Source organism: Aotus nancymaae, unplaced genomic scaffold, assembly GCF_030222135.1.
Source record: "Aotus nancymaae isolate 86718 unplaced genomic scaffold, 86718_ANA_hifiasm-v0.15.2.pri h1tg000022l_1, whole genome shotgun sequence".
Lineage (NCBI taxonomy): Eukaryota > Metazoa > Chordata > Mammalia > Primates > Aotidae > Aotus > Aotus nancymaae.
The window spans coordinates 949,779-1,093,957 of NW_026988435.1; the positions used below are offsets into that span (position 1 = coordinate 949,779).

The 144,179-nt window shown below is 43.2% G+C and overlaps 2 protein-coding genes, 1 long non-coding RNA gene, 2 pseudogenes and 1 gene segment (V, D, J or C); 3 read left to right on the top strand and 3 right to left on the bottom strand.

Moving 5' to 3' along the window:
• The first annotated feature begins 9,707 nt into the window (after positions 1-9,707).
• Positions 9,708-24,590, top strand: LOC105710926 (uncharacterized). 2 transcript variants are annotated; one of them, XR_001105928.3, is made up of 3 exons: positions 9,708-9,869; positions 12,120-12,170; positions 12,294-12,979. It is a non-coding gene; the product is annotated as an uncharacterized LOC105710926 (long non-coding RNA). The 2 variants fall into 2 exon arrangements; XR_010343913.1 differs by lacking the exon at positions 9,708-9,869 and adding an exon at positions 24,395-24,590 and having other exon boundaries at positions 11,583-12,170; positions 12,294-12,415.
• A 6,756-nt stretch (positions 24,591-31,346) lies between these two features.
• On the bottom strand, positions 31,347-32,878 carry LOC135276408 (collagen alpha-1(XVIII) chain-like; annotated as a pseudogene).
• A 7,608-nt stretch (positions 32,879-40,486) lies between these two features.
• On the top strand, positions 40,487-71,527 carry LOC135276329 (uncharacterized). Its single transcript, XM_064379936.1, has 4 exons — positions 40,487-40,752; positions 40,801-41,239; positions 67,676-67,774; positions 69,187-71,527. Exons 1-4 carry the CDS (start codon positions 40,487-40,489, stop codon positions 69,313-69,315), a joined length of 933 nt encoding a protein of 310 aa, XP_064236006.1. The 3' UTR covers positions 69,316-71,527.
• Positions 57,643-63,981, bottom strand: LOC135276379 (immunoglobulin heavy variable 3-49-like). The segment is given in 3 exon segments: positions 57,643-57,826; positions 63,502-63,834; positions 63,938-63,981. Coding segments are annotated over 3 exon segments (540 nt in total).
• Positions 71,528-75,924: 4,397 nt separating the features above from the next.
• LOC135276330 (immunoglobulin heavy variable 1-69-2-like) lies at positions 75,925-76,413 on the bottom strand (annotated as a pseudogene).
• A 17,158-nt stretch (positions 76,414-93,571) lies between these two features.
• LOC135276341 (protein FRG2-like) lies at positions 93,572-95,209 on the top strand. Of its 2 annotated transcripts, none has more exons than XM_064379943.1 (4): positions 93,572-93,749; positions 94,009-94,086; positions 94,314-94,391; positions 94,710-95,209. In XM_064379943.1, exons 1-4 carry the CDS (start codon positions 93,572-93,574, stop codon positions 95,207-95,209), a joined length of 834 nt encoding a protein of 277 aa, XP_064236013.1. The 2 variants fall into 2 exon arrangements, with proteins under 2 accessions (XP_064236013.1, XP_064236014.1); XM_064379944.1 differs by having other exon boundaries at positions 94,012-94,086.
• The last annotated feature ends 48,970 nt before the right edge of the window (positions 95,210-144,179 follow it).

Below are 144,179 nucleotides of genomic sequence, written 5' to 3' on the forward strand. Positions count from 1 at the left end.
CTTAATGTTTTTTGAGATGAGGTCTTGCTCTGTCACCCAGCCTGGAGTGCGGTGGTGTCATCACAGCTCACTGCAGCCTCAACCTCCTGGGCTCAATTAATCCACCTGCCTCAGTCTCCTCAGTAGCTGGGACCACAGGTGGGTGCTACTATGCCTGACTAATTTTTGTATTTTTTTGTAGAGACAAAATTCCTCCATGTTGCCAGGCTGATCTCCAACTGGGCTCAAGCAATCTGCCTAATTCTGAATGTTAAAGTATTGGGGTTACAGGTGGGAGCCACCATGCCTGGCCTACACTGAATTTTTTTAACACTGAAAGAAATCAAGATCTGAAATAATTGACAGGTATTTAATTTTCAAGGATAAGAATCCTTCATCTTTCCAAGATAACAATATCCCCCAAGTTGAACAAGAGATCCAACATAATCCCTTCAAATTTCTGGCTGTTTTTTGTAGAAATTGAGAACTCTCCCCACTCTGAAACCTATATAGATATATGCAGGAAACTAAATACATGAAACAATCTTGAAGAATAACGGACTTCCACATCCCAGTATAAATTCTTACTGCAGGCTGGGTGTGGTGGCTCACACCTGTAATCCCAGCACTTTGGGAGGGTGAGATGAGAGGATCACTTGAGGTCAGGAGTTCCAAAGCAGCCTGGCCAATGTGAGGAAACTCTGTCTCTACTAAAAATACAAAAATTAGCTGGGCATGGTGGTGGGCACCTTAAAATCCAGCTACTTGGGATGCTGAGGCAGAAGAATTGCTTGAACCTGGGACTTGGAGGTTCCAGTGAGCTAAGATAGTGCCATGTTTTGAGATGGAGTTCCACTTCGAGATAGCCTGGGCTCCATCTCAAGGTGGAACTACATCTCAAAAAAAAAATCTTACTGCAAAGAATAATGTCTATTACCCCACTTCTTCTCCATTTCTTTCTCTGTCCAGACTGAGAACTACAGAGTAACTTGACCACTCTGTAATACAGCCAGCTGCAGGTTTTTCCCTGCAGGCTTAAACCCAAGCCAGGGTGTTAAAAATTCCCAGGCACTGATAAATAAATGTTTAGGATGTTGTCCACAGCATTGAAATAAAGTAGTCCTGGCCCTAAGCCAAATTCCTTAAACCTTTTTATAATCTCCATAACCAGACCCTCTCATTGCAGACACATTGCAGTAGAACATCTCTGTTTTGTCCCTTGCAAGAATATGCTGCAGCCCTCTCTGTGTGTCTGTTCCTCTAATGCACACTTTGGACAGAGCACTCTGGGCTTCAGAGCTCCCTTTGAAATTCCAACTGCCTCATTTCAGGATGGTTTGGGGAAGTCTCTTGTTAGAACTCCCCTACTGTCACTTTTGGGGGCAACTTCAACCACTGGTTCAGCCTGAGGGAAGAACTGGTGTAGTTGGGATTATTCAAAAGAATGGGCTGGGTGGACAGGCACAGTGGCTCACACCTGTAATCCCAGCATTTTGGGAGGCTGAAGTGGGTGGATCATGAGGTCAGGAGTTCGAGAGCAGCCTGGCAAACATGGTGAAACCCTGTTTCTACTAAAATACAAAAACAAGCCAGACATGGTAGTGGACACCTTTAATCCAAGCTACTCAGGAGGCTGTGGCAGGAGAATCACTTCAACCCAGAAGGTGGAGGTTGCACTGAGCTGAGATCACACCACTGCACTCCAACCTGGATGACAGATGGAGACTGTCTCAAAAAGAAAAAGAGAGAGAGAGAATGGGTTGGGGAAAACAGGATCCTGCTGGGGAGATCCTGGGTTGCCTGCAAGTGCCTATGTGAGGCTTTGTCACCCACTGCCTGATGCCTGCAGACTGCCCTGTGAGTGCCAAGATGCAGTGAAAGTTCTACCAGGCTAGAGGAGACTGATGGGGTGTGTGAAATTGCCAAGGATCTCAGAGGTTGGTGGGTAGAGGAGGGTCAGGCTGACCTCTGCCATGGGCTGTCCACCTGGGAGCAAAGGCTCTACTGGGGGCCGAGAGCAAGGTCCCCAAGTTAGAGAAGCAGAAATGAACCTTGAGAAAGGCCTGCCCACTGATGCCCACTCTGTTAGTTGCCCCTGTGGAGGTTAAATGGAAGAAAGGCTTGGCAGAGAGGTGCCAGGGAGCCTGAAGCCTCAGGCCTGCTTCTGAGGGTGGCTTTGAATGGCAGTGGCAGCAAGGGCTCAGGGTCCCATTTTCTGTGGCAGACAGGGAAGAAAAAAGGAAACAGAAGCTGCGCCACTTGCCTCACACTCACCTCAAACTCATTGGGGCTCTAGGTGGTAGCTGGACCAGGTCAGACATTGAGGGGCAGGGCTGAGTTTTGATACTAGGCAGATACTGGCAGGTCTTGCTGATACTGGGACACATACAGGCCAGGAGTGGAATTCTGGGGGCAAAAGATGGAGTGGGGGTGCCAGTGTGATGAGCAGGCTGCTCCCACCACCTCCTCCCTCTCCCAGGAAGGGAGCTAGCACCAAAGGCCCTACCATGACAGGAAGGCCAATATTCCCCTCAATGTTGGGCCATTGAAGGAGACCAGAGACCCCATGTGGATAGAATGAGTCACTGGTCCCTTCAGAGCAAGCAATGAGTTTTGGCTCTGAGGGGTCTGCATCTTCCCAATCCCCCAGCACATGTTGGGACAAACACTCTCTTGGAAACGGCCCTTGAGGCAACCTTAGACAAGTTCTATCTCTAGGTGGGGGTGGTAAAAGCCATGCTCTGAGGGGAAGCCACATGGAAGCTGGTAATATTGTCTCTCATAAGAGGACTGGTGTGCATCAAACAATAAACAATATCACCTCCCAGGAGGGCACAGGAGATAACAGTTTCTTTCTTTCTGTTTTTTGGCAAGTCTCACTGCCACCCAGACTGGAGTGCAGTGGCACAATCTTGGGTCACTGCAACTCTCTCCTCTCAGGTTCAAGAGAGTCTTTTACCTCAGACTCCCAAGTAGCTGGGATTACAGGCATGTGCCATGATGCTGGCTAATTTTTGCATTTTTAGTAGAGATGGGCTTTCACCATATTGACTAGGCTGGTCTCAACCTCCTGACCTCAAGTGATCCACCCACCTCAACCTCCCAAAGTGCTGGGATTACAGGCATGAGCCACTGTGCCTGGCCTGAGATCATAGCTTCTCTTCAGAGCTTGGAGAGGATGGGGATAGCATGTCTGCACAGAACCCATAAAACAGCTTTGTGTAATTGGTATCCAAGCCTGATGGAACCTGGAATGTGACAATTGATTATTGGGATAATATGACAGTTGATCATTGATTATTGGGAACTGAATAAGGTGACTCTGGCCATGTATGCTGCTATCCCCCAAATGGCTCAAATCCTGGAGAAACTAAATAGTTGCTCAGGTCCTTGGCAAATGCTTTCTGCAGCATACGCTTAGACCCAAAGTCCCAGGACCTTTTTGCCTTCAGCTGAGAGGACCAACAGTGTACCTTTTGGTTGTTCCCAGAGAAACTTACTCAGCCCAACAGCCCACCTGTCTGGCATGTTTTAGAGTAAAGTGAGACATTTTGGAGTGATGTGCCCCTCATTCTCTGGGAACACTGTATGGATAATATTCTTTTACTCTCTACAGATTTAAGTATTTTGCATAAACCTACCCAGAAACTCCTAGAGCTTTTACAATCCAGAGGATGGGCCAGTAGTGCCCAGAAAGTCCAAGGGCCAGTGGGCACCATAACATTCCCGGGCATGGTTGGGTTAAGACCCAAGTTTTGCCATCAGCTGTGATTAGCAAAATCCAGACATACCCACAGGCCACTATATAGTTTGGATCTGTGTCCACACCTGAGTCTCAAACCTAATTGTAATCTGCAGTATTGGAGGTGAGGCCTGGTGGGAGGTGATTGAATCATGGGGGTTGTCCCTCATGAATAGTTCAGCACCATCCCTCCCATGATGTTCTTGTGATAGTGAGAGCTCTCACAAGATCTAGTTGTTTGAAAGTGTGTTGCACCTCTCCTCTCTCATTCTTGCTCCTGCTCCAGCCATGTAAGTTGTGCCTGCTTCATCTTCCCTTTCCAACATGATTTTAAGCTCCCTGAGGCCTCTCCCAAAGCTGGGCATAAGCCACTTTGCTTCCTGTACAGCCTGTGGAACTGTGAGCCAAGGAAACTCAGTTCCAGGTATTTATTTATAGCAATGTGAGGATCGACTAATATCCCTTGTTTTATATTAGTAATATACAAAGTGCTGTATCTGCAAAGGGATCCCCAACGCAGAAGGGGTCAAGAAACCAAAGAATGAGACAGACAAATCCAATTTTTCAGTAAAAGGTAATTCATTGGGGGGAATTTATGAACAGAAGCACAGTCTTGAATGGTAGCAACTTAAGTAGTTCTCCAGGCTGTTACCCCCAAGATTTAGGGCTTACTTAGTAGAGGAAAAGGGTAAATATGCTGTATTCAGATTGTACAAGACAATTAAAGTCAGCCTTCCAGGAAGAGAAGGATGTGCCCATTGTAGCCTGTAATTTACACAATACATCCATGTTGCTTTGACCTAAGGAGAAGATTTGCAGTAAGTATGTGCTCTTACACAAGAAACAGTAGGTCAAGTAGAAATCTTAAAGGCATTCCCAGAACTGGGGTTAATCTGAAGTCAACATGGTGGATTTGCATCCAACGCAAAGTTGCTTTAGCCTCCACAGAGCCCTCTCACCAGACTCATGGAGCCCTGAGGGTTTAGAGGACCAGCGTAGACATTCTCATCCAGGAAGTTCGATCCTCTTGGTTCTCAAAAGAAAATTGAATGCACACATCTGCTTATTATTCTCAAATGATTTCTTCTTTTACCTTATTGTTTCTCAAATCTTTCATTCCTTTCCCTCTCCACAGAAAAAGCTCCAGAAAATTTAAAAATATTTTTAGAAAAGACAGTACCCTGAGTAGGGTTTGCACATCAAGAGAAAGTAGAGATGGGAGATGGGAGTCAGGTGTTTTGGGGGGTAGAGGAAAAGATTAGGCTGGAAGGGGTACTGGGCCAGGCGTGGAGGTGTGCACACCTGTGTGTGTGTGTGTGTGTGTCTTTCTTACTAAACATTTACTTGAAAACCTACAGCCCTGTCTAGACCAGATTAACTGAAAGTTGTATGTTTGCCCGTGGGCAGGTGGAAGGTTTTGGGGCAGGCAACCCCAGTAATGGGATGTGCTGATGGCAGCTGGGCTGTGGAGCAGGCATGATGAGATGCAGAAGGATCAGGGCTCTGGTTCCCACATTGATCCATCCTGCTAGCACGTTCTTCCTGCAGGCTGTGGGATGGGTGTGGTAGGTGGGGTTTCCTTCTTTCCCCAGACTAGCCCAGCAATTCCCTAGGAAGCCAGGCCTCTTCCTGTACTGCACCTCTACAGGGAGGGTCACACTGTCTGTACGAATGATGGGGACAGCAGAGGAATAGCACAGGCCAGGTGGGTCTCCATTGGTAAATGCGGTGTGGATGTATATGTGTTTGCTGTGGCTCCCCACTCTGTCCTTTGCAGACACTGCTAATCAGTCACAGGCACAGGATTCTTACCCCAGTGCCCAGTGAGTACTACTAAAAGATCCAGATGGTTTATAAGTACTGGAGACTTTTGAATTCCCTGTGGATTCTCCCTGACCAGATTTCGGAACCTTCCCTGGAAATGAGGAAGTGACATGTCACCACCCAGTACCTTAGAAAGACCCTGCCCTGTCAGTCTGAAATGGCATCTTGGGTGACCACTTCCTGAGTGGAGGAAGAGAGGGTTCTGTGCAGGGAATTCCCTCGGTGGATCATGGGGTAAATGAGGCCTGTGGTCTAGCATAAGCCTGGCATGTGGAGCAGAGATTCCAGTGGTTCTGGGACAAGTAGGTGCTGCTCAACCAGGCCTCCCAAGACCCCTTTTCCCTCTCCCACCATAGCTGAGTCTGGATGGGAGTGTGGACACCCCTAGACTCCAGAGGATGGGACCCTGTTCAGTGGTGGTGCTGGGGTGTGGGGTGAAGGCAGCTGGGACAGGGCCTCCAGGTGTGGGAGGAGCCATCCTCTCCTGTGAGGCTCTGGGCAACTCACTGCCCTCTTTAGACCTCTGTTTCCTCATCTGGCCAATGTACAAACGATGAGCCTGTTTTGCAGGCCTCACAAGATGATAATGGGGTTCAGGGAGGAAGAGAATTTGAGGTTGCTTGCACCTGGCCCTTTCCACGAACAATGATGGTGAGAGCAACGCTGAGAGCCACAAGAAACTGAGATTTCAGGAGTCCCTGTGAGGAAGGTGTGGTTCCCATCACACCTCCCAGATGAGGAAACAGTCTCAGGGAGGCCTGGCCACCTGCCCAAGGTGACACAGGCAGTGAGTGTTGGAACTGGGAGTGAATCTGGAATCAGGGCTCACTGGCAGGGGTGGGAGCATTACCACAGCTGGCTCAGGCTGGTTATCCAGGATTTGAGGTATAACTTAGTGAGGAGAGGAAAGAATAGTCTCCCTGACCTTATTCCAGACCCTGGCAGGTGGGAACCCCCAAATTGCCCATGCTAGAGAAGAATCCCCAGACAGCCCAGATGAGGCTGTAGGAGCAGCACGTGAGTATATGTGTGTTTGGGAGGGGCTCCAGGGAGTCAGAGGATAGGCTTCTTCCCTCCCCACTGGAGGCCTCCACATCAAGAGAGCAGGGAGTCTTCCTCCCCAAGCTCTGCCCTAATGTGGCCACAAGGCCTGAAATGCCTCCATTAGAGAGACCAGAGAAACCACCTGGGTGAGCTGGGCTCAGCATTTAGAGAACGGAAGGACAGGGGACTCCATGACCTTATAACTTGTTAAAATCCTACTGTGGAAGTAACTGGGGGTGTCTAATGGCCTTGGAGATTAGCTGGGGAGAAAGGGAGAGGAGAGAGAGTGCTCAGGGAGGCAGCTGAGAGTCCCAGGCTCTTCCAAGTAGGAGACCTGGGGAGGGAGTGTCCAGGCTGGAGTGGTTGGTGAGATTTCAGGAGACAGGTCTTGGGTGGGCACCTGACAGAGGGGACTCACCACCACTACCACCCCAATGGCCCAGGGTGATGGGCCCTCTCTGGGCAGGTTCCTCACTGACCTGGTGAAGCTAGACACCGCCATGAAGGACTGTGTGGATGGGGGTGAGCCTGGGGCAGGCAGGTCGGGGACCAGGATCCTGAGGCTTGGGAGGAGAAAGCCCTGGATTCAGCCCTTCCATCTCAGCAAGCCTCCTCCTGTGTGAGCCCCATGGTCCTCCCCATGCCCTGTGAGCCAGGGCATCAGCCCATCTTATTTCTGAGTGGTGGAGGCTCCAGAGCAGCCGCCAGTCTCTGCTCCCTTAGTGCTGAAGCTGTAGAGCTGCATGACTGCAAAGCTGCATGAGCTGCAGGCTGAGCTGGGCTCAGCCTCTCCCTCAGCTGGTGCCCTTGGTAGGAGAGGGAAATTGGGCCCCTCCAAGGTCAGGCAGCTCCTAAGTGGCCAAGCATTTTGGTTCTATACAGGACCTCCATTTGTCTGTCTGTCGTCAGAAACTGTTGGGGCAGAAGGTCCCTGAGCCACAACTCCCACACCTCCTCATCAGAGCCCAGAGCCCGATGCAGGTTCCAGTGCTGTTCTGTGCACATCCCTCGCCCCTGGTGGCCTGGCAGTAGTGCAGCATGGGAGTGTGTGAAAATGGGGACCAGTCATGGGCCACTTCTACTCCCTGCTTTTTAAATTGTGTATGGATTACATGACATTTTTGTGTTTCTTCAAGTCTCATCAATTTTAAAGTTGTGTGCTAAAACTGTAAAGAATCATTATAGAGACTCCCAATTCTGTCGTGTACCTTTGAAGAGTAATTCGGGATGTTTAAAGGCAGCTATTATAAATCTGTTCATGGGAGTAAAGGAAAATATTCTAAAAATGAATTAAGAGATGTGGAACATCAGCAAAAAAAATGGAAATTATGAAACAAGTAGATAAGGAATTTTTAAAAATACTTTTGAGCTTATTCAAAGATTAGAAACAGAAGACAGAGCAATAGAAATTGTTCATTCTGAATAAAAGAGTGAAAAAGCTTAAAGCAAATGAAGAGTCTTAGAGACTTGCGGAGTGATGGAGTCCAAGCTGGAGAGGGGACAGAAAAATTAAATGAGGTGCAAAGTAAATCACCAATTGATAGCTGAAAAATTCCAAAGATTGGTCAAATCCCCCCAGTTTCTACACCCAACATGTCAACAAACCCCTTCAAAAAACACAAATAAGACCATTTCAAGGCCATGCAGTGATTTAAGAGACTGGTAGGGCAGAACTTTCTACTGACTTGCTGTGATTTCTAATTTTAATTACTTAGAAGAATGAAAAATAGTTTCTCCTCAGCATTCCTTTTCTTTTTTCCTTGGAGAAAGTCTGACTTAGGCACGGATGACTGACAGTTATTACAGGCAGATGACTTTCCAGTTTTCTCTTAAATTTCCAGTGTCTTAAGTTGGAAATTCTTTAAATTTGCTTATTCCAAATCTGCAGTAATATTGATGCTCCAGAAAGACATCCCACGGAGTTTCTGCTCTTGTGCCTCCGTCCTGCATGGAGCTGAGGCTGTGCCTTTTCTAGTTTCATTAGCGCATAGTCTTACAGTACTTCAAGTTAACTGAAAAACTAAATGCTAAAATGCATTGAGGCCAAGAGTGCTGGGTCACACCTGTAATCCCAGCGCTTTGGGAGGCTGTGGCAGGTGGATCACTCTTCAGGAGTTTGAGACCAGCCTGGTCAATATGGTGAAGCCTCATCTCTACTAAAAATTCAAAAGTGAGCCAAACATGTTGGCATGCACCTGTAATTTCAGCTACTGGGGAAGCTGAAGCAGGAGAACCACTTTAACCTGAGAGGTGGAGGTTGCAGTGAGCCCAGATCAAGTACTAGAGCCTGGGCTAGAGAGTGAGACTCTGTCTCAAAAAAGAAAATAAGAAAAATGGATTCAATGAATTATCACTGTTAAGTTCCACCAGCAAATTATTAAACGTGGTTCCAAAGGGATATTTAAAAAGGGAAATTAAACATGTTTCCAAGGAAGCCCTATTTACAATAGAAATGCAGACACTGTTCATAACCTCACCACACAAACTTCTCTCACGTGCTGGGAGGGACCAAGTGTCTCTCTGATCCTGCACCTGCGATAATTAGAGATCCACACTAGGACCCCAAGGCCTGGGAACCAGCCTGGGTTGGGAAAAAGAAGTGGCAGATGTAGCTCCCAAAGTGGTTAAGGGACTCGCTTCTCTGTGGCTCTTTCCTGACTGGATGCAGCAGAGCCAGGCTTTTCGCTGTGACGTTTTCTACATTTTATTAGAGTGTCAGGAGCATCCCTGTTTGAAGCCTGACCCAGTAGTGGGACATTCTGACAGCTCGAGGTCAAAAGGGCGCTCTTGGGGTGCGTAGGAGGATTTGTGACAGCCCAGATAATAGAGGAAATGGTGGCTTTGAAAAGGCAAGTGCCAGATTCAGGGACAGTGTATGTCAATTTCTGTCAATGACTTGAGGGTTTCAGACATCCACGAGGGAGCTGCCCAAGTGGGATCCCAAGAAGTCCAAGAACTGTCAGACACTTGGCCAGTAGCCACATTTCTACACAGGGACTACACTGCGCATGTCTGAAGGAGCGTTTTAGGGGCGGGGAGAGGAGAAGGGGCAGTGTCGAAGGGGAGAGACAGGCCGAGGGAAGGAGGGAAGGAGGAGAAGGGATGGGGTGGAGGAAAGGGGCGGGGTGAGTCCAGCTACAGAGGGAGGATCATTTCTATGGCAACCCTGACAGGTTTGTGAGCAGCTCCAGGTCCCCTGCTGCTCAGTGATAAATCAAACTGCTGGCACTGACTGAACATGAAGCCAGCATGTTAGGGAGAGTTACGGCAAAATTACAAGGTAAGACCAGCAGTCCTGTCCTGCTGTGGCAGGCAGGAGAGGTTTGGGAACATCCAGGGACACTTGGCATGGCAGAACTGCTCTGGACACGTGGAGGCCCGGATTCGAGAGCCGTAGCTACACCTGGCGTACTGGGAGTTGTCGTCTTTCATTAGCTTCCAGGTTTTTAATCGCAGGGCTACAAGATTACAATCACCTCCAGCAGGAACGTGGGGTGACCCACAGTCCTGAAGGGGGAAGCCGGGCTGTGCTGGCCTCGCTCTGCGTTCTGGGACTTGTAGTCTCTTCACTGCTCCCGCAGGTGTTTAAAAGCGCTTCGAAACTGCAATCCCGGCATGTCATGGGCTCGGGGACCAGGCGCAGTTCTGGGGGAAGAGCTGAGAGGTGCGTTCCTCACCCGGGGCTGGAAACTGTACCTCTTTAAAGTTCCCCGCCCGTTGGTGGCAAGGCGGCTGAACTAGAATCCCAGCAGATGAAATGCGAGAAGGTGGTTAACACAGGAGGGTTTGCCAGGGCAGTGTGGACCTCGCCGCTTCCACAGCGATGTTGGCTACTGATTGCCTGCACTTGATTGCCATGGGAATTGAGTCCGCAGAGGGACAGGAGGGGCAGGCCCAGGTTGGGCAGTGAGCAGGGCATAGCGCTGTGAAGTGCACCTCTCCCTTGTCCAACTCGGACGTGTGTGGTCCTCACACCACTTCCCGCTGATCAGCTGGGTCCCCTCCTCCAATTCCTTTTAGGGTCTTTACTGGGCATTGCGACTTCTCCAGCCCAGGGAGCCGCCTGCTTTCCTAAGCTGCTGTGGGAACTGGCCTGAGATCCAGACGCTGTCCATTGCGCCGCTCACCTCTTTTCCCTCCAGCCAGAGAGCAGTTAAGACACTTTGGGGAGAAATCCGCTGGCTGGCCCGCCAGTGCACAAGTTCAGAGCTTTGTAGGGGGTGACATGGACTGTGGCTTCGTGAAAATGTCACCCTCACCAGCGCCTTTTTCACGGATGTGGATGTTGAAACAGTAAGGAGGATCATTATTGGTTTTCCCAGGAGATGCTACCAGCAGAGGAGAAAATCTCAATTCCGAGGTCTGTGTCTCTGGTGCGGTGGCACGCAGGCTTCCCGGCGCTGCCCCTGGCACCAACTCGTCCATGCATCTGTGCGGCAGCAGCTGGACAGCGCCAACATTGCGGCTGCCCAGCTGGGCACCTGAAAGCGCATGCACAAGCAGCCTGTCACAAGCGCCAGCGATGAGCCAGGACTCCCTCACAGTGACAGCCACCGTTGCCTGGGGAATTATCTCAGCGGCTTAGCAAAGCAGGGGCCCTCTGTGGCAGTGCCTCAGCGTTGGGCAGCGGACCCTTTCTCCGCGCGATCATCACCGAGTCCTGCGAGTTTAGGAATCCGGCAGGCTGAACCAGGCAGATAATATATAATGTTACTGTGTTTAGAATTATTTGGTATCGAATCTAGCTTGGGAATGTTCCTTGATCTCAGCTGTCAGAGTAATTTTTGGGAGAAGGGCCTCCTTTTTCTTCCACTCTCTAAGGAACAGTGGTCTGCATATGGGAATTACAAAACCTATGCAGAGAACGTTCTGCGATTGGTGGAGGTTTCTAACATATTGGCTACAAATACTCATGTACTTAGAGTTATTTGACACATTTCTATATGATCTTTGGAATGGTAAATGTATTATGAAATGCAGGATGTAAATTTTTAATGAATTAGTTTTAAATGATCTTTTATAAGACATTTTAGTTGGTTTTACATTCTCTAGGTTTTCAGATATGTGAGACCTTTTCCTTCTGTTCTTTTCAGTTACTTAGAAATTATTTGTTTACATAAACGTAAATGCACTTGCATACATGTGGGCAAACGATGTGTGTAGTTGATCCCAGATTAAGCATTTCAGCTGTAGAAGTCATTTGTGATAAGTTATGAAACCTGAAACGCTCTGAGTAAGTCATAATTAGGGACAATTAAGAAATGTTGAGATAATCCTTTAAAATAATTTTCCAGAATTCATTTCTTCCATCAGTCATATGGTGATTTACAGGTAAAGTACTATAAAGTATATTGAATTTGTTACTCTTTAATTTCTTTTGCATAAATGTTAACAAAATACAGTGGACCCATAGTGTATTAATTAGAAACAGCTACATTTTCAAGGACCTAACTTAAGCAAGAATGTTGAACAGAGGAAATTTATTTTTATAATTCATTAAACATTAGATATATGTCTATTTTTTCTTCAGAGAACCAGTGGTGGAAAACATGGCTTCTCTCCTGAGGAAGAAAAACATGAGGTTGGAATAAGTTAAGCACTTTACACAGTATTAAGTTTGAGAAATGTTTTTGCCTAAAATTGTTTCCATCATATCCTGATTTTGATTGGCTATGTTTCATTTTATTATCCCATGTGTGTCCAGAAAGAGTTCCTAGAGAGAGAAAACAAAGGCAGTCTGTGTTGCAAAAGAAGCCCAAGGCTGAAGTTTGAGGAACTGAATATGCAACTTTGCAGGGGACTTGGAGACAAGGAAAGTCTTGTCAGGTAAGTTGGATGCTAAAACCTTGTCTTTAGGGATTAACTGTCCATGTTTACTATTTTCTCATCACAGAAAAAAATGTGAAAATAATTTCAGGATAAGACCTTTCTTAAAATATTCGTTAGTTTAAACAGTACTTCAGAAACAGATTTCATCCACTTATTAAGCTCCCACACATTGTTATACTCTGGATGTAGACGTAAATATGAGTGATAATCTGACACAGGGAATTGCTTTTTTATGGAGAAGAGATGCTGACAACAGTCTCTCTTTAGGGGACAAAAATGCAATTTGATCAAAGCACTTTGTACTAATGTTAGGATGTTTTATGTCAAAACAATACAGTTTCTAAGATCCCTCAGGTGATCAGCCCCCCTAGGCCTCCCAAAGTGATGGGATTATGGGGTTGAGCCACTGCATCCAGCCTTGTTACCTTATTCTAAATGCAGTGTGTATGTGTGTGCATGTGTGTGTGTGTGTTAGAGCATCTTGCAAACAAATATGTTTATTTTTCTTTTGAAAAAATACATTATTTCCACATTGGGAGTTGAGTATTTGCATATTTCAGGTCGAATTTTTACTCACAAAGTTTTTTACTAGTGCTTCAATATGATTACTCCTGTCTTTTGCATTTGCACTTAAATAACTACACGTTGTAGAAAATAACAATATACAAGATTAAAAAATGTTTTATTACTGTTAAAATATCTTATTAAATTATAGCTCCACAAAATCAATATCTGTAATATAGTAGAAATACATAAATACAAATTTTAGGCAGACTGTTTTTGTTTTAGATTGCTCAAAGCACATCTTTTAAAAAAAATCCACGAACAGGCCTTGAGTGGTGTCTCATGTCTGTAATCCCAGCACTTTGGAAGACCAAGGTGGGTGGATCACCTGAGGTCAGGAGTTCAAGACCAGCTGACCATGATGAAACTCCATCTCTACTAATAATACAAAAATTAGTCAGGTATGGTTGCAAGTTCCTGTAATCCCAGCTACTCAGGAGGCAGAGGCAGGAGAATTGCTTGAACCAGGGAGGCAGAGGTTGCAGTGAGCCAAGATCACACCACTGCACTTCAGCCTGGGCAACAAGAGCAAAACTTCATCTAAAAAAAAAATCCATGGACAAATCCAGAGCTGTAATATTATAGCATAGATGTTCAAAATTGTGTAAATTTTAATATCTAAAAATAAAAGTTTCTCCAGTAAGGACTAGAAAACTGCTAAAGTAGATTCAAGCCTAACATAAATGTTTTGGGTCATATTAGTCAGAAAGCTGGAAAAGACATCCTCCAATGTGTGGGATCCCTCAGCTCCCCCTGCCTTTTTTCTTGTCCTGACCAAAAATCACAGAGTACCTTGGCCTCTCTGTGACCTAACCAGCTGCAGAGTTTTCCCAGCAGGCTTGAACCAAAACTGGGACCTTGAACATTGCCAGCCACTAATCAACATATCTTGATTGTTCCCAAAACACTGCAAGAAACTGGTCCCAAGCCCTGAGCCAAATTTCTTAAACCCTCATAAAAACTCCATAACCTGCACTTTGGAAAGCCGAGGTGGGAGGATTGCTTGAGGCTAGGAGTGCAAGACCAGCCTGGCAACACAGACCTTGTCTCTTCAAAAAATTTTTTTAATTAGCCAGGTTTAGGGCCAAGCATGGTGGCTCACACCCGTAATCCCAGCACTTTGGGAGGACAAGCCAGGTAGATCACCTGAGGTCACGAGTTCAAATCAGCAATGCCAACATGATGAAACCCTGCCTCCACTAAAAATACAAAAGTTAGCTAGGCATGGTGGTGAGTGCCTGTAATTTTAGCTACTTGGGAGGCTGAGGCAAGAGAATCACTTGCATCCTGGAGGTGGAGGTTGCAGTGAGCTAAGATCATACCATTGCACTCCAGCCTTGGCAACAAGAGCAAAACTCCATCTGAAAAAAATAATTAGACAAGTGTGGTGGCAGCACCTGCAGCCCCAGCTACTCAGGTGGTTAAGGTGGGAGGATCACTTGAGCCCAGGAAGTCAAGGCTGCAGTGGACCATAATCTGATGAAAAACAGAAAAACAAAGAATCAAAAACCAAAGAACAACAACAAAAAACTCCATAACCTGACCTCCTCACTGTGAACAAAGCTAGATAGGACACCTCTTTTCTCCCACTGTCCACCATGAGGACTACTGCAACACTTGTAAGCTCCCTCACAAACACCTTGGAATGATCACCCTTGCATTTTAGTACTTCGGCCTGTGGAATTCCAACCAGCCTCATCTCAGGACCATTCGGGGCACTACCCTGTGGGAATTCCACTGTTGCCACTTTTGGGGCAGCTCCAGCCAGCCTTGAAGTTGACATGACATAACATAGTGTTGGTAAATCATTAACACAGAAATGGAAACTTTTGACTGGCTTGGCACAGTCCCTGACACCTAGAATTCCAAAACTTTCGGAGGCCAAGGTGGGTGGATCACCTGAGGTCAGGATTTGAGACCAGCCTGGCCAACGTGATAAAACCCCATCTCTACTAAAAGTACAAAATCTAGCTGGGAATGGTGGTTCATGCCTGTAATTCCAGCTACTCACGAGGCTGAGGCTGGAGAATCACTTGAACCCAGGAGGTGAAGATTGCAGTGAGCCAAGATTTTGCCTGGGCAACATAGCTGCACTTCAGCTTGTGCAACAGAGAGACTCTGTCTTAAAAACAAAAAAACAAAAATAAAAGAAAAAGAAATGAAAATTTCCTATGTCAATAATTCCTCATATGTTCAGATTTAAGGAGAAAGGAATTCATAGCAAGAATTGATCAACTTGAAAAAGAAGACAGCCAGATGCGGTGACTCACACTGGTAATCTCAGCAGTTTGTTAGGCCATTGCAGGCAGATCACCTCAGGTTAGGAGTTCGAGACCAGCCTGACCAACATGGTGAAACCCCATGTCTACTAAAAATACAAAATTAGGTGTGGTGGCAGGCACCTGTAATCCCAACTACCCATGAGGCTGCAGCAGGAGACTTGTTTGAACCTGAAAGGCAGAGGCTGCAGTGAACCAAGATACCACCATTGCACTTCAGCATGGGCAACAAGAGTGAAACTCCATCTCAAAAAAAAAACCAAAAAAACAAAGAAAAAGAATACAAGCAGGGCATGGTGGCTTGTGCCTGTAATCCCAGCATTTTAAAGGCTAATTCCAGCAGATTGTTTGAGCCCAGGAGTTCCAGACTCACCCTGACAATATAGCAAGACTCCCACCTTTACAAAAAGTTAAAAATTAGCCAGGCATGCAGGCACATGTCCGTGGTCCCACACATGTGTTGTCCCAGCTACTTGAGGCTAAGGTGGGAGGATCTCTTGAGCCAGATGGTCGGGGCTGCCATGGGCCTTGTTCATGCCACTGCACTCCAGCCTGGGCAACTGAGTGAAATCTTGTCTCAAAAAAAAGAAAAGAGAAAAAGACAGTAGCTACATACTCTTTCCTGCATCTTTATATAATGGTATCTGTGAAAATTAGAGATTTATATTTCTGGAAAATGGCTTGATAATAATAGGTGACCATAAAATTAAGGGTGTGTATCCCTGACTATTGAATGTACTACTAAGAACTTGAAGCAACTCTTAATTAATTTAAATTGAAATCTAACTTATTTTAACTACTTCGTGATATCTGAAATTAAGTACAAAGTCTCTTTTCAGTTGGAACAATACATAGTAAAAGTCAAGACTCCTTGGATAAAGGGAACCCAACTAGGAATATTTTCTCTCTTCAATTAAATAAAGTTGAAGATTAAATGAAGTTGTCTTCAATTATGTAAAATTGAAGACAGCATGTTTTATTAGGGAGGAGTGCAGAACCGAAACTGATAATATGACAATTTCCTTTAAATGTATATTGGCCCTCTAGTTTTAAAAAAGAAGATAAATTTTTAACCTTTTTTTTTGGAGAAAGGGTCTTGCTCTGTGGCCATGTCTGCAGTGTGGTGGCATGATCATGGCTCACTGCAGCCTCAACCTCCCAGGCTGAAGTGATCCTCTGACATCAGCCTCCTCAGTAGCTGGGTCTGCAGGCACATGCTGCCATGCCTGGCTATTTATTTTTTATTTTTTATTTTATTTATTTATTTTTTCCTTTTTTTAAATTGCATTTTAGGTTTTGGGATACATATGAAAAACATACAAGATTGTTGCATAGGTGCATATGTGGCAGTGTGATTTGCTGCCTTCCTCCCCTTCACCTATATCTGGCATTTCTCCCCATGCTATCTCTCCCCAACTCCCCACCCACTGCTGTCCCCCCCACTGCCCCCCAACAGACACCAGTGTATAGTGCGCCCCTCCCTGTGTCCATGTGTTCCCATTGTTCAACATCCGTCTATGTGTGAGAACATGTGGTGTTTGATTTTGTGTTCTTCTGTCAGTTTGCTGAGAATGATGGTTTCCAGGTTCATCCATGTCCCTACAAAGGACGCGAACTCATTGTTTTTGATGGCTGCATAATATTCCATGGTGTATATGCGTCACATTTTCCCTGTCCAGTCTATCATCGATGGGCATTTGGGTTGGTTCCAGGTCTTTGCTATTGTAAACTGTGCTGCAATGAACATTCGTGTGCATGTGTCCTTATAGTAGAAAGATTTACAATCCTTTGGATATATACCCAGTAATGGGATTGCTGGGTCAAATGGAATTTCTATTTCTAGGTCCTTGAGGAATCACCACACTGCCTTCCACAATGGTTAAACTAATTTACACTCCCACCAACAGTGTAAAAGTGTTCCTATTTCTCCACATCCTCTCCAGCATCTGTTGTCTCCAGATATTTTACTGACTGCCATTCTAACTGGCGTGAGAGGGTATCTCAATGTAGTTTTGATTTGCATTTCTCTAATGACCAGTGATGATGAGCATTTTTTCATATGCTTGTTGGCCTCCTGTATATCTTCTTTAGTAAAATATCTGTTCATATCCTTTGCCCACTTTTGAATGGGCTTGTTTGTTTTTTTCTTGTAAATCTGTTTTAGTTCGTTGTAAATTCTGGATATCAGCCCTTTGTCAGATGAGTAGGCTGAAAAATTTTTTCCCATTCTGTTGGTTGCCGATTCACTCTAATGACAGTTTCTTTTGCCGTGCAGAAGCCGTGGAGTTTGATTAGGTCCCATTTGTCTATTTTGGCTTTTGTTGCCAATGCTTTTGGTGTTTTGGTCATGAAGTCCTTGCCTATGCCTATGTCCTGAATGGTTTTGCCTAGGTTTTCTTCTAGGGTTTTTATGGTGTTAGGTCTTATGTTTAAGTCTTTAATCCATCTGGAGTTAATTTTAGTGTACTTATTAAACAGGGAATCATTTCCCCATTGCTTGTTTTTAACAGGTTTGTCAAAGATCGGATGGTTGTAGATATGTTGTGTTGCCTCTGAGGTCTCTGTTCTGTTCCATTGGTCTATATCTCTGTTTTGGTACCAGTGCCATGCTGTTTTGATTACTGTAGCCTTGTATTATAAATTGATGTCCGGTAGTGTGATGCCTCCCGCTTTGTTCTTTTTGCTTAGAATTGACTTGGCTATGCGGGCTCTCTTTTGGTTCCATATGAAGTTTAAGGTGGTTTTTTCCAGTTCTGTGAATAAGGTCTTCGGTAGCTTGATGGGGATAGCGTTGAATCTGTAAATTACTTTGGGCAGTATGGCCATTTTCATGATATTGATTCTTCCTAACCATGAACGTGGAATGTTTCTCCATCTGTTTGTGTCCTCTCTTATTTCATTGAGCAGTGGTTTGTAGTTCTCCTTGAAGAGGTCCTTTACGTTCCTTGTTAGTTGTATTCCTAGGCATTTTATACTCTTTGTAGCAATTGTGAATGGCAGTTCGTTCTTGATTTGGCTCTCTTTAAATCTGTTATTGATGTATAGGAATGCTTGTGATTTTTGTACATTGATTCTGTATCCTGAGACTTTGCTGAAGTTGCTATCAGTTTCAGGAGATTTTGGGCTGAGATGATGGGGTCATCTAAATATACAATCATGTCATCTGCAAATAGAGACAATTTGACTTCCTTCTTTCCTAATTGAATACCCTTTATTTCTTTTTCTTGCCTGATTGCTCTGGCTAGAAGTTCCAGTACTATACTGAATAGGAGTGGTGAGAGAGGACATCCTTGTCTAGTGCCAGATTTCAAAGGGAATGCTTCCAGTTTTGGTCCATTCAGTATGATATTGGCTGTTGGTTTGTCATAAATTGCTTTGATTATTTTGAGATATGTTCCATCGATACCTAGTTCATTGAGGGTTTTTAGCATAAAGGGCTGTTGAATTTTGTCGAAGGCCTTCTCTGCATCAATTGAGATAATCATGTGGTTTTTGTCTTTGTTTCTGTTTATGTGGTGAATTATATTTATAGACTTGCGTATGTTGAACCAGCCTTGCATCCCCGGGATGAATCCTACTTGATCATGGTGGATAAGCTTTTTGATGTGCTGTTGCAATCAGCTTGCCAGTATTTTATTGAAGATTTTCACATCTATGTTCATCATGGATATTGGCCTGTAGTTTTCTTTTCTTGTTGAGTCTCTGCCGGGTTTTGGTATCAGGATGGTGTTGGTCTCATAAAATGATTTGGGAAGCATTCTCCCTTTTTGGATTATTTGGAATAGTTTCAGAAGGAATGATACCAGTTCCTCTTTGTATGTCTGGTAGAATTCGGCTGTGAACACATCTGGACCTGGGCTGTTTTTGGGTGGTAGGCTCTTAATTGCTGCCTCAACTTCAGACCTTGTTATTGGTCTATTCAGGGTTTTGACTTCTTCGTGGTTTAGGCTTGGGAGGCGGCAACTGTCCAGGAATTTATCCATTTCTTCCAGGCTTTCTAGTTTATGTGCATAGAGTTGCTTGCAATAATCTCTGATGGTGGTTTGAATTTCTGTGGCATCTGTGGTGATATCCCGTTTATCATTTTTTATTGCATCTATTTGGTTATTCTCTCTTTTCTTTTTTATTAATCTGGCTAGTGGTCTGTCTATTTTGTTGATCTTTTCAAAAAACCAGCTCCTGGATTTATTGATTTTTTGAAGGGTTTTTCGTGTCTCTATCTCCTTCAATTCTGCTCTGATCTTAGTTATTCCTTGTCTTCTGCTAGGTTTTGAGTTTTTTTGATCTTGCTCCTCTAGCTCTTTCAACTTTGATGATAGAGTGTCAATTTTAGTTCTCTCCTTGCTTCTCATGTGGGCATTTATTGCTATATATGTTCCTCTAGAGACTGCTTTTAATGTGTCCCAGAGATTCTGGTGTGTGGTATCTTCGTTCTTCTTTGGTTTCGAAGAACATCTTTATTTCTGCCTTCATTTCATTATTTATCCAGTCAACATTCAAGAGCAAGTTTTTCAGTTTCCATGACGCTGTGCGGTTCTGGGTTGGTTTCTGAATTCTGAGTTCTAACTTGATTGTACTGTGGTCTGAGAGACTGTTTGTTATGGTTTCCATTCTTTTGCATTTGCTGAGGAGTGATTTACTTCCAATTATGTGGTCAATTTTATAGTAGTTGTGATGTGGTGCTGAGAAGAATGTATATTCTGTGGATTTGGGGTGGAGAGTTCTGTAAATGTCTATTAGGGTTGCTTGGTCCAGGTCTGAGTTCAAGTCCTGGATATCCTTGTGAATTTTCTGTCTCGTTGATCTGTCTAATATTGACAATCATGTTTTGAAATCTCCCACTATTATTGTGTGGGAGTCTACGTCTCCTTGTAAGTTATTAAGAATTTGTCTTATATATCTGGGTGCTCCTGTATGAGGTGCATATATATTTAGGATCGTTAGCTCTTCTTGTTGCATTGATCCTTTTACCATTATGTAATGTCCTTCTTTGTCTCTTTTGATCTTTGTTGCTTTAAAGTCTATTTTATCAGAGATGAGAATTGCAACTCCTCCTTTTTGTTGCTCTCCATTTGCTTGGTAAATCTTTCTCCATCCCTTTATTTTGAGCCTTTGTGTTTCCTTGCATGTGAGATGGGTTTCCTGGATACAGCACACTGATGGGTTTTGTCTTTTTCTCCAATTTGCCAGTCTGTGTCTTTTGATTGCGGCATTTAGTCCATTTACATTTAGGGTTAATATTGATATGTGTGAATTTGATCCTGCCATTTTGATGCTAGCCGGCTGTTTTGCCCATTGGTTGATGCAGATTCTTCATTGTGTTGATGCTCTTCACCATTTGGTGTGTTTTTGGAGTGGCTGGTACTGGTTGTTCTTTTCTATGTGTAGTGCCTCTTTCAGGAGCTCTTGTAAAGCAGGTCTGGTGATGATGAAATCTCTGAGTACTTGCTTGTTCGCAAAGGATTTTATTTTTCCTTCATTTATGAAGCTTAGTTTGGCTGGATATGAAATTCTGGGTTGAAAGTTCTTTTCTTTAAGGATGTTGAATATCAGCCCCCACTCTGTTCTGGTTTGTAGGGTTTCTGCTGAGAGATCTGCTGTGACTCTGATGGGCTTCCCTTTGTGGGTAACCCGACCTTTCTCTCTGGCTGCCCTTAGTATTTTCTCCTTCATTTCAACCCTGGTGACTCTGAAGATTATGTGCCTTGGGGTTGCTCTTCTTGAGGAATATATTTGTGGTGTTCTCTGTATTTCCTGGACTTGAATATTGACCTGCCTTGCTAGGTTGGGGATGTTTTCCTGGATAGTATTCTGAAGAGTGTTTTCCAGCTTGGATTCATTCTCTTCATCACATTCAGGTACACCTATCAAATGTAGATTAGGTCTTTTCACATAGTCCCATATTTCTTGTTGACTTTGTTCATTCCTTTTTACCCTGTTTTCTCTAATCTTGCCTTCTCATTTTATTTCATTGAGTTGATCTTCGACCTATGATATCCTTTCTTCTGCTTGGTCAATTCTGCTGTTGAAACTTGTGCATGCTTCACGAAGTTCTCATCTTGTGTTTTTCAGCTCCATCAATTCACTTATATTTCTCTCTATGTTGTCCATTCTCATTAGCATTTCATCAAATCTTTTTTCAAGGTTCTTAGTTTCTTTGCATTGGGTTAGAACATGTGCTTTTAGCTCACGGAATTTTCTTATTACCCACTTTCTGAAGGCTGATTCTGTCATTTCATCACACTCATTCTCCATACAGTCTTGTTCCTTTGCTGGTGAGGAGTTGTGATCCCTTGTAGGAGGAGAAGTGTTCTGGTTTCAGGTGTTTTCATCCTTTTTGCACTGGTTTCTTCCCATCTTTGTGGATTTATCCACCTGTTGGCTTTGTAGTTATTGACTTTCTGATTGGGTCTCTGAGTAGACATCCTGTTTGTTGTTGATTAAGTTATTTCTGTTTCTTAGTTTTCCTTTTAACTATCTGGGCTCTCTGCTGTAGGACTGCTGAGGTCCACTCCAGGCCCTGCTTGCCTGGGGATCACTTGCAGCAGCTGCCGAACAGTAAAGGTTGCTACCAGTTTCTTCTTCTGCTTTTTCCCAGAAGGATACCTGCCAAATGTCAGTCTGAACTCGCCTTTATGAGGTAACTCTTTGGATATACGGGGGTTAGGGAGCTGCTTGAGGAAACAGTCTGTCCTTTATATTATCTCAGGTGCTGAGCTGTGAGCCCCATTGTTCATTCAGAGCTGCTGGGCCGGTAAATTTAAGTCTGCAGCAGCAGGACTCATAACCCCCCTTTTTTTCCCCAGGTGTTCTGTCCCAGGGAGTTAGGGCTTTATGAGTTTCCACTGTGCTGCTGCCTTTTTGTTTTCTTCAGGGCTGCCCTGCCCACAAGGAGGCAGCCTAGTCACTCTCAGCCTGCAGAGGCTTCACTGAGCTGCTGTGGGCTCTGCCCAGCTGCCATGTGAACTTCCCTGCAGTCCTGTTTATATTGGTATAGTTAGAATTGCTTCCGCTATGTTGGCCCACCTCTGTAATGATGGACTCTCTCTGTAATGGTGGGTTGCCTTGGCAATGGTGGGTTGCCTCAGCAATGGCAGGCTGCCTCAGTAATGGTGGACGCCCCTCCCCCACAGAGCTGGACTGTCCCGGATTCAGCTGTGGTTGCTGTGAAACTCTCAACTCTGAGCGTTTCCAATTGCTGTTTTTTTGTTTTTGTTTTTGTGGGGGTGGGATCAGCTGACCCTGACCACCTGGCTCCCTGTCTCAGAGCCTTTTGTTTTTTAGTTGAATGGTCGACTCTCTCCCAGGTGTCCTGGTCACCTGTTGAATAGGCACCGGGATCTGTGTGATTTCCCATGCAGCAACCCACTGTGCCGGCTGAAACCATGGCTCTGAGATTCATGGCCCTTTTTTTGCCTGGGAATCTCCTGGCCTGGCTCCCTGTTTCAGCTCCCCTTGCTGGCTAAGTGGGAATACAGTCCTGTTTACTCTGCACTGGGAGCCACTGCACCAGGGTGCAGGCAAAACTGCTGTGCTGGCCAAAACAGCTGCCCTGGTGACCCATGGGGCTCCTCCGCCTGGGAACCTCCTGATCTGTGGGCAATAAAAATCCATCTGGAAATGTGACATCCACTCACCCTCTGCAGTTACACTCAGAGCTGCAACCCTGAGCTGCATCTAACTGGCCATCTTGGAACTCTATTTTTTATTTTTTGTAGAGACAGGGCCTCACTATGTTGTTCAAGCTGGTCTCCAACTTCCAGGCTCAGGCAATCATTCCTCCTCAGCTTCCCAAAATGCTGGGATTACAGGTGTGAGCCATCATGTCTGGCCTTTCCAAATTTTTTATAAAAAATAATTTCAGACTTATAGAAGACTTGCATGAAGATTGGAGAGAAAAAATTGACGCATCATAATTTTCCCAAGGCCTCACAGCAAGTAATAGGGTCAGGTTTGTGAAAGCAGGCAGCTTGAACCCACTGCTCATTATTATTTGAGACAGAGTTTTGCTCTTGTTGCCCAGGCTTGAGTGCAATGGCATGATATTGGCTCACTGGAACTTCTGACTCCTGGGTTCAAGCAATTCCCCTGCCTCAGCCTCCAGAGTAGTTGGGATTACAGGCATCTGCCACCACGTCTGGCTAATTTTGTATTTTTTTAGTAGAGATGGGGTTTCACCATGTGGGTCAGGCTGTTCTCAAATTCCTGACCTCAGATGATCCACCCACCTCAACCTCCCAAATTGCTGGGATTACAGGCATGAGCCACCATGCCCAGCCCTGCCTATGCTTTTAATCACAGAAAGTTCTAGACCTTTTTCCCAAGGTCACAGACACCTAGCAAGTGATAAAGCAAATGTTGAAAAGGCACTTCCACTGACGAGTCCTGTGACCTTTATATATACAAAAATTAAAATTCTTTCTGTACAGATAAAACTACAACGTTTCATGTTCCAGGTTTCATAGACATTCAACAGATATATTCTGTACAATAAAACTAAACTACAAAAAACTGATGAATAATTAGAAAAATTAATCTAATGAACAGAGTCTCATATCAGTTTTAAGATTTTGCTGAAACCATGGAGTTTAAGCAGACTATTGAAAGGAAGTCCTCATGTGCCCCAAGTTTTATGCTTTTCTTAGCTATTTCTATATAACAAGCAATAGCTGCCTGCAGGCTCTTGAATTCTGAATCCTCTCTGATGGGATCTGTAGCCAGGATCACAAACACCTCCTGTTCCACATCATCAGTGGTACTAGTCAAACGTCAGTGTGATTATTTTATAGTATCATACAGTAAATTCTATTTTTAGAAATACAGGCAACCCCCCAATATCTAGTTTCCCTTTCCTTCTTCTTTTTCTTTCCTTCTTCTTTATTCCTGCCTTCCTTCCCTCTTTCTCTCACTCCCTCCCCTCCTTCCCACCTCCCTTCCTTCCCTTCCTTTCCTTCCTTCCGTTTGCTCCCTCCCCTTTCCTTCCTTCCTTCCCTCCCTCCCTTCTTCCTTCCTTCCTCCCTCCCTCTCTTCCTGCCCTTTCTTCCTTCCTCCCTTTCCTTCCTTCCCTTCCTTCCCTCCCTCCCTTCCTTCTTTTCTCTCTCTCTCTCTCTCTGTCTCTCTCTTATTTTGGCAGGGACTTGCTCTATTACCCAGGCTGACATGATCTTGACTCATAACAACCTCGAATTCCTGGGCTCAAGTGATCCTCCCACTTCAGCCTCCCAGCTACTTGAACTCCTGAGCTCAAGCAATTCTCCTGCCTTGGCCTCCCAAGATGCTGAGATTGTATGCATAAGCCACAGAACCCAGCCCAGTTTTATTTTCCACAATTTCCCATAATCAACAGCAGTTCAAAAATATTAAATGAAAAAGTCTAGAAATACACAATGTACAAGTTTTAAATTGCATGCCATTCTAAGTACGGTGATGACATGTCATGTTGACCCACCCTGTCACAACCTGGATATGAACTATTGCACTATTCACCTCATTTTATCTCATAGGCTTTGTGTTATCTCACATCATTATAAGAAGAGTGAGCACAGTACAATAAGATATTTTGAGGCCAGGCATGGTAGCTCAAGCCTGTAATCCCAGCACTTTGTGAAGCTGAGGTGGGGTATTACCTGAGGGTAGGAGTTCAAGACCAGCCTGGCCAACATAGTGAAAATCTGTCTCTACTAAAAATGCAAAAAATTAGCCAGGCATGGTAGTGAGCACTGTAATCCCAGCTACTTGGGAGACTGAGGTAAGATAATTGCTTGAACCCAGGAAGCAGAGGTTGCAGTGAGCTGAGATCACACCATTGGACTCTAGTCTGGGCAATTAGAGCAAAACTCTTTCTTAAAAAAAGATATTCTGAGAGACACTGACAACATTTACATAACTTTTAGTACAGTGTATTGTTATAATTGTTATTTTATTATTAGTTACTATTGTTAGCTTCAGTCTGCAACTAAGAAGTTAACAATAGTAAGTAATAATAAAAGAGAACCGCATATCATTTGTTAATAAAACTATCATAGGGAAGTATGTGTAGAAAAAACATAGTACATACCGAACTCTGCATCGTGCATGGTTTCAGCATCCACTGGGGGTCTTGGAACTTACCCCCAAGAGAACTACTACTATAGGCAGATGGCCATAATCTGGAAGGTAAGTCAAGGTTGAAATCTACCAAATGTGAATTTCCTCCTCCCACACCAAAAAAATTATGTTGAAACCCTAAACCCGAGTACCTCAAAATGTGACCTTAACTTAGATGAAGTCTTCAAAGAGGTGATTAAAATGTGAGACTGGGTCAGGTGTGGTGGCTCACACTTGTAATCTCAGCATTTTGGGAGGCCGAGTTGGGCATATCACTTGAGGTCAGGAGTTCAAGACCAACCTGGCCCAAATGGTGAAACCTTGTCTCTACTAAAGGTACAAAAATTAGCTGGGTGTGGTGGTGTACACCTGTAATCCCAGCTACTCAGGGGGCTGAGACAGGAGAATCACTTGAACCTGGGAGGCAGAGGTTGCAGTGAGCCAAGATCACACCATGGCACTACAGCCTGGGCATCAAAAAAAAAAAAAAAAAAGAAAAATGAGACTGTTACAGTGCAGCTCAATGCAAACACACTGACACCCTTATAAGAAGATAAAATGTGGGCAAACAGGAGACACCAGGAGAAACACCATGTGAGAACACAGACATAAGGCGGTCATCTGCCGGAGAAGAAGAGAGATTTCAGAAGAAACCACATCTTCTGACACTTCGGTTTTGGACTTCTAGCTTCCAAGACTGTGAGAAAATTAATTTCCATTGTTTAAATCACTCAGTCTGTGGAATTTTGCTATGCCAGCCATAACACACTAATGCAAACACCTTAAATATTAACAGAAAGAAATAATTAGAATAGTTACATATATTACAAAATGACAGGTATAGTCATGCACCACATAGTGGCATTTCAGTAAATCATGGGCCACATATATGATGGTGGTCCCATAATATTATAATACTGGACCTTTGCTTTTTGTTGTTGTTGTTATTTATTTATTTATACATGTATTTATTTATTTTGAGACTGAGTCTTGGTCTGTCACCATACTGGAGTGCAGTGACACAATCTCAGCTCACTGCAACCCCCACCACCAGAGTTCGAGTGATTCTCCTGCCACGGTCTCCCAAGTAGCTGGGATTACACTCACCCGCTAACACACCTGGCCAATTTTTTTTTTTTTTTTTTTTTTTTTTTGTATTTTTAGTAGATTCAGGGTTTCATCATGTTGGTCAGTCTAGTCTCAAACTCCTGACCTCTGGTGGTCCACACACCTCAGCCTCCCAAAGTGTTGGGATTACAGGTGTAAGCCTCTGCACCCAGTTATTTATACATCTATGTATTTAATTTCTGGATTCAGGGGATATGTTACTTAGCTATATTGCATATTGGTGAGATTTTGGTTTCTTTTGAGCATTGTTCCCAATAGGTAATTTTTCAAATCTCATCCTCCTCCCAACCCTCCCCTTGATAAAAGGCCCAGTGTCTATTATTTTTGTCTAATACTGCACTTTTGTTATGTTTAGATACACAGATACGGCCAGGCATGGTGGCTCACACCTGCAATCCTAGGGCTTTGGGAGGCTGAGGTTAGCAGACCACTTGAGGTCAGGAGTTCAAGACAAGCCTGGCCAACATGGCAAAACCCTGTCTCTGTTAAAAATACAAAAACTATCTGGGTGTGGTGGCACAGGCCTGTAGTCTCAGCTACTCAGGAGGTTGAGGCAGGAGAATCACTTGAATCTGGGAGGTGGAGGTTGCAGTGAGCCGAGATCACACCACTGCACTCCAGCCTGAAAGACAGTAAGACTCTGTCTCAAAAACAAATAAGTAAAATAAAATATTTACACAGATACTCAGCACTGTGTTATAATTCTATAGTATTTCATACAGTACCATGCAACCCAGGTTTGTAGCCTAGGAGCAATAGGCCATATCTTAAAAGACTATAGCCTTGGTGTGTAGTAGGCTATATCATCCAGGTCTGTGTAGGTACACTCCATGAGGTTTTCATAATAATGAAATAACCTAAAAATACGTAAATGCACTTGCATGCAAGTGCCTTCCAGTTGTGTTATTATCTCAAAATAAATATTACATCACTAAAGGTTGGAACCAGGTAAAATGGCTCACGCCTGTAATTCCAAGACTCTGGGAAGGTAAGGTAGGTGGATCTCTTGAGCCCAGAAGTTGGAGTTCAACCTGGGCAACATAGTGAAACCTTATCTATACCAAAAATACAAAAATTAGTGGAGCTTGATAGCACACTCCTGTATCCCAGTTACTCAAATGGCAGAATTGGGAAAATTGCTTGAGCCCAGGAGATTGAGGCTGCACTGAGCTATGATTGCACCCCTGCACTCCGGCCTGGGCGACAGAGCAAGACCTTGTCTCAAATACAAAAAAAAAAAAAAAAAAAAAAGAGAAAAAGAAAGAAAGAAAGAAAGGAAAAAGGAAAGAAAGCTTGGTGGATTTACCAAACATACCTTTCTGTCAAGGTTCTTCTTTGTTAATAGATCAAGAGACCTCAGGGAATGTCCTGTAGGAGAAAAATGAAGTAGAGACACAAGTGGATACAAGAATCATCATCCTCAAACAAGGAACATCTAAACTTTAGTTCTTTTTGAAGACAGGCCTCAAATTGGGCATCTATGTAGTCAATTATTGGTTGGAAGCTAAAAGCAATAATTTATACATTTAGCATAACTGATTAATAAAATCTAAATCCTACTTTTTGACCACTTAATAGACAGTTAATTTGTATGCTAAGCAGTTTGCTATAGTGATAAAGAAAAAGTTCATAACATGTTCATACAAAAATATTAATTCCAAAGCAATAATAAGGCTCATGCTTATGGTTATGTAAAATGTACACGTAGAAGGAAGCTGGGTGCATCTTACAGGGACACAGTATCCAGAAGATACAAAGAACAAAAGCAACTACACAAGAACAAGAAAAAGCAATCCCATCAAAAAGTGGGCAAAGGAAATGAATAAACATTTTTCCAAAGACCAAAATACAAAGTTAAACCACAATGAGATATCATCTTACTCCAGACAGAATGGTTATTGTTAAAAAGATTTTTTAAAAAAGGGCAGGTACAGTGGCTCATGCCTGTAATCCCAGCACTTTGGAAGGCCAAGTTGAAAGGATCACATGAAGCCCGGAGTTTGACACCAGCCTGGACAACATAGCAAGATCCCGTCTATACAAACAATTTTGAAAAATAGCCAGGTATGGTGGCATGTGCCTGTAATCCCAGTTACTCAAGAGGCTGAGGTGGGAGGATCACTTGAGACTGGGAGGCTGAAGTTGCAGTGATCCTGATTGCACCACTGCACCCAGTCTGGCTGATGAAGTGAAACACTGTCTCAAAACATAACAGTAAAAGTAAATAAATAACACAATTTGGCAAGGATACAGAGAAATGGGGACTCTTAGATATTGTTGGTGAGAATGTAAATTAGTACAATATCTATGGAAAATTTGTACAAATAAAGTTAAATAAAGAAATAAGAAAGTAAGCTAAAACTAACAGAAGCTATATTTAAATTTTTTTGCTATAACTGGTTAAATATCTTGTAAGAATATCAATTATATACATAAGTATTAATCTTACAAGAAAAGACCATTACTTAGGAAAATATTAAAATCTGGAAGAAAAGGTATTAATTATAAAAATTAGTTTATGGCTAAGGAAAGCAAATTCCCTGAATTAAGAAAAGCTTTTTGATGTAAATAAGAAAACACTAACCTGGCTTCTTTATTTTGTCGCCATACTCCACTGTTTCCGCAACAGTCAATTTCAACTGAACATTGCTTTCCTGAAGTTCATATGTCTGAATCTGAAGTCCAACATTTGAGTAAACATGTGAGGATTTGTTATCTTTCAAGTTACTATTAAACAATGTGTCAATCAGTGTTGATTTTCCAATTCCAGTTTCCCCTGTAATAGACAGAGATTCAGTGCCATAGGGGCATAAAGGGGCTAAGAAGAAGCAATGCTTTGAATTCCTACAGTGGCTCTAAAAGTCTTAGAAAGTTGAATTCATAGAAGTAGAGAGTGGAATACTGGCTACCAGAGGCTCGGGGAGCAGGGAGAAAGGAGAGGTGGAGCTGTTGGTCAAGGGGTACAAAATTTCTTTCTTTTTTTGCTTTTTTTTAACTTTTATTTCATGAGGGTTTGTTGTACTGATTATTTCATCACCCAGGTGCTAAACACAGTACTCAATAGTTATTTTGTCTGATCCTCTCCCTCCTCCAAACCTGCACCCTCAACTAGACACCAGTGTCTATTATTCCACTCTTTGTGTCCATATATTCTCATAATTTAGTTCCCATGTATAAGTGAGAACATGGCACATGTTCTCAGCCATAAAAAAGAAAGAGATCATGTCCTTTGCAGGAACATGGATGGAGCTGAAGGCCATCATCCTTAGAAAACTAACAGAGCTCATTGCAGCACTACTCACAATGGCAAAAACATGGAATCAACCTAAATGCTCATCAATGGTATACTGGATAAAGAACATGTGGTATATATACACCATGGAATACTACATAGCCATGAAAAAGAACGAGACCATGTCCTTTGCAGGCACATGGATGGAGCTAGAGGCCATCATCCTTAGCAAACTAACAGTTTCAAACAGAGAGGAGAAATAAGTTTTGAGATCTATTGCACAGCAGAGTGACAATAGTCAATGTAATCATTGTATATTTCAAAATATTCAAGAGAATAATTTTCAAACATCTCATCACAAAAAGATAGATAAGCCAGGTAATAGAGATTTTAATTGCTTTATTGAATCATTCCACATTGTAAACATACATCAAAACCTCACATTGTATCCATACATGTATATAATTATAATTTTTCAATTAATAATATTAATTTTAAAAATAAATAAAGGGTCCCAAATACTTCAAATGCTGGGATGGCCTTGAAACTACACATGCTAGCCCTGATTCTCTCAGTCACTAACATAATGAAGAAAGAAAGTATACACTGAGTCCAGACAGGGTGGCTCATGCCCGTAATCCCAGCACTTTGGGAGGCTGAGGCAGGCAGATTGCAAGGTCAAGAGATTGACCGTCCTGGCCAAGATGGTGAAACTTTGTCTCTACTAAAAATACAAAAATTAGCTGGGCATGGTGGCACACACCTGTCATCCCAGCTACTTATGAGGGTGAGGAAGGAGAATTGCTTAAACCTGGGAGGCAGAGGTTGCAGTGAGCTGAGATTGTGCCACTGCATTCCAGCCTGGTGACAAAGGGTGACTCAGTGTCAAAAAAAAAAGAAAAAAGAAAAAGAAAATAAAAAGAAAGTATACACTAAGCTCCATCAGACTAAAGAGCACAGAAATGTTTCAATTTTATGAAAGCATTACAGGTCGAGTGTGGTGGCTCATGCCTGTAATCTCAGCACGTTGGGAAGCTGAGGCAGGTGGACTGCTTCAGCCCAGGAGGTCGAGGCTATAGTGAGCCATGATCACACCATTGAACTCTAGTAAAGAGAGTGAGACCCTGTCTCAAAAAAAAAAAAAAAAAAAAAAAGAGAGAGAAAAGAAAAGAAAAGAAAGAAAGAAAAGAAAAGATTAGATTACATAATGTGGCAAAGACGAAATTATTGTTAACATGAAGATATAGTTGAATTAACAGCATCAGTGTTACGCTGCTTAACATAAGTTAAGTTGGGAAAAATAAAAGAATAGTTCAAATGAGGTGTTTGACACTTACCCACACAGAGAATACTAAAAGTGGATCCTTGTCAGATGGATCTGTTCACCAACTGACTGGGCAAACATTCAAAACCAAAATGTCCAATTGTAGTTAAACAATGAATATTATTATTATTTTAAACTTTTAAAAAATACACTCTTTGGCTTCCTTTTATTTCTGGAGGATTACATGAAGCATGAACTATACAGGAAAGCATGGCAGCCAGGTCCTGGAGTTGGGGCTGGACGGCCGCTTCCTGCTCACAGTGGGGGCTCCCTCCCACCACGCGTCCTCTCCTGCCATCTGCATCCAGGCGGCGGCTATGTGGAGGCAGTCATGCCGCTGTTCTCAATGCAGAGCTCAATGTAGGCATGGTGGAAGCTTGCAGCATTCTGCCCCAGGAACCTGTCCCCCAGTAGCCAGGAGGTCTGGCCTGTGGACGAAGGGGCCTCGGTCCACCACGTTTCACAGTAGCTCTGGGTCAATCTGTGCCTGTTGGGGTCCGAGCCCTGCCACACACACTTCTGGGGCCAGGTGGGGTGCCTCAGGACGTCCTTGCTGTCAAGGAGAAGATGCGTGCCCCGGGCTTCAGTGGGCCCTCAGAGCTGGAGAAAAGCGCCTCCCAGCTGGGATGCAGCAGTTCCTCCTTGGAGTTGATCATGGGTAGGCTGCACGTTTGGCGTTGGCTGCACGCGACGCTGTACTGGCCCTGAAGCCGCAAGGACACGAAGGCACGGAAGGGGCCCGCCAGTCCCATAGCCCGTGACTGCTGGAAGCACTGGAAATAGGCCCCGCTGATGCCCCCACATGCTGCCAGGCACCTGGATGCTGAGCACGATCAGGTGGAGCGCGGGTTGGAAGTCGCGGTTGGTGTGGGCGGGCAGGCTCCTGGAGTGGGCAGGCTCCTGGAGTGGGCAGGCTCCTGGAGTGGGCAGGCTCCTGGAGCGCGCCGGCCGCAGGTGCACGTAGGAGCTTCGGTGCTGGGCTCCAGGGTAGGGCTGGGGCTGAGGCAGGCAGGGCGTCTGGCCAGGATGTTGTCCGCCCGCCAGGGCTGTGTCATGGTCGGGGGTGCTCCCGCCGGGGTAGGGGTTGCTGTCATGCAGTTGCACCATGGGGGAGCTGCAAGGCGACCACTTCATTGCTCCTTCCTTGCACAAGTGGCATCAGGGCCTCCAGCTGGACCTTCCAGAACCTGTTCCGCACGTGGACGTAGAGCTCCTCCCACTCGGCCATGAAGATGAGCCAGCCCTGGAGCACCTAGTGCACCTGGCCCAGCATAGCCTGGCATGTGGCCCAGAGCCTCACCTGCGCTGAAGGGGCATTCATGGCTCCAGGGGGCCCAGGAACGATGATAGTCTGCTTGTGAGTGCCAGGAAATGAAGGGGCCCTGGGAGCCTGGGGGACCAGGAGGGCCCTGACGACCCTTGGAGCCAATGCTGAGGGTCCCTGAGGTCCAGGTGGGCCGGGCTGGCCCTGGATGCTTTCTCCCTTGAGACCTGGAATCTCAGGGTAGGCAGGTGAGCCTGGGGGTCCTGGGGAGCAGGGGTGGACTGGCAGGCTGGAACCGAAGGAAAGCAAAGAAGCCACTGCCTCCAGCTTACCCCTTTTGCCTTTCTGTCCTGCTCACCTCGATCTTCTTTCTTTCCCTTCGTTTCAACCTCCAGCTGAAGAAAGTCAAACAGAACCCACCTTGGTGATGGGTTGGGGGGTGTCCCACTTCTGCTTTGGAGCCCTTGGGTCCTGGAGAGCCCTGATTCCCTGGCAATCCTGGAGGCCAGGGGCGGCTGGACTCAACAAACGCATTGCTGAAGAAAAATGTAGAGTTTTTTGTTAGAATAGAAAATGAAGTCATTTGAAAGGAAAATGATTATAGTACACCAAAGAAATTACAGTTGATTATCATTTGATGATCATACCTCAGACAAGATGCAAATATATTAAGTAAATTTGTGAAATAGAAGGCTGTGTTCAAACACAGAGATTTGGCTATTAATTTTATAAATAAAGTGAAACTCTCTCAGCACACTTAAAGAGGCTCTGTTTCTAAATTTTAAAAGAAATATAGGCCAGGCACAGTGGCTTACACCTGTAATTCCAGCACTTTGGTAGGCCAAGGTGGAGGGATCGCTTGGGGCCAGGAGTTCATGACCAGCCTGGCCAACATAGTGAAACCATGTCTCTACTAAAAATATAAAATTTAGCCGAGCATGGTGGTCCATCCCTGAAGTCCCAGCAACTCAGGAGGCTGAGGTATGAAAATCGCTTGAACCTGAGAGGCAGAGGTTGCAGTGAGTGGAGATTGCACCACTGCACTCCAGTGTGGGTGACAAAGTGAAACTCCATCCGAAATAAATAAATTAAATAAATAGAGAATTAAGGAAATACTACAAGAAACTTTAATGTATTACTCTAACATAATAAATTATTTATTCCATAAGAAAACAAAACATTTAACATCCTTTCATTGTGCTCTAGTGTGTCAATATATTGAGAAAATCTCAGACATGTTAATCCAGATGCTTCTCAACTTATGATGAGGTTATGTCCCAGGAAACTCATCATAAGCTGAACATACTATAAGTCAAACATGCATTTAATACACCTAACATAACTGAACATTAAAGCTCAACCTTGCCTGCCTTAAACATGCTCACAACACATTAGTTGACAGTTAGGCAAAATCAACTAAGACAAAGCTTATGTTATGATAAAGTATTGAATATCTCATGCAATTTATCAAATAAAATGAAAAACAGCACAATCACAGAGTCAAGACTTTAAGTTGAATGATCGTAAGCTGAATATCTGCTACATATATATGAGGAAACCAAAATCAATTTGAAAATTTTAAAAAATCAAATGTCTGACTTCAAATTTGTTATATACCCTTTGAGGACTTGTGTTATATCAAAGAAAGCTACTATTATAACACCATTCTAGACAATTAGAAATCCATCAATATTATACACAAAGTTACCAACTCACTAATCATTTTCAAAAGGTTAAAAGATAATTCATTTTTTATTTCTAATCACTTTTACTTTAAAAACAGGAATTATACAACCCCTCTACACCTATAGGCACATTAAATACCACTTTGCCATGACAGCTCAGCATACCTCACAGTTCTTAACACTATTCTATGAGGAATACAAAATGCCATTTTATCCAAATTAACATGCTTCAAACATATTTTAGCTTATGTGAGAATTTTGAATCAGTAGGAAAGTTGTTAAGGTAGAAGTAGCAACAATCAGCTAAGTAGATGTTGTCCACATTTATTTTATACCTTTATAAAACAAGAGCATGCTAACCAGCCAGGCACAGTGGTTCACACCTGTAATCCCAGCACTTTGGGAGACCAAGGCAAAAGGATTACTTGAGGTCAGGAGTTCAAGACCAGCCTGGTCAACTTAGTGAAACCCCATCTCTACTAAAAATACAAAAACTAGCCAGGCATGGTGTCAGGTGCCTGTAATTCCAGATACTCAGGAGGCTGAGGCAGGAGAATCACTTGAACCCAGGAGGCAGAGATCTCAGCTCTTTGCAACCTCCATCATCCAGGCTCAAGCAATTCTCCAGCCTCAGACTCCTGAGTAGGTAGGACTATAGGCATGCACTACCATGCCCGGCTAATTTTTGTAGATTTTGTAGAAAAGGGCTTTCACCATGTTGGCCAATCTAGTCTTAACCTCCTGACCTCCTGATCTGCCTGCCTTGGCCTCCTAAAGTGCTGGGATTACAGGCATGAGCCACTATGCCTGGCTAATTTTTGTATTTTTGGTACAGACAGGGTTGCACCATGTTGGTTGGGTTGGTCTTGGACTCCTGAGCTCAAACAATTCTCCTGCCTTAGCCTCCAAAGGGCTGAAATTACAGGTGTGAGCCACTGAGCCCAAGCTACTAAGAGATTTTAAAACAGCTTCATAAATGTGCAGAGACATAAAGGAAAATATGCATATACAATGAGTAAAAAAGACAGAAATCTCAGGAGACAAACAAAAATGATAAAATTATGATAGAAGCAGAAAGCATGGCCAGGCAAGCTGGCTCATGTCTGTAATCCCAGCATTTTAGGAGACCAAGGCAGGTGGATCACCTGAGATCAGGAGTTTGAGACCAGCCTGGCCAACATAGTGAAACCGTGTCTCTACTAAGTATACACAAATTGGTTGGGTATGGTGGTGGGCGCCTGTAATCAGAGCTGCTCAGGAGGTTGAGGCAGGAGAATCACTTGAACCAGGGAGACAGAGTCTGCAGTGAGCTGAAATCATGCCACTGCCCTCTAGCCTGGGTGACAGAGGGAAGATCCATTTCAACAAACAAACAAACAAAAAAAAGCAGAATCCCCCAGGTCTTAGAGAAAATTAAATAAACTAAAATTTGCTGCTTTGCAAAGATTGATCAGAACCTAGTTAGACTAATAAAAACACCCAAAACACAAATTGCTTAGAGCAGAAATGAAAGAATATTACTGCAGACCACATATATATATCAAAATTATAATACACACATTTTGCCAATTAATTTGAAATAACTTTTTGCCAACAAGTTTGAAAATAAATAAATTTCATTGTAAAAATCAAATTGTAAAATGATACAATGGGAAATAGGCAATCTAAATGGTCATATATCTGTTGAAGAAAATGTAATCAAAAATCTTTCCAAGAAGAAATCTTCAGGCCCTGCTGATTTCACTATTGAATTCTATCAACAAGTAGATAAAGAAAAATGTACACAAACTCTCTACAAAACAGAACGGGGGGAATTTTTTCCAATGTATTTTATGAAGTCAGATATAACGTCAATATAAACACCTGACAGGCCAGGCATGGTGACTCACGCCTGTAATCCCAGCACTTTGTTAAGTCCAGGCAGGTAGACCACCTGAGGTCAGAAGTTCGAGAAAACCTGACCAACATGGTGAAACCCTGTATCTACTAAATACAAAAATTAGCTGGGCATGGTGACATGGGCCTGTAACCTCAGCTACTTGAGAGGCTGAAGCAAGAGAATCCCTTGAACCCAGGAGGCAGAGGTTGCAGTGAGCCATGAGTGCACCATGCACTCCAGACTGGTGACAGAGTGAGATGGTCTTAAAACAAATAAACAAACAAACAAACAAAAACTGACAACAACAACAACAACAAAAACCCGGCAAAGACAACACAAAAAGAGTAAATTATACAGTAGTTTCTGTTATGTGCATAGCTGCAAAAATTATTTTGCACTGCCATAATTAAATTTAATTTTAATTGTACAACTAGTGAGCGTGCAAATAAACTTTTCTTAACAACTGAACTACTGAAATAAAAGATAATATTCCATTTGACTATTACCCACTTCCCATCCCCTTTCTTTTTTACAATTTTTATGATTCCAAACATTAAAAAAAACTTTTATATGCACAAATGTAGAGGTATTAAATTTAATAACACATACATGGCTGGGTGTGGTGGCTTATGCCTGTAATCCCAGCACTTTGGGAGGCTGAGGCAGGCAGATCATCTGAGGTCAGAAATTCTAGACCAGCCTGGCCAACATGGTGAAACCCTGTCTGTACTGAAAATACAAAGAAAATAATGGCGTGGTGGCAGGTGCCTGTAACCCCAGCTACTCGAGAGGCTGAGACAGGAGATTCACTTGAACCTGGGAGGCAGAGGTTGCAGGGAGCCAAGATTGTGCCATTGCACTCCAGCCTGGGTGACAAGAGTGAATCTCCATCTCAAAAAGAAGCAAATGGACAAACAAACAAACAAAAAAATACATTCTCAACTTGCTTTTTCTACTAAAAATCTATATATGTTAATTGGCTAGCTTTGTTGAGGAATAATTTACATGTAATAAAATGCGACAACTTTATGTGAACAATTTGATGAACCTTAACAAATGTGCATAGTAATGTGATCACCATCACGATCACCATGTAGAACATTTCTGACATTCCTAAAGCTTTCCCTCAAAACTCTATTCAGTCCATTCATAACCCTCACCCCTCAACCCAGAAAACATCTCATCTGTTTTCAGTTGCTATAGCTCTACATTTTCTAGAATTTCATTTAGAAGAAATCATAGTGCATAAAGTTTTTGTTTTAATCATAACAAAACATTATCAAATACAGTTCATTTGTATTTAAAAACATAATAGGTTAAAACAGTTGGCACTTATTCTAGAAATCCAAGATTATTTTAGCACTAAAAAACAATAAATGATAAACTATAAAATATTAAGCAAGAAATTGAAGCGGACAGCAAAAAAAAGATTCCATGTTCATGAATTGAAAGAATCAATATCATTAAAATGTTCATACCGCCAAAAGCAATGTACATATTCAACTCAATCTCTATCAAAATACCAATGACATTCTCCACAGAAACAGAAACAATATCCTAAAATTTACATGTACCCACAGGAGACCCAGAATATTCTAAGAAATGCTGAGTATTCTGGATACTCTGAAGAAATCACATTACTTGACTTCAAATTATAATATAGAGCTACAAGAACCAAAACAACATGGTACTGGCATGAAAACAGACACACAGACCAATGGAACAGACTACAAAACCCAGAAACAAATTCAGAGGTGTACAGTGAACTCATTTTTGACAAAGTTGCCAAGAGCATACAGTTCGGGTAAGAAGAGTCTCTTTGATAAATGGTACTAGGAAAACTGGATATTCATATGTAGAAGAATGAAAAGACTCCTATCTCTCACCATGTATAAAAATCAAATAAAATGGATAAAAGACATAAATCTAAGTCGTGAAACTATAAACTTACTAAAAAGAAACAGGAAAACTCTCCAGGACACTGACTTGGGCAAATATTTCTTAGATAATATTCCACAAGCACAGGAAACCAAAGCAAAAATGGACAAATAGGATCATATCAAATTTTAAAACTTCTGCACAGTAAAGAATGCAATCAACAAAGTGAGGAGAAACCCACTAAATGGGAGAAAATATTTGCAAACTATCCACCTGATAGGGAATAATACTCAGAATATGTAAGAAGCTCAAACAGCTCAATAGGAAAAAATCTAATAATCCAATTTAAAAACTGACACCTGATTGGAATAGACATTTCCCAAAAGAAGACATACAATGGAAAGCAGGTATATAAAAAACTGTTCAACACTCATTGACCATTAAAGAAATTCCAATCAAACCTACAATGATATTATCTCACTTGAGTTAAAGTGGTTTTTACCCAAAAGACAGGCAATAACAAATGCTGGTGAGAATGTAGAAAAAAAAGGAACCCTCTTACACTGTTGATGGGAATGTGAATTAGTATGGATAACAATATGGATGTACCTCAAAAAACTAAATAGAACTACCATATGATCCAGCAATCCCAATGCTAGGCATATACCCAAAAGAAATAAATTAGTACATGGAAGAGATATCTACACTCCCATGCTTATTGCATCACTATTCACAATAGCCAAGATTTGGAAGCAACCTAAGTGTCCATCCACAGACGAATGGACAAAGAAAATGTGGTAGATACACACAATGGAGTACTATTCAACCATAAAAAGAATGAGATTCTGTCATTTCCAACAACATGGATGAAATCGAACACCATCTTAAGTGAAATAAACAAGGCACAGAAAGACAAACTTCACGTGTCCTACTTACTTGTGGGAGCTAAAAAGTAAAACAATTGAACTCACAGAGACAGCGAGTGGAAGGATGGTTACCAGAGGCTAAGAAGGGTAGCAGGGGTGGTAAGCAGATGGTTAATGGGTACAAGGATATAGTTAGATAGAATGACTAAGGCTCGGTGTTTGAAAGCACCACAGGGTGACTATAGTCAACAATAAATTGTACATTTTAGAAAAATGAAGAGTACAATTGAAATGTTTCTGACACTAAGAAATAAGAAATGCTTAAGATAGTGGATACCCAGTTAATCCTGATATGATTAGTACACATTGTATGCCTATAAGAAAATATTTCATGTGCCCCATAAATATACAGACCTACTATGTACAAATAAAAATTAAAAATTAAAAGCTGAGCATGGTGGCTCATGCCTGTAATTCCAGAATTTTGTGAGGCTGAGGCTGGAAGATCGCTTGCGCTCAGGACTTTGAGACCAGTCTAGGCAACATAGTGAAATCCTGTCTCTAGTGAAAATAAAAATTAAAAAAAATAGCTGGATGTGGCGGTGCATGCTCATAGTCCCAGCTATTCTGGAGGCTGAGGTGGGAGGATCCCTTATTCCCAGGCATTAGAGTTTACAGTAAGCTATGATTGTGCCACAGCACTGCAGCCTGGGTAACAGAGTAAAAACCTGTCTCAAAATAAGTTAAAAATTAAAAATTCAATAAACATTTCACCATATTAATAGAATAAATGAAAATCACCATATGACTGACAAAACAAATGAAAAATATTATTTTAAAAAATTGAATTGAATATTCATTTGTGATTTTTAAAATCTATTAGTAAAATAAGAATTAAAGAGAACTTCCTCAATCTGATAAAATCTATACTACAAAAAAATTTAAATCTAACATTATACTTACAAGTAAACATCTGAGTGCTTTCCTCACAAGACTGAAAATCAAGCAGGGAGCTCAGCTCTTGCCATTTTTACACATTGTACTGGAGGTTCCTTCTTTTTTTATTTTTTATTTTTTTGAGAAGGAGTTTCACTTTGGTTTCCCACGCTGGAGTTCAATGATGTGATCCAGGCTTACCAAAACCTCCGCCTTCCAGGTTCGAGTGATTCTCCTGCCTCAGTATCCCAAGTAGATGGAATTATGGGTGCCCATCACCATGCCCAGCTAATTTTGTGATCCTCTTATTATTTGAACTTATATGAGTATCTACTGTGTCTTACTAATTTTCTTTTAAATATGCGATTGATTAAGGCCTTTTTGCTATAGAACAAAAGCTGTAGGTTTTTACCAGGACTAATATTAACACGAGATTGATTGAAGTCTTTTTGCTGTAGGACCTACAGGTTTTATCAGCAGTGAACCTGTTGGTTGCCAGGGATTGCATGGAGCTAAGGAGACTGAGATTGACTAGACTAGGGGGTGGCTGGATGCAGGCCAGGTGGTGGGTAGTGATCCCAGGGTGGGGGTTGGGGCGGTTTGCACTTGGTTGCACCCTCCTGGCTCCTCAGGCAGTAATTCCTGAAGGAGTCTTGGACTCCGGCACAGGCCCTCCTGTGGTCACAGGTGCAATCTGCCTGTGCTTGTCTTTCTCGGGGGTTCTCAGCTGCATGCCTGCACATCCGTCTCATGCTTTTATTGGCGCCAGAGAACTTCCGAGACACCCTGTCCACCTGATCTGCCCCCACAGGAGGCCAGTTACAGGGGTCGCCACCTCAGCTTTACAATGGGCTCTCCTCTCTGTGGTTGTTCCCTCCATGTCTAGACAGCAGTGCTGAGAAGCAGGAGTCCCTGAGCTTGGAGACCAAGGGAGGGCCCCGTGGTGTATGGCTCAGATCAAGGAGGGGCAGTCAGCTCATGGAGCCAGGGAACGTTCTTCTGACACCCTCCCCGAGGGTCTCAGGTATGTTTCTGTGGTCCAGCGACCCCCGCCACACCTCATCAAACTGGATCTCCAGCTTCTTGGGACCCGATCGCTGCCCACGCCATCCGATCCGAAATCCAATGGGAAGAGCAGTCCCGAGTGTGCACCTCAAGGTCGGAAGCGCGCTCTTCCCCCACTCGACCCGAAGAGGAAAGCCGGCTCAAGGAGGTACTGAGGTCAGGACTGTCGGGGTCCAGCGCTTCTTGTGGCGCGCAGCCCCCTTCCCAGAGCCGCCCCTGGCACCTCCTCCCCCGTGCACCTGTACGGCAGCAGCTGGACAGCGCCAACGTTGCGGCGCCCAAGCCGGCCACGCGAATGCGCATGCGCAAGCAGCCTGAGGCAAGCGCCAGCGCTGAGCCGGGGCTCGCGTCACAGTAACCGCCGCCGTTGCCTGGGGAACGGTCTGAGCGTCTTCGGCAAGCAGGGGCCCGATGTGGCAGTGCCCCGGCGTTTGTCAACAGCCCTCCCTCTCCGCGGGATCATGCCATGGTCCCGAGATTTTAGGAATCCGGCAGGCCGAACCAGGCTGAGAGATGGTCCGAAGGGGCTTCAAGGATGCCCAGGGAGATCTCCAGGAGTCCCCAGGATGCTTCAGGCCTGCCCAGACGGTGCGAAGGTGCCCCTCGTTGAAAGCCCTCCCGGCTGGGATTTCCAGGTACGGCCTGCCTGCCTGCCGCGGGGCCGCTCTCTCTCCGAGGGGCTTCCAAGCAGAGAGCAGAACGCCGCTGCCTCAGGAGCTGCCTGGCAGTGTGTGTTTCCGTGCGAGTGTTGGATGTCTCCGTGTGTCTTTCTGTGTGTGGGTGTGAGTGCGTGTGTGCGTGTATCTTTCTGAGTGTGTTGATGAGTGTGTGCGTGTGTGTGGGTGCGACATGCTGACACGAGTGTGGGCAGTGCACTCAAGCGCGGTTTCTCTGTAGTCCGCCTACCTTCTGGTGCGGATCTGCCTTTGGCTCAGTTCGGGGGCTGCGGGGCGTTCTTTGTTTTGCTGGTGGTTTCTAAAGCCTCAGTGTAGTGGGGTCTGGCTGCCACCTGCAGGTGGCCTAATCTCCTTTCCATCCCGAGGCCGGTCACTCCTCAGGAAAGAAGACAGGTGCAACACACCTAAAATCAAACTCCTCCAAGGGCCTTTGGTCCTGCGGCACACCTAGGACTGGAGGGACCCTAGCCTTCCCGTCCTGAGGTCCCCTTGAGGGGCTACACTGGTGTCCTCAAACTTAAGTGTATTTCATACACTTAGGATTCTTGTTAAAACACAGGCTGCAATTCGTGTGTCAGAGTGAGCCTGTGATTCTGTATTTCTTGGAGGCACTCAGGGGATTACAGTGATTTTGGGTCATGACTGACATTTCAAAGAGCAAGCTCAGGATTGTTCTTTTGAAGTAAGAAGTGTCGACGTAGGATCTGCATTTGAAGGCCTTTTCTGGATATAGTCTTCATTTTTCTTCCTAATTACTTTAGTAATATCACTAAAACACACTGATTGGCAATATAAACAGAAACAGAGAGTTCATCACTTTACTCCTTTGGAATGGCTAATTTAGTTGAATCTTGGATATATAGGGACAGATTATAAGGTATGTGTTAGGTATGAAATAACAGTGGGCTTGGTGTCATGAAGTATTGAAATATCACTAATATAAGAAAACATGACAGGAGGCGGAGGTTGCGGTGAGCAGAGATCGCACCATTGCACTCCAGCCTGGGTAACAAGAGTGAAACTCCATCTCAAAAAAAAAAAAAAAAGAAAAGAAAAAGAAAAGAAAACATGAATATATTTATACTATAATGTAATTCACTTCAGCATTATTTGGTGTCAACTCTAGCTTGGGAATGTTCCTTGATCTCAGCTGTCCCAGTAATTTTTGACAGCATTGCCTGCCTCAGTCTCTAAGGAACAGCGGTCTGCATATGGGAATTACAAAATCTACACAGGCTGTGCTCTGATTCGTGGAGAGTTCTAACATATTGACTACAAATGCTCATGTAGTTAGAGTTCTTTCAACGTTTGAATGTGTTCTTTAAAATGGTAAATGTATTCTGAAATGTAGGATGTGAATTTTTTAAATGGTATATATTTAGGTTTATGTTTTCCATCACAAATTATGAGCTTAGACAAATTAATCATTTCATGTTTCAACCATTGCATATTACTGAAAATAGTTTTACTCTTCTCAAACAGTGCCCTTTTAACTTATTTTATACTCACTCTCTGAATTCTTGGGATATGCTCTATATGTTTACTTGACTATAGTTTTGGCTTTTATAGAATTTCAAATAAATTCTATAAAAGCCAAAACTATAATCAAAATTTTACAGTGTAATTAAAATGACTTCACTGAAGAAAGTGGAAAATTAAGTTGCTGACCTAAGGAACTTTGAAAATGAGGAAATTCTACAAGTTTAAAGTGTAAAGAAACTGCACATAAGCACTCTATTCTAATAGTTGAACATGTTTCCAAGAAGGGTACAGCTTTACATTTCTGATATTGCTATGCCTGTGTCCTGAAACTGTGCAGCCAAGTAACACAATGGCATATGGTGGGATGGGGTTCCTCGCTTTGCAGTGGGTATTTATGGACATCAAGGAAGGAAGGCTAGAAAGGTCCATGTGGTGACATAGTTAGGGGGAGAGACCAGTGTGTTCACATTTTAATGTAATAAAATTACAGAAGATTAGACACATAGTTTTGATGTGTCCATAAACATGGGTTCATGTAAACATGCACATTTACTAGGCCAGTTGCTTGAGAGGTTCTACAAGTCCTTAAACCACATTAACAACAGACATCCCCAGTGTCACCATTTTTAAAATTTTAATACTATTCTTTAACATCAGAAACAAGCAATCTTTGGGAAAATGGCTGATTCTATGCACGAAAAAGGTAATATAGAAAACAAGCTTAGAATTTATTGTAATACCAGGAAGCAGGGAAGTGTTCAAAAACCAAAGGATGAGGTGTGCTGTAAGGATGCAGGATCCAAACTAAATGAGCTCCCAGCGCCTGGTAAAGCTGTGGTGGCTTCAACAATAAAATGAATAATGTAGCATGGATCTTCTCCAGAGTATGAAATACACATCCATAAACCAATATGGATATTAATAGATAATTAAATAAAGAATAATGGGAAGAAGAACACATCTCCTTACAGAAGCATTCCAAATATCTTAGGTGGATAGTCCTCCAATCAAGTAGGTGAAGTTTAAACACGAATGAGTTGATTGTGGCCTGAGATTAGAGACAGGGAAAAAATTCACCATTAGTGTGTTTTATAATGAGATTTCAGACATAATGCCAAAGACATGATCTATGAATGAATAAAATTTTACATGTCTTTAATTTAAATTTGTGCAGGCACACACATATTTTTCTGCAATACACACTGATAAGGGCATAAAAGGCAACCACAGGCTTGGAGAAAATACTTTCAAGTTACATATTTGTTACATAAATTCTTTCAATTTGTTAAATGATTTTATAATCAATATGCAAGTAAACTTACAACTAATCAAAAGAAAACAATGCAGTCAAATATAAACCAACTATCAGGAGGAGCATCTCACCAAATCTATATAAGATTGTTAAATATTAATTTTTTATTTGGGACGCGTGCATTTAAACAAAAATTAGATGCCATTACTCACCTACTAGAATGGTTAAAACACAGAATTCCCATAAGGATAAATGGAAATATGAATGTGGAAAGCTAAGAACTATCATGGATTTACGGTGGAGAATTCAGTGGCACATGCATAAAATGAGATACTTTTTGGCATTTTTTATAGAGATAAAAGTAGAGTTAAAATGTGAACTTGTGTTTGTCTTCCAAAATATTTACAACACTGATTCAGAAACTGATATTTACAAGTATACATTCAGAGGAAGTTCTATATCAGCTTTATAAATTTTATTCATTCTCGAATCCCTGAAATTTGCTCTTAGAATGAATGTTGTATGAAAAATCTCTCAAATAACTAAAATTTTTCAAATTCATATTTATATTGTTCTTTTCTTTAATGACTTAATGTAATTTTCTAAGAAAGTCTCCAATCTAATAACCCCTGTCATCCCCTCCATGCCAGCACAGCTGCCTCCTCCCAGGGGTTTCTGACTCTCTCAGGATGTGGTTTTCACACTGTGTCTCTCATACAGTAATACACGGCCGTGTCCTCAGATCTCAGGCTGCTCAGCTCCATGTAGGCTGTGCTCGTGGACATGTCCCTGGTCATGGTGACTCTGCCCTGGAACTTCTGTGCATAGCTTGTGCCACCAGTGTTAGTGTTGATCCATCCCATCCACTCAAGCACTTGTCCAGGGGCCTGTCGCACCCAGTGCATGTAGTAGCTGGTGAAGGTGTATCCAGAAGCCTTGCAGGAGACCTTCACAGAGGCCCCAGGCTTCTTCACCTCAGCCCCAGACTGCACCAGCTGCACCTGGGAGTGGACAGCTGTGGAGAGGAGACAGGAGTAGATGAGATCTCTCTGGACTGGACCCAGTTCCCACATTGGCTCTGGAACTGAGGATTCTCTTACCTGTAGCTGCTGCCACCAAGAGGAGGCTCCTCCAGGTCCAGTCCATGGTGAGGTGCTGTGCTCTGGGGTTTCTGTAGGGGAGGGATGTGGTCGTTGTGTGATGCTTTCTGGGCAAGGACAGACCTGTATTTACCTAGGTAGACATCAGTGCATTTGCATATTCATGAGGCAGGTATTTAATAGCTCAAGCCACACCAGCCTGAGGAAGAAGAGAGGTGACACCTGGACCACACCGCAGTGGGATGCTGAGCACCCTGCCCTGAACTTTGTTTCATGATATTTGTCCTCTGGCATGCTCAGAAGTCCAGGAAGACAGAATCCCTCTCAGAGAAACCCAGGGTCTCACAGGGCATAGTCCTCAGTGTGATTCCTTGTTACTATGGCACACTGACAACCTGAGCATTTCCTGGGCCTTGCCCTCTGCACATCTGACTTCTGGGATGAGTGTGTCTCCTGATAGTAACACTCATTGAATTAATAAAACCACTCTCAATTCCTAACTATAAATAAATTTGAAAGGCCTAGACATTTCTCCTTTTAAATGTGGTTTGCATTAAATTTTTTGAGTTGGGTATAGGCTACATATACAAGAGAATACTTAAAGACACACCAGTGCTTGCTAAATACTTATTTAACTTTTATGTCATTATTGCTTTGAAATAAGGAATATTCAGTTCTTGAGAGGAAACCCCTCCCCTCCTCCTGTGCACCTGCTGCAGGGCTGGGTCCTGTGCATCCTGAGCGCCCCCTGCAGCTCAGCTCCTGCCCTGCAGGTAAGTTCCTGTCTGGGCTCACAGAGCATTCTCCCAACTTCTCAAGCCCAGTATGAAGCGCTTGCGCTCTGGCTCAGAATGCTCCTCAGTGACAGCAATTGCTTCTCACACAACCTCTTAAATTAGGAAATAGGCCTTAGAAAACCCAACATAATCTATAGGGAGACCTTAGCACAGCAAGCAAGGAATCACTAAAGCTACCAGAGAGCCCCTTCCCTGGAGCTGCTGATGCACTGATACGGTCCAGACACATGGTGAGTCCAGGAACTGATGGAGACTTTGGGGCAGCCTCTTTTTTTTAGGATTCTGTGGTTGAAGGTTACATTAGATGATAAATTTCGCATAGACCATATATCTCAAAGCCCCCCACCCCCACCATACACTCACAGTGGCATATTTACACAGTAATGAGCCTCAAATTTGCCCTCCTTCCTAGTGTCCTGTCAAAGAGAAGTACTTCCAACTCTGACCCTCGTCCTGCTTATGCTTTCCGTTGTTACTGGTTTTTCCTTCCCCAAACAGAGCTAAAACAAACTCAGTGCTACCGGAGATTTGGAAAGCGTCTTCACTTTGTTTTTGCCTGTTCTCACCTAGGAACCCGGGAGATGCCCCATGAGAGGCCATTGAGGGAGGGGCCGTGACCTTGATTCTGAAGCTGTTGGTCTCAGAGGCTTTAGATCGCTTCACTGTCCTTGACGTTTCAATGCATAGACTCTGTCAGAGGACCAGAAATTAGGGAAACCAAAGGCAGTTTTGGTTTCCCTAAGTTCTAGTCCTCGGACAGAGTCTGTGCATTGCTACACTTTTCTCTTTAATCCAGATTAATCATGTTGGTGAGGAGGTGATATGATGGGCAGGGGAGCAGGATATTTTCTTGAAATCTAATTCCAATGTTGTCTTGCTGTTTCTTCTCTGTGCCGCGCCCTTTACGAGGGGTCTCCAGTGGTTCAGCTGATTCTCCTCCATCCTCTACTCCCCCTCCTGGCTGCAGCATCCACAGATTATTCTCTTGAATCTCACCCCAGTGTTTTATTAATTACACCCCTTTTTGTGACACAGGAAGGCTAAGATGAAGCTGCCTGGGATGGAAAAGAATCCCTCCCCTCACACAGAATAGAGATCTTGGAGTACTTTTTCTCTGTATTAATCAGAAAATAGTTCTCCTGATGACAGAGCCATGAGGGAATCTGTTTGAATTCTCATCTTGAGAACCCAGAAGTTTCTGAAGGAAAATTCCATTAAAGTGTGGGGTGTGCAGTCCCCAGGAGTTCTTACCCTATTCATGGCCACACCTGTCCTCCAGACATGTATGGAATTGCCATGTAACTGTTCCCACCAGCTTGTGCTGTTAACTGAAGAATCGCCCAATTTACAAACTCAGAAAGGCAACTTTATTTCTGATAAAGGGTTGAAGCTGCAGGACGGCCATCTTAACAGGCTGGGAAGCAAAGCCTCCCACAGAGCCTCTGAGCAGGCACTTCAAAAGAGGGGAAGGGGAGGACCCTGATATCTGGCCCTGTGCTCCTCATCACTGGGTCTGCCGCTCCCTAAACCAACTCCAGGATAAAGCTGGATGTTTCTAGTGTGGTTTTCAGAACCAAGTTTCTGTAGTAAGAGCATGTGTGATGTTGCTGCCCTCCAGCACTCACCTGAAAAAAAGAGGAGAACTAGGGTCCAGGCATATTAACATTTAACATATTTTTTCTATCTTTCTATTACTCCTTCCTTGTCTAAGTTTCCATCTGTTTTCTTGTAATACATTTTATGAGGCTTAATTGAAAGATAATAAATTTTACATATTAAAAATGTACAATGAATTAACATGATGTAACTGCCAGCATTATTAAGAGAGTGGACAAGTGAATTCTTCTCAACATTTCCTCTTGTTCTGCTATATTCCTGCTCCTTTCCCCTTCCCTTCCTCCACCATTTTCCCCAGGCAACTACTAATCTTTATTTTATAACTTTAGACATATTTTTATTTACCAAAATGTATAAAAATGAAAGAACATACTATATATCCTTATTTGTTTGGCATTTATTTATTAGAAATGATGGGTAGTAGTCCAGCAAACAAATTTACCATAATTTGTTTTTCTACTAAGCAGCTTAACAATATTAGCATTCTTTTATTACTCTGGCACGTGACAAAAAAAAAAAAATCTACAACTCACCTTTGAAATGTACATAGATGAGGAATATATTTTACTTTTTTTACAACAATAACATCAACAATAATAGATAAATACAGAAAAGGGAATTTTCCTAATTAAAAAAATACTTTAAATACTGGAAGTTTTAAGATAAACATCAAGTCTGAAATCTAGGGAGAGGCAACTTCCTATAGAGAGCTGAACTGGGGCAGAGTCTGGAATATCAAATGTAGCTATTACAAGATAAAAACATACATATGTATTAGATTACTCAAAGTCAAGTGTAGTAAACATGTTGTAGTGTGAATTTCTCAGGGACAACACACTGAAGAGCTTTCCTATCCTCCTGAATCCTTTTTCCCCAAAATCAGGACCATCGAAAACATATTTCTGTCCCAATGTGTCTGTCTGGGAGAGAAAAGGAGCCCACACTGTGAAATGCATTTAGACCCACCTCCTTCATCCCCACTACAGAACTAAGAAATTACTCAGCAGGGGCAAGCCACCAAAACCAGCATCTTAGGGGCACCGGAGAAACCCCTTAGGAACTGAGATGGGAAAAGAGGTCTTCACCTAAGTTCCATTGAGAAGTATCTCCCCTCTCTTTCTTATTTAACCAGAACCTTAATCGGAAGGTCAGATCAGCAAATCTGGAAGATGATAACACAAAAAGAGAATGTTGGAGCTGCGGGAGGGAACAAGTGGGGAAAAAAAGAGGACTCCACCCAGGGAAAAAGGAACAAGAACACACAGACCAACATCTCACCTGGAGAAACACTCGAAGCTCACACCCAGACCAAGGATCACAATGCCTTCGTGGAAATGTGGACCCGTGAAAGTTCAGAACATCTTTTATTATTCTACCACCTTCCATCAATTTCACAATTGTCAGTTAAATATACCATTTTAATCCACCTGAAGGAGCTGAGAGCGATTCCCTGGAGGGGACAAGGTGAAGAGGCAAAGCCAAGCAGGAAAGAAAAACAAGGTGTCATGGGAGGATCTGAAGTCTCTGGTGGACCTAAAAGAACAGACTTCAACTCTGATGTCAGCTGCAAAAGTAAATGTCAAATGTAGCTCTGAGAAGATTCACAGACACTTCCACAATAAAGGCCCAGAAAAGATAGAGTGTGCTGAAATATAGGCAGAAAATTCATAAAATGAAATAATAAGCCAACATTAACTGTCCAACCCAACAGGTCTGGTTATCAACAACAATTATTACATATATTAGTGAGAAATATCAAATTCTCAATTAACAAATAATTGGAATGAGATTCATAAATGATACAAATATTAGAACTATCTAATTAAATAAGGTATGTAAAGCAACTGTAATTCATATGTAAAAATCTCTTACAGAAACTGTGGACATAATGCAGGACTAGACAGGAAACTGAGGGATAAAAATACTAAGAAGGAATCAAATGGAAATGCACAAGAAATCAAAAGCAATGCAGTATAAACCTTGAGCAAGCTTTGGGCACACCCCTCATTAGAGCTGGCTCAGCTTTTAAATGCAACCATGCCCTTAAAATGTCACTAGAAATTTCACAAAGTAAATGGCAAAGGAAAAGAGAGTGAAGAAAGTAAACATTAATAACAAAAGGTATAGTATATGTACTTTTTAAACCTGAAAAGTAGAAATTGTAGATACAAAGACAGTACTTAATAAAATGATGGCTAAGAATGTTCCCAGTTTTGTGAAATACACAGGACTACAGACCCTAGAATCACAGTGAACCCCAAGCACATTAAACACACACAGACACAGACACACGCACCACACATCCACCATGGACAGGGCAGTGTACAAGAAAAAACTCACACATCACACACCACACACACATTTCCTCAACTTTATTTTTTTTTTACTTACTTGTTTTAAAAGTATTTGCACTGATAGTATTAAGTAGAAGCCTAAAATTAAAATATATTATTATGCACATAAGTCTGTCTATTCTTACCATGATCAAATACGTGCTTTGGTTCAGATGAATGTAACTACATTGTTAGAAAATTCAATATGTCAAAGAAAAATGTTATTATTCCTGGCTGTGTGTTGAATCATTTGTAATAAGGCCAATAAAATTCTTTTTAATTAAATAATTTTTTAGAGTTGGCACACAATAACTGTTTATATTTATGGGGTACAGCGTGACATTTCTATACATGTGTGCCATATAGTATGACAAAATCAGAACAACGGGCAAATTCACCAGATTAGACACTAACATTTCTTTGTGTAGGTAGCATACAAAATCCTCTATCTAGCTACCTGTAGACATAAAATGTACTATGTATTGTTAACTGGAGTCGACCTACTGTGCAGTCAGACACAAGAGCACATCCCTCATGTCTACCTGTATTCGTGTGTTTGTTAACAAACCTCTTCTTGTCTCTCAGTCTCTTCTCATTCCTGGCATCTCGTAACCACTACTCTACTATTTACAGTCAGATGATCAGCTTTCTTCAACTTCCATGTAACATTGAGAAAATGCGGTATTTAATTTTCTGTGTCTGGCTGGTTTCACTCAACCTAATTGTGTCCAGTTCCATCCATGTTGCTTCAAACAACAGAATTCCATTTCTAAGGCTGAGTAATATTCCATTGTGTAAATATACCACATTTTATTTATCTGTTCATCTGTTGATGGACACATGTGTTGATTTCATATGTTAGCTATTGTGAATAATGCTGCAAGAAACACGAGTGTACAGGTATCTCTTCAATATTAGATTTTTACTTTAATTATTTACATAGATATATACTCAGCAGTTGGATTGCTGAATTACATGGTAGTTCTGTTTCTCTCATGATGGCTGTACTAATTTACACTTCCACCAGTGGTCTATAAGAGTTTATCTTTCTATGCATCCTGGCCAGCTTCTGTTGTTTATTTTATTTTATTTTATTGCTTTTCTGGGTTTCAGGCAAAAATGAAAGATGAAAGACCTCTTATTGTGAATTTACATTTTTTGAATATTAGTGATTTCTAGCAATATATGTATGCATATATACTTATCTATCTGTCTACCCTTTTTCATTTATTCTTTGGATGAGAAGGATATTCATATTATTCACCTGTTATTAATCATCTTATTATTTTCAGTTCAGTTGAGTTGATTTTATGTGCTTGATAGTAATCCCCTGTCATATGAATAGTTTTCAGATATGGTCTATCATCTGCAGATTCTCTCCTCACTCAATTGTTTCCTTTACTGTGCAGGAGCTGAACTTTCTTGATAGAACCTGGACAGTGGGCTGAGGTGCTGTGGGACACTGGAAGGGAAGAACTGGACCCAATATCCAGAACCTGGTGATCTTTTACTCACCGTGTGGTTTCTGAGCTTATGGTGTGAACAGATGCAGAAGAGTTTGTCCAGGCCTTCTCAGGGTAAAAAATTTGAAGGAAGAATGATAGAATGTATTAGTCAAATAAATGAAAATATCATACTTATGCATATATTCTCATGAGTGGGGGTAGCTCAGCAATGTGTGTTCATCCCCATAAAAGAGAAAATTATGTCTGCTGTAAAAAGAATACATAGCTTTTAACATATGTGTTTATTAATGACAACTGAGCCTGGATACCAGATCATGTTATAATGCTAGTGGGAAGACTCAATAGAAGAAAAAGTGTCATAGCAACAAAAAATGAAGCATCAAACATGTAAATGAAATGGCTTGGAATATTACTAGTAAGGAACATGCCAAGAAAAGTCAATTCCCATAATCAGAAAAATAATGCATGATCAACTATAGGATTCAATTTGAGAAGATATAGAATTTTCATTTAATGGCTCACTCCACCCTCATAAAGTGGTTCAGACAACAAGCTAAGAACAGAGAGTGACCTTATAGCAGGTGGAGGCCAAACATTTGAGGAGAGGGAGAGTCTGTGTTGGAATTGTGAGAAGAAGAAACCTGATTTCTGCAGAGAAGCAGCAGTGATCATGGATCTTGCTGAGTTCACTTCAGTTTAGTGGTGAACACAGTAAAGGTGGGTTCCTCTGCCCTCATCCTGTTTTTGCTCTCAATACACTCTTGGAAGCTCAGTTGTGAATATTGGGAATCTTCCTAAAACTCAATCATGCAAGCAAATTTTCACTGAAGAAAGAGGTAACAATTCAGGTGTAATTAAATTTAGGTTATAAAAATTAGTTATGAAACCTCAATGCCAGTCTCTAGTAATTTATATTATAAAATACTCAGCTACATCAATGGAGTTCTCTTATCCTATTAGGGATTAGTGTCCATGTGGGCACGTGGTGCAGTCATGGAGATTAGGGAGATGGTCTGTACAGTCTTTCCTGGTCTATCAGAGGAAAATTGCAGAATCATCTCCTCCCCTGTTCACATCAGATTTCACATCTTTATGTGACCCTTGAAAATGTCATTGCCATGTCCCTGCATAATAGGAGTTAAATGGGGAATGAAGCTGACATGCTGGGTGTGTCATTGTAGAATTGTTCAAGGAAATTACCCATATACTGTTTCATTATCCAGGCCTGGAGCCTCTCATGTTTAGGCTTTGCATTATATTTATGATTTTCCATGTTGTTTAATCAGTACAAATATTCTTTTTAGCTTTCTACTGAAGTAGCCCCACATAATAATCTGGGGGCATAAAGATTAAAAAATAACTTATTTGGATATTAACCCAAGTTCCAGGTGAGGTCACAGTTTGTGGTGATAGTGAGACAGGGAGAAGTATGGCTGGAAACTGACTGTGCTCATGAATTCTTCATGTTAACAGGGGAGACCCTGTACACCCAAGAGATTTAGACACTCCCACTGAGAACCTTGACCTACTATTATTTGTTATATAAACTCCATGTCCAGTTCTAAATTCACATAGTCCAGTTCTAAATTCATGGCAGTCAGTTGGAAACATAAGACTGATTCTTAGATAAAAATTCCAAAGTGTAAGTATGATTTCAGAGTAAATAGCTAAAAATGATAGCTGGGCAACCATCCCTCTTCCACTTTATTGTTTTTAATTTTACAACTTGAATCACACTTCAATAATAAAATTCTAGGTTAATGACTAAAATTGCTGTTGCTAACAAAAGCCTTCCTTTAGAACATAGTCCTCTATCTGGTGTAAAATCAGCCCATTTGGCAGAAGTGATTGTATTTGTTAGAACTTTCTAACTTGTCAAACTAGGAAACAAACATGTTGTAAGGCAGTGCATGGCTTTGGGGTGCTTTGTAAGTGAAAAAGCATCTCACATATTCTGGAACACCCACCAAAATGGGCAAGTTAGGGAACTCTTAGAAACACTCCTTTATCCCATATTCCTGGCAAATATAAACGTGAAAGTCAGTGTAAAAAGAGGTAACACTGAAGCAAAGAAAACTGCCATACCAGATCATATCCTCAGAAGATAAAGCTGCTGAGAGAGAGTCACAGATGTTATCAAAATATATCAATGCTTAGCCCCTGATCTTAAATGAAAATGAGTGAAATACATCTAGTTATCGATTTTACTTAGATAATTTATGTCAGATTATTTCAAATAAATATTTGTTGCATTTCAACTCTACAATTTATAGACAAAATGGTTATCAGATTAAATAAACACTTTGAGGAAACTTAGAAAAGACAGCAGAGGTTAATTCTTGATGAGGTGTGACCAGCTCACCACAAGATCCCGGGAATACTCGAATATGGAGGCCTGCACATACACCAAGCCATACAGCCCTTTGGGCACATTTACATAGACTTTCTTCATTTTCCACCCTTGAGAGGATGTGAATGTATTTTATTTATCTTCTGTCTGTGTTCTCCATGTCTTGATATAATTTCTTGACAAAAGGCTACATCTCTTTTAGTTGATTAAAAGCTTCTGTATTTTGTGTTTCTAGCCTGTTACCAACAAGGTTTTGCATGAACTGAGTGAAGCACATCCAGGGAAGGAACTATTATAAAAAGGTTCTGTGAGACATGGCTGACATTAAGTACCACATGGTTATAACCTCCCACAATCTTCCATGTAAGTTTAACAGAATGGTATTCATACATTAAAGTCATCACAATGTTAAGGATGTATCTGTTATTGCCCTATGACTTGGTAGCTGGAAAACAACACATTTAGAGATTTTGCCTCTAGTACTTGCCTTTGCCATATTGCATTTGGATGAGGCAAAACACTCAAAGGGATTCACGTATTATGTTTACTCCTATCACCAATAGATCAAAGCTGCCACTCCAGTATATCTTTTAAACAGCCTTTTATTATCTTTAGCCAGAAAAAATTATATATTGGAAAAAAGTTTGGAGAAAAACTTCCCTAAGCGCTGAAAGAATCTTATTAGATACTTTTTATCAACATGGCAGTAAAAAATCCATGGACTCAGTTGTCGAGATTATGTTTTACAACTCAAGGAATTAAAAATTCTTCACAATTAGAATGCTACTCCCACAGAAGGAATTTTGATCTTCTTAATTTATACACCAGCCTTCACTAAGAGGACCTATCCCATGTGATCTCAAACTTAAACTGATCTCTGTAGCCTGCTGAAGTCTCCTCAATGCACTTTGTCTTTAGATAGGCATAAATGCAAAAGCAAATTTTGTTTGTTAGTGCATGAGTGATATGGACACATATTGGTGTTTTACTGAATTTAATGAAAACATTATTACTTACTGAGAACTCATAATTAATGGCAATCAAAAGTTCATTACCCTTGTGATGTGGTGGCAATAGGTGTCTCTGAGAAATATGCTGATGCTTTAAATGAACAAGTTCTAGTCTCTTCCCTTGACTTCATGGTTTCTCACTCAGTTTAGATGTGTCTATGACCAAAAACCCAACACTGATATTCAGCAGTTTTCTCCTTTTGTAAAATTTACTTTTTCTCCTTCTTGGCCTTTCTCTCTCATTCTCTCCCTTCCCATCTCAATCGGAGTTTTGCTGTATTGTTCTTAACCCTGACAACAGCGTGCATCGTGAATCATGCCAATTTTCAGCCTCAAAAAGAAAAAGGTGCAAACTCATGATTTTCTGAACAAGGATAGAACACTTTCTGCACTTCCACCAGATCCATAAGAGACACCCCATGAGAATCATGATCAAACACTATTTGTTTTTGGATCATACCTTAAAACTGAAACTGCTTTTTATAATGTTTACTGTATTTGTATTTCCACTATGTGCAAAGTAGTATGAAGACCGCAAAAATCAATTAAAAATGGAGATACCATATGAATGAGCAAATCCTCTTCTGGGTATGTGCTAAAGAAGATAAATCACCACCTCATAAACACATTTGCACTCCCATGTTCTTTGCAGCACTATTCACAATAATCCAGATATAAAAGCAACCTCAGTGTCTATAGGTGACCAAATGGATAGAGAAAATGGAATCCATGTATGCAATAGAATATTATTTAGCCATCAAAGTGATATCTTGTCATTTGCAACAATATGAATGAAACTGGAAGTGTTTATGTTAAATTAAATCAGTCAAGAAAGAAATACAAATATTGCATCTTCTTACTTTTACATGAAAACTAAAAAATTGGTTCTCCTGAAGACAGAGAGTAGACTGTGGTTACCAGAATCCTGGATGGATGGAAGAGAGAAGGAGATGAAGAGAGGCTGATTACTGAATACAATCATACAGTAATATAGAAGAAATAAGACCTCAATGTTTGATAGATCAGTAAGGTGACTATAGGTAACAATAATCTAATGTGCACATTAATAGCTAGAAGACAGTCATTCAAATGTACTTAGCCTAAAGAAAAGATTCATGTTAAATGTGATAGATATACCAATCCTGAACTCATCTTTACACATTTACAAATGTATCAATATATTACATGTTCCCATAAATAGGTATATCAGATATATGCCAATGCAACAAATAAATAATCTCAATGGAGTGTTCTACAAAAATATTTTTAAAATCTCCATTTTATATAAAAATACAAAAGCCTTCAAGGAGCCAAAGTAAATTTGGGCAAAAATAACAAAGATGAATATATCATATTCTATAATTTCAAAATAAAATCTACATAAATTAAAACAATATAATGCTGACAGTAAAACAGATACATAATCCAATATAAAATTACAAGAAATCTGGAAATCAACACATTCCTCCACAAGAAACTGGTCTTTGACAAGTTGTCAAGAACTCACAATAGAGAAAGGACAGTCCTTCAACAAGTGGAGTGAAAACTGCACATCCGTATGCAGAAGAAAAAAGATGGACCTCACCTCACATGACACACAGAAATCAGGTAAAAATGGATTCAAGACATAAACATAGACCTGAAAATGTGGTTCAAAGGTGTCCACGTATGGCTTTGAACAAAGTATAAATTAGTACACTCATTATGGAAACCAACATGAAGATTACTCAGTGACTTGAACATAGAATATACCCATTTCTGAGACTATATCTAGAGAAAATACAGTGAGTGTGACAAACATGTGTTCATTGTGAGATTATTCAGAGTAACCTAGATTTGTAAAATAAGTCAATGTCCATCTATGAATGAACAGATAAAACGTGGCTTACGTCTACACAAAATTGAATATTTTCAGCCTTTAAAAACATGGAAATTCTTATATTTACAACATATGAGAACATTATGCTAAGTGGAATAAACCAGACACAGAAAGACAAATGTTACATAATCTCATTTATATGTACAATCCAAAATATTTGCTATTGGAAGCAGAATAGAATGGTAGTTCCCAGCGGCTGGAGGAGGAAAAAATGAGGTGATGTCGGTCAAAGGATAAAATCTTTCAGTTATGCAGGTTGTTATGGTTTGGCTCTGTGTTCCCACTCAAATTTCATGTCAAACTGAAGTCCTTGCATGTTGAAGGAAAGCCCTAATATAAAGAGATTGGGTCATGGGGTGGCCTTCCTCTTTGCTGTTCTCATGATAAAGTTCTCAAGAGACCTGTTGGTTTAAAGGTGTGGCCCCTTCCCGCTCACTTGCTCTCTCTCATCTACCACCATGTGAAGGTTCTGGCTGCCCCTTCCCCTTCCAGCATGATTGTGTGTCCTGATGCCTCCCAGTAATGCTTCCAGTTTAGCCTGCAGAACTGAGTTTATTAAAACTATTTTCTTCATAAACTACTCCGTCTCAGATAGTTCTTTATAGCAGCCTGAAAATGGACTAAGACCAAAAATTTGCACCAGGAATGCGGTACTGCTATTAAGATACCTGAAAATGTGGAAGTGGCTTTGTAATTGGGGAATGGGCAGAGGTTGGAAAAGCATGGAAGGATCACAGGAAGACAGGAAGATGTGGAAAAATTTCAAAACTTCCTAGAGGCGTGTTGAATGGTTTTGACCAAAATGCTGATAGCAATATGGACAATAAAGTCCAGGCCAAGGTGGTATCACAGAGAGATGAAGAACTTATTATGAAATGGAGTAAAGATTGCACTTGCTATGCTTTAGCAAAAAGACTAGTGGCATTTTGCCCCTGCCCTAGTGATCTGTGAAATGTCGAACTAGAGAGAGATGATTTAAGGTATCTGGCAGAAGAAATTTCTAAGCACCAAAGCACTCAAGATTTGACCTGGCTGTTTCTGCAAATGTTAAGTCATGTGCATTCACAAAGTGGTGGTAGGAAATTGGAACTTATATTTAAAAGGAAAGCAGAGCATAAAAGTTTGATAAAAAATTGCAGCCTGGCCATGTGGTACACAAGAAAAACTCATTTTCTGGGTAGAAATCCAAGCTCGCTGCAGAAATTTGCATAAGTAATGAGCCCAATGGGAAAAAAATGTCTCCAGGGCATTTCAGAGATCTTTGCAGCAGCCCCTCCCATCACAGATCCTGAACCCCAGGAGAGAAAAATGGTTTCATGGTCCAGGCCCAGAATGCCACTGTTCTGTGCAACCTTGGGACATGGCACTTTGCATCCTTGACTCTTCTGTTCCAGCCATGGCCAAAAGGGGTAAAGATACAACTCTGGCCAGTGTTCCCAAGGCTGCAAGCCCTAAGCTTTGGTTGCCTCCATGTGGTGTTGAGCCTGCTGGTGCACATACGGGAAGAGGTGAGGTTTAGGAGCCTCTTTCTAGATTTCAGATGATGTATGAAAATGCCTGGATATTCAGGCAGAAGTCTGATGCAGGGGCTGAGCCCTAATGAAGTGCCACTACTGGGCCAGTGTAGAAGGATATTGTGGTGTTAGGTCTATCACAGAGTTCCCACTGGGGCACTGACTAGTGGATCTGTGTGAAGAGGGCCACAATCCTTCAGATCCCGAAATGGTAGATCCACCAACAACTTGCACAGTGTGCCTGGAAAAGCCATAGAAACTCAATGCCAGCCTATGAAAACAGCCATGGGGACTGTACCCTGCAGAGCCACAAGGGTGGAGTCTCCCAGGCCTTGGGAGACCACCTCTTGCATCAGTGTGTCCTGGATGTGAGACAAGAAGCTTTACAATTTAATGACTGCCCTGCTGGGGTTTGGACTTGCATGGGGCCCATACCCCTTTTGCTATGGCCAATATCTCCCATATGGATGTTACATGTTTTTGATTTTACATGTTTATAGGCAGAAGAAACTTACCTTGTCTCAGAGGAGACTTTAGATTGTAGATTTTTGTGTTAATGCTGGAATGAGTTAAGAATGGGTGACTGTTGAGAAGAGATAATTATATTTTATCATGTGAGGACTTGAGATTTGTGAGGGGCCAGGGGTGGAATGATATGGTTTGACTCTGTATTTCCACCCAAATCTCATGTCAAATTTTAATCCCCAAGAGTTGTAGGAAAGGTCTGATGGGGACTGACTGGATTATGGGGGTGACCCTCCCCTTTGATGTTCTTGGGATACAGTTCTTTGAAGAACTCATGCTTTAAAAGTGTGGCATACCTCCTCTTGCTCTTTCTCTCTGTCTCTCTTGCCAGCATGTGAAGAAGGTCCGTGCTTCCCCTTCTCTTTCCACAAAAGTTTCCTGATGCCTCCCAATAATGCTTCCCGTTAAGGCTGCAGAACTGTGAGTCACTAACCCACTTTTATTCATAAATTTCCCAGTCTCAGGTAGTTCTTCATAGTAGTTTGAGAACGGACTGATACACAGGTTGAAAAAGTTCTGGAGATGAAATGCACACTAATGTGACAATGCTAATGAATATTATATTACAAATTTATCTTTTGCCAGAAGAGTAGATCTTAGGTGTTCCTATCACACACACAATAAATTAAAGACATAAAATGACAACTCTCTGAGATGATAAGCATACCAATTACCTTGATCATGATGAGCATTTTCCCAAATACATCAAATGTTGTCCATTAAATACATAAAATGTTATTACTCAGCTATAGCTCCATAAAGCTAAAAAGGTGATGCATACTTATATTTCTACATATTTTATCAATAAAACTGTGAGAATATAATAGAAGAACTTGTACAAAGATATTTATAAAAGATTTGTTTAACATATTTATAATGGAAACATTTAAATTCCATCAATGGAAAAATAGATATACATATTATCAGTTATTAACTTAATGAACTGGTTTATTTACTTAGTAAACTGTCATTTATTAATGTAATGGACTGATTCAGATATGAAATACCTATATGTGTATGAGTACATACATATGTACATATATGATGACAAAAACTTGATAGATGCAATTACATGAATGAAGCTCACAAACAGCAAAAGTAGTCCCTTACAAAAAAATGATCTGTGATATTTGATTCCATTTTTATGAAGTTCAAAACAAGGAAAATGGACATAGAGTGATGGAAATCAGAAACTTTATTTGCATTTCTCTGATGATTAGTGATGCTAAACATTTTAAAAATACATTTACTGGCCACTTGTGTGTATTCTTTTGAGAAGTGTCTGTTTGTGTCTCTTGCCCATGTATTATTCCATTTTCAAACTGCTGATAAAGACATACCTGAAACTGAGAAGAAAAAGAGTTTTAATTGGACTCACAGTTCCACATGGCTGGGGAGGCCTCAGAATCATGATGGGAGGTGAAAGGCACTCCTTACATGTTGGTGGCAAGAGAAAATGAGGAGGAAGCAAAAGCGGGAACCATTGATAAATCCATGAGATCCCGCGAGACTTACTCACTATCACAAGAAAGGCATGGGAAAGATGGGCCCCAGTGATTCAATTGCCTCCCTCCGGGTTCCTCCTACAACACTTGGGAATTCTGGGAGATAAAATTCGAGTTTATGTTTCAGTGGGGACACAGATAATTTAGCCAGTTTTTAATGAGGTTATTTGTTTTTTGCTTCTTAATTTGTTAAATTTCCAATAGATTCTGGATGTGATGTTAGGACTTTGGTGGATGCAATGTTTGTGAATGTCTTCTCATGGTCTGTAGGTTATCTGATTGCTCTGCTGATAGTTTTGTTTGCTTGTTTGTTTGTTTTGCTCAGCAGAAACTCCTTAGTTAATTAGGTCCCACTTGTCTATTTTGGTTTGTGTTGCAATTGCTTTTGGATACTAAACCAACAATTCTTTGTCAAAACTAGTGTTGAGAAGAGTATTTCTAGGTTGTCTTCAAGGATTTTTAGGGTTTGAGGTCTAACGTTTAAATCGTTCATCAATTTTGAGGTAATTTTATCCATGTTCAAAGTAGACGTCCAGCTTAAATCTTCGTCATATAGCTAGCCCATTGTGCCAGCAGTATTTATTGAACAGGGAGTCAGTCCTTTCCTCATTGCTTGTTTTTGTCAGCCTTATCAAAGATGGGATGATTGTAGGTGTGCATCTTCACCCCACTCAGAATAGTTATCACTAAAAAGTCAGAAAACAACGGATGCTGGTGGGGCTGTGGAGAAAAGAGAACACTTACACACTGTTGTTAGGAAAATAAATTAGTCCTGCCACTTTGGAAAGCAGACTGGAGAGTTCTCAAAGAACTTAAGACAGAGATATCATTTTACACAGTGGTTTCATTACTGGGTACACACTAAAAAGTAAGTAAATAATTCTTTATTTGTGCACACTGTAAGGCCAGTCACCTCACTGGGAGCTCGGACACACCCCCTCCCTGTCTGGGAGCTTGGACACACACCACTCCCTCGCCGGGAGCTCAGACACACCCCCTCCCTCTCCAGGAGCCTGGAAAAGAAGCCCCGCCAGGACCTACCTGAGAGCATTTTGTCCCATCCGGGCCCCACTCCCCACCTAGTGCTTTTTGTCCCACCCGGGCCCCACTCCGTGCCTGGTGCATTTTGTCCCACCCATACCCCACTCCCCGCCTGGTGCTTTTTGTCCCACCTGGGCCCCACTCTGTGCCTAGCATTTTGTCCCATCCAGGCCCCACTCCCCTTGGGATCAAGCAATCAAACATCTCCACTCCCTATAAAACCCCACATCCGAGAGGAGTCGTGTGACTTCTCCAGCCCCTCCTGTCAGACCGTAGAGTCTCACCTGGGAGTGGAATAAATTCATATTGGATCTTCTTGTGCTGGCCTCAGTTTCTTCATTTTAAACTTGGCAAGAACCCAAGAACCCTTACACACACATTTGTCAGAAACTCTCAAACTATCCATTGAAAATCTATGCATTTTATCTTAATTTTATCTCTTAAAAATGGAAAATAGACAATTGTATGGAAATATTTTATATTGAAATGAAAATATTGACAAAATGTGTATGATAATTCAAATGTAAAATGTAAATGTGATTACTACAATAATTATTAAAATACGTTCAGCTATAATAGAATAAAGTCCCAGAAATAAGAATGATAAAGGTGACATATTAAAATGAAAAATTAACACAAATTTCACAGATAATTTAAACATGGCTAAAAGTATGTGAAATATTTTGTATTATTAGTTATACAAACAGTAAACTACTTGTATAATATTTTAACCTGTTTTATCAGGATAATTTTCTAATATTTTGTGTAAAATCATAAGTAGGGATAGACCACAGGAAAATAACGATATTTGCAAGCACATGTATTAATTATTAATATATCCTCAATGTTGGCCCAGCTATTACACCTGAAATTTGTAATTATATCATGAATTTGTTTGGAAAAATTAATTTTAAAGGATGACTTAGGGGAATAATCTCCAATATGGAGATATTAGTATCTCATCTATAAAGAAATGGAAAATACATAATACATGTAAAATCCTGATAAGAAACTATGTCTCATGGAAAGGAGTTTATCTTATTTGATTGTAATACATTTACTGTTAAAATGATCACCTTCATGATGTTTTGGCAAATTAAGGCAAAGCGTGATGAATTGAAGTGTGATGTTGCTTGTTTGGTACAACAGTGGGGTGAGGATAATGAAGAGCCCTGTGATCCCGAGAGATGGCCTAATCTAAGGACAGGGAGGCTCCAGGTCTTGTGGACTCACCTGGGGCGCCTGCTTCTGCCCAGCCCGCTGCCACTCCCAGAAGCCTCCAGGAGACAGGGGTGTGGCTAGGCCCTCGAGAAGATCCAATGAGATGAGGAAGTGAAGAAAAAGATAATGATCTGAAATAAATTTTAAAAATTAAAATAAAAAATTTTTATTTTAAATTCACAAATTATGGCTGTTTATATTCACAAAGTAAGAAACAATGTTCTGATTTGCAAATACAATATGGAATAACTAAGATAATAAGAAATAATTAAGATAATTATCATTCGTCACCTCAAATTCTTATCATTTAGTGTGACAACAACATTTAAAATGTACTCTTACCTCTTTTGAAATGACCAATATACTACTTTTAAATGAACAAACAAATCAATTCATGTAAACAATGAAAAATAATTGAAATCCATTGTGAATTACTCTAATAATTTATATTTTGTTCATCATTAAGTTTGATTTTTTAGGAGATATTTTCAGAATTATTTTATTGTAATGTTTAATATGAATGCCTACACTTATGTGCATAGGTCTGTGTATTTATACTTCTTTCTTTCTTTCTTTCTTTTTTTTTTTTGGATGGAGTCTCACTCTGTCACCTAGGCTTGACTGCAGTGGCATGATCAGGGCTCACTGCAACTTCCACCTCTCTGGTTCAAGGAATTCTCCTGCCTCAGTTTCCTGAGTAGCTGGAGTTACAAGCATGAGCCACCATGCCTGCCCTATACATCTTTCTATGCATATAAATTTAAGTCCCTATAGCTATGTGGTTGTTGATGTCAACAAATGTTAATAAAACCCTGGAAGAATCAGTGCAAATAATCAGGAATATTTTTTCCTTGAAAATATATGTTTAAAAAAGTTTGTATATACATAATGTTAAAAATTAGTAAAATTTAAATACGTTAACAAACTTATAACAAATATAAGTAATAAAATATCACAGCCTAAAATGCTCCAGAATTATGCAAATACAAAGCTGACTTTTCCAGCTGCGGAGGAAAGAAACTCCCCTCTGCACCTGCTCCTGGGACCTGTCCCAACCTCAGTGGGTCCCAAGCACCCCCCTGGTGGCCCTGCGCGCCCCTGCAGGGTGGTTTGTGTCTGGGCTCACACTGAACTCCCCTCACTGTGTCTCTGGCACAGTAATACACAGCCGTGTCCTCGGTTTTCAGGCTGCTCATTTGCAAATAAAGGGTGTTGTTTGAATCATCTCTTGAGATGGTGAATCAGCCTTTCACAGATGCGGCCTATTCTGCTGTCCCACCATTGGCTTTGTTTCTAATAAAACCCACCCACTCCAGGCCCTTCCCCGGAGCCTGGTGGACCCAGCTCACACCATAGCTACTGAATGTGAATCCAGAGGCTGCACAGGAGAGTCTCAGGGATCCCCAAGGCTGTACCAAGCCTCCCCCAGACTCCACCAGATGCACCTCACACTGGACACCTGCAAACACAGAGACATCCTTGTCATTAACTGCCACACACATCCACTGTTTCTCTCATTCATGTCCCCTCACACTCAATATCTCTAATTCTCCGTGAATTATCTTTCAAAACAGTAACAAGGAGAACCCAGCTCAGCACAGAATCCATGATTGGTGGTCTGTGTTCAGTGCTGATCACCAAGTGGAAACTCCTGGGAATCCCAGGGCCGGGGCTCCTCTCCTAGAGCTGCAGGGTCAGGGCTGGGCTGGTTTTTATCAGCAGAGGGAGAACTGCATTTGCATGTCTCCTACCATATAGCAAGCTCTGGGGTGAGATGCCTGAGGAGAGGACGGAGCCCAGATAAGATGACTGTGCCTTGCAGGTGTTTGGTGACAATGATGGTATTTGGAAATTATACTGTCTTATTATAAATTATTCTGTGATAAACACTTTGAACTGAGCACCCTATTTTAGTTTTGCATATTCATGTATATTACATTTTCTGGGAGTCAATGTTTCTCCATGTACAGATGTGGAAGTACACCACACATGGGAAAGGGGCTCTGTGTGTGTCTAGGAGCTCATGTCTGGATGAGTAAGCCCTAGTATCTGGGCCTGTGCTCCTCAGCACTGGCCCCAATTACTCCCTGAGCCAACTCCAGGACAGAGCACGGTTTGGGGAACCCACTTTCTGTAGTGAAAACATGTGTGCTGCATTCTAGAATTCACTAAAACTATGATGGGAACCATGGTTCAGGCAGATACATTCTTAAGAATTTCTGAATTCAATATACCCTTTTCCTATCTCTCTTTCTATCATTCCTTCCTTGTCTAAGTTTCAATCTGTTTGCTTGTAATAAATTGTGTAAGTTTTGGTTTACAGATAGTAAACTTCCACATATTTAAAGTGAACAGTTGTAAACATGATTTAACCCTCATTGTCAAGGTGGACAAGAGAATTCTCAGCATTTCCTTTTGTTCTTCTGTGTTCTTTCTCCTTTTTCCTCTTGTTTCTTCTACCATTCCCCTGGTGACTACTAATTTTTACTTTGCTGGACATTCATTTTAATTTATCAGAATTTATAAAAATCAAATAACATAGTATACATTCTTAATTGTTTGGCTTATTTTACTTAACATAAATAATTAGATATTTTACCTTGTAGTTGGGTATATCGGACATTTATTTATTATAAAAATTAGGTAGTATTCTAGCAAAACTTTACCATAAATTGTTTTTCTAGTAAGCACCTTAAAAATTTGACTTTTTAAAAATTATTTTGGGTCTTACTAAAAATCTGCTTTTAAACTAGGAAATGTACATAGGAAAGGAATATTTTTCTTATTTTTTACAACTGCATCAACAGTAGCAGATAAACATAGAAGATGGAATTTTGCAAATTTTCTTAATATTTCCAATAATTAAAGTTTGAAAACAAACAAGAAATCTGACTTTTAGGGAGAAGCAAGTGCTTGTAGAGCGTAACAAAGCCAGGGTTTGAAACTACCTAAGGCGGGTCTGGAATATGAAACATGGGCTATTCCAAGAAAAAATACAAACATATATTGGATTGCTTGAAATTGAGTATAGTAAATGTATTGTAGTGTGAAATTTTGAGGAACCATATACTGAAAAGCTTTCCTATCCTCTTGAATCCCTTTTCTCAAGAAACAGGACAGTCACAAAAATCTTCCTTTCCTGAACGTCTGTCTGGAAGAGAACAAGAACTCCCACTGCTAAAATGTATTCAGACCCAACTCCCTTATCGCCACTACAGAACTAGGAATCTACTCTGCAGGGGCAAGCCACTGAAACCAGAGTCCTAGGGGCACTGGTTCAACCCCTCAGGTATTGTCATGGGAACCAAGGTCCCCACCAAAGATCTGTTGAGAAGCAGCTCCCCTCTCTTTCTTATGAAATCAGAACCTTAGCCTGCAGTGCAGGGCAGCAGATCTGGAGGGTGATGACACCAATGGAGATCACTGGAGCTGTGGGAGGAAACATCTGGGGGAAACAGGAGGACTCTACCCCAGGGGAAGGGGCAAGAATGCACAGACCAGCATCTCATCTGGGGAAGGGTCAGGAACACTTACAAGGTCATGCCCAGACTCAGGGTCACAACGTCTTTTTAGGACTATGGACCTAGGAATATTAACTGTTTAGTCTAATGACTTACCATTTAAAAAATCATCAGTTAAATAAAACACTTGAATGCACCTGAGGGAGCAGAAAGAGATTCTTGGGAAGACAGAACATGGTGAAGAGACAAAGTCAAGCAGAAAAGACAAAGAAGGTATCGTTGGAAGATTTGCAATCTGTGGTGGGCATAGAAGAACAGACTTCAGTTAGTTTTTAAAAACTTTCTATCTGTTGATAGTAATTTATATGATGAAATTGCCAGCCTCAGCAATGGAATCTTATTATCCCCTTCAGGGATGAGTGTCCATTGGGCATGTGGTGAAGTTCTAGCCATGGGGGCAGGGGAGTGGTCTGTTGAGGTGTTCCTGGTCCTTCAGAGGAGAATTGCAAAAATGTCTCTTCCCCACTTCCAGGTGATATTTAATACATGTGTTACTCTTGGGAATGTTGTCTCCATGTCACGGCATGATGGGAGTCACCTGATGGGTGAAGCTGAATTTCTGGATGCATCGGTGTGGAAAATTGAGAAAAGAAATTGCCTGGGCACATGAGCTGTCAAACTATTCAATCCTGGAGCCTCTCACATCCAGGCTTCTTGTTTCATTAGGTTGTGATTTTCCTCACTGTTTGGTCAGCCTAGGTTGTCTCTCTTCCGCTCTGCTGAAATAGTCACACATAATAATCTAGAGGCATTAAGATAAATAAGTAACTAATTTTAAAATTAGAACAAGTCCCAAGTGAAGTCAAAGTTACCATGTGGTTAATAACGTGATAGGCAGGAGACATGGCTGGATAATAAGAGTGTGCTCATGTCAATTTCTTCTAGATTATCAAAATATTTTCTATATCCCTTACATAATATTCCCATTTTGACCCTTGACTTAACATTAATTCTTGATGAGTAACACCTAAATAATAAAGTGGTAGTTATTAACTAATAATTTATATTCCTAGTACAAACTGTCATTTAAGGTATATTCCTCTACCTGATGTAAAATCAGCCCAAAAGGCAGAAGTTATTGCACTTAATTAAATTAGATACAGATGTTCTACAGTGGTGCATAATTGTAAAATATGCTGCGGGCAAAGGAGGATTTTAAATCTTCAGGAAGCTCCATGAAAATGAACAAGAAAACACACTTAGAAGTAATTCCTGTATTCTAGAGACCTGACACAGAAATTTGAAACTAAATACAAACAAAGAAAAAAAAAAATCCAGTATGGAAACTAGAATAATGCTATGTTGCCTCACAGCCAGCAGGAAGCACTGGCTGTGATGGGGATGCAGAGACGGCACAGGTGAGGGGAGGGTCTGTGAGGACTTCACCAGGCCAAGAGTGCACTGAGAAACATGGCTGTCGGCATGTAGCGGTTCTGAAAAACATGCCGAAACTCACAACATGCACGTTTTGATGCATAAATAAAAACAGGATGGCATTGGCATTAACATATAGAGAGCTCAGAAATAAAAGGATATGTCAATGGCAAACTGATTTTCAGTGTGTGAGCCAACAATGTAAAATGTACAAATCAAGGTCTCTCCCTAAGAGGGTGTTAGAAAAACTGGATCTACACATGCAAAGAATTAAGAATTTTAGTTTAGAATGAACACAAAAATCACACCTAAATGGAATAAATAGTTAAACATATGGCTTGCTATTGTAAAATTTCCCCCACCCAGAAAATAATATTAAGAATGATTTCCTGTATTTCAAATTGAAGGCACAGACAACAAAAGCAGAAGTGAACGGGTGGAATTGCATCACAACAGAAAGATTCCACAAACCACAGAAACAATTCCAGCCTACAGAATGGGAGAAGGTAATTGCATGCCATGAATCTGAACATGTGTCAAAATCCAAAAACAACTCATTAGCAAAATCATAATTGCCTGATTGTGAAGTGGTCAGTTTTGCACCTTAACAAACTTAAGAACATAGATCTCATGTTAAAGATTTTTCCCTCTGGGTAATGCTGTTATGGTACACTGGGTAATGGTAGACTTTGTAATTATTCAATCCAACACTAATATAAGTGGTGTTAGCTGGGCAAGGTAGCTCACGCCTGTAATTCCAGCAGTTTGGGAGGCTGAGGTGGGTGAATCACCTGAGGTCAGCAATTTGACATCAGCCTGACCAATATGGTGAAACCCTGTCTCTATTAAAAATACAAAAATTAGCTGGATGTGGTGGCATCCACCTGTAGTCTCAGCTACTCAGGAAGCTGAGACAGGAGAATTGATTTAACCTGGGAGGTAGTGGTTGCAGTGAGCCAAGATCACACCATTGCACTCTAGCCTGGGTGACAGAGTGACACTCCATCTCTCTCTCTCTCTCCGTATATATATATGTATATAAATATATATGTACTGGATATGTATTATATATACCAATTATATATGATGTTGTGAATTTATTTAATAGATGTTATTAAAACTGTCATCAGCTGACTCTAGTTTAGGTAGTTTGCCATTGATAAAATTTGTGGGCCTGATTAAATTAGAGCGGAACTGGAGAAAATGAAATTCCATGGTGATTCAGCAGCTTCACCTCCCTCTGGGACTCCCAGCATGTGCTTACTGATGGATGATCCTATGGACATTGGATGTTCCTAGCCACCTCCACAAACTGTCATCCTCTACGTATCACAGAAATGTGGCCTGTCTATCTGTAGCTTGTCAACCCTGAATAATAAACAGAGAGTGACTCTAAAATATAATAAAATTTATTTAAGCATTGGTATTGAAATTGAAATATGTATGGGTGCATTCAGGTTGGTAAAAGAAAGATACATAATTAAGGAAAAATGAGGAGGGTTACATCGCTGTTTTGAGGCAATTATCCTGGGCAGGAAGGATCAGTCTCAGGGTTGACATTGGTGTGAGTTTGAACAGGCAGTTGCTCGGCAGAAACACTTGGAGAAGTAATTATTTGAAGTCTGTGGTGGCCTCTGTGCAAGGTTGTGGCTGTGCAGAGTCTACTTATGACAGTTCTTGCTATCAGGAATAGGTGTGTTAGACCCTACTTCATGGCCTTCCCCAACTTCATTCATTAGAGTTTTAACACAAGTGGCTCCATTTTGATTCTAATACATTTCACAAGCTCTTTCTAACACTACTTTTGAGGCAGATGACTCTGAAATTTTGCATAGAACAGGGTTAATTACACATCCACACCACATTTTGATCAAATAAATTCATCCCCTTCACTATTAATGGCCAATTTCTTTCACAGATGAGTCTACACACAACACAGTGGAGGGTCCTGAGCAAATGGGGAGAGAAGAAAGCCCCATCAGCCTCTCCCACGTGGCTGCAGGAGCCACAGCCTGAGCCCCACCTGTGCTCCAAGAAAATGCCTTGAGGCCTGAAATGTGGACCATGGAGATCATCTGTTTCTTTTTCAGGAAGCAGGAAAAGCAAATAAAAAAGGGAGAACAAACACTGCAAAGGAAGGATATGGAGTGGGAGCAAAAGGAGCCCCAGGTCACTGCTGATGCGATTGGCTCCAGTGTCAGGAGAAGGGTCAGACGTGAAACCTGTGAGGTTCTGCATGACACCAAACCTGGCCCAGCCTCTCTATTGTCTGAGGCCAAAATTCCTAAAGACTCTTCTAGTCCGAGAATCTCCCTGAGGTTTCTGTCCTGGGTCTGATTGGAGAAGACTCACTAGGCACTGCTGAGCTTCCTCAGGACTCTGATGCTGGTGACCACAGTTGAGCTTTTTTCATCTCTGTAAGTGTCATCTGCATTTGCTGCATGTGAAAATAGGTCCACATGTTAAAATGATCTTTTTAAAAATATGTAGAGATGACTTTGGGAAACACAGAATTCTAAACTTAGAGAGATTCACTAGAGAAACTGTCAGAAGAAGATGAAGTCCACATTGTGACAGGAAATCAGCCTCCATCTGCACCTGCCTCTGGGATTGACTCTGATCAGTGGGTCCTGAGCGCCCCCTGCAGCTGATTTCCCTACAGTGTTCTGGGCTCACACTGACTTCCCCGCACTGTGTCTCTTTCACAGTAATACACTGCTGTGTCCTTGGCTCTCAGGCTGTTCATTTGCAGATACAGCGTGTTCTTGGCGTTGTCTCCGAAGATGGTGAATCGGCCCTTGATAGAGTGTGCATAGTATGTGCTACCATCCGTACCAATAGTTGAGACCCACTCCAGTCCCTTCCCCGGAGCCTGGCGGACCCAGCCTATGGAATAGCTACTAAAGGTGAATCCAGAGGCTGCAGAGGAGAGTTTTAGAGATCCCCCACCACCAGGCTGTACCAAACCACCCCCAGACTCCACCAGCTGCACCTCACACTGGACACCTACAAACAAAAAGAAACCCTTGTCAGAAACTGTTACACACATTTACTGTTTATCTCACTCATGTCCACTCACACTCATTCTTCATGAATTATCTGTTACAGTAGCAACAAGAGAAACCCAGCTCAGCCCAAACTCCATAGTGAATCTTCTGTGTTCAGTCCTGATCACCAAATGGAAACACCTGAAAATCCCAGGGCTGGGCTCCTCTCCCAGAGCTGCAGGGCCAGGGCTGGGCTGGTTTTCAGCAGCAGAGGGAGGGCTCTATTTGCATGTCTCCTGCTATATAGCAAGCTGTGGGCTGAGAGGCCTTAGGAGAGAGTGGGGCTCAGAGCACGGGACAGTGTCCTGGGGGAGATTTGTGATATGCATTTGGAAATTGTGGTTTCTTATTGTAACTTTGCTTTGTGATAAAGCCTGAAAACCTACAAAAGTTATAATTTTGTGATTTTTATTTTAAAAGAGTTTTATTGAGGTACCCCACATATATTTAAAGTTAGCACCGATCGTCTTATATTTTTATGTATGCAGAGAAATCATCGTGTGTAGCATCACTGTTATTTCCATGTTAAAGATGAAAAATTACCAGGAAAAGCACAGATGGGTTGTACAATGTCCCCAGAGCTCACATTTGGTCAGAGTGAGCCTGGGTGTCTGGGCCTGTGCTTCTCACCACTGGACCTGACTTCTCCCTACCAAGCCCAGCACAGAGTGGGTGGCACCTAGTGAGGTTTGCAGAACCTTTTCTTTGTAATGAGAACATGGTGCGATGTGTATCCACCGTTGTGATTACCTAACAAATGTAAAGAAAAGCACATTTCCTACAGTTTCGTTTTCTCGAGTGTCATACATTTCTTATATTGGTGTCCATCTTTCTATCAATCCTTATCTAACAAATTACCCATCCACTTATTGGTAATACTGTTATTGAGGTATCATTGCTTTATAATAAATATTGCATAATTAATGTATGCAGTTGAATAAGCACTGAAGCCGAGCATGGTGGTGCACACCTGTGGTCTCAGCTATGCAGGGAAGAGGGAGGAGGATTGCTGCAGACCCAGGGTCTGAGGGTGCAGAGAGCTATGATCTCACCACTGAACTCCAGCCTGGATGACAAAGCAAGACTATGTCTCCAAAGGAAACATGTCATTTCACATGTGCTCACCTGTGCATCCAATATAACAATCAAGATACCAATGAATAACACTTAAAAGCTTCCATCTGTTCCTCTAATTCCTGCATCTCAGTGGTTTTCCTCTCACCATACTGAGTCAATCTTTCATCTTTGTTACTTTAGATCTATTTTTCAAGATTTTGTTAAGGTGAAATCTTGAAGCTTCAATTTCATTTGTGTGACTTCTTCCTCAGTGTGATTACTTGTGAGTCAGTAATTTGGTTGTGTATAAAAAATGTGTTCATTCTAATGAGGAAGAGGATTTCAGTTAATAAGTATACTCCTACTATTGTAAAGCTCTCTAATATTATTTATTTATTAATAAATAAAAAATAACTATTTTTATTTAGTGTTATTTCTAGTTTCTGAATATTACATATAATTTTTTATCCATGGAGACATAGGTATCCAATTAAACTATGTTATTTTTACAACAACTGACGTCATTGAGCTGCAAAGTAGCACATTTTCTTTAATACATTAGATTGTTGGTGTTATAGGAGAAACAAATGACCTTACATCTTGCCAAACTCAGTGACTTGCAGGAAGAAACAGGAAGAGAATATGACCTTATCTAGGTCAGAGACCAGCAAATGTCATATAAGCTAATGCAAGATTAAATTAGACATATGTACTGGATTACTTAAAACTGAGTATAATAAAGAAGTTCTCAGAGGATGTACAACTGAGAGATTCCTACTGCTATTGAAACCTTTTCTCCCAGGATTGAGGATATATCACAAAAATCTCCACCCTCTACCTCCCAAGATGCTTCTGTGTGGGAAAACAGAACAGCAGCTGTGGCTGAAATGCATCCAGACCCACCTCCCGTGCCACCACTACATTACCAAAGAATTCACATGCAGGTTCAAAGACCCTAACACCTCTGTGTTGCTGGCACCAGAGGAACTCATAGAAACTGGGATGGAAGAAAGAAAAGCTCCAAAGCTCTGTCCATTCTCTTAGGAATGACAGCCTCATCTCCCACCTCCTCTCATTTCCTCAGGAATAGCAGCCTCATCTGCTGGGAGGGGCAGAAAAGAGGCAGCTGAAGACATCAGTGGGAAGACTTAGTGGCTGCTGGAAGAAAATCTGGGAAAAAATAAGGAGACCCTCTGCCCAGGAAAGGGAGGAAGATGAATGGATCAGCGTTGCACCTGCAGGAGGGGCAGGAATACTTGGAAGGACACGCCCTGAGCTGGGACTGTGATGTCTGCCTGGAGTATGGCCCCCTCCAAAGGACAGAGAGTGCCCATTCAGTGCAACCCTTCCCACCTCACTGACAACTGTCAGGTCCATGTGGCTCTGGCATGACCTGGGGGATCTGAAAACAGAGTTTCTCTGGATAGCACAAGAGAAAGGCTCAAAGCCAAGCAGGAAACAAAACTAAGGTGTCACTGGAGGAATCTGAATGTCTGGTGGCTGCAGAGGAAATGCAGTTCAATTCTGGCAGCCACCACAGTAATGGCTTTCAAATGTAGGGCTGACTAGTTTCACACAGCTTTCTACAATAAAGGCCTAGAAAAAGTAGGGTATAATCATTCACAAAAATTACAAAACAATTAGCTGACATAAGGAATCTGATAGAAACATCTGTGGAATGTAAATTTTAAAATGACTTGTGTAAATACTTTGAAACATTTACACTTGATCCTATAGTTAGTCTACGTGTAACTTCACAAGATAGTGCCAACATGTGTTTATTTTTAATAACTAATACTTTATTGATATCATGCTTGCGAATGTAACACAGACCACAGAGTAGGTTCTATTAGAACTATTGATAAAAATGCGACCTTTGCAAAGTATTTAGAGAGATTTATTCTGAGTCAAATGTGAGGACTATGCCCTGGGACACAGCCCCAGAAGATCTTGAGAACACGTGCCCAAAGTGGTTTCATTGCAGTTTCAATTTAATGTCTTGGAGAGACTTTAAACATCAACCAATACATGTGAGTTATGTGTTGATTTGGTCCATAAAGATGAAACAGCTACAAGTGAGGCAGTGTGGGGAGGAGATGACAGCTTCAGGTGAATTAAAATACTTTCTGATTGGCGATTGATTGAAAGAATTGAGTTTTTATCTAAAGACCTGAAATCAGTAGGAAAAAAAGGGTCTGGGTTAAGATAACAAGTTTTGGAGAACAAGATTCTTATTATGTAGATGAAATCTCTTATGTGGCCATCCTTAGAGGCAATAAACAGCAAATAATTTCTATTAAGACCTTTAAAAGATGCTAGACTCTCAGCTGATCTCAGTAGAACAAAAAGTCCTGCAAATGAAAGGAGATTCTCTACAGAATGTACATTTCTCTCACAAAAAATAACTGTGCAGGGTGATTTTAAAATCTGTCAGAGAAATATATTTTAGGTTAAAAGACCTTTCAAGGCCTGTTGTCTGTCATGTGAGGCTAATTTTGAGTCAGGTTAGAATTTGACATGTTACTGCTACAAAGAATCTCTTTTCTGAGCCTCGTGCTTAAATTTTAATGAAAATGCTGGTTAGTTGCGCTTGAATTCCAAAGGGAGGAGTGTATAATGAGGCATTTCTGATCCTCCATTTTTAACATGGCCTGAGCTAGTTTTTCAAGTGTCTCTGGAACTCCTTGGTGAAGAGAAAGAGTCCATCCAGTCAGTGGGGGTGCTTAGAATTCTACTTGTAGTTTATAGGACATATATGAGACTTATCCTAGTCAGGGGTGTGGGAGAATATTTACTGAGGTAATCACATGGAGGTTGAGACTTGAACGACGGTATCAGATTCCTCCCTGGAAACCTTTACTCTAGACACTAGAAGGACAAATCTTACCAAAAAAAAAAATGTTAATATTTTTTCTGTGTTCAAAATCACCACCCATTGGGAAAATAATTAAACTTGAGGGACTCAACGATTCTGATTAGTTGTTTGCATCTTGTCAACTTCCAGAGTGAACCCCTCATGGGGTTGACACTGACAAGCAGGCAGATGGGCTTGCTCAGCTGGAGGATGACAGGCATTTTTGTAACCCGTGACCCCATTGAGGCTCTCCCACTGCAAGACCAATCAGGCTGAGGCCTCTGGCTGAAGTGCAACCAGCAAGGAAGGGGTCCAGTGCCCAACCCTGAGGGCTCCTTCCAGGTGCCAAACCACTTTGTAAGGGAAGCTTTGTTCCTGCCTGGATCCCATGCATGTGTTTGCATTTTCTGCACAAAGGGCTTTATCCAGGAACACCCCCAGGAGCTTATAGTGTTTGGACTGCAAATGAAGGGAATTATTCACAAAGTCTCTCATGACCAAAGTCTCCACTGCTCATTAAATGGCATTAACTATGGGATTCACTAGAAGCTGCTGGCCTTTCAGTTGCACAGACCTGCCTCTACACCATTGGTCCCTAACATTTGTGGCACCAGGGAACAGTTTCATGGAAGACAATTTTTCCATGGATGATGATGGTGGGTGGTTACGGGATGAACTTGTTCCACCTGCATTCATCAGGCATTAAATTCTGGTAGGGAGCACTCAACCTAGATCCCTTGCATGTGCAGTTCACAATAGAATACGGCTCCTAGGAGAATCTAATGCACAGCTGATCTGACAGCAGGCGGAGCTCAGCCAGTGATGCTCCCTCACACCCACTTACCTCCTGCTGTGTGGCCCAGTCCCTAACACACTGCACACCTTAAAGGGTCCACAGCCGGGGAGTTGGGAAACCCTACTGTAAACACTTGGAGACTTTACCCTCCAGAAAGGGACATAGAAAACCAGGAGAAAGAGGATCCCCAAGTTGATGTGCATTTTTTGGGCCCTTGAGGAAAGAGTGTGAAGGGGAATGGCCCACCCACTGTCCCTCTGCCTAGCATCATTCCAAGTAACCCAGATGAAGAATCTGAGGTGCTTCAAGATAATTGGGGCTTGTTGTACCAGGGAGCACCAGAAAAGGAAACAACCAATGTGTCTGTGTCGTTTCATCCTCTGTAACTGCTTTATGATTCTGGTGCAGGGTGTTGATAGCAGGGAAGGCTGAGCACGTGTGTGGCAGGAGTACACGGGAACTTTGTGCTTCTCCTCAGATCTGCTGTGATCCTAAAACTGCTATAAAATAAATTCAATGTAAAAGGAGGGGCTAAGTCATTTTGGGAAAATTTGGCCACTTCTTATAAATTATATTTAGTCTTCCCATGTGATGCAGCAATCCTGTTCCTAATGATTTATACATTTGATTTTAAAACCTATGCCCCACAAAGCCTCCAGGGGAATGCTTGCATCACTTTGATTGATTGCTGCCTTTCCCACTCTGTGAGTGTTACTTACAGGGTGACAGTTGAAATACTGTTTGCTTTATAATTAGAACATATACATCTTTCTATTGTTTCTTTCCCTCAATTACTTAACCCATTGTCTAAACACATTTAAACCTCACACGTCCTGTCATATCTTCAGCCCCAGCACACCTGCCTCTTCCCTCAGAGTTTCTGACACTCTCAGGATGTGGTTTTCACACTGTGTATCTTGCACAGTAATACACAGCCGTGTCCTCAGATCTCAGGCTGCTCAGCTCCATGTAGGCTGTGTTCGTGGATGTGTCTGCGGTCATGGTGACTCTGCCCTGGACTTCTGTGTGTACATTGTATCACCATTTTCAGGATCCGTATGTCCCATCCACTCAAGCCCTTTTCCAGGAGCCTGTTGCACCCAGCTCATGTAGTAGTCGGTGAAGGTATATCCAGAAGCCTTGCAGGAGACTTTCACTGATGACCCAGGCTTCTTCACCTCAGCCCCAGACTGCACCAGCTGCACTTCAGAGTGGACAGCTGTGGAGAGGACACAGGAGTAGAAGAGATCTCTCTGGACTGGACCCAGTTCCCACATTGGCTCTGGAACTGAGGATTCTCTTACCTATAGCTGCTGCCACCAAGAGGAGGATCCTCCAGGTCCAGTCCATGGTGAGGTGCTGTGCTCTGGGGTTTCTGTAGGGGAGGGATGTGGTTGTGTGATTCTCTCCAGGCAAGGACAGATCAGTATTTACCTCGGTAGACACCAGTGAATTTGCATATTCACGAGGCAGATATTTCATAGCTCAAGCCACCCCACCCTGAGGAAGAAGAGAGGTGGCATCTGGACCACGCCACAGTGGGATGCTGAGCTCCCTGCCCTGAACTTTGTTTAATGATATTTGTCCTCTGGCATGCTCAGAAGTCCAGGAAGACAGAATCCCTCTCAGGGAAACCCAGGGTCTCACAGGGCATGGTCCTCAGTGTGATTCCTTGTTCCTATGGCACATTGACAATCTGAGCATTTCCTGGGCCTTGCCCTCTGCACATCTGACTTCTGGGATGAGTGTGTCTCCCGATAGTAACACCCACTGAATTAATAAAACCACCCTCGATTTCTAACTATAATTACCTTTGAGAGGCTTAGACATTTCTCCTTTTAAGTGTGGTTTGCACTAAATTATTAGGTTAGGTATAGGCTGCATATGCAAGGTAATACCTAAAGACAGATCAGTACTTGCTAAATTCTTATTGAAATTTTATGCCATTATTGCTTTGAAAGAAGGAATATTCAATTCCAGAGGGAAAAAACCCTCCCCTCCTACTGCGCACCTGCTCCAGGGCTGAATCCTTGGCTGGGTGTGTCCTGAGCGCCCCCTGCAGCTCAGCTCCTGCCCTGCAGGGAAGTTCCTGTCTGGGTTCACCTAGAATTCTCCTCCCAGCGTCTCAAGCCCGGTATGAAGCGGCTGTGCCCTGGCTCAGAATGCTCCTTCTGTAACAACAATTGCTTCTCACACTCATCTTAAAATAGGACACCCACTTTAGAAAACCCAACATAATCTACAGGGTCACCTTAGCACAGCAAGCAAGGAATTCAATTTCCAGAAAATATACTGCTCCCCTGCCCAACACATCACCTCCTCACCAGTACGATTAATCTGGATTAAAGAGAAAAGTGTGGCAATTCAGACTCTGCCTGAGGACTAGAACTTAGGGAAACAGCTTTGCTGGAGCTCCAGATGCACTGATATGGTCCAGACATATGGTGAGTCCAGGAACTGATGGGGATTTTGGAGGCAGCCAATCACATCAGATTTTAACTTTAATCAGGGACCCTATATTTCAAAACTCACCTCACACACACTCACAGTGGCATATTTGCACAGTAACGAGCCTCAAATTTTCCATCTTTTCTAGTGTGCTGCCAATGAAAAGTGCTTCTGGCTGGATGTGGTGGCTCACACCTGTAATCCTGGTACTTTGGGAGGCCGAGGCAGGTGGATCACGAGGTCAGGAGGTCGCGACCATCCTGGCTAACATGGTGAAATCCTGTTTCTACTAAAAACACAAAAATTAGCTAGGGGTGGTGGCACATGCTTGTAGTCCCATGTACTCAGGAGGCTGAGGCATGAGAATTGCTTTAACATGGGATGTGGAGGTTGCAGTGAGCTGAGATCGCACCACTGCACTCAAGCCTGGGTGACAGAGCAAGACCCTGTCTCAAAAAAAAAAAAAAAAGTATTTCCAAAACTCAGCTTAGTCCTGGTTATATTTGTGGTTGTTGTTGTCGTTGTTTTGTTTTTCCAAACAGAGCTCAGTACTATTGGAGATTTGGAAAGTGTCTTCCCCTTGTTTTTGCCCCTTCTCACCTGGGAACCCTGCAGATACCCCATGAGAGGTAGATCTAAGGCCATTGAGGGAGGGGCTGTGACCTTGGTCCTGAAGCTGTTGGTCTCAGAGGCTTTAGATCGCTTCACTGTCCTTGACTCATTGTCTCCTGCTGCCTTTGCTTTCCCTAAGTTCTAGTCCTCAGGCAGAGTCTTCATTGCCACACTTTTCTCTTTAATCCAGATTAATCGTATTGGTGAGGAGGTGATATGATGGGCAGGGGAGCAGGATATGTTCTGGAAATTGAATTCCAATGTTTTCTTGCTGTTTCTACTCTGTGCTATGCCCTTCATGAGGGGTCTCCAGTGCTTCATCTGATTCTCCTCCATCCTCTACTCCCCCTCATGGCTGCAGCATCCACAGATTATTCTCTTGAATCTCACTCCAGTTGTTTTATTAATTGTACCCCTTTTCATGACACAGAAACTCTAAGATGAAACTGTCTGATGGAGAAGAATCCCTTCCCCTCACATAGAATAGAGATCTTGAAAAGTATTTTTTTCTTTGTAGGATCTGTCTGGAGAAAGTTCTGGGCTTTTCAGAGAAAAGTTCTGCTGGTGACAGAGCCATGAGGGAATCTGTTTGGAGTCTTGTGAACCCAGAAGTATCTGGAGGGAAATTTCATGAAAGTGTGGGGTGTGCGCCCCCCCTCAGGATTTCTTACCCTATCCCTGTCCCCCCCTGTCCTCCAGACATTTACAGAATTAACATGTAATGTTCCCACCATCTTGTGCTTTGAACTGAAGAATCACCCGGTTTATAAACTTAGAAAGGAAACTTTATTTCTGATAAAGGGTTGAAGCTGCAGAAGGGCCATCTTAACAGGCTGGGGAGCAAAGCCTCCCACAGAGCCTGTGAGCAGGCACTTCAAGACAGGGGAAGAGGAGAAATGAACTCATGTGAATGGATTGACCAGTGTACACACTCAGCAGGCTGTAGAAGGAGTTATGGATATTCACTTGGTGGGCAGGCTCTCATGTGTAATAGGCAAACACACCTGTCACATGCATTTCAGGTTTGTTTTAGGATGAGGACTTAAGAACTAAGTGAATTACAATTGGGCCCTGTACATCAGAAGGGCTTTGTGCAGGGGCCGAAAAGACACACAGTGCACAGCCTCCGTAAATTGGTCAGGACAAGGCCATGGTCAGTGGTCTCTTCTCAGGAGAAATTTACTAAAATCAGTCTCTTGTCCAGTCAAAGCTCTATTTATGGTTGTGGAACAGGGGCACAGTTACCTTGTGTCTGGAGTTCCATGAGCTGCAAATGTTTTAATATTGCTTATCTCAGGACCAGTGCTTACACAGCTACTAGAGGAAAAAAAGCCCTGTGGTAGTTACAACATAGTATTTTTTTTTCTTTCTTTCTTTTTTTTTTTTTTTTTGAGACAGAGTATCCCTCTGTCACCAGGCTGGAGTGCAGTGGTGCAATCTTGGCTCACTGCACCCTCACCTCCCAGGTTCAAGTGATCCTCCTGCCTCAGCCTCCCCAGTAGCTGGGACTACAGGCGCATGACTCCATGCCCAGGTAATTTTTTGAATTTTAATAGAGAGTAGGTTTCACCATGTTGGACAGGATGGTCTCGATCTCCTGACCTTCTGATCCACTCACCTCGGCCTCGCAAAGTGCTGGGATTACAGGCGTGAGCCACAGCACCCGGCCTCCTACACTATTTCTTGATGTGTTTATCCTTTCTCCATTCTATGGGATTGGTTGACTGTATATTTGTGAGTTTATTTCTGGATCCTCTATTCTGTTCTATCGCTTTTTATGCAGGTACTATTTATTTTGATGACTTTAGCTTTGTAATATAGCTTGAAATCAGGAAGTGTGAGGTTTCCAGCCTTTTTGTTCTTCTCAGCATTTGGATCTTTGAGGTCTTTTGTGGTTTCATACTAATTTTACAATTGTTTGTTCTACACTTTAAAAAAAAATGGCATTAAAATTTTGATAGAAATGTCTTTAACTCTTCAGATCACTTTGTGTAGGATGGATATTTTAACAATATTAATTTTTAGAATCCATTAACACAGGATATATTTCCCATTTCGTATTCTTCAATTTTTTTCTCAACATTTTATAGTTTTCAGTATGCAGATCTTTCATATTTTTTGTTAAACTTATTCCTAAGTATTTTATTCTATTTGATAGTATTGTAAATGGAATTGTTATCTTTATTCTCTTTTCAAATATTTTGCTGTACTGTAAAAAATGCAACTGATTTTTATATGTTAGTAGTGTATCCTAAAAATTTACTAAATTAATTGGTTAGTTATAACAGGGTTTGTTTGTTTGCTTTTCATAAAATGATGGATATTCTGAAATCTGGTTACACTTTAAATTGAGAGTTGCTATTATCATTTCAAAAGTCTTTAAAATGTGACTAGATGTATTATTGCTGTCATGAATTCAAAGGAATTCAAATCTTCCCATTTAAAATAATTTTCTCTGGTTGACCTGGGCCCCGGGGATTGCGGGCACCCCGTGGGAGCCAGGATATCTGGTGAGGGGTGGAAGGGAGAAGTGGTCAGGGACTGCACTGAGCAGGGGAAGCCACAGGGAGGAGAGGGGTTCCTGTGGAGACCAGTAGGGAGCGAGAATGGGCCAGAAACAGGGTGAGGGTGCGAGTGGGCGACAGGACTGCTTCCCGGTGCGGCAGGGAACTTTGCTGAAACTGCCGGCCCCAGGGAACACTGCGGGCAGGGTGGGAGGGAGTGGAGACCAGGCAGACCCCAAGGTCAATATGAAGAAAGGGACCATTTCCTGGTTCTTTGGCCACCGCCCAGCGTTTTTGTGGGCGTGGCCCCCCAAGGGCTGGAGCAGAGGAGAAGGCAGCTCCCAGTGGGCTCGGAGAGCTAAGGGGCGCACACCCGCTTTGCAGGGCCCGAGTGACTGCGGAAGACTGGGAGAGCTGCAGATCCCGCTGGCCAGGTGGGTGGGCGCAGGGGACGAGGTCGGGGCTGAGCTCCTGGGACCTGCAGGTGACCCTGGAGGAATCTACAAGCACCTGCCCTGCAACTGGCCTTCTGGGAGACCCGTGTGGACAGCGCCGTGGGCACGCCCTTCCCAGCTGGAACATTTGTGAGGCTCTGGCAGACAGACAAGTGGCCGGAGGAAGGACTGGAAAAAACCCAGGTGCAAAATCCAGCCCAAGGGGAGGAAGCAAAAACTCCTGACCTGCGTCAAACTGGGCTCCGAGGATAAGGTTCTGGGCAGGACGGTTCACTGCCCTACAGAGATGCAGACTCGGCAGGAGCCTGAGGAGCACCAGGAGACCCGGTGCAGCCGGCAGAGTGGGCAGCGAGGACCCCACAGCTACTGCTTCCGTGCCCAGTTCGCCTTCTCCAAGGCCTGGCCCCCAGCTGAGCCCAGCACTGAATCGCCTGGTGCTTCCTGGAGCACTGCCGGGGGTAACCAGTGGAAGACCCCACCTCCCAGGGAGAGGACTCCACTATATCCCCAGATAATGAAACTGCTCTCTCCCCCCAAGAAAACAACAAATAATTAATCTGGTCTTTGAAAATCTGTATCCTCTGTCTACTGGTCAAAATGCTGCCCATTTATCTATGTGCCTAATTAATCAAACTTTTTAATGAAGTTAGCTAACTTTTTTTATTATGGAACAAAATAGTAAATTTCATAATGGTTTTAATATCATCTAATATGATTGAAAATATGTCAATTTGTCATTGCCACTGCCCTTTGTGTTACTTACTTTACTCTGTTACATATTCTGTCTCTAAATGTCTAAGTGGCTTAGAATCTTGCCTAATGTATGTGTTAAGTGCTAACTACTCTAATTCATCAAATTATCTTTCTATACCATTCTTAAATTACAACAATTTTTATTTATTTCATTAAAATTATTTTTTCTGCCTAATCTTATTATTTAAGAAAATTATAAGGTCTATTCTGTTTGCCCTTTTGATAAAAGTCAAAGTTTTGGCCAGGCACGGTGGCTCTCTCCTGTAATCATAGCACTTTAGGAGGCCAAGGCGGGCGGATCACGAGGTCAGGAGATGTAGACCAGCCCGGCCAATATGGTGAAACCCTGTGTTTACTAAAAACACAAAAATTAGTTGGGTGTGGTTGTGCATGCCTGTAATCCTAGTTACTCAGGAGGCTGAAGCAGGAGAATCGCTTGAACCAGGGAGCGGGAGGTTACACTGAGTCGAGATGGCACCATTGCACTGCACTCCAGCCTGCGTAAGGGAGTCTCGTTCTGTTGCCCAGGCTGGAGTGCAGTGGCACGATCTCAGCTCATGGCAACCTCTGCCTCTCCAGGTTCAAACAATTCTCCTGCCTCAGCCTTCCCAGCAGCTGGGATTACAGGCATCTGCCACAATGCCTGGATAATTTTTGTATTTTTAATAGAGATGGGATTTCACTGTGTTGGCCAGGCTGGTCTCAGACTCCTGAACTCATGATTTCCCTGCCTCGGCATCCCAAAGTGCTGGGATTACAGGCATGATCACTGAGCCTGGCCTTTTTTCCTCCTCTTTATTAATCCGTTAGAGAGTACAGATGCAGCTCCATTGCAGCAGCATGTTGCATGGTGATGAAGTATGGGCTTTTGGTGTGACAATCATCTGAATGCTGTTTATTGTCCCAGTTAGTTATCTTCTCATTCCCAAACCCTCTCCCAACCTCCCATCTTTATCAGTCTCCAGTGTTCATTTTTCCAGTCTCTGTATCCAAGTGTATGCATAATTGGTTTACCACTTATACCTGAGAAAATGGAGAACTTGATTTTCTGTTTCTGAGGTTTTTTAACTTACAATAATGACCTCCAGTTTTATTCATGTTGCTGAAAAATACATTATTTTACTCCTCTTTATCGTTGAGTAGTATTCCATGGTATAAATGTATAGCACATTTTCTCTATTTGATTATTGACTGATAAATTTAAACTGATTTTATATATTTGCTATTGTGAATAGTGCTGGAATAAACATACAAGTGTGGGTATTTTCTTTATGGAAGGAGTTATTTCCATTTGGGTAGATACCAAGTAGTGGGAGTGCTGAATCAAATGGAGATTCTATTTTTAGTCTTTTGAGAAATCACCACACTGTTTTCCACAGAGGTTGTAGAAACTTACATTCCCACAAACAATGTATAAGTGTTCTCTTTCCTCTTTCCTCTGTATCCTTATACATATCTCTCTCTCTCTTTTTTTCTTTTTTTAGTAATAGACATTTTGCATGGTGTAAGTTAGTATCACATTGTGGTTTTTAATTGGCATTTCTCTGATCATTGACAATGCTGAGTGTCTTTTACAGGCTTATCGACCATCATTGTCTTTTTTTTTTAATGTCTGTTTATTTTCTCACCCTGGTTTTTAATGAGGTTACTTGTTTCATTTTTGTTGAGCTGTTTGAGTTCCTTGTATATTCTGGACATTAGTTCTATGTTGCATGCAAAAGTTGTAAACATTTATCTCATTCCATAAGTTTTTTGCTCACTCTGTTGATTAAAAAGCTCATTTTCAGGAGCTTTTTAGTTGAATTGAGTTCTTTTTGTCTATTTTTGTTATTGTTATATCTGCTTTTGATATTGTAGTCATAAATTATTTGTCCAAGTCAATGTCCAGAAGAGTTTATCTAGAGTTTCATCTAGCATTTTTATAGTTTCAGGTCTTACAATTTAGATTTTTAATTCATACTGAGTTGATTTTTGTATATAGTGGGAGATAGGGGTCCCATTCCATACTTCCGCTTACAGCAATACAATTTTTCCAGCACAATTGGTGAAATAGGATGTCACTTCTCCAATGTGTGTTTTTGTTGACAATTGTTTGTATGCATGTGGTTTATTTCTAGGTTCACTATTCTGTTCCATTGATCTATGTGTATATGTGTTGTCATATCAGTATCATGCTATTTTGGTTACTTAAGCCTTCTAGTATAATTTTAAGTCAGATAATATAATATCTCCAACTTTCTTCTGTTTGTTTAAATTTGCTTTGGCTATTCAGGCTCTTTTCTTGGTTCCATGTGAATTTTAGAATTTCTTAAATTCTATAAAAAATAACATTGGCATTTTGATAGGAATTGCCTTTAATATGTAGATTGCTTTGGGCATTACGGTCATTTTAATGATTATCATTCTTTCAATCCATGAGCATGGGATGTTTTTCCCATTTGTGTCATGTACAATTTATTTCATCAGTGTTTTGTAATTTTCCTTGTAGAGATTTACTGAGATTCACTGGGGATGGTGGCAAAATTTTATGGAAAATATTAGGGAAATTTCTATATTATAGTCTTAAACCTTTTGGAAGGCTGAAAGGTTTTACTGGCACAGACTGAAGGTGGTAGTTCCATTAAGTTAGGGAGAAGATAGGAACGATAAGAAGCTTTTCCAGTTTAAGTCTGTTTATCCCACATCCCTTTGTCTCTACTCAACTGTTTGCTCATGTCAACTTTGTGCTGGATGTCCCTCTCAGGGGGAGATCAAAGGAGAATTACCTGTTAAAGTGTCTACTCTGTGCCCAGAACCTAAAGCTTTTATCATTTATAAAACCACTCTTTTAACCATGTTAATTATGCACAAATGTGCTGACTTAGAACCTCTGTTGTAAAATTTACACTGAATAAATGTAAAGATGGAGAAGGAGTCTTAGTTGGTTGCCTTTCACCCTCTGAAAGCAGCCAACATCAATCCCTAGCCCACTTGAATCACTGTATGGTGTGAAAGTGCATTCATTTATCCATCGGTGAGTCAGGGTCTGCAGGTGAACTTCCACAGGTGGTGGTCAACAGCTCAGAGATTTTTCATCTCTTTGACTAATTGTATTTCTAGGCATTTTACCTTTTTTGTAGCTTTGTAAAAGAAAGTGACTTTTTAGTTCAGTTCTCAACTTGATCATCATTGGTGTATAAAAGTGCTACTAATTTTTGTCCCTTGATTTTTGCATCTTGAAATAAATCTGGGAGTTTTTTTGGTGGTCTTTAGATTTTTCTATATATGATATTATGTTATCTTCAAAGAGGGACAATTTGACTCTCTAATTACAACCACATGCATGCTCCCACTAAGACCAATAGACCGTGTCTGTGGAGAGGGCACAGGTGATGGTATTTCTTTAAACTGGCCATGTGATTACAGTTGGAAGCCTAGGCTGTGAGCCACTTAGCTAAGCATTGCCTCTCAAGTTTCTCTACTTTTCTTTCTTTTACTTTTTCTTTTTTTTTTTTTGTGAGACAGTCTAGCTCTGTAGCCAGACTAAAGTGCAGTGGTATGATCTTGGCTCACTGAAACCTCTGCCTCCAGGGTTCAAGTGATTCTATTGCCTCAGCCTCCTGAGTAGCTGGGATTACAGGCATGTGCCACCACATCCAGCTAATTTTTTGTGTATGTTTTTAGTAGAGATGGGATTTCATTATGTTGTCCAGGATAGTCCTCATTTCCCGATCTCATGATCTGCCTGCCTTGGCCTCCCAAAGTGCTGGGATTACAGGCATGAGCCACCACGCCTGGCCTCTTTTCCTTCTTTCTTTCGTTCTCTCTCTTTCTTTCTCTTTCCTTCTTTCTCTCTCTCTCTCTTTCTTTCTTTTCTTTCTTTCTTTCTTTCTTCTTTCTTCTTTCTTTCTCTCTCTCTCTTTCTTTCTGACAGAGTTTTCTTTTTCCTTTTTCCTTTTTTTTTGAGACAGAATCTTCCTCTGTCACCAGGCTGGAATGCAATGGCACAATTTCAGCTCACTGCAACCTCCGCCTCCCAGATTCAAGTGATCCTCCTGCCTCAGCCTCCCAAGTAGCTGGGACTACAGATGCACACCACCATGTCCAGCTAATTTTTGTATTTTTTGTATAGTCATGGGTTTCACCATGTTGGCCAGGATGGTCTTGATCTCTCAACCTTGTGATCTGTCTGCCTCATGATCACAAAGTGCTAGGATTACAGGCATGAGCCACTGTGCCTTACTGAGACAAAGTTTTCATTGCATCCAGTGGTGCAATCTTGGCTCACTGCAACCTCTGCCTGCCAGATTCAAGCGATTCTTCAGCCTCAACCACCTGAGTAGCTAGGATTACAGGCACCCACCACCACACCTGGCTAATTTATATATGTTTTTAAAAGACATGGTTTGGCCATGTTGCCCAGGCTGGTCTTGAACTCCTGACCTCAGGTGATCTGCCCTCCTCAGCTTCCCAAAGTACTGAGATTACAGGTGTGAGCCACTGTGCCGGGCTGCCTCTCAAGTTTCAATGTGCATATAAATCGTTTCTGATTCCAGGCCTCTCTCTTAATAATGTGATTCTTCAGATTTGGAAGGGGTTCATTAATTGGCTTCTTTAAAAAGTTTCCTCTTGGGCTGGGTGCCATGGTTCACACATGTAATCCCAGCACTTTGGGAGGCTGAGGCTGGTGGATCACGAGGTCAGGAGTTCCAGACCAGCCTGGCCAATAATGGTGAAACCCTGTCTCTACTTAAAAAACAAAAATTAGCTGGACGTGGTGGTACCTGCCTGTAGTCCCAGATACTCTGGAGGCTGAGGCAAGAGAATCGCTTGAACCCAGGAGGCAGAGGTTGCAGTGAACTGAGATTGCTCCACTTACACCAGCCTGAGTAACAGAGTGAGACTTTGTCTCAAAAAAAAAAGTTTCCTTTTAATGCTATTGTTTCTACCACTACATCCAATATAGTAGCACTTAGCTGCAGAAAGTAGGCACAGCACAGAGTTCCTGGCACCCAACACTCTTACCACAACACAAATACTTTTGGCCCAAAGTGGAAACCACAAATCACCATTTTCAAACATGCCATTTTCTGCTGGCTCTTTACAGTTAACAAAGCCTAGAGAAGGCATCAATATTTGAGTCAGCCTGCATTTGGAAAACATGTACACATCAGTTAATACAACATTCATTGAGCATGTACTATGTGTTCAGGAGTCTGTTACAGAGCACTGTTCAGGAAACATCACATGATGTGAGTAACTCCTCATAGCACCCTGGGGGTTGGGTGCTAAGTTTTCTGTAATTTTCAGGATTTAAATGAAGGGCCCAGCATTTCTACTTTTTTCCATTTTAAAAAATATTTATCTCAAAAAAATGTGCAGAATAAAAGCTACATAGACAGATGAGGGGGATAGAGAAAAAAGATGAACTGATCAGAGAGATTTTTAAATATTTTTATTTGCTTTCTTGTGCCTTGTGGTGCAACTACCAGATCTACAGGATGGAAAACAGGTTGTTAGGTGGGATGTCTCTAGAAGCACTGGCTTCAATGAAAAAGAAATTATAGCCCCCAAATATATACTTCTTTGTTTCCATTTGTCTGCTTTTCAGTTTTAGGAAATTTTGGGAACCAATTCAGGAGAGGCAGCAGGAGCCAGCACCAGCATCTCTGATCTCCTTTAATCAGTTCTGTGAGAGATTCTAGGTTGAGGCCAGACCTGGATGAGGCCTTAGAAGAGGGTGGATCTGGGCAGGGCTGGAACAGAAAGTGGGTGCCATGTTTCTGATGTTCATGCTGGTGGAGAATATCCAGTTCTGTCTTTCTTAAGCCTGCCCAATAGAAACTGGACTCTTAAAGCTTGTGTAATTTTAATCTATTCTAGCCACTTCCCTGTCAATTTTTATAACACATGATAACAAGGGACTTAATGAAAACTCTTAGGGTTTTTTAGGACAATTATATGAGAAGCTAAAAACTTATTTTTATCAAGAAAAAATAAATACAATCACGACAATAACAATAATTCTTTTGTCCACAAATAGCCCTTCAGGTGGTGACACCAGAACTCACAGCAACAGCAACAGCACAAGGGAAGGGGAGCAAATGCAGCCAAGGTCCCCTGTGCACCTCCCTTCTCCCTTCTGACCACAGGATGCTGAATAGTCATTAATCCATTTGCTCTAGACTAAAAGTTTTTGGAGAGTAGAAACCATAAATTCTTCATCAGTTTTTCTAATGGTCATGTGATGTAGTTTAGATGTCCCCTTTAAATCTTATATTGAATTTTAATCCCCAATGTCACAGATAGGGCTTGTGGGGAGGTGGTTGAATCCCAGGGTGAATCTCATGGCTCTGTGCCATCCTTGTGAGAGTGAGTACCCATGAGATCTGGTTGTTTAGAAGTGTGGCCCATCTCTCCCCCATCTGTATTGTTCCTGCTTCTCTTTCACCATGACTGTAAGATTCCTGAGGCCTTCCCAGAAGCAGATGCTGGTGCTATGCTTCCTGTACAGCCTGCAGAACCATGAGCCAATTAAACTATTTTTTTTTTATAAATTACCCAGTCTCAGGGTTTTCTAACAGCAATGCAAGAATAGCTTAATGCACTATATATAATGAAAGCAATTAACATATTGATCAGTTTGAGTCTCTAGACTTCTGCCTTGCTTTAACTCAAAGAGCAGGAGGTGACCAACTTTCATCTGCTGCTCCTGAACATGGGAGAATTTTCAGTTTATTTTAAAATGTTTCATGTTCAAAGCCCCATGTTTTGTGTAGAAAAAGGAAGGTGTCTGAGAAAATAGGTCTTTTAACTTATTTTTCTTTCTGAAACAAGGTATCTTTCCCTGTCATTCTGGCTGGGGTGCAGTGGCTCACTGCAGCTTTGACATTCTGGGCTCCAGTGATTCTCTCACCTCAGCCCCCCCCAAGTAGCTGGGACCACAGGTGCACACTATTACAACTGACTAATTTCTGTATTTTGGGCAGAAATTAGGTTTTGCTATGTTGAGCAGGCTGGTCTTGTACTCCTGAGCTCAAGTGATCCTCCAGTCTCAGCATTCCAAAGTGCTGGAATTACATGTGTGAGCAACCACACCAGGCAGATGGGTCTAAACTGATTTTAATCAGGGTACCTGAGCATGGAAGACATGCCCTTAATTTTTTTCCTAACACAATGTTTGACAGTTTGTTTTATTCCTGTGATTCATAAGGATATGATAGTAAAAGGCTTTGAAAGCCTTTAGAAAAAAAGTACTATATTGTGCTTAAAACCACCTTTTTCTCTGAAAGCAAGTGCCATCCAGATACATCTGTTGAGAAAATATTTTCTCCTGCTGCATTTTAGCCAAACAGCTGAGTATGTCTTGAATCTTTCTTTTATTTTTAACAGGACAAATGTATTTTTCTAAGACCCCAAACTCCGGAGTGGCCATGGGGCAAATCACCACTGCACACAAGGAAAGCATGCACAGCAAATGCATCTCTCACCCCAAACCAGGGGTTGTTACCCATAGGTGCAGATGGGAATCACCAGAGAGGATCTTAAAATTATCTAAACACAAAGGCAATAGGTTAATTAAATCAGAATCCCTGTAGTGGGATCTGGGCAACAATGCCGTTTAAAGCTTTCTGGGTAACTATGGGGTACAAACAAGTTCCCAAACTGCTGCTTTAAATCAACTTCTTCTGGTGAACTAGTGGCAAATTGTTTCCTGTAATGAATGGAAAAATTTGCTGCTGAGTTGTGGTCTTCTGATCTTACCTGCATTACTTACTCTTATTTGCAGAACTGACCTCTGCTACACATTTTATTCCTGATTCAATCCAGTTCTACTCACACCAGATGCACAATATGTGCTAGGTGCCCTTGCACTGCTGAATCTCACTGTGGGAAGAGGACTTTGGTGAAGAATAATTGCATCCTAAAAAAACTCAAAACGCTGAACTCAAATGATCCTCCTACCTTGGCCCCCCAAAGACCTAAGATTGTAGGCATGGGCCACCACGCCTGGCCTATACCCTAAAAAATTAAAATAATTATACTTACTAAATTGATTAAAACTTAGAAAGACCTAGAAGGACACCAAAAAGTTAGGACATGGATAAATACCTTGAAATATTAATATTCATCTGATGATGCCCGAGTAAATATGTCCCACTTTAAAACAGTACAAAACAGTGCTATTATCCTGCGCTATTAAGTTAAAATATTGTGCAGATAGGTAATATTTACATTTTTATATATGTATAACATTCATGCAGAAAGACATGTACAAAGAAATCACATAAAGCTCAATCAATTATTACAAAGTGAACACACTTGTGTAACCTAGAAATGGAAAACCAGCTTCACTGATGCTCTGGCAACTCTCTTTTTGCTCCCCCAAAGTCACTAGGATCTTAAGAGCTAACATTGTAGTCAACTTTGTATTCTTATACATGTTTTATTACAGAAAATTTAAAATGTATACAAAATGATAAAAATGTACAATAGGCTTGTTACCCAGGCTCAACAACAACTAATAAGGTGCCAATTTTCAACCCATTTCTCAAGCAGACATTATTCTTTATTTATTTACTTTATTTATTTATGTATTTATTTTGTGTGTGTGTGTGTGTGTGTGTGTGTGTGCTGGTGTGATATAAGATGTGTGCTCATTAAAGGTAAAATCTTGGCTGAGCACAATGGCTTAAGCCTGTGTAATTCCATCACTTTGGAAAGACAAGGCAGGAGGATCATTTGCAGTTAGGAGTTTGAGAACAGCCTGGGCAACATAGTGAGATCACATCTCTACTAATTTTTTTTTTTTTTAATTAATCTGGCATCGCGGTACATTCCCATAGTTCCAGCTACTTGGGATGTTGGCATAGCAGGATCCCTCAATCCCTAGAGTTTGAGGCTGATTTTGCCACAACACATCAGCCTGGGTAACAGAGTGAGACTGTTTCTAAAAAAAGAGAAATGTTTTAACTAGGTTTTTACACATAAACACACCCATATAAACAATCCCTCTTTTAACAGAAGTAGTACAAAAATTAAAAATCATTAATGTGAACCCATTTCTAACTCAGACTTTATCTTTTAATTAGGTTTTTCTTTTTTTGAGATAAGATGTGCACTCATTGAAAAGTCTAATCTTGACTGGGTGTGGTGGCTCACATTTGTAACCCCATCACTTTGGGAGCCAGAGCTCAGGAGTTTGAGACCAGCCTGGACAATATAACAAGACCTCACTGGGGCAACATAGTTAGACCTCATCTCTACAATGATTTTTAAAAAATTAGTTGGGCATGGTGGTGCACATTTGTAGTCCCAGCTGTTTGGAAGGCTGACATGGGAGGATCACTGGAGTCTGGGAGGTTAAAGCTGTCACCTGAGTGATAGAGTGAAGCTCTGTCAAAAAAAGGTACAATCTTAACAGTACATGTTTGACACATCAGCACATCCATATAAACAATCCCTCTCTTAAAAATGAAAGTACCCAATTTAACAACTATTAATATGCATGAGAATTATCTAGAAATTTTTTGTTTGTTTTGATTTGAGTTTTTTATTGAAAGGGGACATCTAGAAATGTTATTTGAAATCTAGATAAGTTTTTTTCTCTTTTTGAGATGAAGTTTTGCTCTATTGCCCAGGCTGGAGTGCAGTGGCATGATCTTGGCTCACTGAAATTTCTTTTTCCCAGGTTCAAGTGATCCTCCTGCCTCAACCTTCTGAGTAGCTGGGATTACAGACATGCACCACCACACTCAGATTTTTTAATGTATTTTTAGTACAGATGGGGTTTCCGTTGATCCACCCAACTTGGTCCTGCAAAGTACTGAGATTGTAGGTGTGAGGCAGCATGCCCTGCCAGGCCTGAATTTTGCCTGAGAATTTGTCTTTCTAACAAAGTACAGCATATGACAGCTACAAGGTCTCTTTTATCTAAAATAAATAGAATTTAATAAATAAAAATTGAATAAATTGACTTAGCTAAGGTTAAAGGACAAATCAAAGCACCGATATTATGTGTTATCTATAGAAGTATATTTTAACAATGACATAAACTATTAATAACCAATAAATGTTATAATAATTTATTAACTAAAATAACCAAAATTCTTATGATATCTATGAAAATGGTTTCTTTCAGTAAAATATTCTCATATCTTGAGAGGGCACTGGTTAAAAACAGCAAAGATTTCGAGGTCGATGTCTCATCAAGTAAGTAGCAGACCTCTCTTCACACCTTTTACAGAGTTAGCTAAAAAGCAGTCATTTACACAAGAGCAGATAATTTTCCTAGCTTTCTATCAAGTTTATATGTTAATGTTGTTACAAAATTTGACTCAATTTTTAAATAAAATTACCTGACAAAATTTTATATAATATTATATTGGAATCTTTCAAAATGTATTTATAGGTCAAATAAATTTTATATGCTATCATATTATAATACATAATGTTACAATGATAAGTTCCATTTACATTCAGACAATTTCATTAGGCAGTGTCTTTCCACCACTAATCTTTTTTTTGGTTCCACTATTTGCACAGCTGGGAAAACATAGACTCACCCAACACAGTCTCTTCCTCTGTCTTTCTATTCCTCAGAGAATCAGTTCATCACTCAATCAAGTCATTTGGGACTGGAGGCTGAGTGCTCCCTAACACAGAATGTCTCATTCCTGAATGCTGTTTTCAGAAGAGGGGGATACAATAAGGTCCTTTTAGGGAACACTTGCTGGGACATAGACTAAGCCATCTATAGTTTGAGGGCTCTGACCAGCAGAGGCAGACTCCGCAGTAGGAAGCGATGAGGCAGCTGTTCCGAACCTGGAGCTCCACCACACCTTGTCCTGTCTCGCGGAGGCAGTTTTGAGAGGCTGCTCTGGAGTGTATCTTGAAGGTGGATGTTAAGAAACAATGTAGGCTTTGATGGGATTCAGGTGGTGTCTGCTGTGTGAAAATGGGAGCTGAATGTTCAGAAGCTAGGCTGTTTTTCCTGTGATCAGTTGGGTTACCATTTGGAACCAAGTCCGTTTACACCAGGGAGGCTGAATAAATTCCATAGAACACAGTGGTGCTCCCTGGAAGACAAAAGAAGGGTGAGAAAGGGGGCAAGTTTTTCCACGTAGACTTTTTGCTACCTCAGAAATCAGGGGCTGATTAGGTTAGCATAGGCTCTAACCTAATTATTCAATTTTATTGCATGTAATCTAATTATCTTCCTCACTTTTAAGGTAAGAAGGGCCATTTTATGTGGTATTTAGTTTTTCTCTGCATTTTCATTTTATCACATTTGTGTGAATCTAATACAATCAACCAAAATTTGACATTTGTTGTTTCCAAGCATTAAAGAAATGATAATATCCAAGTATATAATTTTAACACTACGTATAATAAATTCTCTTTCTGTGCAAAATATATAACATCTGTCAATAGAAGTATGTCTAATTCTGCATCTTAAATGATGAACAGGATCATAAATACTTGCAATAGGAACTGAGACAAAAATTAGAAGGAATGACTCCCCGATCTTCTGATCCCTGTGTTCCTGATTCTTTGTTTTCTTGACACTATGACAGGATTCTGAAAATGCCTCTCTTTAACTGTGCCTAGGTCCCCAGTAGAACTACAGTAAGAAACTTCTTATTGAGGCTCTAAAAAGTAATAGAAAGGAGAAAACTGTTCAGCCAATCAGAGTAAGCCACGCCCAGCCGAGGGAGGTATAAAAGGCAAGTCCAGCCGACTAACCCGCGCTCTGCATTTGGACGTGTAAGAGAGAGCACCTTATGCTTGAGCTTCGACATGGGAAGGGGAAATGAAGACTCCGATCTCCACTGCTCCTCTACCGAAAGCTCCACAGTCCAGCCCCATTTCCAACAGATCTCCTTTACAGAAAAGGGCTCAGATGAGAAGAAACCATTTAAAACAATAGGCAAGACAGTCTCCTCTCAATCCAGTGAGAATCACATACAAAGGCAAGGTAAGCCCTAGGGCTGTTTCTATGGCGGCTGGAAGGAGGGCTGGAATCAGGGATACTGAGCTGAATGTCTTTAGTAGGGTTTTATTTTGAGATTAGGGATGGGAAATGGCTTAGTGCCCTCAGGGGACTTTGAGAAATATGATCATTCATGACACTGGCAGAAGAGTTTCGCTTGGAAGACTATCCACACAAATGTGTCAGAGATAGACTATGGGACTCTGCCTAGGGAGAGGTGAGTTACTTAAATTTCCTTTTGCAGCAGGATCAGAGCCCAATTCAAACGAGAAGAATTCTGAGAAAACTAAACTGAAAGCCGGAAACAGCACTGCTAGATCAGGTAAGATTTGACTCTTTCAAGGTGGGAAGGGACAGGGCAGCGACACAGGCTCCCCAGCAAGGAAACTGGGAGCTCCTTGGCAGCCAGGGCCTTACAGATTTTGGACACTGGAGAACAGAGGAGAGCTGGGGTTTGGTGGTAACCTCAGCTCCTGAGTGCCAGGATGGACTTTGAATTTCAGGTCTTTCAGTTGGAGGCACTTTCTCAAACTCTCATTGTATCCACAGAACCAGAGTCCAGCTCATGTCAGGGAAACTGCAGGAAAAGAACAATCAGTTCCAAGGAGAGCTGCCAAGACAGAGCAGGTAGGATCCTGGTGTTTTTTGTTGTTGTTGGTTTTTTTGTTTTGTTTCGTTTTGCCCCAAAGGGCAAATAATCAGAAAACTTTTATACGAGGCTTGAGCAGGAAGGGAGTTACTTAGTGACAAGAAAATTTTTGAGATCTTAGCATCCAGAATATATTTGGGGACTCAGAAGGGGTTCAGCCTCATTTTATTCCAGTGGTGAGGTGGTCAGGAAGGAGTGGGAGAGACTAGTGGGGTTCACCTGAGCACACAGAAGTTTCCAGAAATGAGGGTCTGTGGGAAATGTTCTGGTGAGTCTCTCACATGCTTTTTCTGTAGGGAACTGTCTAGAAGAGGAGCGCAGCTTAACAATGAAAAAAAAGTCAAAGTCCTCCACTGCTGTGCACAGCAGTGAAATCCAGGAGACCTGTGATGCCCACCATAGGAGACATTTGAGGGCTCGCATTGGACACAGCAAGCGGCACAGGTCTCGGGCACTAGGAGTTCAACCACCCTCACTTCGAAAAAGCTTGGTGACCTCTATGCGAGCTACATCAGAGGCTATTTATCAAGACCTAGCCCAGGTGTGGGCACAGCTCATCCATTCTCCACTGACCTGGGAGCAGTTCACATGGCTCACTCAGCTCCGGGGAGCTCTGTGTGCTCATGCGCAGACCTTCTATGCCATGGTCATGCAGGCAGCTTATGCCTTCCCTGCTGAGGACTGGCTTGTCCCAGACACACTGCCTGATGCTGGGGATTCAGCCCTGGATAGAGAAGTCCACCCCTTCCCTGGCCAGGAGATAACTAAGCCTGTTAGTAGATCAGATGAGGCTTGAGCTGCAAGCACCCTGACCCTATTCAGCAGAGGATGCAGTTCTGGGAATGAGAACAAGGGCCTGCTACTTCTCAGATTCTTCCAGATGACCAGCAGTGATGATTTTAGATGCACTGTGTTAATAAATGACAGAACCTGAAGCAGTCACAGGAAAGAAACTTGAACAATATACTCAGAATGGTAAGCCCTGCATTTTGCAGAGGGCTAAGGCTACAGACTGATTTTATACTTCATGTTAGACACTTGGTGCCTTTTGGATATCTGATGACAGTCATGCATTTATATGTAATCAGGAAAATATTAGAATGTAATCATATGATTTGCATATTTTAGATTGTAGGAAAGTAAATATAAAATTATATGCCTTTTTTTTTGAGAGAGAGTCTTGCTGTCTTACCCAGTCTGAAGTGCAGTGGCACAATCTTAGCTCACTGAAACCTTCATTTCCTAGGTTCAAACAATTCTCATGCCTCAGCCTCCCAAGTTGCTAGGACTAAAAGCATGTATATATATTTTTTCTTGTATTGTTAGTAAAGACAGAGTTTTGGCTAATTTTTTTCCTCATATTGTTAGCAGAGACATATTTTTGTCATGTGGGCCAGGTTGGTCTTCAACACAAGTGATCCACCAGCCTTGGCCTCCCAAAGTGCTGGGATTACAGGCATGAACTGCCTTACCAAGAAATTGCTCCTCTTTTAATTCAGAAATGGTTGTAGGTTCTCACTCTTCCAGCCTGAACCCAGGGAGTACTAATATCCACAAACCAAAAATAGCATTACCTGTGGGAAAATATCTGTACATTTTTACAGTTTGATGTAATTATAGTAAAATTACTATGTAATTGGTTTACTTTTAATATTTTTACATAAAATTTAAGTCAAGATATATTAAACAGTAAATGGTTGTATTTATTTTTTCACCTGCCTCATGTATTTTTATTTTAAACGTCCTAAATTTAAATTAAATTGTATTTTACACATTTCAATTGATTGTACTGTGTTACAGAATATGAAGATTTCATAACATACTACAATACAGCATATTTTGTTATATTTGACATATATTCTACTTTCATTTTATACTGACATCATACAGTCTTTCACTGTGTAAGTGTATTATTTGTTCGGATGCTTTATAATTTTCATTTAGCGTATAATGAAATGAACATTAATGTTGTTTGGAATTTTAAATTTTAAGATAATTTGTCTCTCTTCCATATGGAATTTGTATTTACCATAGATGTGAAAATGAGAATGTCTTATCTTCACTTTTGCGTCATCCTAACCCTTACCTCCTCACAGCCCATAGCCCTTGTCATAATCAGGGAATAGTGTTCTATCACTCCAGTAAATGGGGACAATTCAATGATAATACACAGATATCAATTGGAGATATAGAGCTTTTGTTCTCCACCACAATAGAAAAGAATCACAGTAATGTGAGTCACGCAATTTTTGGGTTGACACTGCTTATAAAAGTTATTCTTACACTATGCTGTAGAATAAGCCTGAAATAGATTTGTGTCTAATAAACAAATTCACATACATAAGGTGTCTAAATAACAATGTACATACATTAATGAAAATGAACTTTATTGCTAAAAAAGTTGACACGATTGGATCATATAATGTTGAAAAAATAAAGATGGAGAGAGTGACAGAGACAGAGAAAGTCAGGGATGGAGAGAGAAAAGGACAGAGGGACAGTGGAAAGGAGAAACGGGGAGAGAGGAAGAAAGGGTGGCAGTGAGGGAGGGAGGGAGGAAGGGGAGGACAGAGGGAGAAAGACAGCAAGAGACAGAGGGAGGAAGGCAGAGAGAAATCCATCTTCAGGCTGTGATGCAGACTTCTCTGTGGTTTCACTCTCGCTTCTACATGAAAATGAAGGAGACCCACACATCTGGAGTGTGAGAGTATCACGGCAAACTTGACATACTTAACCATTGCTGACTTCCCGGAGAGGACCTGAAAAACTCAACACTGTCTTGGAGGTTTATTTCCGCATTCCACACTTCCAGGGTGGTTTCTCCCTGAAAACGTGTGCGAGCCCAGAGAGAGGCTTCCAGTTTCCGTGGAGTTCTAGAGAACCACAGAGAGCCAGCCCCAGAAGCGCCCCTTCCCCTTCCTCTCTGACCCCACCTTCACCCACCCCACGGGCCCTGGTCCCTGTGGTTTTTGGCTTCAGAGGCAGGGCTACCTGGGCCCCCTGGGCCTCGGAGTTCATGCATATTCATGAAGGGGGGAGTCGGTAAGTCTTCATAAGAGCCGCTGGCGGGGCCAGCCTCCTGGCTGGACCTGTGTGCAGTGCAAAGGTGGACTGAGGGCCACGGAAGCCCGCCAGCCTCTCTCTACTGGTGTCTGACCGTGAAATTCTGGTCCGGCCACCGCGCGATGGCTCTCTCCACGCCTTCAGACAGCCCTGTCCCCGTGGAAGCCCAAGGATGGTGAAGAGACTCCTTTGGACCCAGAGCCAAAGGGATGCCTTGGGAAGGTGCTTTGAGCAGAGCCATACCCGTGCAACTCCACCAGAGAACAGCTGGCCCAAGTGATAGGCACTCCGGATCCCAGGGTCCAGATTCGGTTTCAGAATGAGAGATTAGGCCAGCTGAGGCAGCGGCGGCGGGCCTCTGGTCCCTGACCTGGAAAACGCAGCGCGGAAGGCGGCCAGCGAATGCGGACTGCAGTCACCCAATCCCAGACCGCCAGGCTCGTCCGAGCTATTGAGAAAGATCGCTTTCCAGGCATCGCCACCGGAAAGGAACAGGCCATAGAGACCGGCCTTTCAGAGCCCAGGATTTGCACAGCGGGCTTCCGTGAGCCAGGGAGCAAGGGCTGTCCCTCTGCTCCAGCCCAGCCGGGCTTCGCAGGCAGAAGAAATCTCCCAACCTCCCCCGTCACTGGGGACTTTTCAGTTCACTGCCCTGGCTCCTCCGGAAGTGGCGTTCACACCCTAAGACTCCTCAGTGACCTCTGCACCTGAACAGATTTGGGGAACCAGGACCCGCAACACGGCGGCCTGCTGGGCGCGGGCTTAGTGGGACAACTTGGGCCCGCTCAAGCTGAGTTACAGGGCTCCACAGACAGCAAGCCAGGCTTCCGAACCAGCCCAAGCAGAGGTCTCATCCCTTTTTCCGCCGCGTTCTTCAGTGGGGTGGGCGGAGACTTCAGTCCCGTGAAACGCCAAGCCTGGGCAACAGCCAGGCTTGCTCTCCTTTCTGCAGCTCGCCTTCTCTGCCTTCCCTCTCCACCGTCACTCGCCCCGCAGTGTCCCGCCAGCCTACTCGCCATCACCGTGGAGCACCTGGCAGCAAAACTTAGACCCTGAGACCCCGTGGAAACCCGGGTGCAGCCCTTTCCAGGTGGGAGAGAAGGAAGGCAGAGATGGGGAAAGGAATGGTGATGGAGAGGGAGGGAGGGATGGAGAGAGGAAAGGACAGATGAATAGAGGGACCTTGGGAGGGAGAGAGGGAGGGAAATAAAAAGTGGGGACTGAGGGAGGGAAGGAGGAAGAGAGGGAGGGAGAAAGTGAGGAAGTGAGGGAGGGAAGAACTGAGGGAGGAAGGGAAGCAAAGAGGGAGGGAGGGAAGGAGGAAGGGAAGGAGGGAGGGAAGGAGAGAAGAAGCGATCCTGCGGACTATTTCCCAAGCTGTGCGGGGACACAGAGACTTCCAGGGAAGCGTGGAAAATCAGCATCGTGCCAGTGCTCCCTTTTCCAGTTTCCAAACAGGCCATATTGGAAACTCCCTGTGCTGCAGGGAAACAGTAATCATTCTCTGTGGTTTCACTCTCATTTCCTAAATGAAAATTAACGAGATCCACACACCTGCGTGTGTGAGACTATCACCGCAACTTCAACACCCACTCTGGCAATAGAGCTGGCAGCCTGATCCCAGGAGAAGGGGACTGATGGACATCCAGACACCCCTCACCCACCACCACCACCACGAGCAAATCCTCCTGCCCCCACACACAGACACACACAGGCGCACACACAGACACAAAGACAAAGACACAGACAAAGATTGAAAGAGAGTAAGGGAGAGAGGGATGGAGAGATAGAAATGGAGGGAGAGAGAGACTGCATTAGAGAAAGAGAGAGAGAGGTAAGGGAGAGAGGGAGATGCTACAGAGTGCACTATATGGAGATGGAAGAAAAAGAGAGAGGGTGAGGAGCTAGAGAGCGAGAGCATAGAGCCTTGGAGAGGGAGCGCTCTGCTTTGATAGACAGGGCCCCTTTGAGCAGGCTGGGTAGGGTGGAAGGTGCTTGGGCCAGGCCAGAACCGGGTGGCAGGGCCGCCCACGCGGGAGGACCCAGGTAGCCCTGAGACATGTTTTTTCTTGGATTCCTTGGTTGCTTTGGTGGTGCATTTTATAGGTCATTGCTTTGTTGGCTCCTCCTTGCCCTCCTGGTGCAGTGGGCCCCGAGATTTGTAGAGTGCGCCCGTCCTTCTCATGAGAGCCATGGCACAGAGCATGACCACGGGCCCTGAGACCTGGGTGTCTCTTGTATCTTCGAGACTGAAGGTTACACAAAGCCAGTGGCAATGGGAGTTGGGTGCACAGGGAGGGTTTTCATGGTGGCTGGTGAAGGCAATGATCTTTCCCCAGGGAAAGCAGCCTATGCATTCTGGAGCGGAGGTCTTGGCTGGCATCTGTGGAAACTACTGCCCCTGCCAACCCCTTTACCCGGCTTGAATGGTTGCAGTGGTGCCAGATGAGTGAATTGAATTGCCTGGGCATCCCAGGAGTGGGTAGACGCCAGGAATGGTTGGGAATCCGTGCCTGCACTTTCTGCATCGGGTCCCAGCCTGCCCCTCCACATCCGGGCTGGTGCTGAACTTCTGGTGGGGCTGCGGCAAGGCAGAAGAAGTTGGATGCTGCTGCCTGGTGGCCAGTTAGTGGCGGACCCCCACTAAGAGGTCCTGGGCTGAGGCGGGAGAGCAGGCGGGTGGAAAAGGGGTCACAGAGTCAGGGGGCGGTTGGAAGCAAGACGACGAAAGGGGAAAGGAGGGAGGCAGTGCGAAGTCAAAATCCGACAGCACCTGGTTTTCCCAGGCAGTCTCTCATGCCAAGTACTAATCAGGCTGAACACTGCTTAGCTTCCATGATCAGAGAAGACCAGGCGCCTTTAGGGTGGTCTGGCCAGAGATGCCGGCAGCGGACCCTGGCAGCCACAAGAGCCCTGCGTGGCCATGACCATCATACTCCAAGCGTCACTGCCACCCCAGGGCCTAGGGGCTCGGGTCGGGTACCTTCCAGCTCTCCCCGCGGCCGGGCTGCTCTCCCCTTCTACAAGCTGAGCACTACCCGCACCCTGCTGCGCCTTCTGGGGACCTCTAGGAGCCTCCGGATGTCACTGGCGGGCAGAAGAAGCAGGGGGCCACCTCTGCACAGCCTGTTGCCATGCCAAGATGCCAAAGGCCTCCATCTCCTGCCCAGGCTCTGGCCTCTCCGGGAGGCTTTTTGTCCATCGACCCTCCAGGCCTTCTTCCAGATCCCGAGCTCCCGAGCTTCCACCACATGGGGCGCTCAGGTTGGGTTGTGCTCTGAGGCTTCAGGGCTCAGGGCTCACGGTCCTTGGATCCCCTGCGGTCTCCTGCCTTGCCACGGAGGGATTGGTTTGGGTCCCTCCCCACCCCTCCTGCAAGGCCCTCTTTTGCCCCATTCACCCAGATCCGCCAGGGCTGCCCAGGGGGAACAGCCTGCCTGGCCCCGCAGGTCCTTTTTCTCACAATGCCCCCAACACTATCGGTTGTCTCTAGGAGAACCCAGCCCCTGGGCACTTGGATGGTCGGGCCCTGCTTTGCGTGGCGCTAGCACTAAAGCCTGATCCCGGGAGAGAGGGGCTGACGGACACCCAGACACACCCCACCACAACCACGAGCAAACCCACCCCCTGACGCACACACAGACACACAGGGGCACGTGAGCGCATGCATCTGTTGGACCCTCTGCCCCTGCCTGCCTCTTCACCTGGCTTAGACTGTTACTGTGGCACAGATGAGTGGATTGAATTGCTGGGGGTCCCGAGAGCGAGAAGACACCCAGGACGGCAGGACACTAGCACTTGTGCCATCAGGTCGGGTCTCGGCCTGCCCCAACCCTCTAAAGCCGGGCTCCTAGTGGGGCATCGAGGAGGTGGAAGAGGTGGGATGCTGCTGCCTGGCGGAGCTGTAGCCCCGGACCCCCACCAGGAGGTTTCGGTCTGCGGCGGGGGGCGCCCAAGACGGAAAAGGTGGAGCAGAGTCGGGTAGGTTGGAAAGCATGGGAAAAAGGGAGGGAGAGGGAAGCCAAACGCCTACAGCACCCAGTGTTCCCAGGCGATCTCCCATATAAGTACTAACGAGGCTCAGCCCTGCTTAGCTTCCGGGATCAGACGCGATCTGGTGCATTGGAGCATGTTCAGGGTGGTGTGGCCTTAGAAACCAGCAGTGGCTCCTGGCTGCCACAAGAACCCGACCCAGCCACGGCCGCCGGACTCCAGGCGTCCCCCGAACCGCTCGCCCCCTGAGGGGCTGGGCTGTTCTCCTCCTCTAGGCCGGAGCACTTCCGGCCGCTGTCCTGCACCTTAGGTTGGCTTCGCCCATCCTCCCACCATTGCTGGCGGCCAGGCCAGCGCTGGACCTGCTGCCGCGCGGGGGCGCCAGAGACCTCTGTCCCAGGCCCAGGCTCGCCGCTCTCCGGGCCTCCCTTCTGTGGAGGCTCCAGGTCTTCCCCCTGGCGCTTGAGCTCCCGAGCACCCACCACATCAGCCCGCTAAGGACAGGGTGTGCTCCAGGGTGCCGGGGCCCAGCGCCCAGGGTCCCGATCTGGTCCTCCGCCTTGCCATGGAGGGATTGTTTTGGATCCAACACCACCCCTCCTGCAAAATCCCCTTTTGACCTACCTACCCAGAACTGCCAGGGCTGCCAAGGGCAAACAACCGGCCCAGTACTGTGGGCCCTTTTTCTCACAACGTCCCTACCACCGTTGCTTGTCCCAACGAGTACCCAGGCAGTGGGCAAGGGGGCATAGAGTGGGGACCTGCTCTGCCGGGAGCTGGCACTACAGCCCGCGGCCTGGTCCCAGGAGGGAGGGACTGACGGACACCCAGACACACCCCACCACCACCACGAGCAAACCCATTCCCACACACAGCCACACACGGGTGTACATACGCGGGCACACATGCACAGAGACAAAAACAGACACAGCTTGAAGGAGAGCAAGGGAGAGAAATGGAGAGATAGAAACGGAGGGAGAGAAAGAGACAGCGATAGAGAGACAAAGAGGGAGGTGGAAGAGAGAAGGGGACAGAAAGAGCACGAGGTGGAGCAAGAAGAAGTGAAAGAGGGAGGGTGAGGGAGCTAGAGAATGAGAGTGATAGAGCGTTGCAGAGGGAGGCTGTGCTCTGGTAGACAGGGCCCCTTTGAGAAGGCTGGGATAGGGTGAAGGTGCTTGGGCCAGGCCAAGACGGGTGAGAGGGTCGCCTAATGTGGGAGGACCAATGGAGTCCTGAGAAATGTATTTTCTTGGATTGGTTGGTTGCCTTGGGGGTGCATTTCCTAGGGCTCTTCCTTGGTTGGCTCCTTTCTGTCCTCTTGGTGCGGTGGGCCCCGAGATTTGTAGAGTGTGCCCTTCCATCTGGCGGGGGCGGTGGCTCCGAGCCTGTGCACGGGCTGAGGCCTCGATCTCTAGTCCTTAGGACTGGACTTTAAACAAAGTCAGTGGCAATGGGAATCCAGGTGCACAGAGACGGTTTTCCCATCGGCTAAGAAGGCAATGTCCTCCCAGAGAAAGCAGCCCATGCGTTCTGGGGCGGAGGTCTTGTCTGGCATCTGCATGACCCACTGCCCCTGCTCACTCCTTCTCTGGGCTTGGACAGTTGTGGAGGTGCTGCATTAGTGAATTGAATTGCCTGGGCCTTTCAGGAGCGGGAAGACCCCCGGGGCTGCAGGGAACAGGCACCTGCGCCTTCGGAGTTGGTCCTGGCCCACCCTGCCCTAGCTGGAGTGGGGTTCTTGGTGGGACTGTGGCCAGGCAGAAGAGGTGGGATGCTGCTTCCTGGTGGTGCTGCAGCGGAGGACCCCCAGGAGGAGGTACCAGGCTGCAGCGGGGGCCCAGGTGGGCAAAAAAGAGGGAGCAGAGTCAAAGGACAATTGGGAAGCCCGGCGACACAAGGGGAGAGAGAGGGAGCAGGAAGCCAAAAGGTTACCTGACTTAGTATTCCTAGCTGGTTTCCCATCCAAGTACTAACCAGGCCCGACCCTGCTTAGCTTCAGAGATCAGACAAGATTGGGCCTTTAAGTCAGCAGTGGCACCTTGCTGCCCAAAGAGCTCTGCTCAGCTGTTGTTGCCAGGCTCCCTCAGGGACTCCCAGCCTCTTGCCCACAGCTAGGCTGCTCTCCCTCTCTACCACTGCCTTGGAACCCCTAGAGTCATGTGCCTCAGTCTTCCCATCTACAAAGTGAGTGCTCCTTTGCCACTCACAGCCTAATACCCAGAGCCAGCTCAGCCACACAATGAGCCCCATGGGCCAGGCATTCAGAGCCATGTCAGTGTCCCAGCCCCTCCTCCACCCTAAGGGAACCTGACCGTCAGTGGTCAGGTCCCACCCCAGACCAGCCCTACATGCTTGGAGTCTGGTCTTGCCTGTGTCTTCAGCTCAACCTACCATCTCCCTCACCTCCCCGGAATGCGGCACCTGCAATGCAGGAGACAGTGCATGTGCACTTCAGCCCCGTGATGGCCACGTCCAGGTGCTTGCTGCTACTCAGCTGAGGGCAGCATTCTTCTGTCCTGGGGTTCAGCCTTTGACAATTCCCAGGAGGGCCCCAGTTGCCCCTCATTGATGGGATTGGAGGCCCTTATTCAGGCAGCACCTCCTAGGGATACCCTCCTCGCCAGTCATCAGAGAGACCCTCACGGAGGGGATGCTGAAGCCACACCTCCTGAGACCCCTTGGCCACTCCTGGGCCAGGCAGCCACTCAGTAAACTTAGCCACCAAGGCCTTCTCCCAGCAGCCTGGTGCGGACCCAGCAGGCACCCTCTGTCACATAGACATGGCAGGGGCTCGGCATGCACTGGGTGAGGTGATGCAGCTGTTGGCTCTGATTTCTTCATGGGAGGAAGTCAGCACCGGCAGTAGCTGGGGCCCAGCAGGATGTGGTCCAGGACACCAGCCTCAGACCACCCTTGACCCAAGCAGTGAGCTCCACGGGATGCCCTCCAGGTGGGTGGCAGCTCAGCTCCACCGAGTTCCCACTGCTGAGGACCAATTGTTTCTGCAGGCAGGCCTGCCTCAGGCCCGGGACCTCAGTGGGTGCGATGAGTGACTGAAGCAAACACATGGAAAACTGACACACAAGGCCCTCGGGAGACACTGTGGCACCTCCTCTCTACAGGCACACCAGCGGAGGCCACGGCAGCCGTGAGTGAGGAAGGATTGACCCAGAACCTCGGGTCCTGCCAGACAGCCCTCAAACCCTGAGCTGGAAACTGTTCCTCTAAAGGACCCGGAGTCAATATTATCAGCTTTGGCAACCATTTTCCATGCCAAGGACTTGACTGTGCTATGGTAGCCAGAGAGCAGCCTTCCCCAGACCACCTGTACACAAACAGGCATGGTTGGACTCCTGTAGAGCTTTATTCATGAGGAGGCAACATTCAAATTCCACAGTGTCATGAAGTATAGTTGTTCTGATTGGTTGAATGTTTGGAAATGTAAAATCCACTCTTAGCTCACTTACAACACAAAAGCAGGTGGGGCCAGGCTGCACTTGGCTGACCTCTGGCTGAGATGGAGCTCAGAGGAGTGGATGACAGGGTGGGCAAGCCCAGCATCCTCACAGTGGAATTTCACCCCAGGAGAGGTCCCTCTCAGCACCCCCTCCTCATTCCTCATCTTGGCTTCAAGAGCAGCTCAGGTGGAGAGTTGGGGAGCAGAACAGGCCTTAGCAACAAGGATGGAGATGCCAGCTCAGGCAGCAAGTGGACAGATCTACTCAACAGTGCACACTGCAGGCACCATTTACACCAAGGTGAGCACAGACACAGCCAGCCCAGGACGTGTGGGGGTTCTCTGGGACAGGGAGCAGTCTCTACCCTGCAGCTTACGTGGAAGTGCCACATAGCAGTCATTACAGAAAACACACACTGAAAAAAAGAGCAAAATACAAATAAGACACCAGTTCTGGCCAGTTGGGTCTCACCGGCTAGTGGAGTGAGGAGGCCCAGGTAGGTTTACTAGCGTGGTTGGTGGTGGGCTCCTTCTTACAGGGAGGTTGGGACCCCCCAACTCACAAATTAAGACCCACTTAAAGTCCCCAGAGACTCAGGGAAGTGACTGTCAGTCATTAGGCAAGGGGGTCAGAGCTAGAGCCACAGAGCAGAAGAGCCCTGGTCACATCACCCTGAGGGCTGAGAAGCTGGGGTGGGGGCATACATCTGGGGGCAGATGCATAAGGGTGGCTCCCAGGACCCTCCCCCTGCCCAGTGCCTGCCCATCTCCCAAGGGGTCACCAAGGCCTGAGACTCAGAGACACACACCTGATCATCACACCTGGGCTTTCCTGACAAGGCTAGACATGCCTGGTGCAGGCAGGGAGTCTTGGCTTGGGGCTAGGAAAAAGATGGGGGTCCTATTGGGTAGGCCTGCTTCCCCAGACCCAGCTGGGATGGTTGACCTGCACTTGTCATTCTGCCAATGTGCAGCCTAGATGTGAGGGCTCAGCTGCACACTCTGGCCACATCAATTACCCTCCCCAGTCAGGTCCAGGTCTGCCCATCACACCTAACCTGGCCCCCCATGCCCAGTGCCCACCAAGATCCTGCCAGCCAGAAGGACCTATCCTCATCTCTTAAAGCATCCATGCATGCCTGCATCTTATAGGGACCCACAGCTCAGGGACAGCCCCTGTGGACCTCCATGATCAGGGGGTCTTCTGACCTAACCGCCAGCTCTCCAGTCCTGGCCATGATGTCTTTTGGGGACCACCAAGCACTGGCCACTGATTGCTCCCAAGAAGGCAGAGAATGGGCTGGTCATGACAGTCTCAGGCCTAGGACCTGGGGCCAGGGCCCAGGTCTGGTTTGGTCAAGCCATGTGCACAAGCATTCTCTTCAATCAGGTCCGACAGGAGGCTGGGGGACCCAGTGCAGCCCCCAGGCCAGCCTGCAGTGTTTCTAGCAGTGTGGGGTGGGGAGCAGGAAAGGTTCCCACACTCAGCCAAAAACTGACCCCTGACCTGCTCACCTACCCTGCACAGAGACCCCAGACTACAGGCAGAGAGGCAGGCAGTAGAATTCTCATCTCCTGGGATCTCATCCAGGGCCCATAGAGGCCTGAGAAAGCCAGGCAGGGGCTGAACTGGGGGAGTCAGGCAGGGAGATACCAAGTGAAGGGCAGTGTGCAACTGGGCATGACTGGCACTAAGAATTCAGGATCTAGCTGGCCGTGAAAAAGCGACAACCGGACAGAGACCGGCCAAGCCCCTTCACACCCCAACCATCTGCCAGGCACACACGGTGCCCCTCACTTCCCCGAGGCCCCAGGAAGGGCTCTTTCTTAATCAACAAAATGGGGACCTCACCCACACCCACACATACAGTGGTGTTCACACACATCAGAGAAGTAATCTCCTGCTGTGCCGATGTGAGGAATGAATATCACCGATCCCACATTTCCCAGCATTATCCCCACATGGTGCTGAGCTTGGACTGCCCAAGCCAACAGCCCACTGATGCAGTGGCCCAGGGAATGCTGTGTCCTGGAGGGACCTGCAGGGCCTCGGGGGACCTGCAGGGCCTCGGGGGCATTTCACAGTCAGAGCATCTCCCTGACTTTGTCATTCACCGATCCTATGCCTCAGTTTCCTCCACTATGACATGAGAGAAATCCTGCCCACAGACCTGGGGATACAGCAAGGCCACCGCACCAGATTAAATGGCTGAAGTGTACAAAAGCTAGGCTGAGAGTCCCTGCTCAGGGTATCATGCCCTGGGACTGAGGTCCACCAGTCCATGCCCAGGCCAGCCTGTGGAGGACAGCTCCCAGTTCCAAGGCCCTGCAGTTGAGGCCCCAGCGCCCTGGGGGAGGCACAGGGTGGGATGGAGTGGAAGGATGCCCCGACATAAGAGCCCTGGACAAACCTGAAAGAACAAGCATTAAACTGAGACTCGAGTCTGAAGCCGGCTCCACCAAAAGACTTGGGTTTACGGTGATGTGAGGGCCGGGGTCAGGGAACAAAGCCTCTGGTTTTAGATCCACAGGAAGATCTGTGAAGTGCTCCCGGGTAGAGCACATGTTGCCAGGGGTGTGCTTGAAAAGAGCCTAAGAGGACGAGGCGCCTGGAAGGAACCCCAACGCCATGGGGCAGGGTCCAGCCTTCCCGCTTGGTACCCGGGCACATTCTGCAAAGTTTTTTTAAAGTAAGCCAGAAAATTAGAAAAAAAAAATCCAGAGGCCAGAAGGGCTAATGGGTCTTTACTGGAACTATCCGGCCTAATCCTCCAAACAACCCGGCCACAGCAGCCCATCAGTCCTCTGGGGCAGGTGAGGAAGCTGAGGTCCGAGGAGGTCACCCAAAAGGTCCAGACAGAGCCACCTAGGCCCCCACACGTCCCTCGTGGCAGCTCCAACCCTCGCTTTTTCACTAGTGAGGCACTCGGGCTGCTGGGCTATGCCTGCTCCGGTACCCAGGGAAGCAGCTTCACGCTGCCGCCTGGCTGGGGACAGAGACGCCGCCCTCCCACGACTCCCGGAGCTGGCTGCACCAGGGAATGCGGCCGCGGGGGGTCCAGGAGCCTGGTGGCACGTCTGCAGTGGCCGGCGCACCCGCTCCTGCCCTCCCGCGGGCTCTGCCAGGACCCGATGCCCCGTCGGACCCTGCGGGGCTGCGGCCCGCCCCCAGCCTGCGACAGCCGCCCCGCCTGGCCTTTGGAGCAGAGGCCGCGGCGTCCTCAGGCTGCGGCCCTGGCCTGCGACCCCCACGCCCGGCTCCGGCCCCAGCGAAGGAGGGCGCTGCTCCCCGGGGAGGGCCACCAGGAGGGCGGCGCAGGGGCGGAAACGGTCGTCCAGGCTCCTGCTCGCGACTTCTTTGCCCACCGGCCGGCCCAGAGCTCCGGGGCTGCCTGGCGCCTCCGTCTCTCCGCGCTGCGGTCCCTCTGGTCCCTCCCTGGCGGCTGCGGAGCCCTCCCGGGACAGGGGCCATAAACTCTCCAGAGCGGGAAGCGGTGCCCACGAAGGCCGCCACCGGGACCGATAGAGCTCAGAGCCCGCTGGGTGCCGGGGCCCTTCTCTCGCCGGCCTGGCCCCGCGCTCAGACCTGGGGGCCGCTGGCACCTGACCCGCTGCCTGGGTCTCGGAGGAACTCGGTGTCCACGTGGCGCTGCGGCCTCGACTCCCAGTGCGCGTTCTTGTGGGTCCCTGCTGGGGCGACCCTGTGGGCCAGCTTCCCACGCTCGATTCCTAGGCAGCGCCCACCCTGGCTCCAAGGCTAGGGGACTGGCTCCTCCTAGGGGCCGTGGGCTGGGAGGCAGGGGCGTTAGGGGAGAGGATGGGACCGAGGGCAGCCCCTGCTGTGTGCACATCGAGGTTGAGCCCGCAGGCCTCTGTTGCACAGCCTGTGACTTCAGCTGGGACTGTGCTGGGATTCAGAGGGTGGGATTGGTGAGGGAGGCGATGTCAGGGAGCCTTTACCAAGAAGCAGCCACGGAGCTGACCCCTGGGGTGTGAGCAGGTCTTTTTCAGGTGGAAAAGGGCAGGAGCAAATTGCAGGTGGAGACAACTGTGTGTGTAGACACCTGGGGGTGAAGGGGATGCAGCCTATCTACCTGACCCACGAAATGCAGGAGGCCCAACCCCAGAAGCAGTGAGTTCACTAAGGCATTGATGAAGCAAGTCTGGGACACACGTGTAGCTAAGCTGCGAGTTCTGTGCCAGAGGTCCCAACACTTACTCCCCCAGGAAGACACAAGTTTGGAGGTTGCATGCTTGAGGTCTCAGAATGGAGAGCAAGGGCCAGAGACACCAGGTAGGGGGAACCCACCCTAGGGCTCTGAGGGACAATGTGGGGAGCTGGTGGCAGAGCCTGAGCTGGCCCAAGGTTGCAGGGTGGGGACAGATTCCAGGCATAGCAGGGACTGGTGACCTCAGTTCCCAGGATGTCCCAGACTGGCCTCCCAGTCCAGCCAGCAAGTAGTGGGTGCTGCCCTGCAAAGACTCTGGAGGTGCCTGGGCCCCCCTCATCCATGTGACTGGTGACTTCTGTGTCCACCCTCACAAGAAGAGGGATCTTCTCTCACATTCAGGCAAGCCCAGGAAAGTCAGGGGCCTACATGAGCCAAAGGGGAGAGAAGGTGATGCCTCAGCCCAGTGTTTCTGCCCCACTCCCCGGCTTGTGGCCTTGGAGACTTGATTTGCACCACAGGAAAATGGGCAATGAAAGCCCCTCCCTGACTGGCTTCTCACTCAACTCTGACCAGTCCACTGCAGCTCCAGGTACAGAGGCGGGGCTGGCTCTGGGCTGACCTCAGGGCCTTCTGATGGCTCCAGCCCTCAGCATGCCTCATGCTCACCCCTTGCCACCCACCTGACAGCTCAGCATGTCTGCTGTCTGCCATCCTCAATGCCTGCTCTAGACAAGCCCAGGTCCCCCAGGAGTGGCAGAGGGAACTGAGCTGAGAACTAAGTCCCAGCTCACTGAACTCCAAGTGGGCTGTCCAGCCTCTCCCTTCAGTTCATAGCCCCAGGAAAGTTCCCTCCAGGGATGTGATCCCAGGGGCCACAGCAGCACATTCTGGCTTAACCTATTCACTAGGTAATTAAACAGTTACTGAACAGGGCAGGATGGCCGTGGGCCCTGACATTAATCCCCTTTCTCTGTGAGAGTGCTGAGTTGGGTTTGCCATCCTGCTGTCTTTGTGGAAAGAGCTGGCAGGTTGCACAAGTCTCAGGAGCCAGCCATGGATTCACCTCTTCTGGAACCCTTGGAGGACCCTGCCTGCAGGAGGGTCTAGTGGAGGTCCAGACACTTCTCCCAGGTTGGTGCTCACAGCCCCTCCCTGGCCCGCTCCCTCTACACGTGCCCCTGCTGGTCTCTGGGAGGGGAGCATCCATCCATCTTGTGCACGGTAGCTTTCTGCTCCATTACCATGAGGACTGTCTCCTTGGCGGAAATGCCCGGTAGGGGGTCCTGAGCCTGTGCTGGCTGTTCTCTAAGTGCCAAAGTCACTGAGAAGGACTTGAAAACTCAAAACTTACTAACATTATTCTCTAGAGTTGCTTTTTCCTTCAAATGTGTAAAAACAAATATCGGAATTTCTATCTTTTACATAATTTGGATTCTGTCATCACATGAATCTTTTATTTTCATGAAATTTATTTTTATGCATGTATATCAAACATTGATTTTTTCCTTTCTTCTTTACAGAAATTGTTAACTGTTTTAGAGGCCAAATCTTCTTTTTTTAAAAAAAAAAAACACAATATCATTCATAAACATTAATAAAATGCAGTAATTTAAAATATTATACTTTTTAAAGATGTGAATAATCACATTAAAGACTTTATATTACTTATATGAATTAATTTATATTTTCCCCAAATCTTGAAAAATATTTTAGCTAGGTATACAATTCCAAATTGACACATATTTAACCTAGAACTTCAAGCATACTATCTGTTAACATGTCAATTTCATAAAGAAGTTGAGAAACAAGATGAAAATTTATTGCTAGTAGTTAATTTGCATTTTATATTTCAATTAGCTTAATTCATTTCTCTTGGTGTTATCCTTTTCATACGTTATGATATTTTTAGATATGTATACCTTTTGTGCTTTCCTTGATTGATATTGGATGAGCATGTATTTCATTATTCTTTAAAATGTTTAAACGTCTTATTTTCTACTATTTTCTCTTCCATTTATTTAAATTTGTTTCAAAAATGTATTAGAAATAGCCCTTTCATTCCATTTTCAATTTATTTCACCTTTATTTTATATTTTCTATTCATTTTTCTACTTGTCCTGACATCTAAGTATCGATTGTAGCTCATTCTTTTACTCATATTTTAGCTTATATTTTTTACTTTGCCTGTACCTCTCTAATTTCTGTAAACATTTCTGATTACACATATCTTCTGTATACCTAATACACTATTTTGGAATTCCTTGAGACCTAATTGTATTGCTCCAGCTTTGTTGTTGCTATTTCTGAATGACATTGACTTTGGTGCCCTTCATTTGGAATATTTAAAATATTAGATTGTGTTATATTTGACAGGCCTTAATTGATGTGCTGTTCAGTGGTTTGGCTTGAGCTTTGGGTTCAATTGAGCTTTGGGTTACAGAATTTTCTTCCACAGGGGATCATCTTGGATTTTTCTGTTTCTCCCTCAATATCCACCTGGAAAACATTTGAATTAATTTATATTAACTTAAATATTTCTGTGCAATAACTGTGTACAAAAGCCCCAAAGTAACAGTGGGCTGCCCTCCTTCCGAATCAGCCAAGGCATAGCCTGAAGAGCTTTGCTGTTTATCTTCCTTTGACTGCAGACTGTGTGTTCTAGGTCACTTTTCTTAGACTTGTGGAACTTTGATGCTTTTGCTTTAGTTAGGCTGGTCAGTTTCTTCTCCTCTTCTCTTGTGCTGTGTAGCATTGTATTTACACCCAAATGCTGTTAAAACCCAACAGAGGATGCCCCTATTATAATGGCACCATCATGGGCAGCCCCACCCTGCCAGCTATGCTCTCATCCTCACTCCTTCCTGCCACCTGTGTTTCTTCATTTTCACTTCCCCACTTAGGAATAATTTACACAGCTGAACACACATTCTGTTTTCTGGCATTTATTGTGGTTTGCAGTGGAAAAGATTTTTAGAATACGTGGATTTTCAGAGTATTTCCAGAAGCCCAGATAGCCACAGTTTACCTTTGGAGAAATGAATTCTCAGAATACCGCACACAATCACATTTGGAAGGAGCATATATTCCCAGCAAAAGCTATGATTTTTTGAAGTAGGTATTGTGTGTTATTTCCAGGTGAATACAGTAATAATGATAATGTTATTAAATGATTCAAATATGAAATGCTGTTATGCCTAACCTAAGGATTCCATGTGATCATGCCTTTTGGCTGAGGAGAGTACTCCTGCCTTATTGGAATTATTAGATTCTAATTGCTAATAAGTCAGAAAAATTAGGAACACCAAATTTCAATCTTCTCAGGAGTACTCTTCTTATTAAATTTGAATTTTTACCTTTATTACGTGCAAAAGTAATATTTTAAGAAAAGTGTTTAATGTTTTCCAGATGAATAGATTACTATTATTTGTTACCATTTTATTGTTAATTTTTGAAGCCCTAGAGTTGGAAGTATCAATATATCTTTCAATATACCTTACTGGAATTTATTAAATTTTCATGATGTCCTTTAGGAGGTTGAGGAAGTTATTTCTATTGCTAGATTTCTGGGATATTTATCAGGAATGAGTGTCAGACTTTGTCAGATGACCATTGAAATGATCATGATTTTGTCCTTTATTTTATTAATATGGTGTATTATACTGATTGATTTTAAAGTTTATAGTTGCAAGATAATTCCACTTGATTATATTGTCTAACACTCTTTTCTAATTTTTTTAAAGTTGTTATTAGAGATGAGGCTTCCCTCTGTCATGAAGGTTGGGGTGGAATGTCACAGTCATAGCTCACTATAGCCTGAAACTCCTGGGCTCAAGTAATCCTGCCACCTCAGCCACCTAAGTAGCTGGGACTACAGGTGTGCACCACCATGCCAGGCTTGTCTAACAATTTTGTGTTTCTGAATCTACTTTGCTGGAGTTTTCAAAGATTTCTGTCTTTGTTCATGAGGGATAATGGTCTGCACATTTATTTTCTCATGATCCTTTGTCTGATTTGTTATCTGGATAATACTGGCCTCAAAAATGAATTCATATTTTCCTTCTTCCCTGTTTGGCAAGTGTTTGTGAAGGATTGGTTATTCAAGTGTTGAACAACTTTCACTAGGGAAGCTATCTGAGCCTGGGCTTTTCTCTGCATGAAGAGTTTTCATCTGCCTAGTCTATTTACCTGTCATATGAGTGTGTACATATTCTATTTCTTCTTGAGTTTAATTTTACAATTTGTGTATAGAAGGAAATTTGTTTCTAATTTGTAGCATTTCATGCTTCTGGGTTTTCACGGCAGTTGAGATGTAAGAATAAAAATAATGTTGGGAGAAGAAAGCTGTGGACAATTCATGAATAAACCAACTTCTCTTGTAGGAAGGAGGAGGTTATTATTCTTGCTGCACTTATACTCAATAGTGTGAGACAAATGTAATGTTGTGCCTAAACAGAACTAAGAAAATGTGCCATTTGTCTTAGTATTTAATCAAGATGGAAGTCTGAGCCCACTTCCTCTCTTTTATTATGATGTAGGCAGGACACCAACATAAATTTGAATAAGGAGAAACAAAATGTTAGCAAATGAAGAATAATATCAATGGGTTAAAATGTGATAAAACAGAGTGGTGAATATTTACATAGAATCCATGGTGTGTTAGGTACTATTTCAAGCTATTTGCACATACAGTTTTAATACCAATGACATTAAATATATAACACAAACATTCATATAAATAAAAATTACAGCATTGAAAATAATATTTGGTGACACTAAAACTGCCCTAGAAATACATTTTATATAACACAAATAAATTATTAAATTTTAGAAAGTTTGATTACTAATCAGATAACAAAGAGATTAGCCTTATTAGGCAGTAAACAAGGCATATACATTATTTTCAAATTCCAGAGACAAATATTTTAAACATTGAAGTTTAAGAACTAAAATGTATCACTGAGAGATCCAAGATGGCCTGTTAGGAGCAGCTCAGGATTGCAGGTCCGAGTGAAAGCACAGACGGTAAGTGGACGCCACATTACCAGACAGATTTTTAATGCCCACAGACCAGGAGATTCCCAGGCGGAGGAGCCCCACGGGTCACCAGGGTGGCTGTTTTGGCCGGCGCAGCTGTTTTGCCTGCACCCCAGTGCAGCGGTTCCCAGTGCAGAGTAAACGAGACTGTGTCCCCTCTTAGCCAGCAAGGGGAGCTGAAGCAGGGAGCCAGGCCAGGAGATTCCCAGGCAAAAAAGCGCCATGAATCTCAGAGCCACGGTTTCAGCCAGTGCAGTGGGTCGCCGCACGGGAAATCACACAGAACCTGGTGCCTATTCAACAAGTGACCAGGTCACCTGGTTGAGAGCCAACCATTCAACTAAAAAACAAAAGACTCTGAGGCAGGGAGCCAGGTGGTCAGGCCTGGCAGGTCCCACTCCCACAAAAACAAAAACAAAAACAAAAAAACAGCAATTGGAAATGCTCTGGGTTGAGACTTTCACAGCAAGCACAGTTGAACCCAGGATGGTCCAGCTCTGTGGGGGAGGGGTGTCCGCCATTATGGAGGCACTCTACCACTACAGAGACAGTCTGCCATTCTTGAGAAAGGCTGCAGTTGCTGAGGCAACCCGCCATTACCATTCCTGAAGCAGTTCTAACTACACCCATATAAACAGGACTGCAGGGAAGTTCACAGGGCAGCTGGGTGGAGCCCACAGCAGCTCAGTGAAGCCTCTGCAGGCAGACAGTGACTAGGTTCCCTGCTTGTGGGCAGGGCAGCCATGAAGAAAAAAAAAAAAAAAAGGCAGCAGCACAGCGGAAACTCATAAAGCCCTAACTCCCTGGGACAGAACACCTGGGGAAAAAAAGGAGTTTATGAGTTCTGCTGCTGCAGACTTAAACTTACCTGCCAAGCAGCTCTGAATGAACAACGGGGCTCACAGCTCAGCACTTGAGCTACTATAAAGAACAGGCTGTTTCCTTAAGCAGCTCCCTGACCCCCGTATATCCAAAGAGTCGCCTCATAAAGGAGAGCTCAGACTGACATTTGGCAGGTATCCTTCAAGGACAAAGCAGAAGAAACTGGTAGCAACCTTTACTGTTCGGCAGCTGCTGCAAGTGATCCCCAGGCAAGCAGGGCCTGGAGTGGACCTCAGCAGTCCTACAGCAGAGAGGCCAGACAGTTAAAAGGAAAACTAAGAAACAGAAATAACTTAATTATCAACAAACAGGATGTCCACTCAGAAACTCAATCAGAAAGTCAACAACTACAAAGCCAACAGGTGGATAAATCCACAAAGATGGGAAGAAACCAGTGCAAAAAGGATGAAAAGACCCAAAAGCAGAACACCTCTCCTCCTACAAGGGATCACAACTCCTCACCAGCAAGGAAACAAGACTGGATGGAGAATGAGTGTGAGAAAATGACAGAATCAGCCTTCGGAAAGTGGGTAATAAGAAACTTCTGTGAGCTAAAAGAACATGTTCTAACCCAATGCAAAGAAACTAAGAACGTTGAAAAAAGATTTGACGAAATGCTAACGAGAATGGACAACTTAGAGAGGAATATAAGTGAATTGATGGAGCTGAAAAACACAACACTAGAACTTCATGAAGCATGCACAAGTTTCAACTGCCGAATTGACCAAGCAGAAGAAAGGATATCAGAGGTCGAAGATCAACTCAATGAAATAAAATGAGAAGGCAAGATTAGAGAAAACAGGGTAAAAAGGAATGAACAAAGTCAACAAGAAATATGGGACTATGTGAAAAGACCTAATCTACATTTGATAGGTGTACCTAAATGTGATGAAGAGAATGAATCCAAGCTGGAAAACACTCTTCAGAATACTATCCAGGAAAACATCCCCAACCTAGCAAGGCAGGCCAATATTCAAGTCCAGGAAATACAGAGAACACCACAAATATATTCCTCAAGAAGAGCAACCCCAAGGCACATAATCTTCAGAGTCACCAGGGTTGAAATGAAGGAGAAAACGCTAAGGGCAGCCAGAGAGAAAGCTCGGGTTACACACAAAGGGAAGCCCATCAGACTCACAGCAGATCTCTCAGCAGAAACCCTACAAGCCAGAAGAGAGTGGGGGCCAATATTCAACATCCTTAAAGAAAAGAACTTTCAACCCAGAATTTCATATCCAGCCAAACTAAGCTTCATAACTGAAGGAACAATAAAATCCTTTGTGAACAAGCTAGTACTCAGAGATTTCATCACCACCAGACCTGCTTTACAAGAGTTCCTGAAAGAGGCACTACACATAGAAAAGAACAACCAGTACCAGCCACTCCAAAAACATACCAAATGGTAAAGAGCATCAACACAATGAAGAATCTGCATCAACCAATGGGCAAAACAGCTGGCTAGCATCAAAATGGCAGGATCAAATTCACACATAACAATATTAACCCTAAATGTAAACGGACTAAATGCCCCAATCAAAAGACACAGACTGGCAAATTGGATAAAAAGCCAAAACCCATCAGTGTGCTGTATCCAGGAAACCCATCTCACATGCAAGGATACACAAAGGCTCAAAATAAAGGGATGGAGGAAGATTTACCAAGCAAATGGAGAGCAAAAAAAAAGCAGGAGTTGCAATTCTCATCTCTGATAAAATAGACTTCAAAGCAACAAAGATCAAAAGAGACAAAGAAGGACATTACATAATGGTAAAAGGATCAATGCAACAAGAAGAGCTAATGATCCTAAAGATATGTGCACCTAATACAGGAGCACCCAGATACATAAGGCAAGTTCTTAATGACTTACCAAGAGACTTAGACTCCCACACAATAATAGTGGGAGACTTCAACACACCATTGTCAATATTAGATAGAGAAACCAGACAGAAAATTAACAAGCATATCCAGGACTTGAACTCAGACCTGGACCAAGCAAACCTAATAGATATTTACAGAACTCTCCACCCCAAATCCACAGAATATACATTCTTCTCAGCACCACATCACACCTACTCTAAAATTGACCACATAATTGGAAGTAAATCACTCCTCAGCAAATGCAAAAGAACAGAAACCATAACAGTCTCTCAGACCACAGTGCAATCAAGTTAGAACTCAGAATTCAGAAACCAACCCAGAACTGCACAGCTTCACGGAAACTGAACAACTGGCTCTTGAATGTTGACTGGATAAACAATGAAATGAAGGCAGAAATAAAGATGTTCTTTGAAACCAATGAGAATGAAGACACCACATACCAGAATCTCTGGGTCACATTTAAAGCAGTCTCTAGAGGAAAATATATAGCAATAAGTGCCCACATGAGAAGCAAGGAGAGATCTAAAATTGACACCCTATCGTCAAAATTGAAAGAACTAGAGAAGCAAGATCAAAAAAACTCAAAACCTAGCAGAAGACAAGAAATAACTAAGATCAGAGCAGAACTGAAGGAGATAGAGACACGAAAAACCCTTCAAAAAATCAATAAATCCAGGAGCTGGTTTTTTGAAAAGATCAACAAAATAGACCACTAGCCAGATTAATAAAAAAGAAAAGAGAGAATAACCAAATAGATGCAATAAAAAATGATACAGGGGATATCACCACAGATTCCACAGAAATTTAAACCATCATCAGAGATTATTAGAAACAACTCTATGTACTTAAACTAGAAAAGATAGAAGAAATGGATAAATTCCTGGACAGTTGCCTCCTCCCAAGCCTAAACCAGGAAGAAGTTGAAACCCTGAATAGACCAATAACAAGGTCTGAAGTTGAGGCAGCAATTAAGAGCCTACCACCCAAAAAAAGCCCAGGTCCAGATGTGTTCACAGCCGAATTCTACCAGACATACAAAGAGGAACTGGTATCATTCCTTCTGAAACTATTCCAAATAATCCAAAAAGGGAGAATCCTTCCCAAATCATTTTATGAGACCAACATCATCCTGATACCAAAACCCGGCAGAGACTCAACAAGAAACCAAAACTACAGGCCAATATCCATGATGAACATAGATGCAAAAATCTTCAATAAAATACTGGCAAGCCAATTACAACAGCACATCAAAAACTTATCCACCATGATCAAGTAGGATTCATCCCAGGGATGCAAGGCTGGTTCAACATATGCAAGTCTATAAATGTAATTGACCACATAAACAGAACTAAAGACAAAAACCACATGATTATCTCAATTGATGCAGAGAAGGCCTTCGACAAAATTCAAGAGCCTTTTATGCTAAAAACCCTCAATAAACTAGATATTGATGGAACATACCTCAAATTAATAAAAGCTATTTATGACAAACCAACAGCCAATATCATACTGAATGGGCAAAAACTGGAAGCATTCCCTTTGAAATCTGGCACTAGACAAGGATGCCCTCTCTCACCACTTCTATTCAATATAGTACTGGGAGTTCTAGCCAGAGCAATCAAGCAAGAAAAAGAAATAAAGGATATTCAATTAGGAGAAGAGGAAGTCAAATTGTTTCTATTTGCAGACGATATGATTGTGTATCTAGAAGACCCCATCATCTCAGTCCAAAATCTCCTGAAACTGATAAGAAACTTCAGCAAAGTCTCAGGATACAAAATCAATGTGCAAAAATCACAAGCATTCCTATATACCAATAACAGGCTTAAAAAGAGCCAAATCAAGAATGAACTGCCATTCACAATTGCTACAAAGAGAAATAAATACCTAGGAATACAACTAACAAGGACCAGAGAACTACAAACCACTGCTCAACGAAATAAGAGAGGACACAAACAGATGGAGAAACATTCCATGTTTATGGTTAGGAAGAATCAATATCATGAAAATGGCCATACTGCCTAAAGTAATTTACAGATTCAACGCTATCCCCATCAAGCTACCAATGACCTTCTTCACAGAACTGGGAAAAAACAGCTTAAACTTCATATGGAACCAAAAGAGAGCCCGCATAGCCAAGTCAATCCTAAGCAAAAAGAACAAGGCAGGAGGCATCACACTACCAGACATCAAACTATACTACAAGGCTACAGTAATCAAAACAGCATGGTACTGGTACCAAAACAGAGATATAGACCAATGGAACAGAACAGAGGCCTCGGAGGCAACACAACATATCTACAACCACCCGATCTTTGACAAACCTCACAAAAAGAAGCAATGAGGAAAGGATTCCCTGTTTAATAAGTGGGGTTGTGAAAACTGGCTAGCCATATGCAGAAAGCAGAAACTGGACCCCGTCCTGACACCTTATACTAAAATTAACTCCAGATGGATTAAAGACTTAAACATAAGACCTAACACCATAAAAACCCTAGAAGAAAACCTAGGCAAAACCATTCAGGACATAGGCATAGGCAAGGACTTCATGTCCAAAACACCAGAAGCATTGGCAACAAAAGCCAAAATAGACAAATGGGACCTAATCAAACTCCATGGCTTCTGCACCGCAAAAGAAACAGTCATTAGAGTGAATCGGCAACCAACAGAATGGGAAAAAATTTTTGCAGCTTACCCATCTGACAAAGGGCTGATATCCAGAATTTACAATGAGCTAAAAAAGATTTACAAGAAAAAAACAAACAAGCCCATTCAAAAATGGGCGAAGGATATGAACAGATACTTTACAAAAGAAGACATACATGAGGCCAACAAACATATGAAAATATGCTCATCATCACTGGTCGTTAGAGAAATGCAAATCAAAACTACATTGAGATACCATTTCATGCCAGTTAGAACGGCAATCATTAAAAAATCTGGAGACAGATGCTGGAGAGGATGTGGAGAAATAGGAACACTTTTACACTGTTGATGGGACTGTGAATTCGTTCAACCATTGTGGAAGACAGTGTGGCAATTCCTCAAGGACCTAGAAATAGAAATTCCATTTCACCCAGCAATCCCATTACTGGGTATATATCCAAAGGATTATAAATTGTTCTACTATAAGGACACATGCACACGAATGTTCATTGCAGCACAGTTTACAATAGCAAAGACCTGGAACCAACCCAAATGCCCATCAATGATAGACTGGACAGGGAAAATGTGGCACATATACACCATGGAATATTATGCAGCCATTAAAAATGAGGAGTTCACGTCCTTTGTAGGGACATGGATGAACCTGGAAACCATCATTCTCAGCAAACTGACACAAGAAATGAAAATCAAACACCACATGTTCTCACTCATAGGCGGGTGTTGAACAAGGAGAACACATGGACAAAGGGAGGGGAGCACTATACATGGGGGTCTGTTGGGGGGGAGGGGGCACAGCGAGGAGGTGGGGAGTTGGGCAGGGATAGCATGGGGAGAAATGCCAGATATAGGTGAAGGGGAGGGAGGCAGCAAATCACACTGCCACGTAGGCATCTATGCAACAATCTTGCATGTTTTTCACATGTACCCCAAAACCTAAAATGCAATAAAAAAAAAAATAAAAATAAAAGAAAATTGGGAAGAAAAATAGAAATGTAATATGTAATATTATATTTTAATGTGATGTTCTACTTTTCTGTTTGTAGTTATTGAAGATTTTGTCTTACTTCATTAAACATTTAATAAATCACAAAAAAAAAACAAAAAAAAAAACAAAATGTATCACTGACTGCATGATAGTAGATATTCAATAGGTAATATTTTCTAGGCACTGTGAAATTACATCAGAAGATGTGAATTAGAATATAACCCACAAATAATATCTAGCCACATACAAAGTAATTGAAGATCAATTTAAATAACTATTAGATTAAGAAATCCATACTGAGCTAAGTTTGAAGGGTCAGTGAGGACCTAAAGGAGAAGCATTGACACTGGGGCCCAAGGACCTGGGATTACAGAACAGAGTCTACCAGTGCTAACTGACTGCTTCAGAGAAAACATCAATTCCATTCATGTGCAGGCACTATTCATGAAGAAAGAAATTAGAACTTCAGAAATGTGCTCAAAGTATATTTATACTTTGACATATTAATGAAGCAATCACATTCTACACATAACTACTCCATATGGACTATTGGGGAGGGGGTGTTCCAAATAAAGAGACCAAGGATTTCTTATGAGAACTCAGTGTCTGCTAGAATATATCTAAGGAAAATATTTTACTTATGTAGACAGTGTGGATGTTTGTAGATCAAAAGTTTCAAGAATCCCTAAAATGTACAATGGAACTGAGGAGAAAATATCAGAATTCCTGAGGACCAGAAATGAGGCAAGAAAAATTTCAGAGGAGTCGTAAATGTGAAAAGTCAATGGCTGGTAACACAGAAATATTGGCAATCTTGTGCCAGGCCAACTAGAATAAATGCATAAACATACAGATCAAAAATATTTACAATATTAGATCTCCCTGATATGAGAACTAAATTATAAAGACTGAAGCATACAAGAAAATAAGCTACCAGAATTTAAGCTACCAGAGTAAATTTGATTCCACATACATTTCTGATATTGAAACTGTCACAAATGTTTAAGTCAATACAGTGGGAAAATATGAAACCAAAATAATGTTGAAAGAGCAAAAAAAACTTTAAAGTTGAAGAGCATGTGTGAAAAGAGCCAAAGATAAGTGGAATGGCTGAAAAATAAGGTATAGAATTTGAATATATGTCCTATGGTTTAACTATTAACTTTCTAAGAGTTGCTGAGAGGAATAGTGCACTGGGAGATGAAGCAGAACGAATCTATAGTGAAAAAGGTAAACTGACATAAAACATAAATACAGATATGTAAAGACTGGAGTAGGAAGGAGGAGAACATATTCAATTACTTCACTGGAATATGTAAAAAGAATAAAACACAACAATCGACAACTAATAATTTTATAAAATAAAATTTAAAACCAGATATGAATCTTTTAATTCAGACATGCATAGTGTTCAAAAATAAATAAATAAATATAAATATTGATGTGAAAATAAGAAACTACTACTGCATAGTAAAATACGGAAAGGAAAACTAGAGAAATATATATATCCAAAAAATAGACTTTACATCGTAAATGTTATTTATTATATGCTCAACATTATCACAAATGACATCGTTTTTAACCCGTTCAATGTTTTCTTGATTTTTTTAAATTTTTATATTTTTTATTTTTCAAGAAGCTGAACACTCAACATGTTATCTTGATTAGTTGTGTCATAAAATTTTAAAAGTACAGTCACATTATTTTGTATACCAAATTATATACAGAGATACACACACACAATCATGCACACATGCACACAGAGAGAACACCAGCACGTTGATAATCACCTGTATAGAATGCCCATTATCTATACTACTCTTGTTCTGGGGCACACTATTTAGAAAACACGTTTTGTAATTCTAGTGTCTCTTGCCTAATATTCATCAACCAGAAGAGTGATAGTCATATAAAAATACCTCGAGTGTTTGTATATCTGAACTAAAGTAAATTTTATTTGAAAGAAGAGTCACTAAATGAAAAAAAAAGTTAAAAACCAAACAGACTCCCTCACATCACAGCATTCTGTTTCTCTTCTTAGTCTCTCTTTTACATTTAAGGAGCCTTGTAACACATTAGGCCAAACTTGTAATTCAAGTTAATATTATTATTTTTAAGCCAGCTGATCATCCACCTTTATTTCACCCGCAGCCTTAATTCTGTGTTGTCGCATACCCTGACACATCCCTAGGTCCTGGGGAGAGACACAGGCATGTTTAATGGCATTATTTCACTTACCACAGGGCTAATTAACTACATCTCTTTAAAATACTCCTGGCTCTGATCAAGTTTTCTTTCTATCCCAGAGAAAAATGTAATTTTTTTTTTAATCTCAAGAGAAAATTGCTAAAATCCAGCTCTCAATGTTAGAGGACACAAACTACCTTTCTCTACTTTATGACCTCAATAAATTTGGATTAAAATAATTTCATGGTGGTCTTTTTCTTGAGACTTTATACAGGAATACAGTCTCATGCTTTGGAAAGATGCTAATTTCCCTAATAGTAAAGATAATTTTCCATATCTTAAGCAAGATGTCTCTGTGTTAGAACCCTTTATAAATCTACAATTTCACTGAATAATATTGCTATTACTCTCTCTTATTATTGTCCTGGATACATACATGTAAAGTGTACTATATTAGGAAAGTGATTTATATATACTGAAATTTATATGGATTCTTATTATATATATACTGTTTATAAGTCATATTCCATAAAGAAATAAAGAAGTTGTCTTCTTTATGCTGGCTATTAAAGAATTCAATTTAAAAAAATTAAAAAATTAGATAAAATAACACAGGTAAGAATTCTAATGTTTTTTTTCTCTCTCCCTGTGGGGTAACCAGATCACACACTCTAATTCATGTCATACATTCTGGTGAAATATCAAATGTATTTTTAGTGAGGTTTTTGAGGGCATTTATGCTAAGTCTTGCGGAAAAGTGGTTTTTATGAACCGGAATTGAAAAATAAAATATAAGGTAATTCACAGGATCCTGGAGGACCGGAGGCAGAAGTAGATTTCAGTTCCACACAGAGCAACATGCAGAGGCTTTCACTGTGAATTTTAGCTCCAAGTCGACGGCAAGAACAAACCATCAATCCTGAGAGGACCCACAGACCCTCTGAAGGAAGTGGACCATCCCTGCAGGACCCGAGAAATGCCCCAAATACTGTTGAGTGCCCCAAATGCGTAAGTGGGAAAGGGAGACCCTCCTCCCCTGAACACATGCCCACACTGGAGAAGCTGAAGGTCTGTTTGCAGGAGAAGTTTCCAACTTTACCTAGAGCCGAGTCAAATTAGAAAGCTTAGCAAAATACAGGGGCAGAGAAAGCTGCAGAAAGGCCCTGGGAGCTCGCTTGGTCCTCAAGCTGCCCATTCGTGCCTGGTACCACAGGGATCCATCAGAAAAATATTTATACGTACTGGGTTTCTACTCTATGGTTGGGACCTATTCTGTTTGCTGATACAGTTAATAAAACAAAGATCTTTGCCCTTGTCTAGCTTATAGTCTAGTGGGAGAGGCATAAACAAGATAGATAAGTATAATACATATTATGCTATATGGTAGCAAATGCTAAAGAAAATAATCAAAATTCTCCACGTGTTATTAGTTCATAGCACAGGGTTTAAGACCTTGCGTCCAGGAGAAAAACTTGGAGTTCAAATTCTAGTTTTGGAACTTATTAACCATGTGATTTTGAGCAGGCTATATTTCCTCTCCAAGCCTCAGTTTCATCATCTGTAAAACAAAAAAACTTTGTCTGTGTTAAATGAGTTAATACAGTAAAGAACTAAGAATAGGCTGGCAGGGGTGTGAGAAGTCACGGACTTCAGGGTTCCTGAAGGTTACTGAGCTCTGAGACTAAGTTTATGCTGGTGACCAGGATGCCAGCTCCGGGGTTCATAGGACTTGGAGGGAGAGAACCCCAGTTGAGATACACCACAGGGGCCTCAGGATGGCAGTGTGCAGCAGAGTCTCAGCACGCTTCAGGATTTCAGCCTAGGTCTAGCCTGCTTCAGAGCACAGGGGAGCCATCTCTGTTTCACCTTGAGGCAAGCACAAGGGAAGACCCTAGCCCTTGATTACACTGATAGATAAAACAGAGGAATTGAATTGGGAAATAGCTCATTCATTGTATTCTGGGAATAAGCAGAGCCTCCATATCAAATTCAGTGCTAATTTATTAAAGGGAAGCCAAGGAAGGGCGCAGTGTCTCATGCCTGTAATCCCAGCACTTTGGGAGGCCGAGGTGGGTGACTCACCTGAGGTCAGGAGTTCAAGACCAGCCTGGTCAACATGGTGAAACCCCTTCTCTGCTAAAAATACAAAAAATTAACTGGGTGTGGTGGCAGACACCTGTAATCCTAGCTACTTGGGAGCCTGAGGCAGGAGAATCACTTGAACCCGGGAGGTGGAGGTTGCAGTGAGCCAAGATCATGCCATTGCACTCCAGCCTGGACAAGAGTAAAACTCCATCTCAAAAAAAATTAAAATAAATAAACAGAAGCCACACTGAGGGCTGGAGAGAGAATACTAGCATCAGACGGGCCTGGATGCTCATTGAAGCTCTACCTTTTACAGTAATTGGGCAAGTTATTCAACCCTCTGAGATTTACTTTTCTATGTAAAGTAGCTGTTCCTGTGGATGGCCTAAGGGGAGTGGAAGCAAAGGCCATCAGAGTGGATATTTGACTCAACTCAGAGTTGAAGATGAAAAGTGGGGATAATAACACCTGCCTGTATCCTAGTACAGATCATTTGATGTTTATTTATTTATCTGTGGAGACAGGGTCTTGCTCTGTCGCCCAGGCTGCAGTGCATGGTCATTGCTCACTGCAGTCTCAAATTCCTGGGCTCAAGTGACCCTCTCCCTTCAGCCTCCCAAGTAGCTGGGACCACAGGGACACACCGTTACACCTAGCTAAATTTTAAAAAAGTTTTTTTGTAGAGACAGGGTCTTGCTGTTTCCCAGGCTGGTCACAAACTCCTGGCCTCAAGCAATCTTCCCACCTCGGCCTACAGGAATTTACAGGCATAAGTTACTGTGCCTGGCCAGATCTCATGAAGTTTAGAGATGGCATAGCATCTAGCAGGTAGACTTGCTCACTGGAGGCCTCTTTTTTGCCTGGTGGGTCAGCAGGTTCTGTGTGTACAAATGATGTTTACTGGTCCACCCCTCATCTAGGTTTTTGAAAATGAGCATTTTCTCTGTTCTGACAATAATAAAATAACACAATCCATTATCTTTTTTAAAAAAGATAATTATATTCAAATTTCTTTATTTTTTATTTTGAGACAGGGTCTCACTCTGTCACCCAGGCTGGAGTGCAGTGGCATGATCATAGCTTATTGCAGCCTCTAACTCCTGGGCTTAAGCAATCCTCCTGCCTCAGTCCCCCGAGTAGGGGGGGACTATGGGTGTGTATTTCCACACCTGGCTAATTTTTATTCTTGGAAGAGATGAGGTCTCTATGTTGCCCAGGCTTAACCTATTTTTTAAAGTGGGCAAAAGACTTCAATGGCACTTCACAAAATAGAACATCTAAGTGGTCAAAAAACACATGAAAAAATGCTCAGATTTATTAGTCATTAGTCATTTAAAAACTACAAAGAGAAGCCAGGCATGGTGGCTTATGCCTGTAATTCCAGCACTTTGGGAGGCCAAGGTGGTAAGATTGTTTGAGCCCAGGAGTTTGAGACCAGCATGGGCAACAGAGACAGACTCCAATTCTACAAAAAAAAAAAAAAAAAAAAATTAGCTGGGTTTAGTGGTGCATGCCTATAGTCTCAGGAGCTACTTAGAAGGCTAAGTAAGGCAGGAGGATTGCTTGAGTCTGGGAGTTGGAGGCTGCAGCGAGCTATGATTGTGGTAATTTATACTTAACATAAAATCTACCATCCTGACCATTTTTAAGTACAGAGTTGGGTGATATTAAACATATTGAATGTATTCATAATGTCACACAACCATCATCACCATCCATCTCCATGGCTCTTTTCTTTTTCTTTTTGTGAGACAGAGTCTCCCTCTGTCACCCAGGCTGGAATGCAGTGGCAGGATCATGGCTCACTGCAACCTCCACCTCCAGAGTTCAAGCAATTCTCCTGCCTCAGCCTCCTATGTAGCTGGCATTACAGGCGTCCGCAACCGTGACCGGTTAATTTTTGTATTTTTAGTAGAGACAAGGTACCTCCGTGTTGGCCAGGCTGGTCTCAAACTCCTGATCTCAGGTGATCTGCCAGCCTCAGCCCTTCAAAGTGCTGGGATTACAGGTGTGAGCCACCATGCCCGGATGACTCTTCTCTTCTAAGACTGAAACTCTCTACTAGTTAAACACAAACTCCCCGTTCCCTCCTCCTCCGGCCCCTGGCAGCCACCATTCTACTTTCTGTCTTTACTATTTTGAGTATTATTTTGTATTTGTTTTTGTTTTGAGATGAAGTCTCGCTCTGTCGCCCAGGCTGGAGTACAGTGGCTCAATCTCAGCTCACTGCAACCTCCGCCTCCTTGGTTCAAGTGATTCTCATGCCACAGCCTCCCAAGTAGCTGGGATTACAGGTATGTGCTATCATGCACAGCTAATTTTTATATTTTTAGTAGAGACATGGTTTCTGCATGTTGGTCAGGCTGGTTTTGAACTCCTGACCCGGCCAGGCAAGGTGGCTCACACCTGTAATCTTACCACTTTGGGAGGCCGAGACGGCAGATCACAAGGTCAGGAGTTTGAGACCAGCCTGGGCAACATGGTGAAACCCTGTCTTTACTAAAAATACAAACATTAGCCGCTCATGGTGGCGGGTGCCTGTAATCCCAGCTACTCCGGAAGCTGAGGCAGGAGAATTGCTTGAGCCTGGGAGGCAGAGAATGCAGTGAACCGAATCTGCAACCTCCTCCTCGGGTTCAAGCAGTTCTCCTGCCTCAGTCCCTCCAGTAGCTGGAATTACAGGCGGGCGTCACCACGCCCAGTTAATTTTTGTGTTTGTAGTAGAGACGAGGCTTCAGCATGATGGCCAGGTGGCTGGGATTCCCCCGCCTCGCCCCAGATCCTGGGGAGAGGCCAGCACGGCCCTCCCGTGGGTGTCACAAAGACAGATGTGATGTGGGTCCCCTGGGAAGGCGGGGGCTGGGTCCAGTCCGCAGGACCCCTCCGGGGCTGACCTAGGATGGAGCTGAGGAGCGGCAGCGCTGGACCCCAGGGCCCCTGCCTGCCTTCTGGGGAGCCGGTGACCCAGGCAGCCCCGGTGAGGCCACGGTGTCTGGGCCCTAGCGAGGCCCCGGGCTCCCACAGGACGGATGCTGACAGGGAGGCTGGGGAGGCCCTGCTGCCCTCGGGACTGTCCCTCCAGCCCCCAGCTTTCCGTGGTTCTAAGGGCCCCCTCTGCAGAGGAACCAGGGAGCCCGTCCTGCATCCTGAGGCGCCGAGCTTGAGAGACCCCAGAGCTCCAGCCAGGCCACTTCCTTTCCGGATCGTGAAGCCGAGGTCCAGAGGAGGGCAGGGGCAGGGGCAGTTGCTGGAAGCTCCCGAGGCAAAGGGAGCCGATCTCGAGGCTGGGGTCACAGGGCTCCACTCCTGCCACCTCTAGGACCCTAGAGCCGGGAGGACAGACTAGGGCCTTTCGTCCACTGCTGGGGCTGGGCAGAGGCTCAGCCTGAGCCGAGGCTCAGCCTGAGCCGCAACGCGAAGCTGCTTCTGTGCAGTCCAAGCCGCGGCCCCTTTAAGAGAGGGTGGTGCGTCAGTCTGTTGCTAGGGACGCTGCTAGCGTGCGCGCCTCTATGGAACCCGAGACGGCGCTTCCGGTGGGGGCCGGCAGAAGCCGCGGCGTCGTTGAAGCGAACAGAAGTGGCGGCGATGTGGTCCGAGCGAGCGAAAGCGGCGGCCAGAGGCGGCGGCGCGGTCCCAGCCAGCAGAAGCGGCGGCCAGAGGCGGCGGCGTAGTCCTAGTGAGCAGAAGAGGAGTCGGGGTCCCAGCGAGCAGAAGCGGCGAGTCCGGAAGCGGCGGCGCGGTCCCAGCGAGCTTCGGAGAAGCCGTGGTGGCTTCCATGTGATGGGGGAGCAGGAGGCAGGTCTCCGCGGTAAGTGGCAGGGTATAGACCCCACTGGCAACCCTCCGGGCCTCCCTGCTCCTTCCTCGCCGCTCGGTTTTGGGCCCTGACTCCTTATGGGCATCTGGACCCCAGTAGTCGGCGTGGCGGCGGTCGTGGGGTCTTGGCCGCCCCAGCGTCCGCACCCTGGCCGGGAACGGTGTGCGTATAGGAGCGCCTGGCCCAGAGGCCGCGGTAAAGCGCAGGACTTGGGACCCTCCGAGCCCCACGGGCTTCTGAGCTGAGGTTCAGGGTTATTTTGATGTCTCAGGACCTTTAGAAAGACCTCCCTAGAGCACCATAGAGCAAGGGACATCTGTAGTGTCAATTCTCTGAGGAGTCTCCAGGTATTTAGCTGTTTTCCATGGTGTGTATTCTAATTTTCATTTTCATCTACGGTGTATGAATTCCCTTGTCTCCAAAACCATACCCGTGTTTTTTTTTTTTTTTTTCCTTTTTTCTTTGGAAACAATCTCGCTCTGCCCAGGCTGGAGTGCAGTGGTGCCATCTGGCCCAACTGCAGCCTGCGCTCTCGGTTTCAAGCAATTTTCCTGTCTCAGCCTCCTGAGTAGCTGGGACTACTCAGGAGGGGGCCGCCACCACGCCAGGCTAATTTTTGTATCAGTAGTAAAGACGGGGTTTCTCCATATTGATCAGGCTGGTCTCAAACTCTTGACCTCAGGTGATCTGCTGCCTCGGACTCCCAAAGTTTTGGGATTACTGGCGTGAGCCGCCGAGCCTGGCCTCTCCTATTTTTAAGAAACATTCTAGGAATATTCAATAAGCGTGAGGTTATCTGTGTGTGGTTTTCAATTAAACCACACGCCGTTAGTTAAATGTTGGATCGTTAATTTTGAAGACCTTTTGTCTGTTGTTCGATTTTATGTCACAGAATTGTCTGTTCAGGTATTTCTTTTGCTACTTTGTAGTGTTTTTTTGGGTACACCTTAGATGACAACTCATGAATTACATGATTACCTGAAATTTTTGCCTAATCTATAGGATGCTTTTTTTGTTTGTTTGGAAAGTAGTTTCTTTGCTGTGCAGAAACTTTTCAGGTTGATGTAGTCCATGTTTACTTTTGCGTTTTATGCATGTAATTTTGGTCACCCATGTAAGAAAATACATATCAGTGACAAAGCATTTAATTGTCAATGAGGTTTTTCTTCCAGGGTGTTTGTTTCTTTTTCTCTTTGCCAAGGTGAGCAGAGATTCAAGTGACCCAGAATATATGCTCAATCTGTGTTTTAGTTAAAAACATTTTGTGGTTTATGGTCTTTTGTTCTGGTCTTCAGGGTTTTGTTTGTTTGTTTGTTTTTTGCGGGGGATGCGGGGGTTGATTTTCATATATTATGTAAAATTAGGGTCCTGATTCTCTCTTCTGCATCCAGATAACATTTTTCTCCAAGGTATTCATTGAGCAACTCTGCCTTCCACACTGTGGTGGTCTTTATCAAAGTGAGTTAACTGTGTCCATATTTGCGTTGATCTTGTTTTGTCCTCCCTGTTTTTGTCCACAGTTCTAGGTATTGTTTTTATGCAAGTACCATATATCTACTGCATAACTGCAGCTTGGCAGTGAGATTTAATATCAAGGATTGTGGGTCCTCACTTTGACTGTATTTCTCAGGATTCGTGTATTTCTCAGGATTCCTTTAGATATAAATTGCTTTTATGGTTCCCTGTGATATTTAGCAATATGTATTTATTTCTTTTAATTTTTTATCACAACATAAAGGTGCATAATTAGGGGTACATTTTCACACATACAGATTGGGTAATGATCAAATCAGGGTACTTAGGATCTCTAGTCCCTCATAAGGTATTATTTTTGTGTGGAGAGAACACTCAAAATTCTCCTTCCTTGTTCTTTTGAAAAATACAATATTGTTAACTCCAGTCACCAGGCTGAGAAGGAGAACACTCAGATTTATTCCTTTAAGGTTACGATAACTTTGCTTCCATAACCAATCCCTACTCCCCCTCTATCTCTCAGACCCTGGTTACCAGTATTGTGCTTTCTACCTCTTTAAGATAGCTATCTTAAGATTTAGTGTTTCTTGGCCCAGCTCATTATATTTAACATAATGTTTTCCAGGTTCATCTGGGTTGCTCCAAATGACACTGTTTCATCATTTTGGTGGCCGAAGAATATTCCCTAGTGTATGCATACGAGAGTTTCTTGATCCCTTTATCTGTGGATGGACAGGTAGGTTGAATGTATACCCAGTAGTGGGAATGCTAGGTGGTATGGTATTTTTCTTTTCTATTCTTTGCAGGACCCCCAACTGTTTTTTATAGCGTTAATACTAATTTATGTATCCACAAACAGTTCCCTTTTGTGGAAATTCATACTAGAAGTTGTCTTTTTAGATATTTTAATCTGTTTGTAATGTTCATTCTAGTTGGAGTGAGATAAGATCCGAGTGTGGCTTTGATCTTCATTTTTCTCATGCGTAGTAATAGTAACCACATTTTTGCAAATGTTGCGTCAGTTTCTTGTCTGCACAAATATCTCTTCAGGTTATTTGGTTTGGTTATTTTTCTGCTTTTTTTTTTTTTTTTTTTGGCCAGCTTGTAGTGTTACTGGCTTGTATCTTTTCAAAAATAACCCCTCATCCAACTGAATGTTTGCCTAAACTTTTCTTCTGATTTTTAGTATGCTTTTTCATTTTGTTCATTGTTTCCTTTGTTGGGCACAAACTCTTCAGTCTGGCGTGGCCCCACATGTGTATAATTTCTTGGTTAGCTGTGCTGTTGGTTACTAATCAAGAAAAAACAAAATCACTACCAAAGCAGTCCATCGTCCATAATTTTCTTTTCCTTGTATTTTTGTTTTTTTGCATATCGTGAGCATACATCCAAGTTGCCATAAATATACACACACTCAAGGTTGTCTTTATAGGAGCTTTATGGTTGCAAGTTTTGTGTATAATCTTTAATCCTTTTCAGTCGATTATTGTGTATTTCATACCATAAGAGTCCTGAATTATCCTTTTTCATATGGATACCTAGTTTTGAAAACCTTTCCCATTGTGTCAGTTTGGTAGTGTTTTGAAAAATGTGTTCACTCTATATAAATTTGTGTTTATTATTGAACGCTCTGATTTTGCTCACTGGTCTGTGTTTCTCTGTGTTTACCAGTAACATATGGGTTGGTTAACTAGGGATTTTCATTTAATTAGAACTCAGGGAATGTGATACATGCCACATGGTTTGTGTTTCTCAGGATAACTTTGGAAATTCAGGGTATTTCACATTTCCATGAGAATTTTGGCATTGTTTTCTTTATATATCTTAAAACACCATTTGCCATATGTAAATGTATATAATGAGAGGGTACAGGGAAGATTTTGATACATGCGTATGTTGAGTAATGATCAAATTGGGTTATTTAGCATCTCTTCACCTCGTATAGTTATGATTTTTTTGTGTGGTAACAACACTCAGAATATTTTCTTCTAGCTACTTTGAAACATATAATATATTTGTTTTAAGGCCAGTCACCCTGCTGTGGAATAGAATACCAGAATTGATTGCTCTCATCTGAGGGTAACTTTTTACCCATTACTGATTCCTTCTCAGGCCCTCTCCATCTTCCCAGTGACCTCTAGTAACCCCTATTGAACTTTCTGCTTCTAGGAGATGAAGATGTTTTCAGTCTGCATGCTTGAGATCGTGTGAAATGGGACTTTGTCTACCAGGCTCATTTGTTGGACCTGATGTTCTCCAGGTTTCTTCACGTGGCTGCAGATGGCAGGATTTCCCAAAGCTTTATGGCTGGAACATACTCCATGGTGTATCTGTACAGCAGTTTCTTCATTCCTGCAGCTGTGTGTGGACAGGTAGGTGGCTTCTGTACCTTGGCCACAGTTACGAGTGCTTCAGTACCCTTGGAAGGCAGATAGCTCTCTTCAGCCCAGAGAGTTCAACTGCTTTAAAGGTGGAACCAGTGGTGGGGCTGCCAGCTGACCTGGTAGTTGTACTGTGAAGTTTTTCAGGAACCTCTTGCTGTTTCTCATAGTCTGTGTACTAGTTTACATCTCCACCAATAGTGTTGAAGAGGTTACCTTTCTGTAAGTCTACACTGACTGGCGCCTTCAAAAATTTGTGTTTTGTTTTTGGTAGTATTCATAGTGAGTGGAAGGAGACGGAATGTTAGCGTGGTTTTCATGGACATTTTTGTGAGTATTAGTGATGTGGAGAAAGTCATTGGAGAAATCCCCACATTGCTTTCCATGGTGTCTGAACTGGTTTGCATTTCCACCAGCAGCAGAGCAGCGTCCCTCTTCTCTGCCTTGCCTGCATTCATTCTTGTGGACTGTGTCCTAATCGTCATTTGGCCAATGTGAAATACTATCTCGTGGGCCTTTTGCTTTGCCTTTTTATCATGATGATTGAGGTAGAGAAATGTTGTCATGTCTGTTGGTTGCTGAAAGCTTTCTTTTGAGGTGCATGTTTTCATACCCCTTGCCCTTCATTGAGTTTCTGTTTTCCTGATTTATTTGCTTAACATCTTTAAGGTAGATCCTGGATATTAGCCTTCATCAGATGCATATGTGGGAGCATTTTCTCCCATTGTGCAGGCCGTTTGATCACTCTGTTGGTTATTTCTTCTGTGCAGCAGCTCTTTTGTGTATTAGGTGCCACTGAGCAATAATTGCTTTAGTTGCACTTGCTTTTGGAGACTGAGACACATCCATGCTGTGCCAAATCCTCTGTCAGGAAGGGTGCTTCTAGGTTCTCTTGCAGGCTTTTCATAGTTTGAGGTCTTGCATTTACATCTTTCATTCATCTTGAGTTTATGTCTGTACACCATGAGACACGGGGCCCACTGTTTTTCTTCTGCAGCTGGCTAGTCATTTATGCCAGCACCATCTATTGAAAGGAGAGAGTCCTTTCTCCAAAGCTTATTTTTGTGGATTTTGTTGAAGATCAGATGGTGTTAGGGGTGAGGGTTTACGACTAGGTCCTCTAATCTGTTCCACTGCTCTGTGTGGAATGGGGTTCCTAGCTTTTCAATGAAATTTAACATCAGGAAGTGTGACACCACTGAGGTAGTTTGGATTTCTCAGGATTGCTTTGGAAATTCAGTGTGTTTTTTGGTCCACATGAATTTTAGCATTGCGTATTTACATAGTTTTTAAAAGGTTGGTCATATAGTAAAGGTATACAATGGAGGGAGTTAGAGTGGGTCACTTTGATTAATGCAGACACAGAGGGATGATAAAATGAGGATATGTAGAGTCTCTATTATCAGAAACAGTTGTTAATTTCTTTGTGGTGAAAACATTTGGAATCTCCCAGATTTTGTGAAAAGGTTGTGATGTTGTGTTAACCTCTGGTCACTTGGCTGTGGAACAGCGAGGAACAATTCATTCCTCTCATCTAAGTGTAACTTTGTGCCTGCCTATTTCTGATCTCTGCCCATGCCCCTTTTTCCTTCCAACCTTTAGTAACTACTATTGTGCTTTCTAGACCTGTGCAATAAAGCCGTTTATTTTGGATTCTACATTAGTTTTTCTTTTTCTTCCTGTCTTAGGTCATATGTATGATGTCCTCCAGGTTCAACAGTGTGGCTCCAAATGATGAAATTTCATTCTGGTTTTCTGGCTGAAGATGATTCTATTTGTGTACATCCACCAGGTATCCCTTCATCTGTGGATGGGCAGGTAAGTCTATTCTTTGTCTTGGCAATTGTGAATAGTGCTGCAGTCCACATAGGATGGCAGATGCCTCTTGCATGGACTGATTTCTTTTGCCCTGAAAGTATACTTAGTAGTAGACTTGTTAGATGAAGTGGTAGTTATAGGTTAAACTTTTGGGGAAACCTCCCACTGGTTTCTGTAGTATGTATACTGATTAACATTCTTACAAATGAGTTCCTCTGTGGAAATTTACACCAGCGTTTGTGTCTCTTTTAATGTATTTTATTGCTTTGATAACATCCATATGAATTATAGTGGGATGATGTGTGTTGCTTTGATTTACATCTTACTCATGATTTTTGATATTATCTAAGTTTTTAAAACTTGTTTTCAATATTATATCTTCTTTGCAGAAATGTCTATTTAGGTTCTTTGGCCCCATTTTGTTTAGTTATTAATTTCTCTTTTGTGTTTTTGCTAGTAAGTAGTGTTTGTTGCTTAGACATTTTGAAGACAACCTTTCATCAGATGTAGGTTTGCCAAAACCTTTCTTGTAAACTTCAGGATAATTTTTTATTTTATTTGTGGTTTTTTTAAAAAATCTGCTTGGGCACAAACTCTAACATGTGATGCAGTCCCACGTGTGTCTGTTTTCTTGTTGTCCTTTGATGTAGGTGACTGATGAGGAAAAACAGAATCGTGAGCAAACTAATCCATCACCTATGAGTTTTTCCCCCTGTATTTTTTATTTTTTTTGGCACACTATGAGCACAGATCCACATTGACCTAAATATACCCACACCGTATGTCTTCTCATTGGAAGAGTTTGATGCTTTCAACTTTTGTTTATGAGTCTCTAATTCATTTTGAGTTAATCTTTGGTCTTTTTACACAATAGGGGTCCTATTTTACTTATGTAGGGATGTCCAGTTTTCAAATCCATTTACTAAACAGATTCCCCCTTCTTCGTTGTGTCTTTTGTTGTTCTTTTACAAAATGTGTACACTACCTAGGAATTTGGGTTTGTGATTTAGCTCCCTCATTCTCTCTGTCGGTCTGGGTTTCTCGGTTAGTGCCAGTCATCTATTGATTAGATAACTGGCTTTTCAATATAATTTCAAATAGAGGACAGTGATGCATTCCATGTACTTTGTATTTTCAGGATTGCTTTGAAATTCAGGGTGTTTCATGGTTCCATGTAAATTTTAGTGTCATTGGTATCCTTTTTTTAATTAAAAAAAAAAAGAGATTACCCTAGAGAGTATAACTAGAAGATACAAGGTCCATTTTGATATGGGTACACTTAGCATATTGATCAAATCACAATATTTAGCGTCTATGAAGTCCTCTAGGCATTATTTGTCTGTGGAGAGGATACTCAGAATCCTTTCCAGCCATTTGGAAAATTCACTGCAATATTAACCCTGGTCACCCTGCTATAGAAGAGAAGGGCAAGATCTGTTTTCTAAGTGTAACTTTGTACCCATTACCAATCCCTGCCTAGGCCCCCCTTCCCTACAGCCTCTGGTAACCACTGTTGAACTTTCTACCTCTGTGAAGTCAAGCGTTTTAGATTCCACATGCATGAGATCATGCAGTACATGCCTTTCTCTGCCTGGCTTATTTCATGTAACATAATGTTCCTTAGGTTTTTCCACATGGCTGCAAGTGACGAGATTTCACTCATTTCTATGATTGAAGAATATTCTGCTCTGGATGTATATTGCAGTTTCCTCATCCCTTCATCAGTGGATGAACAGGTAGGTGTATTTCCTATCTTGGCTATCGTGAGTACTGCAGTACAGAGGGCAAGGCAGGTATCTCTTCCACATAGGAATGGAATGATGGCTAGATGAAATGGCGTTTTTACTTTGTTTGAGGCACTTCCAGCTGTTTTTCCTAGTGTCTGTAGACATTGACGTTCCCACCAATAGTGTATGAGAAGAGTTTCCGCTTCTGAAAATCTATACTAGTTGTTTCCTTTTAAAACTTTTATTTCTGTTTTAGGTAACATTCATTCTATGTGGATGGAAGTGGTATCTCAGTGTGGTTTTCCTTGACATTCTTGTGAGGATTAGTGCTTTTGAGAGACTTTTCTTTTACCTGTGAGTGTTTCACATCTACTTTGCAGACACGTCTATTCAGGTCCTTTGCCCAGACTTAGCTTGAGTGTTTGTTTTTGTCTCTGGTTTCGTTTCCCCCGACATGGTAGTGTTAGTTTCCTGCACATATGTTATAATGACCCCTTTCAAAGACAGGGTTTTCCATAGTTTTCTTTCAGTCTGTGAGGCACCTTCTCTTCTGTTCATTGTTTTCTTTTGCCTGCATAAGATCCGATGTTTTCTGTAGTTCCACATGTTTACATCTTAGTGGTGACTTCCGTGTGCAGGTAAATACAGTGAAAAAGATTGCCAATCCATGGCATTGTCTATGGTTATTTTCCTTGCAATTTTTCTTTTTCTTTTTATATTCCACATTTTGCAACTTGTGTGCATAGATTAGTCTTCTAAACTATGTGCTTACCCTTTGTTTCCTGAGGGAAGTAAATGGTTTCAAGATTGAGTTTAGGTCTTCAATGTAATTTACATTGATTTTTTTCCTATTTCACTGTTTTTCATGTGGTTATCCAGTTTGCTCAAAATTTATTATTTTTCCATTGTGTCTTTTTGTGTTGTGTTGAAAAATGTGTTCACTGTACATTCATTTGGGTGGCATGTGGGACTCCCTTATTCTGTCCGTTGGGTAGCCTTTTGGTTTTTATGCCAGTGGCAGGTTGTTTGGATAAATATAAATTCTAGTTGCTTTATCATTTTGCCCACTTGGTGTAAGGCCGGCTGCCTCCCTGAGAGCCAGATGGACACACTTATCTCTCTTCATGCTGGCTCCCCACCCACACTCCTATCAGGCCTCTCTATGCTAGCTCCCCACACACACGCCTTTCAGGCCTCTCTATGCTGGCTCCCCACACCCACTCCTGTCTGTCCTCTCCATGCAGGCTTCACACGCCCACTCCTGCATTCCTCACTCAACCCCTTCAAAATTTAAAAAGCCCGCTGGAGATTTGTCCAACGGCAGTTTAACATTGACCTTACCAGCCAAGTCAGCCTACCAATGAAACTGTCTGCTCTTTGCTTCCCTAACAATCAATCAAACCTCTTCACCAATGAACCTGTCTGCTCTTTGTTTCCCTTAGCCTCGCCTGACTACCAATGGCAGTTCACCCCATCGTCATCTTAACTTCCCCTGACCAATGAAACTGTCTGCTCTGTTTCCCTAACAATCAGTCAAACCTCCTTATCAATGAAACTGTCTATTCTTTGTTTCCCCCATGACCAATCAACTACCACCACTCCTTATAAAACTCCACGCCCTGAGAAGCCTATTGTGACTTCTCTGGCCCCTTCCTGGACTACAGAACCTCGCCTGAGAGCTGAATAGATTGGATTCTCATTTTTTTTCTCACTGGCCTCAGTTTCCTCATTTTGATTCGGCAATATACCTTACACTTAGTACCTTTAGTTTCTTGTGTATGTTAGGTAACAGTTCTTTTCAGATACATGCTTTTCTATAGTTTTATTCCAATCTGTAGGGTGCCTTTTCTTTGGGTTCATTGTTTTCTCCTTGTTTATAAATTTTAAAATTGTCCTTTGTCTAACCTGTTTATATTTGCTTTTGTTAACAGGGATTTCTGTTTCCCATTGGGAAATAAAGTGAGAGAGATGGCAAAAGTGTTGTATTATTTATGGGTATATTCTTCCAAATTTTTTCTTTCTGCAACTGGTGTGCACAGATTCAAGTTTTCCCAAAATAGACACTCACCTTATGTTTTTTCCTGAGAGCTTTTTTAGTTTCGGGATTAAACTTAGGTGTTGAGTTGGTTTTGTGTTGATGTTTGTGTACTTGTGCAACATAAGGGTCTTACTTCAGTCCTCTGCACATGAATACCCAGGTTTCTCAACCTGGATGCATTTGGTGTGTTCCTGAAAAATGTGTTTATATAATTTTGGTCTGATTGTCTGGCTCCTTCATTTGGTCCATTTGGTTATCTTTCTGTGTTTATGCCACTAATGGATGGAAAGGGTCAGGGTAAGTTTTGTTTTGTTTTATTTTTTTCATTTTCTGTAGCTTTCAACCTTGATTTTGTAAAAGAATACCTACTTTTACTTCGATTAACAATATTGTGAACACAGTAGTACTAGTCGGGTGGTTCATCAGTTGATCATCTATCTCAATTGGGGTAAATGTTAGTGAAATAATAGAAATAACAAAGACATTTATCAAAAGAGAGCTCTCATGCACAAATAAGTTCCAGTATAAAAAATTCAGTAGGCTAGGCACAGTGACTCATGCCTATACTCCCAGCACTTTGGGAGGCTGAGGTAGGCCAATCACCTGAAGTTAGGAGTTTGAGACCAGCCTGGTCAATGTGGTGAAACCCCATCTCTACTAAAAATACAAATATTAGCTGGACGTGGTGGCACATACCTGTAATCCCAGCTGTTGCAGAACTGAGGCCAGAGGATAGCTTTAACCCAGGAGGCAGAGATTGCAATGAGCTGAGATCGTACCATTGCACTCCAACCTGGGGTACAGAGTGAGACCCTGTCTCAAAAAAAAAAATAGTTCAGTAAACAAATGTCACTTAAACTGTATAAGAGTTATAAAGCAGTTAAAGATTCCCCCCAAAATTTTGGAAGGATGTGTAAGAGTGATATAAGATCATTTACTGGATTGAGACACATAGAATACTACAGACAAATAGGACACAGGGATATAAAAGTAAAAGTTATAAATATTAGAAGCCATTGTATCAACACATTAGGATATTATAGCATGACCAGAAATCCTTTATGGCAGGAGTGCAAGTGAGACTCGGCATTAGGAAATCCACTAATACTATTAACCGCATTTGTAGAGTTAATGAGAATGCCATGTGTTCATGATCATAGATGTAAAAAGATACCGTCAGGATTCTACAGCATAGGATATTTAAAAAAATTAACTAAATCAGAAGTGCTGTAAAAATGTATAAAATATGAAATGGCTTTGTACAAATAAAAAACAAAATGAAATCCAAATTTTAGAAAAGCGTATTTAACAGTATGAAGAGGTCAATGCTGCTTTAATGAATTGATAAATTGAGGTTGATTCCATTATAGCTACCATCTGATTGTGCTCTGGAGATGAGAAAATGTATAGCAAAGAAGAGCGCATAAAAATAACCATCAAAGTCTGAATATAAAAAATAACTATTCCTCTCAAGTATTGTAAATTGTTGGAAATTGAGAGTATGGTGTTGATTCATAACTAGGCAGAACAATGAAGTACAGAATTCAAAAACTCAAATGAAACATACATGGAAATGTGCTGTCCGATAAAAGCAGCTGTGGTAACAGTGGAGAGGTCGACTCTGAGTGTCTCACTGGAGACTGAGGCCCACAGATATGCAGCAAAGCCTTTGCCTCCTGGATGTCTTTGCCTCTTGCTGGCTGTGTGCTTTCACATATCAAGAGAGGACATTTACCATTTGAGCCAGAGCATCCTTTGCTGTTGTCTGATGGGTGAGAGTTTTGTGGCATGGTCCATATTGTAATATGTTCTTGGGGTCCATGAGGTCATTCTTGGTCATCTAAGATGTTACTGACATTGCTAAAACCTTATTACCTCCAACCAACTCCTATTTATTCTTTGAAATAACCAGATACACACGTTGTTTCAGTAATTCTTTCAGTTGGTGGTTTGCCTGGTGCAGGGCTATGTGAGGTCACCTCCCCTCAAATGACCCACAGGTGGTAAGAATCTGTGAAGAAACAGTTCACAGGAGGGACCAACCACGTGTGGACATGGAGTGGGCCATTTCAAGGTGGGGTAGTCAACCTGTACCCTAAACCGGCACAGGCAGGAGAAGCCACAATTCTTTTGATAGAGAAAAAATTACAAAGTATAAATATCCTTTGTTAAGAGAAACAGAGATCATGTTCAGAGGATGTAATAGTATTAAAATGTGTTCTCATTGTTCAGCTCCCACTTATGAGTGAGAACATGCAGTGTTTGGTTTTCTGTTCCTGTGTTAGTTTGCTGAGGATGATGGCTTCCAGCTTCATCCATATCCCTGCAGATGACGTGATCTCATACCTTTCTGTTTATGGCTACATAGTATTCCATGGTGTATATGTAGCACATTTTCTTTTTCCAGTCTGTCATTGATGGGCATATGGGTTAGTCCCATGTTTTTCCTACTGTGAATAGTGCTGCAAAAAACATACATGGAACAGAGGGAGCTCTGAGCAAGATGGGAGCTCCAAGCATGATGGAGCTTGAATGGAGCAGATGGAGCTCCAGGTGAGATGGAGCTCTGAGCAATATGAACCTCAGAGCAGATGTTGCTCAGAGTAAGTTGAAGCTCCAAGCATTTGGTCTCAGAGCAAAATGGAGCTCAGAGCAGATGATGCTCAGAGCAAGGTGGAGCTCAGAGCAGATGGAGCTCTGAGCAAATCGTGCCTGGAGCTCAGAGTAGATGGAGCTATGAGCAAGATGAAGCTCAGAGTAGATGGTGCTTAGAATAAGATGGAGCACCAAGCATATGGTGCTCAGGGCAAGATGGAGCTTCAGTGATTGTAGCTCAGAACAGAAGGAGCTCGCAGAAGATATTGCTCCCAGTAAGATGGAGTTTCAAGCAGATGGTGCTCAGAGCAAGCTGGAGCTCCAAGCAGATGGTGCTCAGAGTAAGATGGACTTAAGAATTATTAGAACTCAGAGAAAGATAATGCTCTGTGCTGATGGTGCTTAAAGCAAGATAGAACTCAGAGTGACTTGAGCTCTGAGCAAGATGGAGCTAGGAGATAGAGCTTTGAGCAAGAAGTACCTCCAAGTGAGATGGAGCTTGGAGCAGATGTTGCTTGGTGTAAGCTGGAGCTTGAAGCAAGATGGAGCTTGGAGTGATTGGAACTATGAACATTGCTCTGAGCAATTGGAACTCTGAGCAAGATGCATCTGTGAGCAAGAAGGAGCTCTAAGCAAGATGGAGCTTGGAGCAGATGTTGCTTAGTTTTAGATGGAGCTCAGAGCAGATGGTGCTCAGAGCAAGATGGAGCTCAGAGTGATGACAGCTCCAAGCACGATGGACCTCAAAGAAGATGGACTTTAGAGCAGATAGAGCTCTGAACAAAAAGGAGCAAGAGCAAAGTGGAACTTGGAGCAGATGTTGCTCGGGTAAGATGGAGCTCAGAGCAGATGGTGCTCAGAGCAACATGGAGTTCAGAGTGATTGCTCTGAGAGATTGGAGCTCTGAGCAGATGGTGCTTGGAGCAAGATAGAGCTCTTAGTAACTGGAGCTTCGAGCACAATGGGGCTTGGAGCAGATGCAGCTCTGAGCAACATTTAGCTCAGAAAACATGTTGCTCATAGCAAGATGGAGCTTGAGCAGATGGTGCTCAGAGCAAAACGAAGCTGGAAGTGATTGGCGCTCTCAGCAAGATGGAGCTCGGAGCAGATAGATCTCTGAGCAAGATGGAACTTGGGGCAGATGAAGCTCTAAGCAAAATTGAGCTTGGAGCAAATGTTGCTTGGTTTCAGATGGAGCTCAGAGCAGACAGTGCTCAGAGCAAGAGGCAGCTCAGAGAACATGCTGCTCACAGTAAGATGGCGCTACAAGCAGATGGTGCTCAGAGCAGAGTGGAATTGGAAGTGATTGGAGACCTCAGCAAGATGGAGCTAGGAGAAGTTGGAGGTCCGAGTAGAGGGTGTCAGAGCAACATGGAGTTTGGAGTGATTGGAGCTCTGAGAAAGATGGAGCTTGGAGCAAATGGAGCTTCCAGCAGATGGTGCTCAGAGCAGAATGGAACTGGAAGTGATTGGAGACCTCAGCAAGATGGAGCTAGGAGAAGTTGGAGGTCCGAGCAGAGGGTGTCAGAGCAACATGGAGTTTGGAGTGATTGGAGCTCTGAGAAAGATGGAGCTTGGAGCAAATGGAGCTTCCAGCAGATGGTGCTCAGAGCAGAATGAAGCTGGAAGTGATTGGAGATCTCAGCAAGATGCAACTAGGAGAAGTTGTGGCTCCAAGCAGATGGAGCTCTGAGCAGAGGGTGTCAGAGCAACATGGAGTTTGGAGTGATTGGAGCTCTGAGAAAGATGGGGCTTGGAGCAAATGGAGCTTCTAGCGGATGGTGCTCAGAGCAAGATGGAGCTCAGAGTGATGGGAGCTCGAAGCAAGATGGAGCTTGGAGCAAATGGAGCTTCAAGTGGATGGTGCTCAGAGCAAGATGGAGCTTGGAATGATTGGAGCTCTGAACCAGATGGAGCTCAAATCAGATAGACTTCCAAGATAGACCTCTGAGCAAGAAGGAGCTCCAAGCAAGATGGACCATGGAGCATATATTGCTGGTATAAGGTAGGGCTCCGAGCAGATGGTGCTCAGAACAAGAGGGAGCGTGGAGTGATTGGTACTCTGAACATTGCTCTGAGCAATTGGAGCTCTGTGCATGATGCAGTTTGGAGCAGATAGAGCAAAAAGGAGCTCTGAGCAGAAAGAAGCTCTAAGCAAAATGGAGTTTGGAGGAGATGTTACTAGGTTTTAGTTGGAGCTCAGAGCACATGTTACCAGATGTTGCTCAGAGTAAAATGTAGCTGGAGGTGATTGGAGCTCCCAGGAAGATGGAACTCAGAGTGATTGGAACTCTGCGTAAGATGGAGCTCAGAGTAGATGGATCTCTGACTATATTGAGCTCCAAGTAAGGTAAACATCTATGCAGATGGTGCTTAGAGCAAGATGGAGCTTGGAGCAGATGAAGCTCTGAGCAAGAAGGAGCTTAGAGTAGATAGAGCTTGGAGCAATAAGGAGCTCTATTGCAGCAGATGTTGCTCAGTGTAAGATGGAGCTCAGAGAAGATCATGCTCACAATAAGATTGAGCTCAGAGTGATTGGCACTCCAAACACTGCTCTGAGCCATTGGAGCTCCAAGTAGATCATGTTCAGAGCAAAATGGGGCTCAGAGTGATGAGCTCTGACCAAGCTGGAGCTGGTAACCGATGGAGCTTGGAAACGATGTTGCTTAGAGTAAGATGGTGCTCAGAGCAAGATGGAGCTCAGAGTGATGGGAGCTCCTAGCAAGCTTGAGCTCAGAGCAGATGGACTTCCAAGCAAGACAGAACTCAGAGATGTTGGTCACAAAAAGATGGAGCTTTGTGCAGACAGCACTCAGGGCATAAACACTTAGCATTTGTCTTTCACAATCTTCACAGAAGGAAATTCTAGCAGATTTTAGTACCAAACTTCTAGTGAAGTGGCAGACCCATTGGCCACATATACTATGATGCCAGTCCTAGAATCACCTTGCAATGGAAAGTTTAATGACAGTTTAGGTCTCAACAGAATATAGAATCCAAGAGAAGACTTAAGGATTCCTACCTCAAGCTCATTGTCTTCAAATAGCAGAATGGAGAACTACTTGTCAAAGGTTAGTTATAGTATCTCTTCCTTTAGTTTTCAGATTTCTAATATACTTCTTATATTTTTCTGTTAACAGATCTGGGCAGGTCCAGGAGCACATTAGAGATGTTATAAACCAGGCCTCTCACCTTTGGGGAAGGGCTACTAAGGGTTGGCTCTGCTGGGTGTCACCTGGTCTTCAGTCTCATGGCTCTTCCCTTTCCTGGGACCCCTGGCCTCTGTCTTCCTTCTGCTTTTTATGCTTTGTGTTATTTCTCTGAGTATACCCATATTTATGTGCCCATGGAATGTTGGCATGCCTCCATTGAGACTTCTTTGTTTTTTCTCCTTATTTACGTAAAATATAACACAATTTAGTGGCATCAAGTAAAGTGGCAGAACATACGATATTTTGGTTTTCCATTTCTGAGTTACTTCACTTAGAATAATGGCCTCCAGCTCCATCCAAGT

Excerpts from the sequence above, each read along its gene's own strand:
- LOC135276329 (XM_064379936.1), top strand. The coding sequence starts at position 40,487 with ATGGCTCAGATCAAGGAGGGGCAGTCAGCTCATGGAGCCAGGGAACGT. Across the intron at positions 40,753-40,800 it reads AGGAAAGCCGGCTCAAGGAG|CCCCCTTCCCAGAGCCGCCC; the intron begins GTACTGAGGTCA and ends TGTGGCGCGCAG. Across the intron at positions 67,775-69,186 it reads AGCCTACAGAATGGGAGAAG|ATGAGTCTACACACAACACA; the intron begins GTAATTGCATGC and ends TTTCTTTCACAG.
- LOC135276341 (XM_064379943.1), top strand. The coding sequence starts at position 93,572 with ATGGGAAGGGGAAATGAAGACTCCGATCTCCACTGCTCCTCTACCGAA. Across the intron at positions 93,750-94,008 it reads GAATCACATACAAAGGCAAG|CAGGATCAGAGCCCAATTCA; the intron begins GTAAGCCCTAGG and ends TTCCTTTTGCAG. Across the intron at positions 94,087-94,313 it reads AAACAGCACTGCTAGATCAG|AACCAGAGTCCAGCTCATGT; the intron begins GTAAGATTTGAC and ends TTGTATCCACAG.